Source organism: Struthio camelus, chromosome 10 (genome assembly GCF_040807025.1).
Source record: "Struthio camelus isolate bStrCam1 chromosome 10, bStrCam1.hap1, whole genome shotgun sequence".
NCBI lineage: Eukaryota > Metazoa > Chordata > Aves > Struthioniformes > Struthionidae > Struthio > Struthio camelus.
The window spans coordinates 4,603,415-4,718,838 of NC_090951.1; the positions used below are offsets into that span (position 1 = coordinate 4,603,415).

Sequence of the window (115,424 nt, forward strand, 5' to 3'; positions counted from 1 at the left end):
GATAATGGTTAGGGATCAGTTAATTACCCTCAACTGTTGAAGATGCATACAAAAAACAAAGCTCTGGACGCAATTCAGCATAAAGAAACTATCATTCCCCCTCATGTGCAACACAGTTTTATCAGAGGCCTGATTTATCTCATCTACCAAATTCCAGATTAGGATTGAGTAATTAGCGAGGATGATCTTCGTGGCCACTTACTTAATAGTTCTCTCCCTTTCATAGTAGAAAATCAGTGAGAAAACACTGCAGATGTGAGTGCCGGCACAGTGAAGTGAACCCTTCAGGCGCACTCTTTTCAATATCACCACGGCAGACCGGTGTTGCCCTGACAGTCCAGCTGCCAGCGTATGTATACGCTACTACCAACTCATCTTGGACACCTTCTAAACACCAATAACCAGTATGACATAACATGACGGTGGCCTAGACTTAAAAGGGAAACTTCCGCCTTGTCCGGAGGGGAGATTGTGGCTACATAATTCGAAAATCTTCTGTTGTCTCTAGGTGTTTGTATCTGACTGCTTTTCACCTTTTATTGTAAATTAGATCAATAGGATTAAGCTTAAGAGAGTAGGGTTAGGGCTGGACTGTTAGTTAGGGGGTTAGATCATAAATCCCTTGAGGGAAGAACTGCTTTCCTGTGGTGGTATAGTGCTTTAAACCAAAGAGTCCTTGTTCACAAACGAACTTCTAGATGCTACCACAAGTGAGGCACATCTGTAATGGAAGACACAGCAATGGTTACATATGAGTCAGCCCGGCAACGGCATTGAGAAGCTTCCTGGACGTGCAGAGTAAGATGGCTGGGAAGGGGTGAAATGTGTTCAGAAAAAATAACTGACCCCCAAAAGCATCACCAAAAGCTTCTCATGAAGCAGAGGTTGACATAAAGACTGATTTCCAAAGCAAATCTTCACAAGGCCTTGAGAAACACAGATGAATGGAGGAGAACACATATCTGGAGTTTTCGTGAAGATTTTTAGTGAGAAAATTAATTCGACAGCCACAATACTTTGTGTGTCCAACATACTAGCAAAATTGACGTTAACATTTATGAATAGGCATGTATTTTCTCCCCCATTGAAGCATTTTCCTTCTTCTGTTCTCTGGAGTGCTCAGATAACCCAGCTCTGTAACTTAATCCCAGCAGGAGGCTATTTAATAAGAATCTTTTTAAGATATGATTTTTCTACAAAGGTGGAAATGAAGCAATACCCTATGGTCCTTTTCAAAAGAAACAGCATCAGAGAAATTAGATGTGGAAAAACCCTTCTTGATTATCCTAGTCCCTTTCTCATTACTGTATGATATAGGACTCTGGACTATCTGCTCAAAACACAAGTGGCAGAGGTGCAGCTGTGGTGTGCGATATGTGATTATGGCAATTACTGAGACTCATCTGGAGATCCCCAAATTTCATTATGCTGTTCCACATCATTGCCACTGACCCTGTCATGTCCCTATACCTACTTAGATCTGTCTGAGAGTAGTCTCTACTTAGTTTGGCTGCTAAAGGACCATAACAAGAGCTGGGACTGGGGGAAAAGAGGATGTTGCAGCTGTTATGTCTGTTTTCCTGCATCCCTTGAGGGTAACAGGAGGGGTAAATAGCAAAGGAATCTGTTTTGTCTGCTCCTGTGTAACAGAGTATCTCCTTTACTGGTATATCCTCATGCATCCACGTTTCTCTTGATCTTTCCTCGGTCTGACCATGGCCTGCTAATATGATATAAGAATTTGGTTTATTGCTGGATTCTGAAAATTCCCCAGGTGGAGAGCAATGGCTGGCACTAGCAGAGTCAAATGGTTTAATTTTGCTCAGTCATGGGCAGTGGTAGTTCTGCTTGACTTCTCCAATGGATCTAGACAGTATTTGCTGGCAGACTGCATCTCTCACTTCGAATTGAACCAGCACTTGAAGCGTGCATGTGTTTGATGGCTTGCACAGTTTGTACCGGTACGGGTTTGTATTTTATTCTGTACTATGGAGAACTGTTCTTGTTCACGTAAAGCACTTTGGCAGTTAAGTGGTGTCTATTTATTTGTTATTTTCATCTTAAAATTACTGAGCATATTCTCTGCAGCCTTCAGAATTTCTTCTCTGAAAAGTCAGGGAGAACATGTTGACACCTTCCTTTGGCAGGTGTTTCTCGCCAGGTATTTCTAGCCATTAAGTGATATTAGCATCCTACTTCCACGCATACGTCTACGGGGAAAGCCAGGCATGCTGGGCTCTCTTGAGACTTGGTTCTGCTGTCCTTCGTTCTTCAGCTGTGATTTGCGTCAAGGAGAAACATCACCCCCCCCGCCATCAGACAAGCAATCTGTGTCTTAGTGAGACAGGAAATCTTCAGGCTTGCATGTTACTTTACAAGCAGGAAAATCAACAAGCTAAAAATTTTGCAAGGTTTCATACACAGTCCAACAGCCTGCATTGTCAGAAAACATGAACTCAAAGTCTTTTCAGCTTAATCACTAATTCCCCATTCTCCTCCATATACCCTCAAGATAACTGGATAATAGAGCATATATTTTATTTTATTTTGATTGTATTTGAAGTGCTGGAAGATTTTAAACACAGCTATAGTTGCAGACAACATGCTTTTGTTTAACCAAGTTACCACTACTGTTTCAAAGTGAAAGCAAGGTGAAACCTTGGATAAGGCAGGCTGCTTACTGTAAACACAAATCAATGTTTATAAGATACTTCTTCAAATGTGCTGCCTTATGTTTGCACAGTGTAAAGCGAGCCAATTCTGATGGCAGTATTTCTCAACCCAAGCTGAGATGTTTACCGAGTTTAATGAAACTTGTATGATCTCACAGGACATGCCGAGCAACCTATTACTTTTTTTATTCTCCTTGCAAGCGCAATTACAGAGATTGCATTTTTCATCAAAACCCCAAGGAATCCTGCGGGTTGTTGTTTGCCTCTTATGATGTGCTACGGTCACTCATTTCAACCAGCTGCAAAATAATCTGAGAGCTCAGGTCCTTTCCAGGCGTTCACTGTGTTATGCAGTCACCTTTCCTCACGCGCTCGAGAAGTCACCTTTGCTGTGCCTTATCCTCAGGCGCTAAGCACTTCCCTGACTGTTAGTGTTTCCCAGTTCCACCCAGTGCTAAAAAATCAGGGCTGCAGATCTGCATGCTGCAGCTTGAACCAACTTCTTTTGCATTGTCCATTTGCTCAAAACGACCCAGAGACCTGACAGAAGGGTAAGAATGCTATTTCGGTTTACAGTTTTCTATGCAATACACTGAGGCCAAGAGAGATTTAGGTGTCTCTAAAGGGATCTGCACAGATGAACTGCTGCTGATACAGAGACTTAGCTCCCTGAAAGATGCTGGTGACAAGGGAGGCTGCAGATGGTGAAGAAGCATTGGGTGCGGAGAACATGAGGGAGCAACTGAAAAACATGGATTGAACAAGCGAGACGCGGCCAGAGCAGGGCTCTGACACCCTGCCTTTTTGCCTTTGCAGTGCGGTAAATATTAGCCAGTTCCTTTTTCAGATCGTATTTCACAGAAACACCCAAGAAGCAAATCAACCCAGTTTGCTTCCTCATCACCACAACATCCTGCGTTCCCTAACCCTTCAGTAGCGGCTGACCGACCCCGCGGGGCCTAAACATGAATTTGAATTCCAGGATGCCCGGAGAGGAGAAATCCTCCCTGCTTATCCTTTTCCAGCTCAACTTCCTGGCATAATGCTACGCTGCGGTTTGACAGGAGACGGTCACAAACTGCAACAAAGGAAATTCAGTTCAGTTCAGTTCTAAGGAAAAGAAAAATTACAAAGAGAGCGGTTAAGCATGAGAACAGGGGTCCAGAGAGGACGTGGACTCTCCATCCTCGGAGATTTTCAACACTTGAATGGACAAGACCCTCAATAACCCGATCTAGCTTTGAAATTAGCTCTGCACTGAGCAGGAGGTTGGGCTACCTGACCTTCAGAGGTCTCTTCCAACCTCAATTTTTCTATAAGGCTATAAAATTTGCTTTGTTCCAAACTGGAAAAACCAGCACAAAAGGTAGTGATGCTTCTAGCAAAGCAAAATGCTATTTTTTGATACAACTAAAACATTTCATGTTAATTTTGACATTACGTTTGTATGTGTATAAAGAGCCTTAGAAATTAATTGTCCTTTCAAAGACATTTCTTTATTATTTTTAAAGAGTAATAATGAAAAAATTTAAAAATTCAACTTATCAATTTTTTTTTTTTTTGCAATGCTAGATTGAATTAATGTATTTCTGTGGAAGGTATTAGTTTTGAGGAAACAGCACCTTCCAAGGAATTTCTGTTCCATAGGAAAATTTTTATCTAGTTACATCTGGTAATTGTTCTATTTTTCACTTTGAAAAGACCTAAATTTTGATCAGCTCATCTTTGGTATTCTGGTTTATATTTATTTCCAACAGGAAGAAACATCTGAAAATATCTGAATATTCTGCTAGCACTTGGAAAGCTAAGTCAACGTGCAATATTTTTTCTCTTTCTAGCATATTGCAAGAATGAAAAGAGGGCATATTGGACATACTGCTGATATTAATATGAATGTGTTTCACATATTAGGCTTTGTTGAATTGCCATGGCAATTATCTCCATGGAGATTTCTAAAATACTGATTCCTGGATACAATGGTAAACGTTTCTGATGTTGATTAGAAGTGGTTGTTGGCAATACGTATTTTTTTTGGGGGGGGACTATGGGTTTTAAAAGAAGTGGAATTAGCTTGGATGTAATTTTGATTCTACATTGCTGAGTTGTTATCGGGACCTTGCAAAGTTTGTTTTATTTCAATTTCACAGTTTTCATTTGCCATGAATATTTCAACTATCCCATCTACTTTAGTTAAAAGAAGATGACAACAAAAAGGACGTCTCTGAATTTCTGCAGCTGTTAGTATTTAGCATAAATATCCAAAAAACACTGAAGACTAAGAATGCGTAAAGGCTGCTAGAAATACCAGCTTTCAAGTTGTAATTTCCAGACAACTGGGATTTCATGGACTACTTCTGAGGGACCCAGAAGACATTACTAAGAAAAGCAATCCTCTTGTTACTTGGCTTAAATTCACTATTCAGGGATTACACATCTAATAGAAAAGCTACAGATCAAAACTGACCGAAAAGCTCGGCCAGAGAATCGATTCGCAGTTAGATATCTGAGCAATAAGTATCTCACTCTTGCAGATGAAGATCTGCTTCACAAATCAGTCAAGGAGGGAGGGAGAGCCTGCCCCAGCGGTGGGGGATGAAGCAGACTTGGCTTCTATTTTGGTCTCTGCCACTAAGCTACTGTCTGACTTCAGACATGTTGCTTCCCCTCCCCGGGTCTCGGTTCATGCCCTGTTCTCTCCAAGTCTTGCTTATTAGAATACAATATCTCCAGGATAGCGACTGCATCCTATTATGTATTTATATAACGCTGAACATAACAGAGCCTCACTCCTGGTTGGAATCTTCCCCATTAGAACATGTCTATAGTGTTTCCAATTATAATAATCCCATTCATTCGTACTGCTTATACACAATGGTCATTTCCTTAAGGATAAGAGGAAAAGAAGAAAATACGGTTTGTGATTGTTTTATATGCCCAGGTATCATTCTGCTTTTTTTTTTTTTCTGCCTGATTTTGCTCTAGTGCCATGAATCCTTCCATTCCAGGAGTTCTGCAGTTTTTATGGACTCCAGGAAACTGAACTAGCGGCTTTCCTTACAAGCTTTCATCCTGTTTGCTTTGGAGAGGTTTTCTTACTAAAAAAAAAAGAAGAATCAGCAAGAATAACTATCTGACTGCAGATGCCTCCGAGCAGCACTAAATACCCTATGCATTTCAGTGCGTCGGCATTATGTCATGGGAAAAAGTCCTCTCTCTGGAGCTCTTCTCCTTGGGTTGCTGCAACGGGTGAGCTTTCTGGGGGCCACACTACACACACGTGCATATTCTGTACACAAACTGTGCAAGAAAACAACAGGCATTAACAGCACGGTCACTAACGAATTAATTGCTCGCTTTTTCCTTTCAGCACGGATTATACGCGACAGCCACACGGAGGAAAGAGCTGTACTGGAGAAGGAGTAACAGCACAGTTCAGAAAGAGGACTCTGCCCCTGAATACCTCAGCCGAAGCCCTCAGATTGGTGAACACCGCATCCGCTCCGTGTTAACTCTCGGTCAGGGATGACCTGCATGAATAGCTATGACTAAATTCTCTGTGGCCCATGATGTACTGGGCTCGCTGCGCAGCGAGTCTCTCTGGGAAGCCTCTCCCTTGTTTACCGCAGATTTCTCGTCTTCTGGAAAGAGGCTGCAGAGTTGTTCTGGCCACGGTGAACAACTGAGATGTCTCAGTTGTTATTTCTACCAGGAGGAGGATTTATCGGCACGGTCTGGGGGCTACAAAGAGATGCCCCCAGTTAGCGTGAAGCGGTCACCTGGCGTCGGCGCGGCACGGCGCGGCGTCACCCGCTGCAGCTACTCCTCGACTCAAACTGCCCAAACGGAAACGCCTAACAAAGCTTAATTACGCAGTAACACGTCTCATGGAAAAGAGGTGTCTCTTCAAAATACTGAAAACAAATGCAAGGATGGTTTCAGACCACAAAAAAATCCAGATAAACTCAATCAAATTGGCAGTCAGAGGTCTTTATTTTTTTTTTCCTTTTTTGGTTTTTTAATTAGGGGCTCAGTTTGGAGTTGTTATGTGCTTTAGAGGAAAGCATAATTTATTTCCTGTAGCTCAGATGCTGCCAGCCAAAGGAATTTCCTACACCGACCACCTTGATTTGCTAAGCTTCTCCTTGCTGTGACAAAGTACTTCCGCTATGTCAGGCCTGACGGCCTCGGTGCTCGGTGCGGGCTCTTGTGCTACCAGCACACGCGCTGCAGGGGCCGCTTTAGGAGACCGTCCCGCGGTGGAGCGGAGGTGCACAGTTCTCCATTCCAGCCGCTGCGCTGACGTTTCACAGCTGCTTTCCTGTTTGGCGGTATCTCGGCAAACCCTTCAGTCTTTCCAGTGCTCGAGGAGGATTTCTTTACAGTGATTTGCCTGTACAGCTTTTGTTCACTTTCCTGGTGAAAGGACCAAGAGAAAAGACTTTCTTGACCTCCGCAGAGAGCCTCTGAAAAAGCACAGTTTCCTTTTTCAAGCAGCTTCCTGCACTTCTGGACTCAGGCCCTGGTTCTGTGACCGCTGGTACCAGACCTCTGCTCTGCTGATTTGCCAGGAGAACCCGTTTGATGTGATTCAGACATCGGCACGTGATCACACTTCTGATGAATTAGCTAGAGTGCGCAGTACAGGGTTTACACTGATTTTCTGCTGCTTAAAAGAGCAGAGATAATTCCTGATAAAGCCAAAAAGCTGGAGCAGCGGTGACAGCACATGTCTGATCGAGGACTGAGACTTCTGGTCCAACGTAAATTGTCATTACTCTTAATACATTTGACTAGGCAGAGTTTGTTTATTCTGGATCAGGGCTCTGTGTCTTGTGATTCTGTGTCATGGCTTTTCTGATCCGACACAAGGAGCCCTTAAGCTGGATTTATTGTATTGTTGAATCCTGACCTCAGGGATTTGTAAGAGAAATGAGCTGCAGCCAAGTGTCAAAGATTTTAAGGCAATTTAGGAGTGAAATCTTGGCCATACTGAAGTCAGCAGCAAAACGCTATTCTTTTTCTGCAAAAAGCGTTGATGTACTGAAATATAAACTTTTTGTAGGAACATATGGACTAGGTTCAGTGTGGCTGGAATTTCTGGTCTGAACCTCCAAGGAGAGGAATATTGCCTCAGATCAGCAACGAAGAGCCCACCCCACCCTGCGTCCGGGAAAGGCCCGGGAGCGGACTCACACCGGGAGCCTGCTAGCACGCTTCCCCACACATCCTCTTCGGCGGCAAAGCCACTCTGCCGTCTTCCTGACCTGCTATTGCCATTTACGGCTCCCACATTTACACTGATTCAAGTAGCTGGGAAAGACTAACACAATTATTTTGAAGAACGGCTTTAATCCTCCCATGTCTGTCATAGGTGTCCTCCTAGCCAGTGACCGACTAGTCTGAGCTGGAGAAAAGCCATTTCTTGCCTGTCTCTTCTTCACATTCTTTCCCTCAACGCTTTGAAGGGGTCAAGCGTTGTTCTACTGTGGAATGGAAATGTTTCGGGAGGGGAAAATCTAATGTATGTATTTATGTACATATAAATTGCAGGATGCGGAAATCATCCCCAAACGGATCCAGTCAAACCTTTCCTTTAGGTTTATGTGCCACTTCCTGTTTGCTCCCAGCTCTAAAAATGCTCACAGATAAAACCCTGGATCTGAAGCCCTGAAGAGCCCTCTGTGAGCCGGGTCCCTCGGCAGAACGAAGAGCTTGCCACAACCCCCCTATTCTAATAGAATTTCTTTTCTGCTTTGTGCTGCAAAATCAAGCAAGTATGATTTTGATTTCAAATTTCTGGAACATTCAAGTTAACGTTGAACGTTGACATCCTTAGAAAATTCTCTATCGCCAGATTTTCAGAACCAGTAAACCAACTGAGTTACTTTTTAATGCTTTTTTCCTTAAAGTATGAATTTTCTTTCAACCAAGAAATGCTCTTAGCTGCAAAATGATTTGCATTAATATGGTACACTGGTTGACTCAAAGGCAAGTTAATTATAGAATACAATGCAGAAAACCTTTGCCTATGTGAAGGATATTGCTGCAAAAAGAAAAAAGAACAGGTGCTCTCTCTTTTGAAATGTTTTTTTGCCTGTTTCAGGGGTTGGTACCTTATTCAGCATAAAAAAGAACTTAAAATAAATGAGGAAGGAAAAGAGAAAACAAGACTGAGAAGAGAGTAGGGGAGGAAGAAGAAAAAGAAACTATTTAAGTTAGAGAGCTAAAGGAGAGAATTGGTAATCTTTGCTGCCTTCCTTTTATATTTTAGCTTCACCAAACATTGCATTCTTGCGTTTATGTGTAGGAGCAGCCTCCATGAAATTCCTTGTGCAAGAGGATCCCGGGGAGATCGTGGTAACAGCGCAAGATGCAAGAAGGACGAGGCCAGAGCTGAAGTGTGCTCTGTCCAATACGCTGCTGCTTTAAGGGAATTTCTGCTACAGTTCCAGTAACTAAGTCACAGCTCTAAATTACGCCAAGAAAAGGAAGTTCTGAATCAAAACAATTTCCATATAGCTGCTATAGACTCCTTTATAACTGTGTACAGATGCAAGGAAAAATCAGGGCTACGGCCTGACCAGACTAGGCCAAGTCCTGCTTTTAACTTACAATATTTCTGCATAGAACATATAATTTCCAAAAATAGCTTTAACCATTAGGCTGATCTAGTAGTTCTTCCATGTTGATTCCTTCCAGAGTACACATGTGGATATTAATTAGGTAAATAAGTCTATCACAGATGCAATTAATTACATTAATTACACATGGTCATGAATATAAACACATGTGTGTAATGCTGAAGGCCAGGGAGAGGCCCAGCTAAAATTCAGAACAAGACCTTCAGGTCCTGCTTTAGTGTGGCAACAGCTTCTTTAATAAGATCTCTGGTGCAGCCTTTCTGCTGATTAGAGCCCCTTGTTCCAGTATGGGACCATTCAGAACTGGAGAGCATTCCCAGTTTTGACCTCCCTCGTCTGAAAACTTGGCATCACTAAAGGGATTCACCCAGAGAAGGAATACATAAAAATTACATGATGGCTTTCCCATAGACACGTGTGCAGTGCATGCTTGCAAGCAGTCCAAACATTTTCTGCGTCATTCTGTTTAATTTCAGTGCACAATCTACCTCAATGAATCTGCAGGATCTGAAAAAGCCATCCATGCATTCAGATCAATATAATGAATGCCAGGTTGTCATCTCTGTTGCCTGACATTGCTTGTACAGGATAGAAAATTATAGCATTACATTTGTAATTATGTTATCAACAGTATTGGATAGTGTGTGCTAGCTAGGTACCTGCACTTCGCTCTTCTATTGTTCTTTCCTCATCCAACCTTTCATTTATCCAGTGTCTGGGAAATGAATAGCATATGAACCAAACAATACTTCATATGTGATATTCCTCCAAAGCTCAGTATGGTTTGATTTATTTTTGAATATGCCTTTAACTCTAGGTCAGACAAACTGTGGTAATGACAGCTTTTTAGAGTTATTTTGGCATCTCGTGTAAAAAGGGATTTAAGTCCCTGCTCCTCACAGTACATCACTTCTATTGTCTGCATGGCAGGTTCGGGCATCCCTGAACGCTCTGCCTGTCAGCCAGCCCTGCTCCAAACCAGTATTCTGGCCATAAATAAAAAAAGAAACACTTCCTGTAAATATCTGGACCTTTACGGAGGTCTAAGAGTGCAATGTACTTTTTTTTTTTTTTTTTAACAGAGAATCGACACATAGATTAGAGTCTAATCGCTACACAGATACGAAACCTTTCCAAAATGCATGCAGTTTATATATTTGGCTTGCCCTCTGTTTTGTAATGACTAGCTATAATAACACCATTGACAATTAATTTCCACATCTTTTAGTAGGTGTAAAAGATTAAAGGACCTACAATCCAAGTGAAGGACAAGATCTGTGACTGCATTTGCCTATTTAGGCTGCAGAAGCCAGGAATGTCTCCATAACAAACTCTGTGAAGACAATGAAAAGATTCACAGATGTCACTAAAAGCATAGTTTAGTCAAATGAATTGTCATTATGACATAAAACCTAGCTTTGCTCAGAGATTATTGCCAATTTGTACCAAAGTCCAGGCTCTCCTCCATCTATATGGGCAAGGCATACTTAGGTACAGACTTGAGGCAATTTGGTGACATTTCTCTACTGAACAGCCAGGCCCACGCTACCCATGCAGATCCAAGGGAGCATTCATTTGCCACATTGGTACTGTGGGACATTTGCCTCTCTCTACAAGGACCCTACCATGTCCCACAAGGACAGAAGGAGCTTTTAGGCAGCTTAACCCTGAGGAGCTACAAAAACACTTTTTTTTTTTCTTTTCTAGATCCAATTTATTCTAAAAGATTTTTGAGCGTGAACAAAATATTCAACATAGATGGACTCTAACCTAAAGCAATGAGGTTTCTCATCCCAACAGTGCTCAGATGTTTAACATCTGAGAGATGACCTGCAAAAGTTTATCCAAGAGCAGCTGACTGCTCAAGTTGAAACTGAATAGGGTTTTCAAAGCCAATCTAGTGCATAACTGCAATGTCCTGGCTAGCCAGACATAAAATCAGCCACTTCTTAACTGGTGCCAGCGGCATGTCAGTATGTAGGATATTGCGGTGGATATAATGCCTGCCATGTTTACATACTCCCTTCACTTGTCACTCCTTTAACACTCCCTAATTAACAACTTTACAGAATGCCTTTGGGACATTCTTATATCTGAGCAGTGCCACAGAAAGGCAGCATCGGTTAGGTCTTGAATAGCATCAAAGCCAGAGCAGAGTTGCAGAAACAGAGCACTTTAACCCTAATTTGACACATTATTAAACGCAAAAAGGACAGGGAAAAAACACCCTAGTGAAAGGAGACCACGATGAATCTTTCTTTCCCAAAACCTGCCAACAGTAAATCAGCATTCAGCGCACTCTGAAGAAGGAATGCTTTTCTTGTGCTGTACCACTTCAAAATTGGTTCTTGAGAAAGCGTTTATAAGCATGCAGGGAATAGCTGAAGATCTTGAAAGAAAGAAGTGCATTCAAACCAGTACTTGGCTCTTGCAAAGATTTTGGCTTTCTATGACCTCATGTCCTCCTATTCTTCTGTAACTACCATCCAAAAAGAAATATTTTCATCCAACTGGCATCCCATGTAGCAAAATGAGCCAAAATCTTTGTGAGAGGTACTGTGTTAAATGGTAAAGTGGGCACTCATCTTGGATTCGAGAGCTCCTACCTTTAATTTATTCCTTCACGTATATTCCCAGCATGGTGACACTAGAAAGTCACAGAAGGGCTGCACCAGAGCTGGCTTTACCCAGGGCAAGGTAGGCAGTTGTTTAGGACAGTAAACTCCTGGAGAGCTGAGAGTATGGAAAAGGCCAAAAGCTAGCTGCCCTGGTGGAGGGACTCATATGGCTACTAGGAGGGGCTGGAGGATGAGCGTTTTTCCCAGCACCAGCTATTGCTAGTCCCACCATCACGCTGGTAACAAAAGCAGTAAGCCCTGTTCCCCAGGGGTCTCAGCTCAGCTCTTTATATAGTTCTTCCCCTTCTTACTTCTGCCTTTTCTCCTGACAAGGGCCTCCGAGCCAGGATCATAATCGTAGACTGGCAAAATTCAATTTTCCCTACAAGAAACCTTGGATAGATCCAAGATCCAGCTCATTTCCATTGCTTTGATTTAGCTTGGGATTAGGCCTTTAATTCCCCTATGCTTTGAATTCTTTAATCATTAAATTGAATCATTTACTTATCTGATACTGATCATTTTCTAATTTTCCCTCCCTAGGAGATTAAGTGAGATAGTATCTATAAAACACTTTGAAGATCTGAAAGTGCTTATTATTATATTTTGAAAGTCAACTGAATCATAAAATTACAGCGTACAAACACCAAAAAAATTTCTAAACACTGCTCCCTGCCCCACTAACACTGCTGGATGCTGGGTCCTTCTTAGTCTGAATTATGTGCTGCTGTTTACCGCTCTGCACAAATGGCACGAGAGCAAAAAGAGGCAGAGTCTAATTAGGGATCTCAGTTCATTCCTAGCTGAAGCGATCTCCTGGGACCCAAAGGCAAAGCCTTCTTTTTCTTGGAAGCAGAAAGAGTGATGAAGAGGCCTCTTCCTACAACATACTCAAATGCTTCTCACTTGCATGCGTCTCTCCCCCTCTCGTCAGTCCTATTTGGTGTAAGTTCTGGAAAAGTAAAAGAATATCCCTGGTCTAAGTGCTTTGACAACAAAAGCTGTCTTCTCTGAGCTACTGGGAGAGGTATCTAATTGCACTGCTCGATGACAAAGGGGATCTAACTGGTAACCTAAAGACCTCGTATACCATCACCTATTAGTAATTTGCACTAATGGCAAGGAGAAATGAGAATGGAGTGTGTGAATCTGGACGTGTATATGATATGGGTTCAGAAGGAGCTGGAGTGGAGGGCACTGGGCAAGGAGTCGAATGTAGGATTACATGGCATCTAGGGTGCTGACTTACCAAAGCAGACAGTCTATGTGGAGAGAGTCAATGCCATTACTTCCCCAGCTTTCAGTTCTGCACTTCTCAGCCCAGTAGGCACCTGAATCATCAGTTTTTGGCCTTGCATACGTTAGTAAACGGCATTGATTTCACAACTTGAATATCACAGCCTACAAACTACAGCGTGATTCAGGATGCTACCTCACATGTGGTTCAGCTGTCCCTTCTGCAAGACTGTTAATTGCTGGGAGCTAGTCAGGGCAGACTGCTGGTACTTGGCACTTGCATTTAATCTGCCACTGCTTGGGAGTCAACACTCTTAGGGAATGGAAGGGAGGTGCCAGGTGGAGCCTTTCCAAATTTGGGTTAGGAACACAGAGCATCCAACAGATGGATTTCCCCTTCCTCCAGTCTGCAGTAATTGAAGAATTATTGTGTGCTTGGTGACAAAATAATACAGAGCAGGAAATAGGTTCAGGCGAGATGTTAACATTGGGGAGGGTACACTGAAGGTGGGAAAAAGAAGTACCATGATGTCATTTGGTTTATGCCCCTTTGTCTCCTGGACATAGTCCATCCTGAGGGGAAGAATATGCTCTGGAACAAAGGTCTTGCCTTCACCCAGCAGCTCATGCAGCCAGGCCTTTTTAGGGCTGCTATAATATGAATCCTCAGTCACCTGAACTGTGTTGACCTCCCTGCACATTTTAAAAACTTGTTTTCTTCTTGGAGTTCTCTTTCTGCTGGCTTTGCCAGAGCTTTTCTGCAGACTTGCCATCTTGGAAAGCTTTCAGGCAAACCAATCAGAACAACAGAGAAGCCTCGACCAGGAATTTTTTCTTTGCTCACATATAACATATCTTGCTGACCTTTCAGTGAATCCATTAACATCGGTCACTTTGACACTTTAATCTCCCCAAATAGCAAGAAGAAATTAACAATCAAAAGGCCCCAGCTGCAAAGGGTGCAGCTAGAGTGTGCATCTCCGTGAGTGCAAGCTACATCCTCAAAATCACATTGCAACAAGCACCCAGACTGTATTGCTACCCTTCTGAACTCAGTATAACAACATACATTTAGCTATAGCAGCTAGCAGTCATCAGGACCCTTTTCAAACAGACACTGATAATTTGAGGGAGATGGTGGAATCTCAGAGAACCTAGCAAAGGTGAGGGCCGAACTTTGATTCAGAAATCTTGGACCTTTTTCACAAAGCTTACAGAGAGCTTTTCCAGGGTATTAACTATCTCCAGGTTGCTTTGTGCCAGCCTGACACAAGAAGAGACCTTGGCAACTAATACTTTTACAAGCCATAGAACATCTTTGATCTGATTTTTTATGGCCACTTGAAATTAGGTTTTTGAATCTGCTCTTACAAATGAGGCATCTGATCTGATAAGAAGGTGAAAAATTAGCTCAAGTGTCTTTCAGAGAAATATCTGACAGTCAGCTGCTGCTGTGGAAGTGACAGACTGTATTGAGCCTAAAGCAGGAAACACCAACATCTCTTTAGCCCCTTTTTGCTTCTAAACAGGAAATTGTGTGAGCACAATTTAAGGAACAAAGTGGAGAGCTCTGAGATCTGAACTCTGCTCAACCCCAGAGATGGTGGGACGGAGCCTGTGTTCTTGGTTTTCAGCAGGTCAGAGGAGCATGCATGGAACAGTTTGTTCACGGACTGTAAAGGCAGGGATTTGATCAGCAATTCAGCACCTTTCTCATATGCAACAGAAACAAAAAGAAACCAACAGGAATGGAAAAAGTGTTGATTTTAATTCTAGAACAGTGATAAAGAATGAGAAAGATTTCTTTTAATGTGCTGTCTCTATGGTAACTTTCCATAACAGGGCATACACTAAATGCATCTGATTGCTGCTTTTTGCATTGCCCAGGAGACCTGTGCGTATCTTCTCCATGAACTCCAGGGTACGTTGAGTTTATTGCATAATCACACAAAAGACCAGAGCTTGTGGAAGAAACAGAATCGAATTATCAATTTCAGATGTCGATTTCTGGACCTAGGCAGCCCAGATAAACCATCTTCCCTAATTGGCTTTTCATCAGTGGGAAAACAACGAGCGCAAGGGAAACATTCCCTTCAGTGGAAAAGAAGCTCCTTTGACCTTTAGGGGCAGGCCAAGAAATACTATTTGCCTGCGCCGGAGTTGTTTCTACTTTCCGTTACCTATGCTCACTATGTCTTAAGCATGGATATAAGGAAAAGGTACAAAACGTGTTCCTCTGAACAATGATTTCTTCTAGACAATGTACAAAAACAAAGTACATTTTTGTTAGATCTATCAGCAGCTTATCACTAAGGTTGGCTGCATGGTGTGATCAGACCACATGACAAGCTCTGAGACAGTGGAAGGGGTGGCTTCCCGTAGAGAAACTGATGGGACTCCTCCTGACTTCAGTAGCGCCTAGATCTTGCCCTAAGTGAGTTAATCTGTAGATATATCAGATACTCAGCGCTTTCCTTTTCCTGACCTGAGCGTGGTATTTCACATGGTTTCTAAGTGGCAAAGACGGAGCGAGAGGATGTGAATGAACTCAAACAAGAAAAGGGAGAGTGATACAGATAGACACACCTGCAAGGAGAAAAAGAAAGGAAAAGGCTCAAGATGATGAGAACACTTTTTGTTACGTCTGCCTTTGGTGATATGACCTGGGACATGTGCAGAGTGATCAGGAACGACTCCTCAGTCTCACATCTTCAGGTTTTCTTGTTCTGTAAACGTGAGACAATTGGCTGAGCCCACTACGCATTCCAACATAAATAAAGCCTCACCATAAGAAAATAATATTTTTTTCCCATTTGTTTACAGAATGATACTGTGAGGTAAACTGAGGTAAGCTGAAGTAAATCGATGTAAACACTGAATGACTCCAATTTAATTTTAACTGCTCTCTCCAGTACAGATATCTACTCCAGGGCAGTGCTACGAAGTTTAATAGTGAAGATGTGTGGGACATGCTTTCAGCTCCTCAGAGACAATATGCTGGAGAAAGGCAATGTCATATTGTCACCGTGGTGGTTATTACCATTAATCATTTAATGATGATGCAGTCCTGAACACAGTACCGTGAAAGTTTCCTCCTGTACCACACTCAACAGTGGCAGTAACAGCGCGTGGCTGTTTTTGTTACTTGCTTCAGCATTCATTTCCTCTTAAAGATAGTCTCTCTTCTTTCCCAATGACAAGTTCCTCTTCTCAGAAACTACTGCCCATCTCTGACTGCTTGCATTATTTCAAACCTGGGCTTACATAGAGAAAGGGGCTTTACACACTGTGTGTTCTGGGACAAAGATCTTTTATCTCTGAAGTTTCTCAAGACTGTAGCTTGAATCCAGCCCAAAACAAAAGCAGAAGGGAACAAAAATGACAATACTAAGAAACGGACTAGGCTCAAAGCAGATTCATTTGCAAGGGGGTTTCCTACTTTTCTTTCACTGAAGCGCAGAGGACATAAAACACAATTAACCATGCTAAATTTATTCATGACCTGAAACCTGTAGCAAAACCATTGTGGAAGCCAATTGAGAGTGATTGTATAGCCTCTTCTTACTTCTATAATCATGCCTGCCTCCTGAAAACATCACTAGGGCTCTACTCTGGCTGAGATGATCGTTCAGACGCTAGCAGAATGCCTGCAGCAACACATCAAAATTACCATATTGAGTCCTCTTCAAAATCCCAGGAGTGCTTTATTCAAGGTACTGAACTATAAACTACAATCATTCTTGTGTCTACTGCAAGTGGCTTTAAGTACATAATGCCCTTATTTCAAGGAATCGTTAGCCTCAGTTGGCTCCAACATTCATAACTCATGCTTCTGCTAGTCAAAGAGAGAAGTAAATGTGACTTTAAAAGATTTTGGGTCAAACTCATCCATGGTTAATGCATCAGAGAATGATCTGGCCCATTTTGTGCATCCCAATATTTGATTGTTTGAAAAAGCCGCAGTGCTTGTATCTGAGCAAAGAACAAGATTTATATAACAAACATATGTAATTCATGGATTTTACTATGATAATGATAAAGTAATGGCCCTGTGGCCATGATCTGACACAAAACAATGAGTTTTTAGCATGCATGGCTACAGCTCGCTTTATGTGTTACACTGAAATCAGTGACAGTGGAACGTCAGCATGGCTGGGCTTCCGATGACAGGATTTTTGCCAGTGTCCTCTTGGCTGTGGCTTTGTGCTGTTGTTTCCTCTTTCCAGCCCCAGTTCTTGTCCTTTCATCTCCCTTCTCCTCCTTTTACCCGCTGGTACTCCACCTTTCCACCTTCCTCCCATGGAGTTTCTTCATGCCCTATGCTATGTCTCTTAGCTGCAGCAGCTTTTTGTGTCCTTTCCAGCAAGCCTCCAACTTCTTCTCTCATTCTTCTTCAAATCAGGGGCTTCAACACTGATTTCCCTTCTGATCCTTTCCTACGCTCATTTCCTTGTGTCAGGTACTTATGCCCGAACTGTTGCCCCACTTGCTGTTTTTCTGTGCTTGCCCAACTTCAGCATCAAAGGTAAATAGCTTCGTGAAGGAAGACTTTCTGGGTATGTGCCAGGGACTCAGGTCTTAGGAAAGATCTAACAAATCACAGCATGTGAAGAAGGGCAGGTAAAGTCTAAGCATCAGCTGAGGGACAAGGATCAGTAAAACATTTTTGATAAAACCGCATGGCAAAACGGATAACACAACAGTGAAAGCAAGTGCTTATTTCACACTCGGGGCACACTGCAAGGTGTGGAGGAAAGTCTGGTCGATTTAGTTAATGTTTGATTCAGCTGATGCCCCTAGGGTGATTCACTGCTTCTGCAGTGGCTGCTACCCCATCTTGGGGTGTACGTAAAAATTCAAGCAGAATTCACCCATGTATTGCTCTCTGCTGTGCGTACGTATTGGTCTCTGCTGAGTCTTCCTGGAGGACTTGTATTGCCAGGAAACACTGGTCTGTGTCAAGTATTGGCTGACCAGCTGGAAATGGGAAGAACAAGCTGTAAATGTTCAGCTGAAATTTTCACTAGCCAAAAGTTTGGCAAAATTATGAGCGTTCTCCAAAATCTGTGATAAATGCCAAGAAACGTTGACGTTCTGGGACTGCCTCAAAGTGCCTACAATGACCACATCACAGAACGTGCATCTTAAATATCTGATACATATCTGATACATACCAACCAAAAAATCTTTCCTATATATATATAGATACTACAAAACGCAAATTAAATTTACTGATTCCCCTCCCACTGTATCCATACAAAAGGATTTCTAAGTTTCATGTACCCAAGACAGACTATCTCCAGCAATACGGAGCTAACTCAGCTGAAACGCAGAAAGCCTTTAAGAGTGCATATAACACCAATTGCTCATTGAGGGTATCAGACCAAGAATAGTATCCATTTGAAACAGCAGGAAGAATTTAGGTCAGGAGAACATAATTACCCAAGTTGGAGTTGGTCCAGGTTACCTGGATTACTATTGCTAAGAAAAGCAGAATGGGACCATCAGTGAGTACAAGTGATTAGGATCAGTGTTCAGCAAAAGCCTTTAAAGATACTACCGCGAATTAAGTATCACATTCCAACCAACTTTCAGTATGAGTTGGGCAACCATGTCTTTAAAATCTTTCGTTTGCATGGCAGCATTCAGCTGCTGCTTTTTGGCTAGTCATAACAGTAAATGTATATTATCTGTTGCCTGAGGTTTAACGGCAAAAAAATACATGTAATAGAGGTCTTCCATGTTTAAAAAATTGCTACTAAATGCCAAACAGCTGACATCTAGATATCTCTTTCTGCCTTTTGGTTTTGGGCCCTTTGCGGGCTCAATCCTACAAGGAACCTCCAGATCAAACAGGATTAAGGGTTCTCGTTCCTATGAGACCTCAGTTGGAATCTCCACCTCCAAACCTATTAGAAAGTCAATCGGTTCCCCAAAACCTACTGCAATATGCATCTATAAGCCATGATGTATTTCCATATGTAGGTTAAGAGGGTAAAACGTGTAGCAGTCTTTGCACGACAGGTGATTTGGTAGAACATCCCTGCATACCTTTTGTCTCTGTGTTCATGCCAACTCGGTCAGGCTGACCTGCTTTATTATAATCTCTCACAAAGCAACACATCTTTTTGCCTTCTGCGCACTTAGTTTTCAAAGAAATTAAAACTAAAAGACTTCTCATTCACAGAACAAGAGTTATTGCTAAAGGAAACAGAAGCAGACTTGGGCACGTTCAGTGTTGAACTATCTCTGACAATTTTCCTTTCTGTGTTGGCCTGTCCCTTACAGACCTATTTGCTGTTTGCTGACTCACAAATCCTTCCATGTGGCAGACTTAAAAGACTTTATTATAAATACACTAATAATCTGAGCTGCCGCTACTGTTAGCTGCTAAGCTCCTGCCTGGGGCACTGGTAATAATGAGTTCTTATGTTCCTTTTTTTTCCATGATGGAGAGCTAAACTGAATGGGTTTGTTATTGGACATCTGCCCAGTAGGATTCTACAGCGGCTTATTCCTACTTTCCACTTTTTGGGGAAGGGATGGACGGCCTCGGTTATTTCGCTTGTGGACAGAAAAAAGCAGCTAGGGCTCCCTCCTTTGTCTGTGTGAATTGTGTTATTCAGCAAAAACTCTTGCAGCTATTTATTCCGGAGGGCTTTCGTACTTAATACAAGGGCCCAGGGAACACATATCTGTGAATCCACAGTGTGTCAGGAGCAGGACAGTCATTCCTTGGGTGTCTTTTAACGTGAGCAAAGAGAACAGGACTGTACAGCAGCCTTGCGTGCTGGAGAGACCGTGAGTTCAGGAAGGAGACTGCGACTGGAACTTACACAGCCATAAACAAGGGAAAAGGAAGTCATGCTAAGCCTCTAGCTAGCAAAAGTTCATCACCAAACGTTGCATCTGCAAGGCTTCACTTCCTACCCTTCAGCGTTTCTCCGCTCCTTCAACTCTCCAGCCTGGAGGCTGGCAGAGTAGAATAGCTCCCCCGCTCTTATTTTTATTTTGTGATCATAATCTTGTAGCTTAATTAATCTGAGCTAGGTTTGACATTGGCAAGAATCACAAAATTAGAACCACCTCCCATCCCCTCACACTCCTCTATAACACCTGAGCGTTGAACATTAAGCCTTTAGAGACGCCTTTGAGAATACGGGGCAAAAATCGGTGATAAAACGTTCTGCAGCTACAAAGGGCTGTTTCTGCAGTACCTCTGCTTTCTTTGGGAACGTGTGGATCTTCCCGTGTTAGCATGTAAAAAGACTCCAACAACATGAAATATTTAAATGCAAGTAAGTTATTCTACTTTGGATTTATGCTCAGGGAATATTGTGATTTTTGTACCTATCATTCAATTGTGCATTTTAATTTAGAAGTAATAGGATCGACACAGTAATTATTGTTAGAATGTTATATCCTGCAAACATCTGTTGTGCTGCACACTTGAGATGGGGATGGGGTAATCACTCATGACTTATTTCTCTGGGAGAGTCTACATACCACACCAGTCATTTCATAGGCACTGCAACTTGTTCATTTGTAAGAAATAATACTTGAGAGACTAGATCAGATCAAACCAAGTATCACAATAAAAAGAAAGAAATATTCCCATGGTACTCATAAGGGCACTACTGAACTGACATCATTATTTCATGCATATGATTTCAAACTTATTCATAGAAAACAATCATATAAAGGTAAGAACAAATACTGTACATTCTGTTCTTTAAAGCTTGATCAACCAATGACAATATAAACCCTCAGGTCATCTTAATGAGCTTATATCATTTTCTTTTAGTATCAGCAATTCCCCAGATTGTTCCTATTCACTTTTGGCCACACTAATCTGCTACTTCTGTTTAGAAATAAAATAAAAAATCGAAATCTCTCTTTCCGTTATATCAAGCGAGGAACAATCAAAGCCAGATATGTCTGGAAGCTCACCAAGGAATTCTTTCTGGAGAACTGAAGTCTTTTTGGCTGAATTTTCCCTATTTCCTGTTTCAGCTGCTACGATCCAGGAAATCCCCCCCACCCATACAGCTGGTTCCCCTTTAAGCCAAAGGATGCAAGTGCAAATGTGTCGTTTCATAACTCTTGCCCACCACACCCATTTGCGTAAAATCACGGTGGGACTCCGAGGGAGTTGTTTCAGCAAACAGCCAGAAGGTCAGGAGAGGATAAATCAGGGAAGTTCAGGAGAGGTCCTCCAGTTTCTGCCAACTGACAATCTTGTGGCAAATGCTAGGAGGTAGCAAAACGGTGAATTATGTAATCATGGAGCCACAGGTAACATCCACCGTGATTCAGAACAAACTAAGGAGCGATTTTTCTTAGAAGCAGGAAAAATATTAGCTGTGTAGGAATTCTTCCTGTCTGCAGGGACAAGGACACCAAATTGAGTAGGTTGGTTAGAATCATTTTTACTTTCCACTTTGGAAGAGGAAGATAGTTTTGAAGCGCACTCAGCATAAGAAGAGTAAAATATGATGAAAGACCCCCCCCCCCCCCAGACTATTCTCCTACACTGTGGGCAAGCAAAGGAATTCCCTGAATCTCCCGCCCATCACAACGCTCACCTGACAGACAGAGCTTTGTGCAAACATGTTGTTTACATAAGTAAACATAAGGATAGAAAATTTAAAAGCACATTTTTAAAAGCACATCCATAAAGAGACATCCAAGATGGGATCAAGCAAGCAGCTACAGAGCCAAAAGTATCACGGCCAAAGGCAGCGCCAAATAAACTTCCATCCATGGAAGCTGACAGTACTCTTCTAGGCTGCGTTTAGTGGCACGCACGCTGCCAGCTTCAGTACCAGAAGCAGCCACCTTTAGCAGCAGGGTGGAATAAACAGATGACACAGTAACCTCTTCAGTTGCTCCTGTGAGATTTAAGAGAGCTCATCTCCCAGAAGTCTGGTAGAGCACAAACTCACTAAGGCTGTTCTGGCTGCAGCGAGGACGAGGTCTTCCAAGCAGGGCAACCGCAAGAACAGCCATTACAGACCTCACCCCACCAAGATCTTCTAGGTCTAAAAAGAACCACCGGACCGGGTTATTTCACTGCAAGGATCCTGCTGATGCGAGTAACTGGAAAACAAACACCTGATATTCCCACCGACTCCACGAGCAGCTGCATTTGCTCCTGCTGAAGCTGGGAAACAAAGAGCTGCCAGGGCACAAAGGGTCCACGTTAAAGCTGCTGTAGGCCCATCCGCTCAGAAGTCATTTCCGTAATGGAGAAAATAAGAAGGAAAGGAAGAGAGGAAAGCCCTTAAAGTGCGAGCCTTTTGAGATTTTAGGAGAAGTCCTCTATAGTTCAGGATTGGGGTTGCCATAGCAACTCTGAGCTTTTTTTTTTGAATAAAGGTAGATATGTGAAGCAACATACAAGTTGCCAGTGTGTGTAACCTCTCTGGTGTCTGCACGTCTTCAGGAGAGCCCTTCCCTAGCTGCCTGGGTACCAGTAGCTACCAGCGATATCACCACACAGGTGCCTGCACCATGCCAGGATTTTTTGGGTAAGGATTAGTAAAACTCTAGTGCCTTTTAAGCACAAGCTCTTACTTCAAAGCCTGTTCCCAAAACACAGTAAACCACCTACTCGCTCACTTTGGAGAGGAGGGAACAGAGGTTGCTCGGCACAGGCAGTCAGCAACACTGGGCCTGGAGAGCGCGTGTGCAGGGTCTCACAGGGTAGCCTTGCTGGGGAGATTCGGAGCACAGCGCATCTGGGATCTGGTCCCATGCCCACTGAGATCAATGAACAGCTAACTACAAGCAGGAGGACCAAATCCTAAATGAGAAAAAAAACACTAAAGAAAACAAACACACACACCAAAGTGCTGAGAACTGCCAGCATCCCTCTGCTTGCTGGAGCACGCTCAGCACCCCAAAGGGGGCATTTAACTTGCAGGATATGTGGAAAGCGATCACATAATCCCGCAGGCGCTTTCTCTGGGGTCACATACAAAAGAAAGCCTGTAGCTCTGCACTGTTCTGAAGGGGGAAAAGATCCCATAGCAACTTTCATTCTACAGCTTCCAAACAAAAACCTTTACAGGAGGGAGAAGGAGGGCAGGGGAGGCGGGTGTAAAATCATAGCCATGACACATCTCTCTCCAGGGTACTTGTGTTTTGCTCACATTTCTTGGCTCTTGGATTCCCTGCTATTTGTATGGGAGCTAAAGCCAACACGGCAATGCTTCTGCAAGGCTTTCTGATCGCTAGAGAAGGCAGCGGCAGCTCCAGCTCAGCACTAAAGACAAGCAGTTGTATATTAAATAAAAAAATAAAAGAGGCCAAAGCAGTCACCTCCAGAGCTGTGAGGCTCACGAGGCGTAAGAGCAAGGACTGGCAGGGTGCTGGCGTAGACCTGTTCTTCTGAGGCAGGCTCTTTACTGGTTTGAGACCTGGCATCTGTTCGTACAGCCCTGTATATCGCAGGGGCCACCTGGGATACAAGAGCTGAGGGACGAGGTGGGCAAGCAGGAAGCAGTCAGGTTATCCTTGTGCCTTTGAGGATCTTTGCAATGCAGTTGCTTTCGGTGCATAAGTTAGTTTGTGCTAGTGGGCCAGTGTAGCCAAGGCATCGACTTATTTCTTCTCAAACAGGCTTTTCCGTATCTGATTTGGACAGTCTATTGCAGGTGGGGGTTTTCAACTCAGTGCACTTTGGAGAGGTTTTCCAGAGGAAAAGTTTCCTAAGACATTTTGAGGAACTCCTGGGACTTTAATGACAGAGGGGGTAACACTAAGATATTGGGGAGCAGGGCAGAGGGAACCAATTTAAACATGATCTGGATCACCTCAGTTGTGCCAGAACAACCCTCTGCCTGGCTGTTTGCTTAAACCAAGTCAAGGAAATAAGCTGGCTGAATTAAAAAAAACAATAAACAAACAAAAGTTAATTTTCAGCCTAACCAGTTCCCCTATCTAGGTCACTGGATGGTCAACCAGAGCGTTGCACAAACTGTTATTGCTGCTACGACAAAAAACACACGCTGAATCTTTGTCCCGTCAGAATTGATGACGGTGCTTGTGGAGGGTGAAAGCCACAGCCCTTACTCAGACTTTAGTACTAAATTTTATAAAAGCAACAGGATTTACCTCTGGGATACGAGTGTTAAAGAGTCAAATTATGCTTGCAGTGAAAACTCTCAGCGTAAGCGGGTTTTGACTCTGTGTTCATAAAATAACCAGGAGGTGACATTTGCTGTGGAAATGCCAGAACTTGTTATGATGCTGAGAAAAGGGAAAAGTCCACCTTCATTAGACAAGAACTGCAATATTCTTGCTTAAAACGCTGGCATGGCGAGGCCATTTAGAAGAAGCTGCAGGGGAGTAAGGCTGTGAATCTGAGAACTGGGACTTCTCCTAATACTTGAGACAATTTTGTTCCTTTATCTGGATTGCAGAACACATTTTCTTCTCTAGATTCGTGTGCATTTCTATTCCGTTACCACAGAGTATACCCAATTTTGACTCCAAAGTCTGTGTTGCTAAACCTCCAGCTACAACAAGCACAGCTCTTTTAACCCAGCTCTTGTTTAACGTTAGCCCTGGCATAGTGGCTTTTTAATAACCCCCTGCATTTGGTACGCTTTGTGCTGCTGCGAACTCTGGAAGGGCAGTTATTGTTCACGTTATAGCGGGTGCTGCATTAAACATCTGCTGTGTGAAACCACCAAACCCTCCAGCTGAGCAAATTGCTGGGTGTTGTGCTGGGAGCCTGTTCGGTGCTGCGGTCATTTGCTTGACTAAGGAAAAAAAAAAAGTCAAATCCACCTCTCATGCAAGCCTTAACAAGGGTCTCCAGTGCACACCAGCTGTCAGCACAGGAAAAGCGCTGTAATTGGAGTGATTAAAAGCTCACAACAGCAACAGACATGCTTCTCCATTTAAGGTGGAGTGAAACTGTCTTTTAACGGTGAACATGGCTGCTCCGTAAAGCCTGCTGAACTGCCTTGGTCATCTCTGCCTTAGCATTTTCAATTCCACAAAGCTCGCTCCTGAAAGTTGGTACCTACAGAAACACTTCCAACCATTGTCGGGGAACGGAAGCATGAACAGAGCTGTGAACCTCCAAGCTGTACTGTGGCTGCGTCTGTGTTTTAAAGAGATTCTGCACTAGGACTAGAATAACGACAATTTTTGGTACCTCATTGGTGAGGTTACCATGGGAAGGCTCTCGTTTAATGTTGCAAACTGTGCAGGAGCGGCGGTCTGGGAAGGAGAAATTTCCACATGCATTTGATAGGACTCAGTAAAAATCTCAGAAAAATGGGCCCAGCACCTCAGTTGGTAGACATTTATGCCATCCAAAGCAACAGAGTTACAGTGATTTGAATTGACTGGTGTGACCAGTAGGCTCTTGCAAAGCAATGGGCCTCTTTTTACCCCCCTCCAAGAATTGGCCCAGTGTGGATATGCAGGATATCAGAACCTTCCCTAGTTTTTCTGGAAAATCTTTTCACCTCTCTCACACATAAAGGAGACCTTGAAAAACAAAAAACAAAAAAAAAAAACAAATAGTGTTGTCCTCTGTCTCGGAATACTTTCTCTCCCTGCACATTTCATGCTAACTAAAAATAGCTTTAAACCCTGGGTTAAGTAAGCCTCTTATATTTGAAAAACCTGTTTCAAGTGGACAAAGGAGGCACAACCAAGACACCATAAAAATGCCTCAGGTTTCGGCGACTGAAACTTGAAATACCAGACTGGTACTATTTTGTGTGTCCAAGAGGGAACTTATTAACACTGAAACACTGACGGTAAAGAGCAGGGTAAGCCTGAATATGGAAACAGGGTGCAGCCGTCTAGTTCTCCTTTCCGTATTTCTCTCCCAAGATCAGACCAAGTTCCTTTTCAAGACTAACTGGAAGCTGTGAGAAAAAAAATTATTCACAGGGAAAAGATCAAAATCTGTTCTGCATATCTCAGTAATACATTAGGAAAAGATAGTACACTTATAAGTTGGTCAAGATCTTGGCTACAGAAGAATTGTCTGTGATCAGACCATTTCCATAGTTTAATATTTGTGAAAGAGTTTCAAAATGCTGAAGTATTTCTAGAGATACCTCGCTTTGTTTATTTCTATTCTAACTATTTCTGAGTTAGAGTTCAAAGGAAAGCTGAGAAGAGTTAGAGAACAGGATATGAGATTGCACGGTTGGTTTTTAACCTGTAGTGCATGAAGCACTACAGGTCTATAGACTACTCAGAGGAATCCGAGAAGAGTACTAAGAAAAGCAAATCCATTGTCACGCTAAATTTGTTCAGCGAGGGTCCACAAATAAGGAAAGGTTGAAAAGACCTAAGATATCTGGAGACCTGATTCTACTACCAAGTCTGCTCCTAGCTCACTTTCTCCCTCTAAAGAGAAAACTACCACCTAAAGAAACAAACAAAAAAACCCACCTAATAATCTTTTGCTATTTTTCACAGCAAGGTCACTCTGGAGGATTATGGCCTAGATCCTGAAAGCTGATCTTTGCAGGACTAGAAACTAAAGCATTCTTATTCTTTTTATTAATTATTTCCCCAAAAACCTTTTTGTCTAAAGTCTGGGTTCCAGTGGGAATCTCCAAGGCAGAAGCAGGACAGGTAGCTGATGAAGAGGAGTCTTACAACCATTCTGAAGTGGGCCATTCCCACTTCTGGTTCAGTGCGCTTTGTGATGGGGCACAGACGTCAAGCCTAAAAGGTGAGAAAGTCAGCTGGATCCACACCCCCACCACCTCCATTTAATTCTAGATACTACAGCTTGCGCAGGCCATTCTCCACCACTGGCCATGCACAAATCAAAGTCTAGAAAGAAAATAGCAGCCAAAATTACATCTAAATTTTTCCAGTTTCTAATGTACGGAACAAACGGAAGTATTTCATGTTAGCAGATATGACCTTACAGATATAGATGTGCAGGAAATCAAAAGAGCAACACTTGTATACAGACATGAAAATGAGACAGAGGAATTCTTACTGGCAAAAGTAAGAACTTGTTCAGTGCAGAAACTGGTCTCAAAGGACTGCAAAAAGGAACCACTGCCCAGAACAAGGGCTTTATGAAACAGCTCTTCTAAATGACCTTCCAAGATACTGCTTCCTTTGAGGGCACTGTGTTAGCTAGTGGTACCAAAAAAACCCCCCAGCAGGAGCCATAACCCAGTGAGTCAAGGACTCAACGAGTATGCCAGTGCAACAGTTCAAACTGACATTCCCTCCCCAAACTGAAAGCAGAAGCAAACTCACAAGAAATTCACATGATACATTTCTGAGAAGATTCTCCTAGACCCCATTCCCAGTATCACATGCACACGGCATCATTGCAAATAGGGTCACAACCCAAAAGAGCAGGAAGTTGGCAAGAAAATCAGGTGGGTGAAAACATTTCATAGGTACTCTCTTCACAAAACAGATAGGGATGCACCTTCCTACCAGACCACCTTTCTGAGAATCATCTTAGGTCCATGCTTCTTTCTGCTGAGTTCTCTGGCCTCTTGGTCAGACCTTAACATAGTTGCTTTCAGGACGGCTGCAGTAGTTTTTCCTGTTCATTGCAGGGAACCCAGTCAACGTTATAACACGTCCCTCAGACTGGAGTTCTGTGGCTAAAGACACTAGCTCATGATGATACCACCCTTTTCTTCCCAAGGGGCCACAACGGGAACCAGTCAGGAGATTGATCTGGCTTTAAAATAAGGTGATTTTTAAGCCAGATCAGTTTGCCGATCCACTTTGCAGTACAGCTATGCAAATTCCTTTTACGCAACAGAGAGGGAAGGACAAAGGCAGGAACAAGTGGAAAAAAAAAAAAAAGTAAAACAGAATGGCAAGAACAGAGCAATCTCACATTACCACTAAATAAAGTCATTCAAGCTGTGAAATCATGACAGAAATCACTTTAGCATGACTTACGTGGAATCAGATACTACCAACAATAGGGAGATCTGGAAAACTGCTCATGTCCTCAACCTCAGAAGATTTCAGCTTGAGAAACCCTTACTTGAGAGGAACACAGCATGCTTTGAGCTGAAATGGTCACGTACAGTCATTCTTTCTCAGCATAACAATATTTAGAGCATCTTAACATACACACACACAAATATATATATATATATATATATATATATATATATATATAAAGCCCCTTCCAAAGTTTTTTACATCCCAGACCAATGAAGAGATGTTAAGTCTGGAAACTGTCAGGCAGGGATTTCAGAGAGTTCTAAGGATTTTGTGTTTTGTTTTGTATTGTATTTTTTTTCCTTCTTCCTCCTCTTTCTCCTTAAGAGCTTAATCAGGAGAGACCATTGAAGTCCTGGAGAGGACAGGCCTCCTGTGTATATTCAATGAAACATGGGCTAAATCTGTCAGTTCGTAAGCACAGAGAGATTTCTGCTGCTGTCATGCAATTCGAGAGTAGAAAATAAGGAATTACGGCTAATTTAACAACATACCTGAGTAAACCAGAACTGAGCAATGCAAAAACTGTCAAATCCGTAGATCTTTCTTGAACCTTTGGTAGTACTTTCCACGTGAGACTTTGCTAACACGGCGAATCCTCTGAAGAAAAGAGACAAATGTATGAATCACTTAAATGAATCTCCCTTCAAACAAAGGCCTGACTTACTCATCCGCTCTAGTGGGGACAGGTACTAGTCACAAAGCTGCGACTCTTCTGCCCCAGTCTGTGTTAGTGTCCTGGAAGACAATTTACTTGCGGTGCCCAGGCAGGCTGGAAGTTGCTAGAGAGCAATAAAGCTGTCAGCGCAATGCTTTACAGGGCCTGTTGCTGGACCTGAGGGATGTACCACATTGCTAAGGAGGAAGAACTGAGGGGGAAAAAAATCCTACTCCGATCTTCATTTATTTCAAAACATAGACAAATATTTAGCAGGATTATAACAGCTATATGAAAAAGACGGGACATGCCTCCTCCCTACAAAAAAAAGCTTGCTCCCGTCATTGTTCTTCTAAGTCAGTAGAGGACTGTTAAAGTATTCAACACAAGGTCACATAGCTGGTGACACGTTGTACTCCTTACTTTAGCTAGTAGGTCCTCAGGATCCTGCATGTTGCTTTAGGGATGCCAGCCTGATTAGAGGGGGTTAAGCAGCATTGTACCAGGTTTGTATAACACAGACATGCCCACAAACGCCTATTAAAATACATCATCTACTTGGGAGAACCAGAGAGTTTAAGGGCACCAGGACTCGGGGGGGGAAAGGCATAGTTAGTTACTGTGGAATTTACAATGCAAGGCCTGATTTTTAAGCTCAATGTCAAAATTACTGGGTGAAACTTTGTGGCCTCCATCACACAGAAGGCAGGTTAGAACATTATAATGATCTCACTGGCTTCAAAAAATTAATGCACTGTAGGGGAAACAAGGGAATAGACTTCTGCAGCTGGGGGAAGGATTTCAGGAGGCTTAAGTTTATTGTTCCAGCACTAATTTCTTAACTACCTACTGGCAAATCACTTCGGGCATCCTTGCACTGAGTAGCATGATGCTATGCGAGGATTGGTGAGGGTCCCTGCAGCAAGGAGCCCTGCCCAGGTTAATGAGAACAAATCAGCTCAGCTATCCAGGTGCAGTAGTTCTTCCCCAAGAGAAATTCTAGCTCCACTGAAGTCAGCTGCTGAACTCTCCTCCACCTCATTTTAAACAGTTCCCCCCCCCCCCCCCCCCCTTCTCCAGTTCCTTAACATTTTCCTGTGTTTCACCTATTTAGGTTACAAGCACATTGGGAAACGTTGTCACGTTACTGCCTTCCCGAATGAAAACCAAAAAATACCACTAATAGTATTTAACAAAACTATCAAATTAAATGCAAAAATAAACAGATGATGCAAGCCATATCTCCGGATGGTAGACTGATGCTTTCCTAAAAGCAGAACTGTCAGTTCTCTCTCAGACTAAACAGTACCCAGGAACAGATCTGGACTTGAGCTGCATATTGTGCACAGTAGAAAGACCACGTTGGTGAACACACTTAAGTGAATTTAGAAACCACTGCATAAGACTTATCTTGCTAATCTAATTTCTTAGACAATTTCTTTTCTACCATATAAATAAATCTTTAGAAACTTTTAGACTTTGCTTTCAGTGAGAATTTCACCTACACAAGCACACGGGTTCTGGTCTTTAAGAACTATTAAGACTGTGTAAATACTACAGCAGGGGAAAAGAAAAAAGTTAAGGTGGCCAAAGAGGTTGTAAGCAGTAAATTTAGCACAGGAAAGCGTAGACTGCACATCAAGAAGCTCTTAGAAAAAGCGTCTGATACGCCACCATTTAAAGTTTAAATCATCAGCTTCCCTGTTGATTCATAGAGCAAATCATAACAGGGCAAACGTTTTGACTATTTTTCCCCCACTAATATTTGCAAAAGGGGGAGGGGGGGTAGCAGCTTTTTAAATTTTAATCTCAAGTTTTTCACGCATCTGCTCTGTTTTTACACAAGAGTTCTACTAGAGCTAGTCAGAGAAAGCTAATTTCCAACCTTAATTTTCACCTTTTACCTTCAAAGACGCAATTAAAAGCATGTCCAGGCTTTACCTAGTTCTAGAAGTTACCCAATCAAGAAATCTAAATACCATGTTATTTGAGAGACTGACACACTGTCAGTTTATATATCCACTACTTTCAGTGAGCACAGCCTACCAGCAAGCTGGGATTTATTTATTCCACAAATTTATGAATAATTTCTAACAACAAATCCATCTGAGAATTTTGCAATTTGTCAGCAAACATAAATTGCTCAGATAAATTAGTTTTAATGAATTATTCACCAAAACTTACTGTATAATGAAGTAGAGAACAATTCTGCATTGACAGACAGAACCAGGATAATGAGCTAATAGATATTTTTCATCTTTCATTCCTGCAAGCCAACAAAGGCTGGAAACATCCATATGCATATCCTACTTCACTGCATTTAGCAGTGCCACGACCCAAAGCAGATTAAACATGCAGTGCCTGATAAAACTTTTACTGACGTAACTTTCCAGCACAGATTTTTAATTTTTCTAGCAGAATAGAAAAGGGATTCTTACAAATTTAAAGGCAACTTACAACACAGTCCCTCCATTCTAAATCTTTAAAAGACATTAGCAGAGACTAGTTTGTCTTCAGAGCAATCCTTCTAGCAGTCTTACCCCAGGGCCTATTCAGAGTCAATCAATCACTCTCCACCTTCATCCTCATCCTCATCATTTGCTTTCAAGCAATTGCTGAAAACAGCCCCATCTGCTTTAAAAATCAAAGAGCAGCAGCTGGTGATCAGTTGTCTTTATAGAAGTCTGCAAGACTTAGGGATATTGTCCTGAGCAACTCAGTCAAAATTAATTATAACCTAAATGGAATTAATTAGAGGCTATCTTTATTTCATCTCTATTGTTGTGCAGGCAATTGTTTAGCTATTCCTCACATGACTTGGTAATTACAGTAAAATGAAACCACTTAAAATAAAGCGTCCTGAATGGGTTTGATTTAGATTTACAAGAGCGTGTCTGTGGAGGTGGGGCGAACAACACTGTTTGGTAAGTATGTAGTAGATGTCTGCCCAGAGAAAGGATTTGTTAGTTCCTTTTATCACTCAGTTGTGGCACCACCAGAACGGGAAAGTCACTTCAGAAGAACACACTTCAGCAAAGTTACGTGAGAATTGCAAACAGCTGGCCGTGGAGTTGGACGAACACAAGCCCACCGCTTCAGGTGGTGTAAACGGCCGTGACTTCAAAAAGAAATGATAAACTCATTCCTACGGCTGAGGTGTTGCTCCGTCTGTTCTGAAATGAATCCACCAATACAGCAAAGAGAAAAAAAAATTATTTTATAGCTATCCAATGTATAAACATATGCATGCTTAAATGTGTGCATTTGTTGTGTTTGCATTTTAAAAATATGCATTTCTTCCCAAATTGTTGCTCACCATCAGGTGTTGAAGTATTTTGCAGTTAGGCGTGAGAATGGCAATGCCCTCGTACGTTGCCATATTTAGTGAGATGATTTCTTAGGGTTAGAGAAAAATCCATTCTTAAATTCAGAGGGAACTTTTTGTTAAAAAAAAAAAGAGTAAACCAAAAAAAGACTAAGTAGGAGCAACTTTCCTCTATTGCAGAAAAACTCGGATGGAATTCTGTTACAACATTCAGAAGACTTCAGATTCAGCAAAACTTCCTCTTGTAGCTGAACGTCTAAGAAGTAAGAAACCTCCTGAAATCTGTCACATGTAAAGAACCAACATTTTTGTATCGCACGGTGGGAGTGAGTTCCTCCAGGCACTTGAATACCAATCCAGATCAAATGGTTCCAGATCAGCATTTCCACAACCGACTATCAAGGCATGTGCCTACAAGCCAGCAGACAGCTTCCCAGGCCAGCAGGCATCAGAGGCAGCTAAAAGAAAACAGTCTCATCAGGACCGAAAAGAGAGGCTGGCGGTTTTCTATCTATTTTTTAACCAGTGCTCTGGTTACTAACATCTTTGATTGGATTAATGGAGTTTGATTTTGTATTTTGATGTTATACAAAAAAAACTTTGAGAACAGAAAAAAAAAATCACTTAGGGAAAAAAGCACGCATCTAGTCGCAATCTATTGAACTGACTTCTCCCTATCAACATAGAAAAGCCAAATTGTTCTGAAATAATAATGTCTCTTGCCCATGGGCTTGTGATAAGCTAATGCAAGACGACTCTCCCACTGGACACAACCACTCCATGCTTCCAGGGATAATAAATCAAGTATCCCCTTGTTGTAACCGGCAAATGCAGGCTTGGCCCTCCTGGGAATTAAGCTAAGCCCAGCCTGTAGCACAAAAGTGAAGGTGGAGCTGCATGCTTAATTTATCTGGTGCCTGCTACTAGGAAGACCCAGAGGCCCTAGGTCACGAGGACACTATTTTTAGACCCTGGAATCGTATGAAATTATGATGAGTTCAGATGTATAATACATGAGAGGGCAGGGAGGGACAGGCTCAGTCTGGCTTTTCTTACACCTAGTGACGCATGACAGAATTTTTGCCTAAGCAGCCATGTGGCAGCATCAAGCGAACGAAGGAAACAACAAAAAAATTCATTGTCTTTTTGATAGTCTCAAATCCTAGTGGTCAGCTTTCTCCTTTCTGAAAATCTCACTCAAAACAGCGGAGCAGCATGCTCAGAGTCTCAAAAATCAGCTATTTTTTTGGACGCATTACAGTTGCAGATGATGTCAGAGACGCTTGCGTGATGGCAGCAGCACACCTCGCAGTCTAATTAATCCAAAACTTTTCCAAGAGCCAATTCAAGTTAAAATGAACTCTCTGGTACCAGTGTGGCCCTCTCTGGTAATACGCTACTGATTTTCCTGGTGTAACGCTGGATGTTCAGAGCCCTAACTAGTATTTCGACTCCCCGTATTAAAATGTCTCCAGTTACATGAGACAAGCACAAAATATTCAAAAAAATTTTAAACGGAAAAAATTACATGATTCTCCTATGGTTGTCACAGTTATGCAGGAAAATCTTACTCTACCAGTAAATGAAAACAAAACGTGAAGATGCATTTTTCACTTAGACTTAACAATCCTATGACGATCTGTCTTGATTTTAGAAGATACAGATTTTTCCTTTTTTTCCCCTTCGTACAATAATTATTATTTATTGCATTTCTTTCCTGAAGCACTGTAATGAAATATTAAACTATTTTAAGAAGTGAAAGGTCATCAATTACATTATGTTCAGCAGAGCAGGGAAAAACTTGATTAATCCATACAGAATTAAATATGTATTTTAAAAAATGACATCTTCCTACTGTATAATTGGTTTAATGAATAGGAATGTAATCTAAATCCAAACTGGTCAACAAAAGGTTGTCCATAAATCAGCACAAAATCAGTGATTGATTTGGGTGAGCGATATCCTAAATATTTCAGATGTCATTGTTCAAAGGTATCAGTCTGTGATACAAGGTCCTCATTGCAACCTTAATAAACTAAGAGACTATTTACAGTTTCCCTCGTACTAGAAGTAGGAGTTAAAAAACCATGTGTCCCAACCAGCCAAACGATAATAGTAATTTCCCACATTTAATTAAAAAAATAGATGAGATCTGTTTATTTAAATTGGCGCTTGAAGTAAGCAATTAAGTGCTTCACTAAATAGGACTGTGTTGTAAATTTGGCCTTTCATTACATGTATAGCTCCTAGCACAATAGGTGTCTAGTACCAGACAGGAGCTTGCAGGCATTGCTTTAATAAAAATACGCTGTTTAAGAATATTGTGAGGTATTTCCACTGTCTCTGGGGGACTTACATTAATACAGCCTATTATCTGTCCTTATTATGCAGAATTAAGTATGCAATTAATTGGCAATCTGTAGTGGATTATGGAAACACTCAAGACAGGCAGGGATTTGTTGCTGTATTTTCAGCAGCAGCTACTGTAATTTCTTAAGTTGGGACACTGAATTTACAAGAACGCGTTTCTCTCTCAGGTAGGTCTTCTGAGCGACAATTTCCATTTCCTTTCGACATCACAGGCAACAGCTCAAGATGTAGCACAAAGCATCTGTGAGACAACACAGTATTGCCCCAGCAGACGTTTCTTTGTGATCAGACGCACAATAGGATGTGTGGGCTGAACGCTCCCTCAAGAAATGAAAATGCAATCAATTGCCTTAGTTAATATTTTGCTCTGTGGGAAAAACTCCATCAGCCTGCCTGGAGTTTCGTTAATCTGTGGCACTGCCTTTGCTGCTGCAGCCTAAGCACGCAAAAGTTGTCGTGTGTTTTCTTCTCGCCTGTGCTCCCTAGCAAGTCGGTGGTGGGGGTCTGTTAACCTTTCACAGCCTCCCCCGGCAGTGCCACTGATGAGATGCGGTTATGAAGTGCAGAATAAAACCGTCTCGGAGACGCCTGGGAGATACAGAGCTGCTGTATCTGGAACCGTGTCACAACACACATTACTGTCACTGGGGCCTGGGGCCACCAGGAGGGAAAGCTCTCCTGGCAGCTGAAACCAGACAACATCTAGAGGAGGCCAGGGGACCTTGGCAATGCATCGCAGACTAGGGTAGGGGTTTTGAACAGCACACCGCTCTCTCAGGAACTTGTCTTTAAGACATTCAAACAAGATATTGTGCACAAAGCCTGTCAATAAAGTCTTTTTCTTTAGGAAAATGTATGGGGGGCGCCTTCCTGATTTTTTCAGTCATTTTGAATCTACTAGAACAAGAGCTCCTGCTATGAGGAGCAGTGTCTATGCAGCAAACAGAGCAGGAGACCATAGGAAGGGCCCATCCCACCGTATCACGCTTCAGGGCAGATTCACACAGTTCCTTTTGTACAGCAGCAGTAAGCATTGCTGTTGTTCAGACTACCTAAGTGGGTGTAGAAAAAAGATCACCTTCAAACAATATTCATGCTATATAGCCGCTGTTCCCCCATGGCCTCCGGACTTCTATTTTGCTAGCCAACATAAATACACAAGAAGGCTACTAAGATGCTTGTAAGAGTTATGTCCCTCTTGTTTATCTTGGTATACAGTTCCCCAATAGTGAATAGCATACTGCTTTTTCTAGACACTCAGCAAGTATCAAAATTCTTGTAAAGGTTTACAGATGCATATTTGCATACACCACAGTACAGCAAAGTAACATAATACTCATGCGAGCTGCATGCCCTGCTTTAGGCATTTTCACTTTATGTAACTTAAGATACGCATCTGACTGTAAAATAAAATATTACCCTATTCTTCCAGCTAGAGCTAAGCCTTCTGCTGATCCTCCTCCTCTTTGGCACTTGCCACTCTCATTTATTTTCAAATTGATGATACATTTGCATCAACAGACCCACACGCACCCAGTGAATCTCCAAATTGCTTTTGCCATGTGTTAGCATTAATAATAAATGAAACCAGCTGATTGTTCCAAGTGACCTATTATCATACCAGGACAGAGGTGAACCAGAGAGAAGATAGGATTCATTTCTGAACCTCCAATTTCAGTATCAAGGTTCAACACCAAACCACCATCAGCAGCATAAATCTTTCTCTCTCGAGAGATCTATTTCTTTTGAGAAGTGGCCAGAACAGTCCCATGGCCTGTAAAGCAGATTTAACTATGCTGAAGGCTTTATAAACATAAACTATCACGTCCTCCTTCAGTATGTGACATTTCTCAGGGCTTTCTTGACATTTAAGTACCGTCCAGGCACTTAATAATAATCAGAACGAGAAAGAGAATGGAAAAAGGAAAGATATTAGCATGAAGGATTAAGGGAAATGAATATGTATAGAAAAAAAAAAAAAGAATAACGTGCTGGTATACAAAGGGATGCCACAGAGCAGAGTGGCGGGGACTCTGTTCATTAGATGTTGATAAAATGGGTTTAAACAAAATGGAATAAAATCTAATTTAAATGCTAGAATAAAAAGACTTAAATGATCAGCTAGGGAATAGAAAGGGTTTCTGCCTCTGAAAGGTCAGATCATTGGTTGACCGACAACAGCTGCAGATGGTCTGACAGCAGAAGCCCACAAAAATAAAAAATTATAGGGTTAGATCAGGTCTGATGGTTCTTTTAAACCTCGTTCTTTGCTCCTATTCCTATTCTTCCAGTGTAAGAGTTATCTTCTAACACAAACAAAGAGCACTTATCACAGATGTCATACCAGGGTTGCTGTCTTATTAATTTTTACCATGTCTCAAATTACGTTAGCTTCTATGTGTGTGATCCTAAGACAGTACTACACAATTTTACAAGAATAATTAATACTTCAGCAACCAGAGAATATATTCTTGCCTCGAGAAAAAGCAAACAAACAAATGAATGACAGCTCATAAATTTATTCCATGTCATGAGAAAAGCTTTACTGAAGATCACACTACAGAGCTTATCATCAGCCTCCTATTAATGTAGGGCTCCCTGCTTTCAAGATTAAAGGATGACTAACTCCACGTTACATGTGTTTCCTCTAAACCTGTCCTTGGCTACATGAAAAACAAGAATCTTAAACTGTTTGACGGAATTTTCAGACGGCGACACAAACAAAATACTTCCTTAGGGTGGTACCCACATCAAGTGGTACCACAAGCAATGAAATAAACATAAACATGTAAAAATCATTTCTTTTCCCATGCCCTGGCACATGAAAAGCATGGAAGTGCTCGTCATGTGATGGCGTTTTAGAGAAGCAAAGGTTAATATCTGAAAAGTTAAAAAGGCAACGCACAACAACATATGTTACACTATATTCAATTAACAACCTTTGTGTCTGTTTTCTATGTTCTCGCTTTAGTCAAAGCACAAACTCGCTGCTCTCATAAATTTACAAATGGCAAGAGCTTTCCTAGGAGTCGTACTACATCCACAGGATCAGTACATTTTCAAGCAAATGACTCACTTTTTTAATCCCCTAGATCATAACAGTAGTGCACAGAAACCAAGTGCATTTATACTGTTTCTAGCTGGCTGCACAACTACAAATTGTACTGCTATGACTTCATTCTCACCAAGGGACTTGCTGCTCCAGCAGACCCATCATCATGTTTCAGTCATGACCAAAGGGAAAACCTGTGCATGGTTATTTAAGACAATCACTGAACTGCTTTTGCGTTGTGTCTGATATCGATTCGCTCTTAATCATGCTTGGTTTTCAGTGATGCTTATAGGCAATTTCACCCTACCATGAGGCACATTAGACATTGCTTAGGTAAGGACAAAGCGTTCTTTGCTCAGGATTCAAAGTTTAGCCTCTAAGACAAGTTACAGATGTGATCTCTGGGTTAGAATGGTGCGTTTTTTCATTAAAACACTTATTCCTGCATTCTGTCTTGATGGGGAATATCTAACTTACCGCTGGATGTTCCACCTCAAAAGAAGGGTTGGAAACTTCAGCATTCCCATTAAACACTTGGAGCAGTTCTGCACTAGTTTAAGGAACAGCTAGATCATCTGTCCTGCTGCCCTGTCTCAAATGTATTTCAGATTAGGATGTCATTATACAGTGATACCTTTCTATATGGCTTCATAAAGTCTTTTACTCTCCACTCTCACTATTATGAGGAACCCTGTGGTAAGCAAAAAAGGAACATTTCACCTGCAATCTTCATGAACCGCACTTTTGGAGGTACCTACGAATCAGAACGATGTAGGTATCTGGGTGATTCTCCTCTGCAAAGAAAGGGAACCGAAATCCTCTCCAGGACTTTCTAAGGAGTTTGTTTTCTAAGGCTTCTTTGATTCAGTATCCCTGAGTATCCCTTCCTTATCTATTTAGAACAGTGTTTACTAAAATATTTGAAACATGGACTACTGGCAGCCCTCTATCTCCTTTTTGCATAGCAACCTTAATAGTGCAAGAAAACACTAGAAAGATTATTGCAGAGCAGCTGTGCATTATTTATGTACTACCCACAGCCTCAGACTCAGTGTATCAGATTGACACAATACGGCTGATCAGTGATTAATTTATCAAAGAGACAGCCATTGGAACCCCTTACTGGAAATGGGTCTACCGAGGGGAAAAAATCGAGATGAGAGTCCATTTCAAATACCAAAGAGCGTTCAGTACTAACTCATCTATGAACTTACCATCCGAATACACTGGCTAGATCCTCTTTGGCTATTGCCCTACATGGCAACGCAGCATCATTTGGGGGCTGCTGGATGAGTTTGTGAGCATATGACAGTGTGGCATGTGAATCCTTTTCCTGGAGTTAAATATGCCCTTGGCTTTTTGCATACGAAAAAACCGACCCAAGCCTGCGGCGAGTTTGAAGCGACGCTCTTCTCACGTGTCTCTCACTCATGTTCCAAAAAACCGCCTGAAGTTTCTGGTTTCAGGTCTGCAGATTTTCTTTCACGACAATTGTTTTGCTTGTCCACCGCACTGTTATGGGAAGGGGACAGCAAGTCTTTCCCACCCAAGATGAAGAGAGGGGAGGAAACAGCATCAAAAAAATCAGACCTGTTGCCATGGAAACCAGAACAAGGGTTTTAGAGGCCAAGCGAAAGGTATTTATAAATCCTGGGAAAATCCTGTCCATTTATAACAATACCTTAAGTGGAAAACGTCTTTATTTTGGAAAGTCAGACACCTACCAGCTCCACAAGCGCTGCAGCGTAAAGAAGCGCGTAATTATTTGCTGTAATACGACGGGATCTCGCCAGAATCAGGGGTACTTGCGTTTCCGCGAGAGGGAGAGGCCGAAGGACGGTAGTAGCCATAGAAACAGCCTGTTCTTCCCGAGTGGCATGAAGTACCGCGTAACAGGCAGTTTTAGCGGCGGCCGCACACTCGTGCCCGGCGGGCTGTGAGGCTGCTTTGGCACGGGAGAGGTTGCTGGCACACCTCAAGCCACCGGAGTCACTTTGCCGGTGCACGGCTGCGGAGCGGAGGAGCGTCACGGAGCGGGGATCCTTGCCCCGGATAAGAACAAAAGGTGGCTCCGGGCTCACCCGTAACGACCATGCTATTTTCCCCCTGTTTTGCTACAACGCGCATCACAAAAGCACTTGAGCAAAACCAGGGTGCTTGTGCCCTGCGCTCTCCAAATGCTAGTATGGGCAAGCTCTGCCACAGCAAGCTTGCAGCGTAACTCCAAGAGACGGAGGGAAGAGGTACACGGGAAGAACTGGGATGCCTGAGGCCGTACAGCAAGACAAGGACAGACCTTGAATAGAACCGAGTTCTCCCATCTCTTCTTCCAGTGCCTTATTTTACTTCCCCGCTGGCTCCCAGCCGCTAGCAGATAGTGTTTCACTGCTTCCCCTTCCTTCCTCCCACCTTTGAATCTCATCTGGCACTGGGCAGCAGCCAGCGGAGAGCCCAGCCTAAAGCCCAGGCAGAACATGTTGGTTGGGACTCTAATCGGTGACACACCTCCCGTTTAATGTTGGAAATCACCACTTCAAACTGCAACTTGAGCCCTGTCTGGGGAAATGCATGCTCTGCGCCAGCTCTAGGAGCCGGTGACTTACGCCGCACCCTTTCAAAGGTACCACAACTCTTTGTTGGTACATTACTCCGTATAAAAGCACATGTTATGCTCCTTGCTTCTGTAACACATGAGGGCCCAAGCTGTGAAAAGCCAGTCTGACCTTCAGGACTGCTCATTATGCTGCAGAGAATGGCTGGATTTACAGTTTAAGATCATTTGTTGTTAACGACGGTTTCACTCAAATAGAGCAGGTCAGTATAACTTGAAAACAGGAAATAAAGAGACAGCTGGTATATTTTGCTCTGGGAAGTATCTGTGAGAGACAGATCTGCCACACTTGTTTTATGAAGGTACTGGACTACCCATACATGGGATGAAAAGAGAAGGTGGAAGCAATTTACTGTCCCAGCTTTCTCCCAGGGCCTACACTGCCCCAGCAGCAGCAGCTGGACCACACAGGAACCTGACTCAGAAGCAAGTCTAATGCTTTGCAATAAACTGTAACCTCTTAGGGGTAACCTGGCAATGCTGAAGAGCACAGGAACTGTGCTGCACACTACAACGCAACAGGGACAACGATCTCTGGGAAAGGGTGGAGGCAGGAACGGCTTCAGCTTTCTCACTGTCATCTGGTATTTCATCTTTTACCATATACTTTTGGAGCAGAGATCACAGAACTGAGCAATCGGCGACAGCTGGGTGTTCCAACAATCTGCACTGGTTTGGCAAGAATTGCTTTGGGCGATAATCTCATCCCATCAAGGGCCCTTCTTTGCTCAGCGGAAGGCAAGCCAAGGAGTCAGGACTCTGATGGACTGTTTGGAAACAGATACGACACTTAAACCTGGACAGAAACATGGAAAGCAGTCAAAAGATCAGCTACATTGGAAAATAAACTACACTGCACAAAAAGAAAATTAAGAGATAAAAATCCAGCACACATGGTAGGAATGAGGCTGGTGGTAAGGGAAAAAAGCTGCAAATAACAATTAAATGAGTGCAATACTAGTTGCACAAACACTCTAAAATGGCAAGATTTATTTAATGGCTCTTAAAACCACACAAGCCCTGATCATGTTTCCATCACTTCTTTTCAAAACCTAAGAGTTCATGATGCAGCAGATGACAAACACTGGTTTCTTGTTACATGTGGGTGTAAATACTCTACAGTGCCAAGAAACACAGCTGTCCTGCCGAAAAAGACTTCCTTCACTAGTAACTACAAATCTAAGATGTTTGTAAGGGTTTTTCTCCCACTGTTTGAAGAAAGAGAGAGAATCTGTGCGTGTAACAGAGGTGAACAGGGGTGAAAAGGGGTTCAAGAATGTTATAGAGTTCTCCCATCTCTTACTCAAACACTTTGTTTGCTGAAGACAATGCTCTAGAATTGTTTCATTTCTGCACTGTATTTATACCTTATTGTCTCCGCTGGCCTTAGCACTTCAGGGTTTTAGACCAGTAGACCAAACAGTCTGAGCACGAGACCACAAGCATGATAGCACATCATGTGCGTGAAACTATGTGCATATCCAGTTCCAAAAATCTGGGCCACGGTGCTACTACACACAGCGTTCCCTGTACTACAATAGATGACACGCAGGCTCTGTTTTGAGGAAATCAGACCTCCTGTTTCACTAAGAGCAAACAGATCCTCTGCTTTTCATCCCGAAGTAGTGTAAATGGAAACAGCTATAAGTTATGAATTGTAAGACTCTGCAGGAAATTTCCTCATTAGAACAAAAACCTTCAAAAAATTCTAGAGAAAAAAAGACTGTTTATATTCAGGGAGAGACAGAGTCCTCCCATTTGAGTCCCTTTATCAGTCATATTTGTAGATGCTTGCTCTACTCCCCTACAGTCTTTTATTAAACACTGATTACAAATCTTCGTAAACAGTATGAAAGAGCTAGTTAATGTAGTGAGTAATCTGGTGTATTTCCTTCAAACTAGGCTCGGGCTCAGCAGAAAATAAACAGAAGTGGTTGCTTGCAGCTTCTAAGCATCACTGATTGTGCGTTTCATGGAAAAGGTTCCCCTGTTAAGGATGATTTGTCTTGTTAAAGTTACTCTAGTTTATTCAAAGATTATAGCAGATGGTTTCTTAAGGTATAAGATCTCATACCGCAGCCTAGGTCACAGGCCTTGTTAAGAAATAGTTTCATATATAATATTTATAACTTATTTTAAAAGTGTGTTAACTCGGTCAACTATTAAAAACTGGAAATTGGGAAATGCCAGAGTTCAGGGTGGCTCACCAGCTAGTCCTGTCACTGGATCGACCCAGGGAACTTGAAGGCATTTGACTTCAGAAAACTCATCCCATCAATTTATACACAAAGTTCTTGTGAGCATCAGTCTGGATTTTTTACAGAACTATTCGGTCATACTTGCTGAGTTACAAACAATAATGCATAGCACTTTTCTAGTGCTTGTGCTGTGCAAACATTTAGTCCTCTCAATATCCTAGAGGAGACAAGCCAACAAGACCGAGGAAAGTTAAACTGACTTGCTCAAGGCAACACAGGCTGCATGTAAATCTACTGCAATTCTACTGATTTTCTGTTACATCAAACAACAGTAAATGTTGACCAGTGATACAAGTTAGGCAGTTTTTTTCACTAGCCTGCCATAAATCTATCTCATGTGATTTTTATTCATGGAGAAATTTGCGAAAGAACCTCCCCCCCCCCCAAAAAAAAAAAAAAACCAAACCCCTTTATGATTCTGCCCTGAGAAGAGGAGCAGCCACGGCCAGTCCAATGGAAATACGCTTTCAAGAGAGCGTCTCCTCAACAGCCAGCCTTCGTCACTGTCCTTTACTTCCTTCCTTTTGTTATGCTGGCCTACAACCACAGGTAACAAACTAACGAAAACACTGGTTAGAGGAGTCATTTCCTTCTCAGAGCAGCGTCAGATCGATAACGTGACACACTGAACAACCGAGACTGGCTGAAGTCAGCGTGAAACGGACCGAGGCTGGAATAGTTCAGCTGCCAAGAATCATCGCACAAGGCGGCAGACGCTCTTGCTTTCCCAGAGTGTCATCAGGTTTGGTTTTAGAGCCGTGCAAGCCTGACACCTGAGGCACTCAAAGGCCTAACAGTTCCCACCCTACAGCCTGCAGAAGCAGACAGGACTTCCGCAAGGGATCCTGCCAGATTCGCTGTGCTAAGCCAACAGGCTATGACATGAGGGGTTTATCCCATCTGAGGCACGTTTGCTAAGATACTGCATATTGCCATTTTTACTCCCGATAAGAATCACCTCTACAGCACACCCTTTTTTTTTTCCCCCTTCCCTTTATAAAAGGGAGTTGGCTACTAACAGGCTGAGGTTTTTGTAAAGAGAAGTGTAAAGGCTCTTGCAAAATGCAGAAGTTCCTGTACGACTACCTAAAGATGCAGTTCTGATCAGAGCGTGACTTTTTGCCATATATGGCAATCCTATAAAAACAGAAGACAAATCAGGTAACTGCAAGGTTGGGGCTGTCACGGAGCAAAAAGACTACAGGAGCCAATTGAATGCGGAGTTGAACAATACATTCATAAGAGAGCATCAGCATAAAGGTTTAGACTATACCTTTTATAGTCAAAGAAATTTTATGCTGAGCTCATGCTACAAGATAATCAGTGGGCTGAGTCTACAGCTACTTTCATCAAATGTCAACATTTTTGGAGGATTTAGTTTAGAGCCTGTAGGTGGTTTGTAAAAATGCAAGTATATAACCAAAATAGTAAACACAGAGTCAAACGGCATTAAAAAGTACAACCACTGCTGTGTTTACTGGACCCTACAACATGCAGAAGGTTCTTCTACAGCTTAACCCCACTGTCTTCAAGAGGTCAAGTTTGACTTCTTTTGCAAGTGCCAGGGTTCTGCAATATAACGCAACTAAAATACTGAGTAATAACTGAGAAGTTAAAAGTATCAAATGCATTTCTTCCCTGTGATTTAAAATACCGCTCCTTCCGACCAAGGGTTGCAAGAGAGTTTCGAAGGTGTAGCCCAACATCCTGTTTGGAAGTAAAGTCCCAGTCTCGCCTTCCTGAACAGATACCCTGTTGAAAAGTGCCACTGATGTGATAGCACCATTCTGGGGAGCTCACAGAATGTCTTTGATGCCTGGAGCCTGTGAGGGCTGTTTCTGTGCTTGATGCATGCACTAATGCAGCTAATAAGCTTTTTGGAACAGAAATCATCTATATCTCTGTCTGCACAGTCTGTGCCACAATGGGGTCCCATTCTCAGCTGATCTTTAGTAACAAAAAACCCAACAGCGAAACATGTTACCACAGTGGAAGGTGTGTATTGCATCAAAGGCAAATAAGAAGGATTCTGTGCATCACTGTGACCAGAGTGTAACAATCTTAATAAATGTATACAAGACTGATGAGGAGCAAAATCTCTCTCTCTTCTGACTCGATAGGGAAAAAAAAATCATTTAAAGGAAATAAAAGACAATCTAGGTAGAGTAGACCCACCTAATATAAACATATAGGCTGCTCAACACATCATTTACATTCTAGGTTAAGTTGTTACCTTGTAATAGAGAATTTCCTTAAACTGAAAAGCAGAACTGCTGATATTAGAATTACCTGGAATTAAGGCCATTTAGGTTTTCTATATTTTTGGCAAATGAATAAAACCATAACCACCCCATTCTGCAGAAATCTAAAGTATACTTTTTTAAAAAAAGGTTTTTTTCCTCTCGACTCCACAAACAAATACACATTTATCACTAGTTCACAATGCTATCCACAAATGTTTCCAGAACTTCTGTTGTTTCTACTTTCTTCCTCTTTTTCTTACACTAGCATATTCTTGAATGTCCTTAAAAGGCTGCTTAATGCATTCTCTCTTTCTTACTGGTGGAGGCAAAGTGATTTGAGACACCTACTTAGCTCAACTGTAGCATCTGAAAATACACTGGAGGAAGTGACTAGTCATTCAAAGTGTTGCAAACTATTACCCTTAAGGACCAGATTTCTAGCCTGATAGTATGCAAAAAAGGCTATGAAAGGAGGTTACTTTCTGGCCTGGAAATTCTCCCACAATAACCCAAGCAATTTAGCGTTAGTATTTTGTGTCTTTAAGAGTAAGTCTGCCCTGCAGACTACAGCCTAGTGCTGCAGACAAGTTACCAAAAGCCATCCCGTAGCAGCAGCAGGCAGCTCAGTTTAGACTGACAGGCTGGACAAATAAGCACATAGTCTGTAGAGGCACCTCTGCCGCAGGCTGGGAAGAGACAAATAAAAGAGGGCAATGCATCAGGAGTCCACTTTACAAAAGCAGCTGCTTGCAGCCATGGGGATCCTCAGTAGCTTTCGACTGATTCTGAGCTCAACAGTTAGACAAGACAGGTCATGAAGTCGCCATATCTTTGTGAAGATATTGGTGCTGTCCGTCAGTCCTAGTGGTAAGGTGAGCTGGACTAGAATCTCTAGTCCTGTCTTTGCAGACTGAGAAAATATCTTAAAGAAAAAGCTACAACAATCTAAAATGCAATCTGAAGGGAAAAAAAAAAAAGACAAGTGCACGTGATATAATACATTCACAGAAATACTGATCATCAAAAGTAAGTTAAAGAAAGAAAGAAAAACCTAACTTGAAATCAAATATTTTATTTTCTCTTATTCTTTCAGCTTTTTCCCATAGGCACCAACTGGAAGGCTATATTAATAATGATAGAAACCAAACCATCACAACAGACTTTTATCAGGGTAGCCCGAGGAGGGAGCATTACCGGGAATGCAGTTTTGTCTTCATTGGCCATATTATGTTTACAGAGTTCATGTAAAAGAAATGAAAATAATTTCCTGTAACAGCTTTTACTTCTATGCACACATAGTCTATGAACCCAGAAATCTAAACTCACTCTCAACACTCAAGTTATAGCCATGCACCTATCTTTCTTAACATACTATGCCATCTTGTGGATGAACTCGTCTCAAGCAGTTTTCAGATTAATTTTGTTCAATTTGTGCTTACGTTATTACATCAACTTCCCATTCATTTAATCAGGTTGTACTTGTTATGTCCTGACCCTGCTGAAACAAACTGGTTACCTTATGTGATTCTAGTGATGAAGATAACAAAATAAAACCAGTATCCATTTATTCACTCATGACCTTCACCCAATTTGTAATTCGAGCAATCCTAATGTGTTTCTAATTCTGAGTTCGCAACAACCAGCACATTCTACACGGCTTTTATAAAAAGTTGTGAGTACCGTGAAGATTTAAGAAAACAGAATATTTGGGGAACTTCATTTTATCAGGATTTTTACTTGCAGCGCAAGAACAAACACGTGGGAACTCCACCTTGACTACTACCGACAGTTTTCTTCCTTTCGTACACAAAAAGGGACATAGCTACTTTCTGCCGTGATCAGACTATTGAAAGCTCAATGCCAAAGCTGCTAACCCGTCCCATAGTCCTCGGTTCCAGGAACACGGACGACTTAAGCTTTGTGGGAACCCGTGTATATCCCCCTCCAGGCCGGAAGGAGGCTCATCCCGAAGCCTGGCAGCAAACACGCGGGAATTCGACTAACCCTGGACGCGCGAAGCATCGCTGCAAAGCAGGCAAAGGCCCTGCTGCATCACAGGAAAGCAACCTGGCAGCTGAAAGTAAAAGGAGAACGCCACCAAAGTCACTCGACTGAGATGAAAGGAATCATTTATTCCTCTGAAAAAAAGCCAACAGCTTTTTCCGGGAATAGCTTTGCAAGCGCTTAGCTTGCTCACAAGCATTTATGGCTCCTGCTGAAGGAAGGGCCGATACCCAAACACTGGTCCTGTAACCTCACTTTTGTCTCTCAGCCCGTTTAGTCTTTATTTTCCAGTCAGCAGACTAGCGTTATTTTGCCAGCCAGGGCAAAGAAGTTTAACCCTGGCAAGGTGCGTTTTTTTTTTTGTACTTCCACTCCGGAGAAAAATCTCACTTCAGTTTCCTGTCCCTCTTCCTCCTGGCAATCTCCGTTGGTCCTGGTTTGCCCCACCTGTCCCTGCATATATAAATACATAGCTATGTATACAGACATATACACTCCCCTCACCTCAAGAAAAAAAAAAAAAAAAGGAAAAAAGGGGCAAAGAGCCGTTTTCCAGCACAGGCCAGCTCTGGGGAGGCCTCGCCCCACAGCTTCGCAAAAGCAGCCGGCCCCGACACCAAGCTTCCTCCCCCCTCCCCGGCGAGCCCGTCTGCCCCGATCACAACGTGCTATTTTCTTAAACACCCCCGGAAAAAAAAAAAAAAAAAACAACTCGGAATTTCCCCCTTCTTTTCCAGAGCCCCTTCAGGGCGCCGGGCCCCCTCACGGAGCGGCGCCAGGCACCCCCCGCCGCCGCCTCAGGCCGGGCCTCTCCCGACCAAGGGGCGGCACCACCCCGCCGCGGCCGCGGCGAGCTCCGCCCCGGCCGGACCCAGCCGAGCCGAGCCGAGCCGAGCCGAGCCGAGCCGAGCCGGGGGAGGGCAGAGAGGCCTGGGAGCGGGCGGGTAACGCGCAGCGAGCCCGCGGCCGGGGGCGCCCTGCCGGTAAGGGGAGAGGCGGGGCCCTTCCCGCCTCTGCGGGAGCGGGACGGAGCCCCAAATGGCGCCGCGCGGCGGTAGGAGGCCTTGAGGGGCCGCGCCGAGCCGAGGCCCTGCTGCAAAACCGCGGGGGCAGGGGGAGGGCGGAGCCCACGGCGAGTTCCCCCCCCCTCTTTTTATATATATATATATATGTTTGTATATATATATATTCCCTTCCCCCACCTTTTTTTTTTTCCCTTTTCAGGAAATCGGGTCAGGCTGTGGTAATAAACAAGCAAACAAGCGAGGTGAGGGCTAAGCTGGATCCGCTCTCGTGTAAACCCGCCTTTTCACGCCGAAAAGGCGGGTTTAAGGGACTTCGAGGACAGCGTTTGCCCCCCAACAAAAATCTCCCTGCCGCTTAGAAAAATAGGTGGGGAATGGATTCCTGGCTTAATGGTGTCCATTTCCCGATACCTCGTCTTCTGTATTTTGTCCAAACCGTGAGAGATTTGGGAATTATTTATTAAATTCCACTGATAATTACTATTCTGTTTAACAGAAGTTGGCAAGACTGCTTATCGCGCTCATCGGGGCAACGTTTCTGTGAAATCCAGCACCTTTTTAAACGAGGTGGCCGGGCAAGGAGCGAGGGCAGACAGCTCGTGCTCTCTGGGTCCGTTTGCTGGAGGGTCTGCGAGGGCTTTTCCCTTCTCCTCTTCCCCTTGCTCTGATTACGAAATTTTAACAGGAATAGGTAAAGCCTCGAAAGCGAGCGCTTGGATTGCTAACGTACAGGAACAGCGCGCATAACCTGGTTTTAAACTTTGGCATACCCACCTTCCTCGCCCCTTATTTCCATGATCTACCTTCCCGTTTTAATAAAAAGTGCTCACAGTTAATGGCTGCTGTTGACCGCTAGATTCCCTGCCTGAGGAATGTACAAATCTATGCTAAATTAAACTGGTCTGCGTAATGTAGGCGAATCCTGGTATAGTTAGAGAAATCATAGTTGTATCATTAAGCCGTTAAAAAAAACCCCCGACAACAGAAAACTAATTCTGTGGCTGCCGGCTCTCAAAACTGATCGCTGTTGTATGAAGCGGTGCGTTTTTGATGATCTTGAGTCCGCTTCCCAGATGTGTTGGTTACTTTGTGTTTTTTGGCAGCCTTTTAAATGGCTTCTGAGTTGCCTCCCCAGAACAACGTTCCTGTGTGGTCTCCAGAGACTTGCGAGTGAGAGTGTTTCCGTGTTGGCAGACTTAGCTTCAGCCCATTAATGCATCAGAAAGCTGTGGCAAAAATCTGTTATAAATAGTCCATAGTCAGGCTATTCCCTTTGTGTTACTGATGTACTCCAGCTGACAGTCATGGTCACTTTGTACAAGCGAATTTAATCATTAAATCGTATTGGTTTTTCCATTTGATAAGACTTGAATGAGGTTTGAATTGGTAGACAGGGTGGTCTTAGCGGAGAACTGGCAGATTGTCATTGTTTTTAACCTCTAGTTAATGTTCACATGTTTTTTGTTCAAGTTCATTTAGCCTCTGTATTCATGGAGACTTACCAGCAGTTTTAACAGCTTATTAGAGTGACTTGCTCCCCTCACAAAACTTGCAGAGGTATATTAGCCTGTCTGATGTGTCTTTTGCTGCCATTGTGGTTCTTCTCTCTTTATATTTTTGTCTTCCTTTTCCTTTGTTTCAGGTTTTTATTACCTTTCTGAAAAGATGGGAAATGCAGAAAGCAACACCTATCAGAATCACCTTTCCAGATTTCTTCCTGAGGAGCAGAGTGACATTGATCGAATGTTTGATACCTTATCAGGATCGAGTGGCGCAGCAGGAGCGAAAAATGGAAAAGCTATGAAAAAAACTGTGACTCTGGCAGCACTACAGGCAAGAAAAACTATCATATCCGCAGTGTAGAGTATAGAACGTAATTCCAAAAAGGGGTCAGAGATGTGTCAATAGTTGCTTTTAAGTGTTGTTTGTTTCAGTTGAACAGTTAATGTTTTGGCAGGATGGATATCTAATATTTTCTTACAGTTTAAGGTAAATGATGACTATTGAGTCTGAATTAATATGTTTCTTAAATTGTGTGATTGGCTCCATCCACAGCTTTCCCAATTCCAGAGTAACTTGGGAGGTATGAAAATGTTTTTACAGAAACTAGAAAAATAGGAGAACGGTCTTCCCCTGCAAAGTCCGTAGCGTGTGCTTATTCATGGATTATCTTGCAAAGATGTCACAAATTCAGTTTGTATTTGGTTATATCTTTCTCAGTTGCATCCCTGTCTCTAATTTTTTCACTTGCCTCAAAAGGAGAGTTTAATTTTGCTTGATTAAGTGGCAGCTCTCTGTTTTAGTTAATTAACATATATTATGCTCTCTGATTAACTTTGCATTCATTTTCTAATCAAGAAAAAAGACGAAAATGATTCGTTGTGATGTGTGATATCTTCAGTTAGACAGGAATCAAAATGGCCAAATGAATGCAGTATTAAAAGTGCATTTTTATGTACACTACACAATTAATAGAATCAGTTAAAATAAAACTCCATGAAAGAGGCAGGATGTTTTAAAGTATTGAGTAATGCGTTTGCATACAGACAAGCATTAGCCTTGCTCCAGCCTGGCTTTTTATGAGCTGTCACCGGTTTGGAAACAGTGTTGCTGCTGCCCAGCCTTTCAATCCTAATACGTCTGAAAATGTGGCCCTTTATTCAGCTGGGACCTGGAAGAATTTCAGTTTCTAGCTTTGCCCCTAGTTTGATGTGACGCTTGAACCTTTTTCTTTTTACTTCCTGCCTTTTTGCTTTGCCTACTTAATCTAAAATCTTTTAAAAGACTATCTCTATGGGCCTAATTCCTTAGTATAGGGACTGTTGCAGTGACACACCTGCGTAGTGTGCATCTGTGCACATGCCTGAGCTAGATGGATATGTGATGGATTTAATCTAGCAACAATCTGATGACACTGACAGGGCACCGTCCCCAAGCTACTGTACTCTGCTTAGGCTCAGCACTTTGCTAGAAGGAAGCTGCCTGGCTCCCGGACCGGAGCGCAGGTGGCATTGCATACTTTGGATAGCAGGTAGAGCAGGAATCTCTAGGTACTTACTCCCTTGAAGCTGTTTGAGACAAGGATTTTAAAATGTCAGATGGGTGAGTTTGTTAGATGTTTATTAAAGCTTCCCTTTTTGCTGTCCTCCTTCCCTCCCCCCACCAAATCTACTCTCTGAAATAGCTCTAAGCATAACAGAACAGTGCAATAAAGTTAGCGGTGGGTGGGAAAAAGTAGGGGAGTAGGTAGGTAATACTGCAGAGTGAAGGAAAAAGCCGTTAATGTAGTGTGTATAATGAATTTCCCTGCTGCTTGTGTCACTTCAGGCTCATGTAGCACTTTTAGAAAGCCTCCTGAAGACAGCTGTACCCCCTGTGACAGTCCCTCTCTCAGTATAAAGCACTCTAACGTCTATTGCTGTGGCTGCCAGTTCTACTCCTACTGAAATCAATGGGGGTTTTACCATTGACGTCAACAGAAGCAGGCTAGAGGTGGGCATATTGGATCACACCCTATATGCACAGCAATAACATCAAATAGGAATAGCCCTGGTGGCTTTGACAGAAGTGGTATTGAGCCAGAAATGGGTTGGTAATAGCAACTCCATTGAATAGATCTGGAGTGCTATTACGCAGGTGGAGCTCCATTGATTTCAGCGCAGTCCCCATCGGGCTACACCTCTGCATATAGGAGTGAGGTCAGGTATTTAGCATGTTATGCACAGTCCTTTGCACAGTGAAGACACTGTAAAATCATATCGTAGTGTATGGACGTATTTTGTATGATTTATTTTTAAACCTTGTAATTGTCTTGAATGCTGTGAAAGTTTCGTGAATAAAGAGTCAAATCTTTCCCGCAGTGTTGTGATAGATGATGTTGTGTACAAGTTAGAATGCAATTCAAAGGGCCAGTCATGCAACTTGGATGAATAAACTTTGATTTCAACTATCTTTACATCAGGGGTGCCTTATATAAGTCAGGTGATCTAAATTTAGTTTGATGCTTGAATTGGATGTTGCTATGCAGTGGGAAGGTTTTCAGAATTGCTTCTACATGTGCATTCCGGTTAAACACCTTGCCTGCATTTTCGTGAGGCCAAAACTGAGACATGCAAAAGCTGTACTTTCCCTTTGTTTTTAATTATCTGTGATCTCCACTACCAAAAGCAGTTGCTATTAGCATAACATAATTTTAAATTTTAGACTGCCAGAGTTGTATAACTTTGCAACAAAGCTTTACAGCTTTCTTTTTAAAGTCTATGGCATTTTTAGAATAACTGTACCAATTTAAATCACTAAATTGCTTTGAAAAGCAGATACTGTAAATATTTGAGTTTTTTCTCTTGGAAAACCTGTCCTTTAACAAAAGTTTGTTTCTGTTAGTAGATATTTGGTGCTGAAATACTTCATTTATAAGCAGTATACCTCTGCACAGATTAGCTGGAATATACTAGCTATTCTTCATTTTTAAAATATGTTCCTTACTCTTTTTCTGCTGGTAGGCCTATATGCAGGAACCGTTACCAGAACAAATGACTGTTCGGTTGTACAACGGGATGAAAAGTGTTGACCTGACTGGGAAGTCATCTGGACCAAGTGAACAGATTGCTAAGGAGCAGTTTGTAATTTTTATGTCAAACCTCTTGAAAGGGAATGCAGATGAGAAGATTACCATAATAATGAGAATGATCTCCAAGACAGAAGGGCCTGTGAAGGGCAAACAAATCCAAGAGGTAAAGAGAGGGTTAAATGTGGTATGGTGAAAGAGGGCTATAAGGGAGCAGAGACTGTGGGCTGTTAATTGTTCGTTTGAAGGTGATCCTTAGACCATGAGATTCAGAATAGGGATTTCTGGCTTTTTTTTTTTTCTCCACATCTCTGCCACTGACTTGCTGATCTTGGACAGTGTAAGCAAATCAGGATATATAGGAAGACCATTTTCAAGCATTTTCCATGCCAACCTGCCTACTTTGAGAATCAGGAGCTGGATTTTGGAGACCCCACTGACTGCTTCATCTGAGGATTCATCTGAAAGGTGCAGAGAATGACCAGGCTTGAGAGCTAGCAAAGGTTAGGTTTTAACTGGCACATGCTTCCTGGAACCGAGACAGAACGCTTCCCAGAGCGATTGTGGGGCACTGTGACTCCACGCAGGAGCGCAGCCTGAATTGAAGGGGCACATTCTGACCCCTTATCTGCGTCTCAGCTTATCCAAATATCAGAGCTATTTAACACTTTAACAGCTGTCCAACTTGAATGCAGACCTTTGCTCACCTCCCCAGTCTTCCGGCTGGGGTATCCCTGGTGGTAATATGGTCATATAGGCACAGGCTAGGCATGTGAATCAAACATGTAGATTGCAAGGTGGGGGAGTGGGGTCCCACAAAACACTAATTCACTGCTGGCTCCTAGCACTGCGCAATTTGCCCCTCACCCACTACTGTATTTTACAGAGATGCTTTGTAAAGTAACATTTGCAAAATGTCTTGTAAAAGGATGTTTTTCAAAATCTATGACACTGAGATAGCACTTGAGTTATTTCTGACTTCATGAGACGATGTTTCTGCCACTGGGATTACGATTACTGGGTCCTTTGAAGCTCTTGGCAATTTCTTTGAAAAAGTGCCATAATGGTAATGTTTTAACCTTTTAAGTTCACAGAGGATCTGATCATGTCTCTAGTCCATGTACTGAGCTTCAGGAAGGAACTGCAAGGTTGGAATTTGGAGAATACTAGAGATGCTGCAAGTGGAGTGAAGGCTCTGGCTTCTCAGCTGTTATCAGAATTGAAGCTCGCAGGTAAGCAGTGCTGGTGTAGTATATCCCAGAATGGTACAGAGCTTGTGGGATCCCTGATCTCACAATGATTATTGGGTCATATCTGCCTTGAATTTAAATGGAGAGATCAATATTTAAAACCGAGTGGTCTGAGAGTGACTTAGGAATTTGGTTATTTTACCTTCCCAGGTTCCTTCCCTAAATTCTTTTGTTTTGAAGTCTCAGTTTAACTAAACGGGCATGCAAAGCTCTTTGTTATGGAACACGTGTGTTTTACAAATACCTGACTTGCAGGTGACTTGTATTTTGATGCATGTGCATATATTTATGATTGTATGTGCTTTTGCAGAGCCCAGGATTAACTTTGCACTATTGTGATAATAGATTTCACTATCTTAAAAAGAACATCTCATATGATTAAGAGTTCATGTTTCTTAGTCATGTCAGGCCAACCAATGGATAGTGCTTATGCCAGTGCCAGCTAATTAATGTTCCCATGTGTCATCTTATTTAGATGGGAAGAACCCTGTGGGTCCTCAGCTGATGGAGACCACTTTTGATCAAAGTGTCATTGAGGACTGGGTGTACCGAGTTCCACAGATCTCAACTTTCCTCAATGTTGTTATCAGGCAAGGCTTCCGTGTCTTGTATTCTCTCCCGGACCAAGCCAAAGACGTAGTCAACTTGGTTCCAGCCTGCAAAGGCATTAGAGGAAGAGGACTTGTCAGTCTCTTTGACATCCCATCCATCATATACATCAACTCCCATCTGCCTGCAGAGCTACAGCACAAGTGGCAGCTTTTATTTTCTTCTAGAGTTCATGGAGAAAGCTTTTCACAGTTATGTGGGCATATTGTGAACAAAGGTCCCTGCATAGTAATCTTAAAGGACTTGGATGGTTATATCTTTGGTGGATTTGCATCTCACTCCTGGGAGGTGAAACCGCAGTTTCAAGGTAAGACTCGATTTCCTTTTTTTGCTAATGTCTCATGGCTTTGATGAACATTGTTTCTTCTGTACAGCTGCAACAATCCTGTCCACTTAATGGATACTGTGATTTTGCTTCTATAACATGAAACACATTTCCTGTGCTTTAGGAGTATTTTTTTAAGGCAAAAAATAACATTCATTTTGGAAGCATGTAAAATACATGCCAAGTTATTATTTCCTTGTACCGAGTCAGTTATTTGATAAGAATGTTATAATTACAGACCTTAATGATCATGGAACAAGTTCTTTTTTAGTGAAACCCATCAACCCCTGGAATTACCTAGGTGCAAATGAAGGAAATACAGCATAGCAAATGAATTAGTGTTAAAGTAACATGTCCAGCAGATGGCAATCTTCTCTCTCAGAACAACTGAACCAAACACGGGGCTAAGCCTCCTGGACTCTCCTACTCTGTCTGTCTTTGTTTCCTTTTTAAATTTCTGTAGCAAAAGGTTCCTTTGGACAAACTGAACTTTTTGTTTCCTTGAAAACTTACAGGAGAGGACTTGTTTATTTAACTCTTTGGAAAGAAGTCTTGTGACAGTTTTCAGAAAAAAAATGGATGGAATCTGTCCTACTGAGAAAGCTCACTTTTGATAAATAAAGACTCATCAATTCCTACACGTCATCAATATTTGATGATTATCACTTCATCCAGTTAGTATAATATTTCATTATGTTGACTGGACAACATTTTCTTTTTATTTTTTCCTGATAGAATAACATGTAGTGTACAGAGCAATCGTGCCGCATGCCCCTCTGAATACAAAACCGGGCATAATGAAAATTTTTCTCTAAATCATTGAGCCCAAACTGATCTGTATATCTATATAGTCAGAATGAAGTCTAGACTCATATTGTTTAGTATGGGTCTAGCAGTCGGCCAGTTTTAGTGATACAATGCAAGCCTGTGACAGGTTTATTCTTACACAGAAATGTAATGTAATGTACTAGTCATGCCTCTGACTCTGCCCTTGATCACAGCCATATAATCCCTCTGATTTCTGTGACCCTGCACAGAGTTACCTGAGAGTAAACAATGGGTCTAGATCTTGATTAGACATCAGGACTGACTTTCAGAGATTGCAGCTTCTGCCTTTGATTTAATCAGCTACACTTCTTCAAGGTTTTTCTTTTTTTTCCCTGTCCTGTTTGTAGGCCAGTTACTGCTTGGCCAATTGTCTGACCTCAGACTCTTTTTCTGTTTGCAGGTGACAACAGATGCTTTCTGTTTTCTGTTTTTCCCTCTCTTGCTGTGTACACATGCACTGGATACAATGACCACTACATGTATTTGAATCATGGGCAACAAACAATGCCAAATGGACTTGTAAGTACTAAAAAATGACAATTTGGAAATCGGAGTCGTGGCTGATATTTGAAAGTGTCCCATGTTTTTACTTCTGCTGTTTTGAGCAGATTTATTTCACTTGTTATTCTCAGGGAAAATGTTCATCCTTTCTTTGTGCTATTTGTGCCACTCTTTTACTAGGATAATTTTTTTTTCCCCTTAAAGCATCTTCAGTGAGCTTAAGATGTGAACTAAGAATGGTTATGGAGAACTTACAGTGCTGGCTTTTATTTTCCTTTACAGTTGATATTTATACTGAAATACTAATTCAGTTGAGAGAGAATTAATTTGTATCTGACCCAAGTAGCTGGGCTCGGTGCAGTGCAAATTAAGTTATGTCCCAGTTAAGATTCTGGGAACAAATTTTTCTCCCAAGCTTGATTATCATTCAAGCCCTTGAAGCAGTCCTCCCTTCCTGTTGTCCAGAAGAACTGGCCATAGATATCCACATCCTTTAAACAGGGTGAGCTAGCTGATCTGTATAACTGAAGACCCATCCATCAGCTGTTCTCACTACCACTCTGAGTGCCTTCTAAAACATGGAAGACAGAGAAAGCCCAACACAGTGTACAGGAGTTGTATGTAGGCAGCTGCTGTTGTGTGATTTCACTGGCAGAAGTTCCCCTTCCTGAAATCCACAAATGAGCTCTCCAGATGCAGAGGACTTCCTGTGCAACCACAGCATGCCACCTATTTTGAACAATGTTTACAGTTTTGTGGGATTGTGTGCTCATAACTCCAGGACTTGCAGCATAAATTTGCTCTTAAAGTAAAGGACGTCAAACTACCTTATCCTTTAATGTGGATACTTTTTCTAAACAAAAGAGAGGTAGCTAAACCCAGTCACCCCATCTCATTTAAAATGGGACTGTTAGTCAATACGCAAAAGCCAGTGAGCTAAATTTCTGGAACAAGATACAGCTGAAGTGCTTGCAAATACTGATATCCTGTAAAGCATAGAAGAGGCACAATATCACACAGGTAAGTTCTTGTTTGTCTTCAGGAATACTTGTTTTGAGTACAGAAGCCTAGGTTTACTCAGAATATCCTTCTTCACCTACCTGTAGGTGTGTGCCATAAGTAGCGAAACTAGCAATTCGTACTTTAGATTTCATAACTCGCCCGTTGTGTTTTACATGGGTAGCAAGTATTTCATGTGCTGCTCTGATTCACAGGGTATGGGTGGACAACATGATTACTTTGGACTCTGGATAGACAGCGACTATGGGAAAGGACACAGTAAAGCAAAACCTCGATGCACCACCTATAACAGTCCCCAGCTGTCAGCTAAAGAGAATTTTACACTGGATGCTATGGAAGTTTGGGCAGTGGGAGACCTCCCAGAAAATGCAGTGGTAGGTGGCAGAAATTCAAACCTGTGAAATTGTATCCTAATTGGAATGGGAGCTGTGAATAAAAAAAAAACCTCACAACTGCAATTTTCTCAGTAAACACTGGCTTATCTGTTGTAATGAATATATATAAATATATATATAATCATAATGATATATATAATTCATTATATATATACACATACATACATACATACACATACATATGCATACATACATACATATATATAAATATAAATTTATATATATATATAAATGGCCCTGTGGTTCCATATATTTTGCAGCAAGTAAATGGCAAAACAGTAGTGGAATTATTGAGGTTGCCAATACAAAAGAACATCGGGAACCATGAGATGACGGTGTCAAAAGAGCAACGCTATTCTGAATTTCAGAAGGACTTTCTGAAATTGAGGAATGGTCTCTGAGGGGAACCTCCTTGGAGGAGTTCAGTAAAGCCCAGTATATGTAAAACTGAAAGTATTAGAAACTAGCAAGTAAAGCCTAACCCATAGATCAGGAAGAGAACTGAGTGACCCAGAAGATTTCTTTGCTAGTAACTTTTACAGTAGATTATCTGTTTGTAATCCTTGCAGCTCCAATTCTAGCACTTTTTTTATATGACAGAGGACTAATAAAAACACAAGAGCTGCAGTTAAACAGCTAATACTCTATACAGAACAGGCACGTACAAAATTTCTGGGAAGCATTGTTTCCATAAGGAAGCACAGAGAGAGCTTTGTTGCTTAAATTGTGTGTGAATAGATTTATGCTCCTCTGCGTGTATCTGTTTTTTTTCCTGGGAATGAGTAGGAGACCTCTTTGCAATCTCCTCTGTCTCTGTAATTTATTCTCTTATTGAACTATCTGCTCTGCACAGGTGTCTTTTTTTTCTTTTCATTTTAAATTAATGTGTTCTGTCTATTCAGTGGACACATAGCTGTAAATAGAAACAGAACTAATTGTTTACAAAAAAAGTTGAACTGTACTTGAATCTCTTCTTCAGAAAAAGTTCACATCTGTACTTGAAACTGGGGTCAGATTAAACAGTGTGTTCCGGCTGTTTTTTTAACCTGAAAAAACACGAAATAGTCCACTGCCCCCTTAGGAAGATTTTAGGACTGTCTTCTGTTACTGAAGCAGTAAAATCCCTTGATGTATCCCTGTAGATCTTAAATACCTTTTTTGGGAAGTATATATGGTTCATAATGATGAGCTTGCAAAAACCATGTTCCTTGTGGACTTTTGGGTATGACTGTTGCGTGTGACCTGCTGTTAATTCATTTGTAGTGACATTTAAACTGAATAGATTTTATTGTATTTAATTTTCTTATTTTATTTTTTAAGATAAAAGGTAAGAAGAGTATCCTGGATGTAGATCCTGAGGCTCAGGCGTTATTAGAAATGACTGGAAAAAGTCGGCAGAGCGATGGTTTACGAGAACCCCTTGGAGATGATGATGATGATAACTAAAGGAAGCGCAGTAACTTGAAAAACTTTTTTTAATCATGAATGTTAATGTTCTGTGAACAGGATATTTTTCCTCATATTTTTCTCACATTTGCTTAGGTATCTGGGACTAAGCTTAAGTCTAGGACTTAGGTAATATTTAGGCCTGAGAAAATATCCTGCCTGAAGGGTTTTGTTTGAGGAGAACAGAAACATTAAATAGGTAGGTAGTCGTCAGACATCTGTAAGTTCTAGCTGAATATGAATTTGCTCACGTTCCTGATAGATCCTATCTGCATACACAATTAAAAACAAGGAACAAATTATTGACAAAATTACTTGTTGACCTAGCACATTGGTATATATTAATATAAAGACTGGTCAAGACATTGATCAAGCTTCTGTCTGATACCTCAGCTGAAAGTGTTTATGTGCATGCGATGGAATTTGTCAGTGAAGCTTGCAAATTGTTATTATGTCTTACTTTTGTACATATAGAACAGTCCAAATGCTATAAAGGAGGCTATTAATTTGCATTGCTCTAGTTAAAGCTGTAAATTTCAGATTTTCTGGCTTCAATAAGGTGATACCATAAGGGCTGTGAGAAGTACAGAATGCTAAATGTACAGCATTGACTTACTTATATAATAATACACTACACTTCCATGCATTTCACTTAATATTTTTCTGCAGAAAGCAGCCTATTGCCTTTTAAACTTAGTAGAACAGAGCTCTTGGAGTCATTCAGTCAGTTTTAGCCTAAGAACTGGCCAAATCTGTGATCCTTGAAGAAACATACTCCAGCAGAAATTCCTAGGGAAGATAACCTTATTTAGTAGCCTCACCTGAGACTGGAGTAAAAGATCAGGCTGCAAAAAAGGAATAGGTAGGAAACACTTGTAGTTAGTTGGGAATAATATCTGCAGATAGCTTGAAAAAAATCCAGGGTTGTGTCTTTATTTAACTTGTTTAAAGAACATTGCTGTAAACTTTATCGCCACAGAATTAATGATCACTGTGTTATGAAAAAAATGGCTGAAGTCTGAACATTTACTAGTGGGTTGGGATTTTTTTGTCCCTTTTCTGTTATTGACTGTTTACCAGTCAAGGCCAAGTTTTGTAAAGTGTCTTAAACTCAGGACTTTTCCTACTTGAACCCATTCCCATCTATCACTAATTATTGGTTTGACATTTCTAATTCTCTGTGATTAACTTGTCAAAAAAACTCCTTGTTTCTGCCAGGGGTTGTCATTTCTAACTCAGCAAATTGTGTTTGGACTTGGAGGGGAAAAAAAAAAGAAAACCCCACAGTGTTTATTCATGTTACTAGTATATAGGACTGTCAGTCTTTCTGCTCCTAAGGAAAAGGATTGTATCAAATCCTCTTTTGTACTAGAGTGAGTTTGTCATAGAAAAGGTCTGAATTTCCATGAAGCTTAGTGCAAAAAAAAAGTACTGAAACAGTGTATACAGTCATTGTGATTCCTGATCATGGGGCTCTCATTCCGAATGCTATCCTACAGCGCTTTCTTATATGCATGCCTTTTTTCCCCTCTGATGCTTTTTTCATAGGGAGCTGGATTTGAACGTTATAAATAACCTGCATTTGTGCCTTAATTTAGACTCCACTCACTTATTTTACAATATGAATTTACCCTTGAAAGGAGATCATGAAGAAAACACTACAGCCACAGATCCTAGAAACCAACCGTGCATTTTATATATTATCCGATCTAATAATTGGGGCATTTTAGTAATGTATTCCAGTACAGAGTATGCTGTGAAAGGCCCGAGCCAATCTCCTTGTATGTTGTGTCTATTTAGATAAACCAGATAGATAGTTTGCAAAGTTTGTAACATGTAGGAAAATGTAAGCATTAAAACAATTACTTACACTGAACCTCGTATGTAATTATTTTCTCCTGTGTATATTTTTATAAGAATTTTAAATGATATACAATAGAAACTGCTATAGAAAACAAATAAGTGCATGATGCTTTCTGTGAGTGGAATTACATTGGCTTTTTTTTTCTAATGCTGTTTCCTCAAGCTCCCACCATAAGTCTCGAAAGTATTCGTCACTTACGTGCCGAACAACCTTCTTAAACGCTGCTGAAGTGGGGTGGCATATAGAAATGGGACATTGCTGAATTTCTGCAGTTGCCCATTAAGAAAACTGCTAGACTTCTCCTTTCTCCCGTAATGAAGAGACTTTTCCTTGAGGACTGAAACCATTCTCAAGGATTTGTTTAATATTGAGCGGAAACCATTGCCGACTGTTTCTGGGAAGGGTGAACTGCAAAAAGCTGCTCTTCACCCAAAAAATATTTTAGTTGCTGATTTCTCTGTCTCAAAATAAGTATCAGTCTGGTGTTTTCTTTTCAGGTATCAGTCCAAAATGTAATCCTGTTTAAATATCATCTCTTGAAAACCAGCCTAGTATTTTGACATCTGTAACTGTTTTATGATAAGTTTATGTTAGACACTTATTTTCAAATTAAGGTGAAGGTGATAAGTTGGGGCAAGAAGAAGAAAACTGACAATGTGGTGCTTTTAACAAATGTATCTGGGAAGCAATATTTATGGGGAAACTACTCATCTAGCCAGCTCGTGGGTTTATTCAAGTTTGTTCTTTAGATGTAAGAGTGCCTTGAGAGGTACGCAACATTTTTTTGATGGACCTCATGATTAAGTGATCTATGCTTATGCTATGTTCTTGCATAGAAAGATGTCCAGAAAGTGTTTGTCAGTAATGGACTTAGCAACAATCTAACATCTCTCAGTCACTTCTAGGCAGCTGCTCTTCCAATTGTAAAGCTCAGCATCCCTCTGCTATGTACGTGAGTCATCTTCACTCTAATGCACCTGTGACAGAGTCCTCTCTCCATTAAATCCCTCCCACCACATCAACCATCCACTCTGCTTCTATTACCCACATGGGTGCTGCAGCTCACGACACAGGGCTCAGCTACAGCCGACAGCTGAGGGCTAGCGTTTTTGCTCTCTACTCTTCGTTTGACATGCCCCCCAGTTTGCCTAAGTCTTGCTAAATTAAGGCTAGTCATCCAGGAATCTAGAAACACTGTAGACTGCCCACAGGAAAAAAACTGCTAATAAAGGCAGGTCTTTTACATTCTTATTTAAAAGGCAAGAAAGGCTGTAAATCAAGAGTCTCACTCAAATAATTCTCTGCAAAATTTTGAAACAGATTTTATTAATAAAAATCATTGCAATTTAAATAAATAACATTTTAATTTATGCACAATTGGCTTTTTATGTACAGGTATGAAACTACATTGTTTTATCTGGGGCTATCACGCCATTCTTGACATATAGATCAGTGTGTTATAAAAATATACACAATCTTGGTTTAAACAGGAGCAGCTCCTGAGGTCCCTGCAGACAGCTCAAACAGTTTACGTGGAGCACGTAACAGAAACAGGCTCTGGATTAGGAAAGACTGTCGGTACAGATTCACCTGAATATCTTCAGAAAGGACGTGCATCATCAGAAAATGATGCATTTCAGTTAGCCAGCATCACAGCTCCGTTCCAAGTATATCCCTAGAGGAAGCCTGCATCTGTTGCACTCAGTTGTGCTGTCCCTTTGCATGCTTCGGTCGGCAGCAGCGCTTTTCACAGAGTTTGACGAGCTCAGACACAATGAAAACCGATGAAGCCAGTCCAGTGAGAAACAGCAGGTCTGGCAAAATGAAATAGAGCAGGGTGGGACACGGAGCAGCTGCATTTTGTGCTAGGCAGGAATTCCCAGGTGAGGGGCTTCCTACAGCAGGTATTTGTACTGGTCTAACTAGGTAGCTGCATGACCAGGCTAGACTTTTGCTAGCTGATGAATTAGAGAAGTGACTGTAATCGGCAAGGAATGCACATACAGCCAGTTAGTACGGTCCACCTGATGGGTGATGACTTCTACATTAATCATTTGGGCTCATTGAAGCCTGCCTCTAACAATGTGCCTAATATAGGCACAATACCAGTATAGTATGGTAGAGTTTGCCTAGACCAACTGAGATGGTAAAATATGCATTGCATTTCAACAAAGAAACATTTACCCTGCTTTTTCAAAAGGGAGTGACTATGTAATGATCTTAGATAGCTTGCTTTATGGAAGACAAAGATCACAATACAGAACTTAGGGTAAACTTGGCCTGTCTGCATTTGCGTTCATTTATGTGCAGTAATGCAATTTTTAAAACCTAGACTGGGATAATATCATTACATTTTAACATTTGTGTATAGCTATGTATATAGGTATATGCACTGCTGATTGATTTTCCCCACCAGCGTTCTCTTGGGAACTATCACGTAACAACTAAAGAAAAAAGTATTATTTATTTTGCAACTTACCTAACACTCCTAAATTCTCTGTCTGGAAGATCTTTTGTAATGGAGGGATGTATATAACAGCCAGCTGTCCCAAAAATGACCCAAGCACAGAATACAAGAACATGCGGTTTCGGAAAAAGCCTATCTCAAGTATCAGCTTTGTCTAGAGAGGGGGGGGGAAAAAAAGGAAACGTAATATTTCCCAGTCTCCTCATGGTACTTGAATTTCAAGCTGTTTTTTTGCAGGTAAAATCTTGCTTTTTGGAAAATTGAAGTTACATGAATGCTAACTCAGGCAGAGCTAGACACAGTTGAAAGTGTGGTTACAGTTGAACTATGATGGCTAGTTTTATTTTAAAAGGATGATAAAAATTGTGCTGCTTTAAATGACATTAAAAATTCCCTTCTCAGGCAAAATATTTACATGAGTAATACTTATGTTAGTGTATTGAGACAAAAAATTATTGCTGACAGAGCAATCATTCATCTTACCTGAGAGCGACATGTCAGGGCATTGAAGAGGTCAAAAAACACAAAACATGTAAAAGTCATTGTTGTGGTTCGGGGAGTTATGCCACTTTTTGGATTCTGAAAGCACGTGTGAAAATTCAGGGGTTATTTAAGGGGCTGTTTACAAAACATATGTTAATACAACAGATGAATTAAATATTCCCTTTAAGGATCACAGTCAACTTGAAGTCTAGTAAAGCAAAGGAATAAGTTTAGTTCTAGCTATTACGAGAAGCATTCATTTCTCACTGCTAATTGAGTTTACGATCTTATCAACAGTATTTTAAATTCTTAATGTGGAGTTTGACCAGAGATTCTTACTGATGTCTTATACAAAGGAGTGTGTGCAAAATACAATGTTGTGACAGAGGAATACTTCATATACATCTTAGTTATACGTATTAGCTGTTTTAAAAAGAAAATTTTTCTCCAGAAACCTGGCCTTTCCTATAGCTATCAATTACATAGCTGCAATAGCAGTAATACTGTGTCAAGATTCATGTTCAAACATCACTGTTCTCAGTGTGATCATTAATGAACACTAATTAATCTACAAGGTGTTACTTGCTTATCTTTAGAAATGTAATGTTGATGTGTGGTTTATCAAAGAAAAATAATGTAAGCAATTTAATTCAGAATATTCTTTAACTGTTACAGTACTAACAGTCTTTACTAACAGTAAATCATTGTGCTTATGTACCTGGTACTTTCCACTTATATGGAAATTTGGAGGTGAAACGTATCTTAAAGCCTTGTAACGATATCAAGGAATAGTTTTGCCATCCTAGATGGGAAGCTCCAAGACAGAGAAGGGATGAAGCAACACAAGAGGGCAGAAGCAGAGCTAGGAGCTGACCCTGGTTTCCTAACGCTGTCCTTACTAGTCCTTCCTCAGTGAACATACTTCAGAAAGTGCCACATGTGCTTCAGAGACTGCCCTTCGCTTCGTTCTCCACCTTGATGAAAGAAAGATATGACTTCAGATTTTCCTCACCTCTTTCCAGAAGACAAAGAGAGTTCCACTGATGATAATTAAAGCTGACATGAAGATTTTCAGGATCAACGATTTGCTGAGTATAGTATCCGTAATACAGCGGGGGGGCTGTTTGATAGTATCCTTATCAACAGGTTCAACTCCCAAACTGTCTCAAATAGAAGCAGAGAACCATGCTTAATTAATGTGGATCGTCCCCAAACAGTACTGCTGATGACAAGGAATGAATTCGGAGGATGAAATCCTTTGACACAAAGTATGAGGGATACCAGTATTGTGGCAGGGCTACATAAGGCCCGAATTTGTCTGGGAGACCTATGATAAAGATCTCTTTGCATAATGAACTGCTAAAATGACATATTAGACTACCATAGTGGATCATATGGATATCCGAGCCCAGAGGGAGAGCTAGCTGTAAGATTATGGTCAACACCCCTTCCAAAATGAAATAATTGTAATTAGCAGTTGAATGAGAGCCTAATGTCTTGTGAGTTTGGGGTACATGTACCCATATGTAACCAGTGCCTCCTTGTCAGTCAGACCAGCAGGGCTACTAGCAGGTAATGCATCCAGGATAATGGACCATTCCTAGTCAAAAAGTGGAATACTTAGGTGATGCCACCCCAGAACAAGAACAACTAAAACCTCAGGACCTGGAGTAAGTGCTACTAGAGGAACCAGAAAGGGAAGAGAAGAGCAACTTGTCCTGTCTAATCACCAAACGATTGGGTCTTTGATAAGAAATCATAACAGCTTGTGTTCTTAATCCAAATTCAGATATCTTAGAATCAGTGGTTATATCAAGAATATTTTGCTCATTTGAGTCTTCCATACCTCTGGGCTGGAGGCCCATCCATGATGATGTTAATCCATAAGATCTGCATAGCATTGAGTGGATTTGGTAGATTGAGCACTGTAGACAGAGTAATTAGGCTCAAAGCTGAAATACTCCTGCAAATCACAGAAGAACATTATTCTAGGTAGCCTCACCCAAAAGGTGCTTCCACTGAAATCTAAACAAACAAGAACTTACGTGCTAAGCTGGAACCGCACAAAATTTTTTATGTTGTAGAATATTCCCTTTCCCTCTTCTATTGCATTCCTGGAAGGGAGAGGAGCATTTATTTAATAACTGGCATCATTCACACTATTTTAAATTGCACTCCCTGTGAAACTTGAAAGACAATTTATCTTTTCCAGCACTTATTTCAGTTGCAATTCAGACCCCAGCTTAGGAAAAGGACACCAATGCAGCTTCTTAGTTAAAATGACTTTGTTAAGACAGGTAGACCTGAGAAAAAATGGTTCTTAAAGCCAGGTCTTGGTTCATAAAGCAGGCATGCAACCTATTTATATCTTTACTCTGCCTGCTGCGTCTGTTGTTATGAACCAACAGAGCATTGCAAATTACACATCTTTCCTCTGAGTTTCCTGGATGAGGCAGGCAGAGCAGGTTATGAACTACCAAGACTTCTAGATGCTTTCAAATCCCCAGAGTCAGCTATAAAAATAAGAAAATCAGGGCTTTTGGATGAAAGAAAGCTTTGTCACCACCACTTGAAACAAAAAAGTCACTGCAGTGTCTGCAACTGAAAGTGAAACTGAGCCACCCTGAAGTACCTCCACCTGCTGCTTTGCTGACTTATGTGTCCCCACTGCGTTTGCAGTATTTTCAGGGCTAGTCACATAACAAACTCATTGCCATGGAAAGCAAGAAAGTAGCTGAAGAAAGAAAGTGCCCGAGAGTAAGAAAGTATCTGAACCTACATTACTGTTGAGAAGTCATCATCGACGAGGATCATGTTGGCAGCTTCTTTGCTGACATCTGTTCCTGCTCGCCCCATTGCAATCCCAATATCAGCAGACTTAAGGGCCACAGCATCATTAACACCGTCGCCTGTCATTGACACAACAGCACCGGCCCTTTGCAAAGCCTGTGGAGGTGGAGAGATAAGAGACCCTGAAGCCAGGGGGAGATAAGTCCTGCTGACAATCCCAGGATCTGCACATAACATGCAAAAAGCAGAAGGAATGCTACACAACTTTGAGGGTCAAATGGACTTCAGCAGCCCACATCTATATAAACTGTATAGAGCACAGGAAAAAACTCAGACTAAGAATTAAGAGACTGGATTTTCAGGAGTATTCAGTATCTTAACTCCAGCAGGAATTCAAGGAGACAGAAAAGTCTTGAGAAATCCGTTTCCTGATACTGTGCTTCAATAATATCTTACTAGTACCTCCAAATGACCCAGGCCTGGTCTGCAAGAGAAACGCTAATGACTTTGGTGTAAACAGTGCAAATGCGCTAGCTTGGGTTTTATTGCCCTGTAGCTTGAGCTGACCCTTTCTTGGAAATCCAGGTGGTCTAGGGAACTCTGAAAGCCCCCTCGCATCTTGGTATTGTGAGGCATATAATGGAGTTGAGAGGCTCCTAGTACCTTTATGATTTTTAGTTTGTGCTTTGGACTTGTTCTGAAGAAGATGGAAACCTGCATAACAAACGAAAAATACAACCATATGTTAGACAGATGCTGCTGTAGGTGGAACTGGACCACATTATTGTAATCAAAAACCATTACATTCTTGACAGTGGATGTTAGCTCTGACTCTGCCAGTTGTTCGAGCTCTTCCCCAGACATGGCTTTCAGCTTCCCATTGCAGAGACCAATATTCTGTCCTGCAAAGAAAAGCCCAGAATGATATTTGCCCTTCAGCTCTGGAAGGGGATACTTATCTCCTGACCTGAAGAACAGAGACAGCAATTTAAGGATTTACTAGGAAATACTTATCACTCCGGAGCACCTGGAGGGGCATAGGGCCCTCTGGCTCTGAATTGGGCCAGTCCCACTGTCCTTACTCAGTTGGAGTTGTATATGCAATATGATACCCAGAACTTGATCTGATACTAAGGTACGTTTAACAAGGAGAATTCAATTTTATTCCAGAATAACCTGCAGAAAATTTTGGAAACTTCACATTTCCAACTGCAGTGTGTCCCCCCCACCCCATATGACGTGTGGAGAAAAAAAAAGGGCAGCAGTTAAGCCCTCCTGTCCTATGTCATCCTTTGCAACTTCACTTTTAAACTGCAGAGCACAGGAAAAGCATTCCTGAGTAAACATCAAACACAAACTGTCCCCTGGGGCAGTCTGTGCTTTGCCACTAAATGCAGGAGAGCAGAGCCAACGGCCTCCGCTGAGAACCCCCGGTCCTCTCCCATCTACTGCTTGGACAGTTTATTTCTAACTGCAAAATGCAAAGAATGGAAAGTGCAGAGATACTCGCACTCACAACATTAGCAGGGTCAATAATCCCAGCACTGCTATTTGTGTCATCGTGGTATATCACACCGAGATTTTGCCATTTATGGTGCTAAAACAGTGGAATTTAAGTTACTGGAATATGTTCCATAGTTCTTAGCTGCTTTATCATTGCATTTACTACAAATCTCTTTAATGGAAAAGTAGGAAGTCAGTTAGTGAGAATGAGATTTAAAGCCTATACTATGTGTATGAAAAGAATGATAAAGATGATCACTGTTAAGTACATAACATTTGACTGACCTTACAGTCAGAATACAGAAGCTAAGTTTGGTACCTATAGCCACGGCAGTTTCCAGAGCATCTCCGGTTATCATCTTTACTGATACACCAGACTCAAAAAGGACTTGAACAGCTTCTTTCACTCCAGCCCTTGGGGGATCAATTATTCCAACCAGACCTAAAAATGTCAGTCTGCCCAGTTCTGGACCTGAAGCCAAAGCAAGTACTAGAAAAAGAGAAAGAAGTGAAGATAAAAAGGCTGAATTATTTATTATTCATAAAAAAAACATTAAAATGAACATTTAGAGAAGATCTTAAATTTCCAGTTTTTCAGCTGAAAAAGCTATTAAACCAGATATTCAGGTCTTGTATAGATACAAAACTTTGCTCCACTTCAAATAACACCAGGTTATCTGGATCAGTGCATTTCTGCTTCACATTTATTTCTTAGGATTTTTTTGTCTAGTTTAAATTTATCTACCAAGTCTTGCCTAAATACAGATGGATTAAACTGAGGCAGTGCAACGGTAGAGCAGACACTATTAAGCAACTATATTAAACAAAAATGCCTCTGCAGAGACTTACTTTTTTAATCTAAAAAAAAAAAAAAAAAGGGAAATGTAAGTCCAGTTAAACTAGTGAAACTGCCATCACGTAATCAACAATGCTCTGAACATTGTTTCTGTTCTTGGTGCCTAACCATGTCGTTCCATAGTTTCTAAAAAACTCAAGGATGTTTTGCCAGGAGTTCACGTACGTGTTTCTTCGGTGATTGAATCACAAGTTTGCGCCAGTGACCTGAGCTAATTGCTTTTCTTTGGAACAGTAATTTGCCTTCACAACAGCAGATGATTCTGATACCATAAAGCAAACTTCGTACGTTGAGATACTAACCACAAGACACAGGCCTGGAGAATATATATATATATAAACTATACCTTCTTCCAGATTCTGCTGCTAAGACTTGTTCTCACCTGCTGATATCCCAAGGACACGCACAAGAGCAGGTGACTTTGTTATTGAGCGAAAAGTCTAAGATGCTTTGAAATGATGTTTCTAGTGATGAAGGAAATGGCAGGCATATAAGAAGATAAAGTAGGTTATGCACTGACATGAAGTCAGGATCAAGAAGAGATCATCAGGTTTGGTCCTAATAAAGAATTGAACCAAACTTCAAATAAAAATCTCAGTGCCCAAATCCATGTTTTGATCCCCTCTCCAAGTTGCATCTTGTTGCTCTTGAAACAGCTTCTCTAAAAGCAAATCTTGGTAGACCGCTGACTAAAACAGGTTCAGTGCAAAGCTTTTCAGTGCAACATTCAGGCTGTATCCCAGACAGTCAGAACAGTTTGTGGAAGAAAAATATTCACTGTTTCCAGTGTTCATTTTCAGCTCCTTTCGATCTCACTAATTTAAAATCGAGCAATAATAGATTAATGGAACGCAAGCACCCAGCAAGCGGAAGACAGGGCCCTTGGCCAGCGCTGACAAGTGATCATGCAATTTAGGCTAAGGACTGAGCCTCCATCAGTCCTAACCAAAACACTCCTTTTTGCTCATCTTCACCCCTTTCCCCTTGGAAGCTAAAGCAGGTAATTTGCCTGTCAGCACACAGGAGCGCGTAACATAAGGCAGGAAAGCAGATCTCTGTCCGCATTTTCCAGGATGTGCTACTTTGCCTTGGAGCCCTTTGTCAGTGAGAACACCTTGACCAGTTTTTTCCTGCTTGCCAGTCTGTCAGTTTGCATCCAAAAAACAGTCAGAGAAGAAAATCGACACGGTAAAGGTAAGGGGAGGAGGGAGGGAGCTCCACTAGGTGTCCTGGCAAAAGCAGCAGCATGCACACAGCCATACGGGTGCATGCATGATGAAGCACAGAAGCAGAGACTTAGAGCTGGAAAACGTTAGGGCATGACAACCTGAAACCTTAAGGGACATAGACTGTACACACTGACCCCGTAGACCTGAGGATCCCATTCTTTTCTCTTCCTGCTGGTAGAAGGCTTTCTGTTGGGGTGTAAGCGATAATGAAATGCCACCACTGTTATACATAGTACAGTAGCGAATAACTTCTTCAAATGCTCCCTTCATAAAGTAAATATCTTCCTGATCCTTTAAAGCAAGGAGACAGACTTTATCAAAAAAAAGAAAAGAGAACATTTTAAAAACGCTGACAGCATGTAAGGCTTTACATCTTAGATGGAACAAAAGAACTGTTCTCACTTTTACCTGTTTCGTGAAATACTCATGCGCATGTATAATTTATAGGATGCGATATTTTTGCTATAGCCATTTTTCATGCTGGGCCATCAGAGACTCGGACAGAATGGCAATGAAAAAGGTGGTGTGGTTTTCAAGTGGAGTAGAAAATCAGCTAAGATTAGCTCCTTAATCTGGTAAGGGAAAAATGGCTAACCTTTTCTTCCAAACATTGAAAACTCACGGGGGAAGAAAAGCACAAAGAAAAGGTTTTATTTTCCTGCTCAAACCAGTATATGATAAGTATCATCTTCCCCCATTCAAATACAGAATTGCAGGCTAGAATTACACCCAAGTTGGGAATTTCGAAGTTTGCTCAGTTTTTCTCCTGACATGGTTAATTTTTGAAAACATTATTTGCTAAAGAGATACCATTTCATACCCATTGTTGAGTTGCACAATTAGAAATACGAAACCAGCTAACAGAACTGTTTGCTTTACCTGATTTTTCAGCATGCATTTTACAGCCATCCACTTTTGTTCAGAGCTAAATGGAATTTCCTTCTTTCTTATATAAATATCTTTTATGTCAGTTAATTCCATCTAAAATGAGGTAAAACAAAAAAAGCACTGTAACGCTGAACAATGCCAAAGCTTGCATATATTTTCCTATGGCACAATGTAGTATAAGCACTAACCACTGACCATGTACAGTCGTGTTTCATAAAGCTGCAGGAAGCAAAGGGAAGATTAAAACTTACACTTTCAAAACTCTCTTCTTATTTTGGTGCCTGATAAGGGATAAGTTAAACTTGACTTTGAACCTTGCTACCTATTGACTTCAGCAAAGACCCAGAACCTCTTCATATTCTGCTATTGTTTGGCTAACACAGGAGGATGATTTTAATTTAGGTCTGTGGTCTACAAGCCGAGTAACACTGATTAAATGATATCTTGAGGTGTTTTACATGCCTCTTTATCTATTGGTGAGCATGAATACGATATTCAGTACAAATGTTCATTTTATATACTCATGACTAGAAAAAAGTAAAAAGCTAGCAGATGACCCAACTCTAGGATGACCCTATGCCATGGTGTCTAATATGGCCTGTTCTTGTTCTTTTTCTATTCTCCTCTCCTCCTCCTGAACTCTTAATTGGAATCTACAGAAAATATAAAAAAAAGTAGTCTGATTTGAGCCCAGAAGAAATCCATTATGCAGAGTAATTGCACAGATTAACGAAGCAAAACAATTATTACTATTAATGCAGAAGCTCAGGGAGGGTGTTTGTCTGTGACAGCAGGTTTATGTGGGAGGGATGTACAAATATGACCTTGGGGAGAAGAGACAAAGACCAAAACCAGTGTGAAACTTTCAAAGGGGTCTGCTCCTGCTGTCAATCAGATCTAACAATTCCAGCTTTTGGAGGGGGAGAAATTTCTGGAAATTTTTAAATCTTACCTTCATTGCAAGAGCAATGAGAGCTCCTTCTGTGGGCTGTCCAATTACATTATTTTTCCTGATAATGGCATTATTAACTATACAGCCAGCCTAGAGAAAGTGACATATTTACATTTTTTTTAAACTAAATTCATAGCTTTTTCACCTCTTAAGTAACTGCAGATTGAAAGCAGCCACATCTCCAAGTAAGAAATGTCATCAGAATCCAGAGTGGTCAAAAGAAGGAGAACCAAGAACTGACTTTGGTAGAACAGACATTTCAGAGCCTCAGAACATCTTCATTCCCAATAGCAGCACTCTCTTGAGATCAGTTCTTGGGCTTGCTAAACTCAACGAATCCATTGGATAAACCACAATTTCGGTAAAATGTTATGTTTTGGAGAAATTAACGTGAAGCAAACCCCAAAACATATCTAATCAGTTTGGTTTTCCTTATTATGATTTGTCAGTCTCTCTTACTATTGCTTCCGACGTGCAATATGGGTACCATAAGGCCTAACCTTCTCTGAGATTCCAGTTCAGACCATGTGACTACCCAAACAGTCAGCTTTAGCCTGTACTCAAGTGTGCAAATTTTATTCAATGTTAACACGAAAACTAGAGAGTATTGCTGTAAATTTTATTTATTGGCTACTTAGCTGGATAAAGTTTAGAATCCGGGCACTTTAAAAACCTGAGCATGATCATAGTAATTGTTCTCTCCTCTGCCAGGATACTTCAATGACACTTCAAGCTGATGACTCCGGTCTCTCCCTAAATGTCTTAGGCTTGCTATCTTTTACTAATAAGCCCCAGGTATCCCATAATAATTATTCAGAACCTTTCTAGACAGATAGTCTAGAAAGGCAGTTGATTTTAGAGTTATGAAGGTAGTGTTTTTCACACTCATTACCCAAAATGATCTGTGCAAGTTAAAATTACATGCAACTAGAACAGGTCAGTTCATAATTTATACTTACCTCCACTAGCTTCCCAACTGAGACATTGGAAAATTCCTTAAGTATCTCCCTCGATGGTAAAAGATAAACACTTCCTTCTCCATTGTAGCCCACCCCACTAACCTGAGGAAAGGAGAGAGAAAGAGCAAACTTCTCAGTATCAAGCAGGACTATACTACTATACTTCAATCTTTATATAGGGCATTTGGGCAAATTTCTGATTTTCAGCACATGCTGGGATTATTCTTTGTAGCTCAAAGCAATGCTTATAGTAAAGGTTGAACTAAAAGATAGTTGGGCCCTGGCGGGTTCGAATAACGAAGTCCTTGTAATTGCGTCGTCCGTACCTCTGCCTGGAATCCATCTGAGGTTACGAGCTGAGTCACCGTCATCTCATTGGCTGTCAGAGTACCTGTCTTATCTGAGCAGATGACATTGCAGCAACCTGATGCAAGAAAGTTTTTAATCAGAACTAATAAATAATGCAGCTGAACAATGAGATTCAAGGCCCCAGAAGAGGGAGAACATGTTGTCCTGATGTTACTTAAACTGCACCGAGGAGTAAAAGAATAAAATACCAAGAAGTGGATGAGTTTCTTAAGAGGACATTGTTAAGGAAAAGATGAGGGGGAAGGAAATTGATTGCACATCAGGGTATCATGCACAGAATTTGGATGTGAGATTTGGTAGAAGACGGCTGAAGAAGGCTACGCTGTATCGTGAACAGTCAGAGAAGACGCTGATTTTCAGGGAAACAACCAGTGTTTCCGAGCTGCAGTATTACACCTCAGCAGAACAGCTATTATATTCTGCAAAGAGATCTCAGATTCCCACTCTGCCACATATTTCCTCCAACGATCATTTAACCCTTGCTTCTCTGTCTCTAAATCAGACACAACAGCACTTCCATATCTCACCAAGGGGTCGTGAGGGTAAGACCATTAAAAAAAAGTACTTTAATATCAAGTGCTAAGAGTTGCAGTTGCCCCATTCAAGCTCTGCTTTTGGGCAATACTATTTCAGTAAAGCACCTAATTTGGAAGCCACTTCACATTTGTTCCAGAGCCCGTTAACATCATAGCGCAGCAAAGGAGTGAGTTAGCACAGTGGCCACATTAAGGCTAGTTTCCACTCCCAAAAAGGGGGGAAAGGACTTTATCGTAAAAGGGAATCAGAATCCAGCTCCCTTTTAAGTCTGAATTTCTCTTATGGTTCTGGAGGTGACCAAATGGCTGAAGCGCAGATCCTGTTAACATGACCACCACCAGGTAAGAGTCTGGGGAGAACAAAGCAGATTGGGCTATGATTAAATTAACTGCAGTTTTGAAGGATTAGCACAGAGCAAAGCCATCACCTCTAGTGTTTCATTTTTAATTTTTTACAATTAAAGAATCAGATAAAGAAGTAGGATTATTTTTCTTCCTCTCAAAAGTTTAACAGACTTGTGGCAAGACTTGTGTTCTCTTGCACATTAATTGCACCACTTAGACCGTCTTGCAGAGTAACTGGGCATCTAGCTGTGATGCCTATTTAAGTGGAGCCATATTCAAATGAAATTCTTAATGAGATAAGGCAGTTCCAGATGTCCTGGGTCAGAGGAGATGCAATAAAATAAGGGTGGTAGGATTTCTTTGCTGTAGAGCTAACAAGGGCAGTTCAAACAGTGGCAGCATTTCCGAGAAAGACAAGTCTTAGCTGAAGGATCAGGCTCTGCAGCAGATATTTGAAATTGCGTGGGCCAGGCCAGGAGTTTAACTGCACGCTCTAAATAGTATGCAAAGTAGTACTAAAAATACAGCATGTCTCCTCCTTCATGTAATTCCCACGCTGACCGAGAAGGTCAGAGTAGTAGAGCCTTGAATATGGTGATCTAGGGACAAGAGCCAAATTGGAGGAAAGGGGAGGCAGAAGAATAATTTCATTATGATTCAACCTGCCCTGTGGCTGTGAGGATGGGCTGGATGTTTTCTCAAGGCCCTCTCTAACCCTATTTTCCACGACTCTTTGGATGTTGGGGAGACGGCCACACAAACTGCAGAACAGCAGATGGTTTTGTCTGCGCCGTTAGGCTTGACTGGAAGGGTTGTAGGGTTTTCCAGCAAGACATGAAAAAGTAGGCAAGATGGACCTGCAGCAGAGTGCAGCGGAAAGAGGAACCAAGCAAATCGAACCAAGCGGACAGGTCTGCAGGGAAACTCTGGTCCCCAGGGATCAGGAATTAGGTTGCAGCAGAAAGAAGATGCCCCAAGTATTTTATCTGTGCACCGTTTCTAGTGGAGGTCAGCTTCTGCCCGTGTTCATAACACTAAAATAAGGGAAAACAGAGAGAAACGTAGGGCAGAAAAAGTATTTAAAACTGAGTGGGTTTCTCCGGCCCAGTAAGCATACCCCAAGTTTTTTTAATCTAATCAAGGACAACCAGGACAGTCTATTGCTATTCAGTTCACGATTTGAAGAAGCCAGGCAGATGATCAAACTGTGTGGCCTGCTTGCAGGCTTACCTAACGTTTCTACTATGGGCAGCTTCTTCACAATCACTCTCTTCTTGGCCATCCGGAGAACACCCAGCACCAGCGTTACGGTGACCACGATGGGAAGGCCCTCGGGGATGGCAGCCACCGCCAGGCTGTGGACAGCAGGGACAACAGCTTCAAAGGATAGGTCAAACCACAAGCATTTACCAAAATGTGGCAAGTGGACATTTCCACAGGAAGTGCATTTTCCTGCTTATCTGTGCCTGTCTGGGAGGGAATCGGCTGCCTGCGCAGCACTGACCTCTGGAACTCTTGGCGCACTGTAAATACAGAAGCAGGATATTTATCCAGCCCTTCAACCTTCTTCTGGGTGATTCTGACAGAGCAATTACTTTTCTTCTTTGCATTGCCAAAGAGCTTTAATTTCTGGCTAAGCAAGGATTTAGGGGTTGGGTTTCATTTCATGTATTTAACTTTCTGAGGTTGGGAGTTCGATATTCTGCCTCTGTCCCACAGTTACGCCATGGGTAAATGAGCACCTCTACAAGGGTCCAAAAATTAATCACCCAGGACTTTCAAACCCATAGACTGTTCTCCAAAATTTAGACTTAACCAGTTTTCTTTTTTGCCACCACATTGCCAGGAGACAGGCAGGTGGGCACTGAGCGAGTTTGGCTTCTCTGTTGTTCCCTAATCTGTGATTTTATTTTTATTTCTATACAATCTTTCTTTTTCTTTCTTTTCTTTTTCTTTCTAAAGTGAATGATTTTAGAGCCATGATAACACTGAACAACAGGTTTTATTGATACTACTAAAAACATATGGTTTATTATGTTTGACTAAGGGGCTGTGCATGCATTTTATGTTACCTAAAATGCACACTCTAATCTTTAGATGTAAATGCAATAAGAACAGCAAAGGCTAATATTTGCGGTTGCTACACTCCCACTAAATTCATAGTGCAGATAGTTAAGAACATTCATGGCAGGTTGAAGTGGAAGTGGCCCATGAAGACTTTTTGAACTACATCATTCAAAGGAAATAATGAAATCAGATCTGAATTTAGCATATCTCCAAGATTAGATTAACCCTCAAACTTTGGGGAGGGTTCTACTAAACTGTATAGTAAAGCTCATTAATTTTGCTAGTGCAAGATCAATATGTATGTATGAAGGATCTTATACAAGTTCTCTTTTGTGAGGAGAAATGTCCATTGTTTTGAAAAGAAAAATCCCTGGGACTTATTTCATTATAATACAAAGAGAAAGGTACTTTCTAGTCCTCACCTAACTCCAATTGTGAACATGCTGAGAAGATGTTTCCCTTGTAACCAGCCAATGAGCATTATTAAACCTGGGTGGTGGGGGGGGAAAAAACAGCTGATTAAAAAAAAGTTTAAGAAATTCGTATGTCTCTAACCTGCTATAGTTGTTGGGGAATTGAGCATGTGATGAGGCCCCCACATCTCCTCTTCCAAAGCAACCCTGCTTGGACCTTCCAAAATCCAGTCACCCACATCATCAGGTGCGGTTGAGAAAAGTGGCACTGGAGCCCAGTGGGGTTTCACAGCTGACCATGCAAACATAAGCACTGCTTTCAACTCACCAATTATGCCGAAGGAGAAAAGAGTGAGTTGCTTCCCCAGTCTATCCATGCTTTTCTGGAGAGGAGTTTTGGGAGTCTGGAAAGGTTAGAGAACAGTTATTTTTCTTTGCTTATTACTTAAGATAAGAAGAATGCAGTCTGCCAAGCACCCATACTGCTGTTCTCATTGCTGCGGTCCTTAGCAGCGGCCCAATATACCCCAGTGCTTAGCAACCCTGAACCCGGCGCTGGCGTCCACTGCGAGCAGAGCGTCCCGCAGAGCAGCTCTGCCTCCAAGCAGCCAGGGCAGCAAGAAGTGGGAGAACCAGAAGAAGGTTTGCCACTCTGCATCGCTGCGATTTCTTGTGTTAAAGGCTCAAATACCTCAGGCAAGGGCGTTAACTAGTTCGTAGACCCTTATCGGTGTTTGCTCAGAGAGCTGGCTCATGAAGGCTTGGCAGGTGTGGAAGCAAAATTTCAGATAGTGGAAATTGAAGAAACGACGCAACTGTGAAGTCTATGCGACTACAAAGTTAGCTGCAAACTGAGCGTCACGAGTTTGGATTTAGAAACCAAAACGATGCTTAAACCCTTCTTTTTTGATTACGGTCCTTTGCTCAGTCACACGGGAATTTCGGAGCAGAAGGGGAAGAGACCCCAGTGCATTAACGCAGAGAACCGCTCCTCCTCACAAGCTTTCAGCTAGGACTCCCACCATCTTAAGAGCGACACAGAGACTTCTTTACCTCTTCAGCTTGCATCATTTTAAACACCTCGCCAAACTGTGAATTTTCAGCTGTCCCAATAACTACCCCCTGAAAAGAGGGGAAGAAAGAGATTAGAAAAACCGGCATGACATCAGTTTTAGAAGATTCTGTAACTATCGTTGAGGAAAAGACAGGACGGAGGCAGGACTCACTTTTCCCTTCCCATACCGCACCAGTGTTCCCATGAAAACAACATTGCTCAGCGTTGTTATGTCTCCAGCTTCCGGTACTACACCATCAGTCTTGTTGCAAGGCTCAGCTTCTCCTGTAAAACTGGATTCATCTACCAGAAGATCTGTAACCTAATTCAACACATGCATGTCTGGCACTGTTAAGACTTGAAATGTCCGAAACAGACTTTTACGTACTACTGTACTTACCTCTATCAGTCTGAGGTCTGCAGGAACCCTATCTCCCACAGAAAGATATATGATATCTCCAGGCACAAGCTCCCGCGCTAGAAGGTGCTGCAGTTTTCCTTCCCTTAGGCTGCAGTAGGCGAACGGAAAGAAGAAAGAAGAAGCAGGCTGTGAGCACTGTGCCGCGCTCCTTCTGCGGGCCCGGGAACGTGCCTGGCGGGAAGGCGAGCGCCCTGCCCCAGAGCCCTTCCAGGGTAAACAAGAACGTGAAAATCTACGTAACGACGAGGAAAGACGATTATGTTCCCTTTTGCGCTGCTTTAATTCATAAACGGGCGGGCAGATTACAGAAGATTTACATTTCCGCAATTAATTAGTGACTTAAATAGCGTCTGAGTAGTAGGTAGAACACACAAGTTGTGCTCTCCCCTGGCTCACACTTTAGATAACGACATGCAGATTGCTTAGCTTAGGAGACTTGAGAAGCTTTTTGAAGGTATAGAATTACTCCTGGCATTTTACTGTGGCATGAAAAGTTCGGCGTTTTGCATGCTTAGATGCTTTCGCTGTCACATTAATTGCAAAAAATCCCAACAGCGGCGTGAGCCGGACCCCAAGTCTTTGGAACGGAAAGACCCACACCGCTTTTCAGGTGCAACCTTTCTGCAGCTTGTTTGCGTTGGCCACGAGGGAAGCCGGTTTGCAAAGACGAAAGCGTTTCCCGTAACCCGCAACAGCGACGCCGCACGCCAAAGCGGCCTGGCGAGCAGCGCCCCACGCGCCCTGCAGCTCCTCCCCGGGACCAGGGGCCGCGGCGCGGCCGCGCCAACCCGCCGCTCACCTGCGCCTGAAGCGTTGTCGCCTGCGCAGGTGCGGGCGAGGAAACGCAGCCCCGGCGGGGAGCGAGCGAGCGAGCCGGGCTGCTCAGCTCACAGAGGCCGTTTCGTACCGCTGCTCCTCCTGCCCGGGCAGCGGCGGGCTCCGGTGCCGGATGGCGAGCTGGGCATCTCCAGGAGCATCCCGTCTCTCAGCGCTCGCCCCGTTCCCCCCCACCACCACCACCCTGGACGCCTCCGGGGCCGCCGGCTCCAAGGAGGTGCCACCACGGCTGCCTCCTCTGGAGGCATCGCCCGCTGCCCGCAGGCGTTTCCTTCGTGCCGCGCTCCTGCCCTCGTGGCCCCAGCAGAGCGGAGGAACGAGGCAGGGGCGCCTTACCAGTTGCACTCGGGGGGGACCAGCTTGTTCAGCTCTTCCAGGGATTTTTCGGAGCGATACTCCTTGCCAACGGGAACGGAGAAGGAAGGGGCGTTAGGCAGGGCGGCCCCGGCGGGCAGCGCGCGGCGCAGCACAGCGCGCGCTCACCTACCTGGATGAAGGCCACGGTGACCACGATGAGCACGGCCTGCAAACAAAGAGCCGTCGTCACCGCCGCCGCCGCAGCAAGCCGCGGGCCGGCGGCGGCGGCGAGCCACCTACCGTCGCGATGCTCGCGGCGTCCTCGTACTCTTTCGTGACTACGCTTACTAAAGCGGAGGCCAGCAGCAAGAGGATGAGGGGATTTTTAAACTAAAAAAAGAAAAAGAAAAATTACATATATAATTACATATATACATATGTATATAGTTATAAAATTACATATATGTATAGTTAAACGTAGCATTGCTGAAGCTGCGCTGGTGTCGGGCGATGGCAAACGCGGTTCGGCTGCCCGCCGGCGACGGCAGCTTTGCTCCGCCGTGCGTCGCCCACGGCCTAATGCTGCCCAGCGCGGGCAGGACGGACGGGGTCGGAGGCCGGCGAGAAAAGCCGGAGCTCTCCCCAAAGCGCGCGTGCTTTTCCCTCCCGCCCGGGTCTGCGTCTCGCCTTTGCCGCGCAGGCGAGGCTGCCGGCGCAGGACGGGCTCTACCAGCTGCCTGGAGGCTCGGCAGGCGCACACAAAGCCTCCCATTGTCTCTTTAGAGTCTGAAACCAGACATCTCCCCCGTTTTGGTTTTTTTTTTTTTCCCCCCTAAATCTGCTAAGCTCTTCCTTGGGCACAGGGCTGCTGCAAGGAGCACTGCAGCGGTCGGGCACTTCCACCTGGCCCTCGAGGCGGCCCTGAAACCACGGGGAAGCGTCACCAACTCAACAGGTTCTCAAGGAAAAGGGAACTCGTGAAACTTTGGGAAAGCTCCTCACTTTTTCCTCGTTTTAAATACGAATTTTAAGGACTTTGCTCCTCCTTGAGGAAATTACAGCTCCGCTCAGCTAGCGTGGGAATTGACGTAACTGAATTAAGTCAGGCAAAGACAAGACAACCTCTTTCGGATAACAGGAGCGCAGAGATGGGCAGTAGGAGAGTCAAGGCTTAAACTTATTCCGTGCTGAAGCCGAAGGTGAAAAAATCCCCTTAGTTTCTCTGTATAAAGACTAGGGCAAAGTGGATGCTTTACAGAAACGGCCACTGGAAGAAGCCACTGGAAGGCACTGCTGGGGGCACTGCCCAAGTGCTGGGCAAGGCATTGTGTGGTCCTACCAGCAGCATCCCCTGGAGACCAACAGGTTGCGAAAGGACCAGCAATGCCCTAAGCAATTCGAGTAGTGTCCTCAGAGCAGCAATACCTTGTCACAGGAGTCAAAGTTCAGTGCTGTCATCCGCTGGCCGCTGTGGCAACTGAAATCAGAGCGGGTTTCAGCTCCTATCGTTTTTCCCAAACCTTTCACGATTTTATCCCTCTTAAAGGGAATAAATGTGCTCCAGAAATTAGGTCACTAATCCATAGCTTTTGATTTGTGGGCTGCATGGAGTTAAAAGGATTTATTTTTATTTTAAGATGCTATCTCCACATTAAATGAACCCGTATCCTAATCTCACATCAGCTTTCCTGTGGGAACAGAGTGTCTCTGTACCCAGGGCACATCCTGTCCCAGCAGTCAATCCACGGAAATAGAAACCATCAATATTTCAATGTACCGAAACGCTCAGGTCAATCCAAAGCGGGGGCTACTTAGCGGGTTTGCCAGAAAATCCGGACAGAAAATCCTTACCTGGTCTAGATATTTCTTCCATATTGGCTCTGCATTATCTACTGAGAATTCATTCCAGCCATGTCTTAACCTGCGTTGTAGCACAGAAAACTCAGACAGTCCAGTTTGTAAATCAACCTAGAGGGAAATAAAAAAACCCAACGCTACACACCGTACAGTCGTCAGAGAAAACGGCTCAAGGCAAATCTAGCTGTGTTAGAAAACTGTAAGTAAACTGGGCCAGATATTCATGATTCAGTTCTTACAAAGTCCTGTGACTGCTCTTTCCCTAGCAGCATGCACGGCTTTGCTCCAGACCCAGCATAGCCCTATAGTAAAAACAATAAAGCTACCCACTGGTTTTCTGTTTATGTATTTATATCTATTAAACCATAAAACTTTACCATCATCCATCACAAGAGCCCATGAAGTGAGCGCAAGTTAATTAACAAAACCTATTGCCAGAGGTGGGGAGCCATATAGTACACGGCAAATGTAAAATCTAGAACAGTAAAGGCAAGAACTGATTTCTGGCTTCACTGTACCTTTCAAGGAGAAGGAAAAAGGGTCGTGCCCTGACAAAGTTCAAAGAGGACAAACGGAGAAGGAGCAAGATATATTTTGCCTGCATTAAAAGACAGCCATGTCAGACACCAAATAACACCAAGCATTATACACTGTCTTGGTCCTGAGGACTGAGCCCTTCTGAATTTCCATCTAATTTTCCTGTCTCTTTGCAAAGGGCTGGGAGCCCTTAGTTTTCTGGTTTAAGCAATTTAACCTCTTCTGCTGCAGTCCGGGGTTACTCAGCCTGTGAAATCCTCCACCAGCACGAGGTGAAGCAATTGCTCCGTGCTGGCTCCCGGACACGGTTGGTGTGAGGCTTCGCCCCACAGCAGAAGCGGAGGCTCTGGGTGCCCCAGAAGTTTTACTTGTGAAACCAAAGACCGACTTTGTAGCTCGGTCTCATCACCGAGTCAGATTACACCATCTGCGTTGCTATTTTCACAAATACATTTCACTTACGTTTAAAGCTTTTGCCAACTCTTCTTTATGGCATTTGCAGGCTTCTTTTGGGGGCAGAACAGCCACTTCCTTCTCTTGCTCAATTATTTTCAGCTCACACTCCTCGTGGGTCTGAGTAAGAGAGATAAAGCAGTTGTTAGGCGGGAACATAGTTAATAAAGGCATTTTATTATCTTCTTAGTTCTTCTCTTAATCCTATTCCTTTCCCTTATCTTTTTGGCCATGCGATTTCACAATTAACTAAAACACTTCCTAAATCACTGCACTTTATAACATTTACTAATTAAGCTTTGTTACTGCCTCAAAGCTAGGTGCATCTTCTCATCTCTTTGCAGCAAGGAACATGAACATTAAATGACTTCTCCCAGGCATGAGGACTGCCAGCGGCTGAAATGGCAGCTGGGAGAGGCTTCGTCCCCTACACGTGAGGGCGCACGTTTCACAGGCTGGGGGCCTCCAGGGAGGGCAGAGACAGCATTTGCCTTCATTTTGACATGCATTTCAGAGGGGAGAACAGCAAGATTGCTATACTCACCTGACACAGGGGTAACACCTGCAAACCCACCACTAATGCTGTCTTTAAGGCGAACCTTCAAGACTTCAGAACAGACATGGCTGAGAAGGGGAAAATTTATAGCTGGGCAAGCTCAGGAGTCGCAGGCAGGGATTACTGGTCAGTGATATTTTCAGGGGACGCAGAAGTACGCACCGCACTTGTAACTGCGCTCCAGCAGAACTGCATCAGCTGCCCTTTTTTGGGGGATGTTTGTGTGTTTTGGTCAGCTACACTATTTCATCCAGATTTTCCAAACAAGTTCAACAGAAAAAGGATTGGAGGTCAGCAACAGCAAGAGAAATGCCCAGCAAAGGAGGACTCAGGCACTGCTGTAACTGTATTATGACCATGATCAACCAGCAGAAAGGGCTTTTAAAACATACATACATATTCTGTACATATTTTATATATATAGTGTATATATTTATAATACAGATTAGTGGGAGGCATGATAGAGGAGGCATGAAATCGCTCCTACTGCAGAGGAAAGGCTGAAGAAATTGCACGCAAGGGAAAGGAGACTATTCCACTGGCTAGTAAGAAAGCCTCTTTGGTGTGAAACGTGTCAAAAGCAGTTAAAGTCATGCAACATCAATTTGAATCTAAATTACAGGTCACTTCTCTCAATTTGGGAAAGCCTAATTCCACTACATTGCCCGAAACTCAGAGCAGCTCTCTGGAAAAGCCGGGGGTCTTCCCCCCGCCACGAGCGTCGTGGAGCAGGTCTGAACCCTCACGGAAACGACGACGTTTTCCCGTGGCTCAAAACACCCATCATGGCCCAGAAACATGCTGAGTGAAGGCCTCTACCCTGCTCCGCGACTGCTGCTTTTGCAGGTGGGTGCCCCGTCACCAGGAGCCACAGCATTTTCCAGCCACATCCTGCTGCAGCTGGTTCCAATTTTTAGGAGATTTGCTGCAATTTGAGATTCTCCAGTCTTTGTTTTCATTATCTTTTGTGTCCAGCAGTTTGCCTGAAGAAATTATTAGCTGGCAAACTGTTTAACCTTGCAACTGGGAATTTCTCAGTGGACCCGGACTTGAGGAATATCTGTTCTCTTGGTCATCTTCCTGCTTTCAAAGTTTGGGGATGAGAATGGCGAAAATTGTTTCCTCCTTCCTGCAAGCCTCCAAACTAACTAGTCAACGACCAACAGGGGAATCGAGCTCCTGCCCAATTCAGAAACTTCTCAGCCGAAAACACCAGGTGTGTTGGCCAGCCCCTGCGCCCTTCGCCAGGTAGCTGAGAAGCTGCGAGCACCACGGGCCAGCGAGGCTGCTGGCACGAGGACCTGCCCCGGTGCTGCCGAGTCCCACCTGTGCTTTTCTTCATGGCTCCCACCAGACCTTCTCCCCAGATCTCAGCCCATCTGCCCTGCAAAGGGATGCAGGTGAAAATTGGGTTCAGTCAGCTGTTTTTCTATCAAGCCCTTAGAATGAGTTTGATGCTGCCTTGGTCAAAAAGTTGAATCTGGATCTTATTTGCTATCAGGTAGCGGGAAGAAAGCTGCGTTACCAGAAAGGCAAACACACCCCACCACCATGGTTAGAAAGGAGTCCAGGGCTCTGGTGTGTGCCGGTGTCCTACTGCAGATAAGAGATTTTCCCTGCCAACATCTTACAGTCTGCTGCGCGCTCAACACTCAGAACAAGGAAAACCTGTTTTTCCTCATGAAAACCATAAAGGGCTTAAACTTGGGGGGGGGGGGGGGGAGAATGAACAACATTCCTAGAAAAGTTTCTGAGCCAACTGGAGGAAGAGAAACCCTCCGTTGGAGAGGGGCAGAAGAGGGGCTGACCCGCTCAAGTTTCGTCTCGCATGAGTCGAGCGGGGCCGGCACCGGGAGCCACGCTCCGCTCTGCTCCTGCCCCGTCGGTGCACCGCGAGCCGGGCTGATGCCTGAGCACGCAGGCGATTTAACAGCCTTGAGTTCTCCCTTCCCTTTTGGGCTCCCCCTTATCTTTTTGTTTTTAAATGCTCTTTGCAGAGCAGTAGCATTCCCCAAAATCCCAGCCAGCCACCTGCCAAAGGCAGTGTGACCCAGCGATGGTGCAGGTCAGGGACAAGGAGGGAGACATCCCACCCTTCCCCAGGGAGAGGAAAACCCTTATTCATAAAGTGCAAGAGCGAATGTTCATTAGCAGCGCGCTTCTGAGACAGCCCTGTATGCCAGGTGCTCCCAAAAAAGGAGCCTTTGTGTCCGGCTTTGGGAAATACAAGGCTGTCTCAGCACAACTTAGGAAGCAATTTAGCCCAATGCTACTGCCAATCGCCAGAGCTGCTATTTAAGGAGGTATATGCAGAACAAGCCTTAAAAACCTTAAATAGTGGTATTTGGTGAGCTACTCAGATTTTTCTTTGCTTGTTCGTGGCAGCAGGACCCTGGATGGCTGCGTTGCTGCTCCGGCCCTAGAGAAACCTCTCTGACTAACCATGCGTGCTGGTAACCAGAGGTGGTTTCTACGAGCTCTTAACGGATGCCATCCCTCGCTCCCCGGAGGGAAAGCGGAAGAGTTGGGGCACCTGCACGGGCGTAGGGCTGCTGCCGGTGGCCATGGTTTGGTCCCTGCTCTGTGCAGATCCCCTTGCTCAGCGCAGAAGCCTTTTTGCCCCGGGAGCAGCCTGCCTTCCCAGCACCCCAGCGATTCGCCCAAAATCACCAAGAATACTCCTGCCTACCCGCTTCCTTCTGCCTGCTGACCCCATTTCGCAGAATTTCTCCACTGCTTTGAGGCATGCTAGCATAGGACACCACCCTTATCCTAAGGTCTCCTCAGCAAGTAGCCCTACAAATGATGAAAACATCCTTCCACACTAAAAAACCACTGGTTTATTCCTATTTTGCGTCTTCTGACCCCGTGTTACACCAACAGCCTGGTAAACCCCAAATTCATCTCTTCTCCGTTACTTCCTCGGCTCCCACGAGCCCATGAGCTGCTGGAAGCCGCCCAGGTGGGCACAAAGCTGGACAAATTTGCTAGAAATAAAACACGGGACCCTGTCAAATAGAAACACGTCTTGCACTCGTTCGCCTGCCGATCTGCTGACGGCACTTTCTGCAGGCTCCACCACGCCGCTGACTCGATGCGCGTGGATCGAGGGGCAGTTCCTGTCCCTGCAAAGCTTACCGCGAGATCAAAGGGGCTAACGGGTGGGAAGGGGCACGGGGTAACATGCCCACGGTCTGCCGGCATCAGGGGCAGGAGCCCGGTCTCCTCGGTGCCGGCTCAGCACTCCTGTTTACCTAGCGAAGGAAACGCACGACAGCACTCGCCGGGGACAAGCGCGCCCGGGCATTTGCGGTCCGCTCCGTCTCCCCATCAATAGCTGCGCCGGGCGCCTTAATGCAAGGGCTGTTGTGAAATGAGCCGTTCTGGTCCTACCGGTTTATTCGCATGGATGAGCTCCTGCCCCTAAGGGGCTTCTCCCGCCCCCGGAAACAACCTCCTCCACACGGCCGGTGGGTTTCGGGCAGCATCCCCAGCACCTCCTTCCCAAACAGCCTCCCCTGACCCCGGTTGCTTGCCTTTCTATTTGCCTTTCCAAACAGAAGCGGGCTATCAATAGCCTCCATTTACATTTTTAACCTTTATCCTTTCGCCTTAACTCAATTAAGCACCAGAGCGTGGGGCTCCAGAAAGCGCGGTAGGAGGAAGCAAAAAAAAAATTAGTAGCTTAGCTGTTGCTCAGGAAGGCGAGATGTTTGAGGCTCCAAAAGATGGGCTGTCCTTTGCCAAAAGCGAAGGCAGCCACGCGGTGGGAAGTGCTGCGCCGGTGCAAGGCACCCACTGGCACCCAGATCCGCCCAGGTGGAAAGGCTGAAAACACGTGGCTTGCTACAAAGCCCCCAAACCTACTGGCACATCCTGGCAAATACCATCAGTGCTGGGGATTTTCCCACACCTCTGTTTTTACTGAGAATTTGCATATTTTTTTTCCTCTGTCTAAAGATTACTTTGGACTGGTTAATATGTTGTCACCTGGTCATGAGTGGCCTGGGTTATGGAGTCTAAGGAGCCCTTTAAAACATTAAATAGAGACCCTGTTCTTGTATATTCTTCATGGCTGCTAAAAAATAAGTCCAATCAGCCCCTTGAAAGCCCTTAATGCTCCTTTTCCTGTGCACATGGAAGCGAGGGCACCTGGGCCAACTTCTCAGCAGCACCACCCGCAGTTACATGGGCAGGTGCCTTCCTGACACAGACCAGGACTTCGCAAACAGAGGGGCTGGCACCTCGGGATTTGTTATCTGAGCATCTTCGTCCACCCTCGTCCCTCTGCACTGCTCCTCCCACAGTGCAACCAAGGCCCCAGCACTTCCTCATGCCCCTCATGCAGCTATTAAACCCCCATGTCACACCTAGACCTCAGAGCCACATCACTTTTATGGGGCATAAAGCCCCGGGTCCCCCTGGTCCAGGATATAAGCCTCCAAAGAGGCACCTTGGTTGCTCAAAGGCAAAGGGTTTTCCAGAAATGCTGCACTAACACCACCCCCGGCACATTAAGTCACCCCCACGGGTGTTTGATGGCAGAGGCAGGGATTACCTGGCTGCAACATACAAACCCACCACCTCTGCTTGGATGAGACCCTCGTCCCATAGAGCCACTGGCCTCCTGGCCCACTCTTCCTCCTCCTCCAACTCAGTTTTGTTTTTTTTTAAAAAGAAAAAAAACCTTCCAGCTCCCCGAAACTAAACGATCGCATTGCTCTTGTGGGAAAAGTCTTCACATGAGCAGACAGCTACCCCCAAGGAGGAGCCCCCCTCACCACCCCAAACCAGTCCTACCCAGCACCAAAATGAATAAACCTGTGCCCAGCTCAGGGCACCTGCTTATATCCTTGCTCGGGGCAGGGCAGTGCATGGGTCCTCAGCCCTGCTTTGTTACTCTGACCCAAAAAACCTGTGTGAGAATGGGGATGATGTTAACTCCTTGCCTGCTGGAAGCTTTTCAGACACCTCTAAGGGTTCAAAAACATGCGAGGAGGAGCTGAAATGTAGTGATTTTGGTTTCTGTGGCAGTATATTCTACCATCAGTGTTTGTGATAGAGAACAAGAAGGTCTGAGGACAGGACAGCCCCTAAGGAACGAGGACGTGTTGGCCAGCTAAACCCTTCCCTTCAGCAGTCTTAGACCAAAATCCCTTATGGGCAGTGTAAATAAACGTCTCAGTTACTGCTGACGTGGGTGTGCAGAGGCAAGCCCTCACTCTCTTTGTCTTCACCTGGAAGGGAAGTTGTGCTACTCAATTTTATTTTGGGGACATATATAAAAATAGATACCTGCATCGTACAAAAATGTGGTGGTACGAATGTTTGGCATCTCTGGGAGGTTGTGAAAACAGGGCCTGCAAAACCCTCTGTGGGTAACTGTTCACTGACGTGAATCCTAAAAAGGAAAAAAGTCTAGATCCAAACTGGGTTAGTAATTCAGCAGTGAACATAGTGCAGATTTGGGAAAGATCTGTCCTCCCTTTATGGCTCCTGAGCCATGGATTGACTGCAGTGGGAGAAAGCATCGAGAGGTGTTTTAGTGCTTAGAAGTGGAATAGTTGAAAAGAAGAAGACCCAGCATCTTTGAAGAAAATCTGAGGAAGATCTTAATACGCCAAAACCTACCCCAGATCTGTCTGGAGTAGAAACTGGATCCTTCCCAAGGCTAAACCCAAGAAGAGAGAATAACCCTACATCATGACAGGTCCCCAGATGAGCTGGAGGTAGATCCAGGTGGGCAGATCTTCTCCAGTCCTGGTGGCCTCTGAGACATTAGAGATGTTTCCAGCTTGCCATGCTCAATGAGAAAGGGAGCTATGTCCCAGACAGCATGAAGGGATCGTGCCGTGCACCGGCGACACCTGTGCCCAGGACTCCGGACTGGTACACTGGCATCCACGGCAGCTCTGCTCCCCTACGAACTCCTCATCTCCATCCTCCTGCCCTCCTTCGCCAGCCTCTTCCAGATTATTTCCGCAGCTGTCACTTTGAATCCATATAGAGAGGTTAATATGCCATTTCCTGGGCAGCAGGATACCCAGAAGGGAACTCTTTGGGTGTTCTGCACCCATCTCTCCACGAAACACAAAGGTCCTTCTCTTATGAGCCATAAACAGAAATTCAGCCTGATTCTGAATGTGTCACTGTAGAAAAAGAACAGAAACAGCATCTAGTAGAGCCCAGACGCTCTCTATATTTGAGCTTCGATGTGAAAGTTAACTATTCTGCCATCTCCAGACGGTAACCTCCAACAGAGGCTGTGAGCTGGCTATCAGCTTTCAGTTACCAAAACTGTGGCTTTTTCTTCACTCACAGTAATTTTTTTATTTATCCTCTCTTCAGTCTCATCAGATAACCTGTTCGAATTGCATTCCTAATTTGATCATTTCTTTCTGACTTCTATCTTTCCTGAAATCACTATAAAACAAGAGATAATGAAGAATAAGAATACAATCTTAGTGCTGTGATGGATGCTGTAACTCACAGAGTAGCTGCAATACTCAAGCTTTTGTTTTGCATTGTAGATAGAAGAAAGAGAGCGTGAATCATCAGTCTCATTTTAAAGATGAAGACAAAGAGCTGAGACACAAAATAAAGGACCCACTCAAGGTCACACAGGAGACTAGTTTCAAGGAACTGAATTCACATCTTCTAAGCCCCAGGACAAACCCTTTTACCAAAATACTGCAAGATGTACAAGATTGAAAGTGTTCCGTAATATTTTCAAATAAATAAATGAAATAACATCCTTAAAGACAGTGTGAGTCAATTAGCACCTTATAAAATAACCTGGGAATGTGCTCTTGATTTATCAAGCTTTTTAAGTCATGGTACAGTTATTGAGATTAATAATAAAAGTAACTATCATTGGTAAAAATATAAAGAAATATTTGGTGAACTTGTGTAGAATAAATCAGAAATTTTTTGGGGTGTAATAATTGTGTTAGACATTATACTTTCACGATGTAGTGGTGTCCTAAAAAATCCTCCTGCTTTGAAACTCTTTCAATATGATCGAGCTTCTGAGATGGAACTGTAAAAAGGTGCGTTTAAGTGAATCTAGTATCCATATAGGCTTTGGCTTCAGGTTATTCTGGTGTTGTCCTTGCATCCTCCTGGACTTACACTGATATTAGGCTGACATTGCATTGGCATCAGAAAGGGGTCTGCCTTTTTGAAATGACCTCCCTGGCCATTTCACGCTCTGCATAGACTAGAGCTCTAATTCCAAAAGGTTATACGTTTGGAGGTAAATATGATGTATTACGGTGCAACAAAAATGGTACTGGCAAAGAACAGGCCAGGTTAATTGCCATTGGCTTCCTGACTATGTAAGATCAGAAATCTTCACTTCATGCCGCAGTGAGATTACAAGCACTTTCTGGAAGCCCAGTAAGATCTTCCTTCCTGGTAATTTTGAGCTACGTTGAAGTAGTGTCTTGCAGCATCACACAACGCACCGTGTGGTGCCTGGGATCAGGAGTTGAAGGTGTCCTATCCTCCTCCCTCCATAGCACTGAACAACTACCATGCCACAAAGATGAGACTAGCAGAAACCAGAAGAGAGTAGAAATGGCTGAAATGTCATCTAGGGAAAGACCAAAGGCACTCACAGGATGCAAACCATGCTAAATGGCCATGGAAAAGACCACAAATATCTGTAAGGTGCTTGCTAGGACAACACTAGGGGCTAACGCTACGAGCTGAAGGAATGAGACGGTCAGGGTCACGTGGGAGGGCACCCTAGTCCATCCGTCATGTGGGATGAAAAAGTGAGTCTTGAGCAAAATCGTGAGTTGTGTTACGGCAGCAGCTGCAGTGCAGATCCCATTCTGCCACTGTGCGGAGCAAACACGTGATGATGAGATTATCCCAGCCTGAAAAGGTTTCACAGAGTAAAACAAAAGAGAAAAGAAAATGTGATACCTAAACCACCACTGGCCACTCCTTGATCCATCTGTAGGAGTGCCAAGCAGGGGGAATGAAGGGATGGGGAAAAGAAATCAGGATTCTTACATTGATATTTTTCAAGAAAAGCAAAAATTACTCCAAAGTGGGCTCTGCAGGGCTGAGAATAGCTGCAAAGCACTTTTTGGTCATTCTTTGCGAGTCATGACAACAGTAACAACACAGAGGAGAGTCTGTAGGTAGGGTAGGGCCAGACGTCACGGCTGTCCATGGCAGCCGTCATGGGTGGCCGGGGGCACCTGAGGGCTGGTGAGATGCCCACTGCTGCGATGGCACTGGCAGCCCAGAGAGCCTCATGCCAAGCCCAGCGACTGCGCTGCGATTACACTGATGCACATTTCTTTAACTTTTAATATCCTCAGTATAGAGAATAACGTTAACAGTCAGGAGTTTGGCTCTATGTCCTGGAAGCATCACGCACAAACAAATAACCTCGTCTCATCCCGCTGCCTGGTGGCATCATTCATGTCATCCCCATTTCGCAGGGAAGAAGAGGAGGCAGCTACAGCAACACGAAGCCACCGGTCAGGCGTATTAGACCGGCAGGCAGAAACGCAGCCCCGATCACACAAGCTATTTCGCAAGGTGCAGGCGAGAGGCGCAGGAAATCCTCACCTGCTCCTCCGGCTCGGCGCTGCCCAAGGGCTGATACTTCTGCGCGAAGCGGCAAAGCAACCGTTTCTGGAAGAGTTGGGCGAAGCCTCCTTCGACCATGGTGGCGGGGGGCCGTCCGCTCCCAGCGGCGGCGGCTCCGGTTCCCGCGGGCGCGGGGCTGCAGGAGCCGGCGAGGAGAGGCAGAGCTACCTGGCGCAGGGTGCCGCAACACACCTGGGGCGCCGGGGCAGGCTGCGCGCCGTCCCCCTCCCCTGCTTCGCCCACCGAGCCCTGCCCGGGGGATCCTCTGCACGTTTAAGGGCGGCCGCAGCTGATATAGCGACGCGGCGGCCGCCCGCGCGCACGCAGCCAGCGCCGGGGGCCGAACCGCAGGTCGAGTCCTGGCCGCGAGATGTTTTTCCTCCGCCCTCCGGGAGCTGGTTGCAGGAGGAGCATCGCCGGGTGCCACCTCGCAGGCAGGCAGGAGCCGCGGGTGTTTCGCCGCGGCTGCTTCGCGCGGAGGCAAGGCGGCTTACGCTCCCCTGCCGAGCCTGTTTGGGAACTACCGGGCTGAGCAAAACCTCCTGCAGAAATGCTTCAGTCAGCATAAATCCAGCATTTATAGGTCTTTACGTCAGGGAGAGAGCACAAATGCAGAGCGTGTATATCATATGCAGCTCTGCCCCTCCCGAAGGGGAATGCAACTGTGCATTTGTGATGCTTGGTTGTTAAAAAATACAACTTCTTTCTCCTTTACTAGAGGCGAACGTTTTCACGGTGGATCTTAACATACAGATACCGAAGTTAAGCAGCTACATCCTTTTTGAAGATTGATGCCCACCTGCCAGGGACGGTTGCGCTCCGGTCTGCACCAGGGCACCTCGCTCCTCCCCCGGGTATCGGTGCTGCCAGCGCTACACGATCCGCTTAGACTTAAGCTGTCCCTAAGGTGTAAAGCATGATATTAAGATTTTCCTTCACCACATTCAGGGAATGAATGTCATTCCCAGCAGGCACGTGTGATTTTGTTTCTCCCCGGGAGGTTGGGGTGCCACCCTGCTGGCCCGGGGGCAGCGGAGGCGGCGGTGCCGGGAGCCCTGCCGGGGTCCTGCCTGCCTGAGACCCGACCGGCGCCCGGTAGGGCGGTATTAACCCGCAGAGCGTTTTGGCACCACACGTCTGCCTTTTCCAGGTGCCACCAGCTGTGGCGAACGCTGCCGAGCCCCCGGGGAGACGCCGCCGGCGCGGCCTTGCTGGCGGCTACGGAAAAACGCACGTCACCCCGCGACGTGGCCCCCGGAGCCGGCCTTCAGAGCGGTGTCTCCGGAGGGAGCGCTCCTTGCCGGAGGCGGCGGGGAAACCGGAGCGATGGGGAAACGCGCTGCGAATGGCAAGGCTGCTGGAAACGCCGGCGGAGGCTTTCCAGCCCACTCGCCTCCTGGTTCAGAAAGGCCTCCTCATGGCCTGAGCGGGATGCAGCCGGCAGCTGAAGGAAGTTCCCGAATCCCTGTAATGTAGCAACGCTCCTTCCCACGGGAAGGTATCGAAGGATAACGCCGGCCACTGACTTGCAGCACTTGCCCAGGCCCTGCCCAGGGTTTAGGCAAGGGCTGCGGTTGTTAGCGAAGGCGTGAAGAAGGCCCAAGCTCCCAAAGGTATAGAGAGAGGTTTAAACCTTATCAAGATCTGTGGGAATTCGGTGGCGAAACATCCGTGTGCTCACGCCTGCTTTTCAGCTGCTTCCTTCTTGCTGCGGCTTTGCAAGGATTTGGGCGGAAGCCAGCTGGCTCCGGGCTCGCCTCGACGCGGCGGGGCGGCTTCGGCCTGGCAAGGACACAACTTCTCCTGTTCATCGGAGCGCGTCTGCAGCGGTCGCAGTCCTGCGCTCGGGCTCAATTGTTCCTCGCACCCCTGATAGAAAAGTGGTGAAAAACGTCTGTCCCCTCGCTGCGCAGGGAGGAAAAAGCTTTGCGTGGTCTTGTTCTTCTTTTTCTCCCCCCCCAGCCCAGCCCCCTACGCGAGGGGCAGCCCGGCGCCGCGAGCAGCACCGCAGGGTCGGCGCTGACGCCCGGCGTGAGCCCGCGCCGCACGATTTGTACGGGATCGTGCTGTCCCTGCTGCCGGGCTCATTAGCCAAGCGCTGACGACGGCACAGCTAATTGAGCAACAGGCTCTGGCTGATAATGTCTTATTTAACTTCCTCCTCTTGGCCAACAGCTAAATCCTCCGCTTGCGGAAACAGAGGCAGCCCCGGGTTGTGTGAACGAGCTAGAAAAGAACAAAATCCAGACTACGCACAGCATGGACACGAGGCCAGTGGGCCACATCCCTGGCTAATGCAGACGCCCCCGGCGCGCGCAGGAATTGCAGCCCCCCTTGCTTTTTACTGGCTTAGATCAGTGAGCACCAAGGAGGAGAAGTGATATAGGGAGGGCAACGACAAGGATACCGAGATGAGCAGAAAAGAGAAACGTGACTTAATCAGCATAATAATACGTGCCATGTAACTCCGGTGTGGCGGTCTATCGTTCCGCAGGCCTGCAGTTCACGTGAAATGATTTTATTTGGGCTCAGCGCCACGCTCATGTCTGTCGACTTTAAATTCGTTCGGCCCTGTAGCAGGATATTGCATTTTAGGACCGATGCAGTTGAATAAATACAGAAGGAAAATGTAGTTACCTCTGAACACTCGCCACGCATTCTGCTAGATTGCGACACTAGCTGAAGTTTCGTTTCTTTTCCTGCCTCTGATTTCTACCTGCTAGGAAATCTTATGGAGGATTCATGCGTTTGGCCATCTCATGGCTCAGAAAATGCTGGGAATGGATGGAACAAGGAGTATAATGTTAAGAAAGTGGCCCTCATGCAACCTCTATCTCTTCGTTCTGGTATAACACATATAACTTTCACACTATTAAAGATATAACCCAGCGTATGCAGTAATTTGATAGTTGTACCTGTTCAGAGCTCACAGGACACGTGTTCAGCCCCGTGGCCCTTGCAGGGAGCCAAAAGCCCTGTGGCTCCATCCCAGGGTAGCATGACGGCTTGGCTCTTTTGGCCAAAAGCGGCCAAAGCAGAGGGCTCAGCACCTTAGTGCTCCAGAGGGCTGCTCCATGCATGGAGACTTCGCCAGTGGGCACAAGATCGCTGCATAACACCAGTGCCTCACACCGGTTTCTTGCACCTGGTTCCTCCTCTGCAACCAGGGGTTGTTACACGTTTGCTCCTCTTGTGCCACCTTCAGGGAAAAAAACTCCGGTGCACAGGCAGAATGTACCGAACGTGCTGCATTTTCGACCTGTTCGTACACAGGTTGTGCCCTTCCCATGCAGGGTACCCACTGCTCCCAGCGGGAACACAGCCCTGCCTATAAGGAGACTTCTTGGCACAGCTTTCAAAGGGAAAATCTCTTTGACTGAGAAAAAGGCAATGCTGTGCCACGTGGTAGAGAACAGGGAGTTTTCTGACTGAGATGTCCACAGCCACCTCCAAAAGCAAAGAACTAAGTTTTTAGTCATGGTTCCCTTCCATCTTTTCAATGCTACTGATAAAGGCTAGGTAAAAAGCCTCACTTTGCTATTCCTCCATGGCTGCGCTAGGAGTGTCATCAGGAAGGGAGAGGGAATTTAGCTAAATGCCTTGGTTTCTGTTAGCACGGCCTTTGCGGCTGAAATTAGGAGACTTATCTGGTGGGGGTGACTCAGGCTGGGTGAAATGAGCCCCCCAGACACATCTCAAGGTTACGGAAACCGTCAAAAGGCCTTGCTTTGCTTTGCACAGCTCCTCCCAAGGTTCTTGATACTTTGTCTGCGTAGAAAGGTAACAAGAAGGAGAAAATAATGTGAAGAAATACATACTGACCAGTAAAAGGTTTCTTTCTTATTTGTCTTCAAATGATGTTAAAAATCCCTTTCGATTCTCCTTGCTCTGCCCTGAGCGTTTAGCAAGAGATCTCTTCTGAGGTGAGAAAAACTAGAGCCACTCTTAAAACGAAAACTGCTTCACTAGCTAATCTCCCAGCTCTCCTCTGCCTGTAGAGGAATGAAGAGCCAGGAGTATTTTGAACAGCTTAGCCTCTTCTGCTGTTGCACTCTGCCATGGACAGATGATAGCTGCTCACCTGACACCCGTCCCTGGAGAAAAGTCTAACCTGAGTACACAGTGTGCCATGGGAGAAGTAAACAACCACATATATGAACAAATCCCTGCTATATAGCGTGGGAAAAGAAACTGCCAGTCTCCAAAGCCTCTGCTATAGTTTGTCTCAGCCTCGTAGACGTCCCCTCTACTCATGAACTATGGGATGACTTCCTGAATGTAACGAAAGTAATTCTCCATCATGGAGCTTAACGGAGCTCTGAACAACAGAGGTCAACGTTACTGGGGTTTTTTGTTTGTTTTTTTGCTTTATTCTCATCCCTGAAAATTCTAACTGCTGATCTAGAGATGCACTCTGCAGCTTCAGTGCAGACCCCCAGCAATGACTCCTTGTTACAGTCACAAAAGTTACTTCGATAGTGGAAAAAGTCTGAGCTGAAGTGCCAGCATTTTCTCGTCATTTGGGCCTTTTGCAAGGAATCCAGAAATAAATACTGTTGCTAACAGACGCTGGAGTACTCATGATCTGGTAGCTGCACAAGATTCAAAAGCAACCATACCGGCCAATGTAGTCTCCTGAGACCACCAGCTGTTTTACATCATCTTTGATGCACTGACTTGAATGGAAGTGAACTGAATTAGACTAGCTGAGATATAACTCTTTCCTGTAGATCTATTGCAATGTTTTCCTTCTGTTGCTTCCAGCTGCTGAGTTCACGGATGCACCTAGAGTACTTCAGTCTTCTGCATGAAAATGAAGTGCAATGAACGATTCAGCCTCCTGTGCCCTGGAGAACTTACAGGCACAGGAGCACCTTTTCCTGATCCTTCTTTTCATAAGCAGCCCAAAGAGACAGTAAGAAGGCCACAGAAGGTGATGGCTTAGATCACACAATGTTTTCTACAAAGGCCATGATCCAGCTAGACCAGCAAAAACTGTATTTGCTTGCATTAAACCGGAAGCAAGATGAAATTAAAACATAATTTTGTGATATTCACCAAATAAATCTTTCTCTTCAAAGCCAAGATACTTAATCCATCTCACACCTCACACCAAGAGGCATGAAGTACATACACATATCCGGTAGACTCAGCAGCCTAACAGGCCAGATGACACTTGGCATGGCTATGATAAGCTCAGGTGGTTCCAAGGATACTTTCACAGCGAGACTGAACACCTACCACAGCACCTATTGCTATCTGCCCTACTCTGAACAGCTACAGAAAACCTTTTTGAAGCAATTAAAAATACCATTCTTCCCTCCTTGGCCAAAGCACAGGTAGTTGCTCTCTCTCTGTGGCTCCTCTGTTATAATTTCAAGGTAGGTGGGAAAGCGATGCAGAGGGACTCCCAGCTGCACCTGCCTAGCAGGTAGAGCAAGAATAGCATGGGTGGAGCTGCTGGTAGGGCAAAGTCTCGCCTGCACCTAGAAACACAGTGCTTAGCAGCACAACGTCCCAGTGCCAGTCTTTTCTTCCAGCTACGGTATCCTGCAGTGAACACCAGCCCACCACTTGCCTCTGATCTGCTTTGCTTTTCTACCCTTTGAGCAAGGCCAGGTGAAATAGTGCTTGGTCTCCTGCAAAAGTGTCTGAGCAGCAGCTTGCACAGTACAAGCCCACCTGAGCTGACAGCTCAAACTCATCCGCTACTGACCAGCATTTTCTGAATGAAAACAGAAGTAGCTGGGACAAGCACCCAGCAAAGGCTGCCCTCCTCACAGTACTCTCCGTCAGCTCCCCTTAGAGCAACCGAGATGAAGACACCAAGAACTGAGTGAGCTTCTAACCCACAGAGGTGGTCCATCTTCAGAGGACACTGGGGGTGCTGGATGTGTCTTGGGAGGGGGTCTGTTACCACACTTCCCATGGAAAATATGACCGGTGTCTCTCTTTACCTATGTTCTCCAGCTTTCCCAGTGACAGAAATTTAAAACATTTGTCCTGTTTTTACATAATTTAAAGACAGGCTTATGCCAAGAATACACAACTGAAAATAGGCATAGTTGAAAAATATACTGGACACTTTTTATTGAGCACCAAAATTGCAGAACCAGTACACGTCTGAACATCAAGTGCACGAACAGGTATTGCCTGGGTTGTGGCAGCAGACCCTCAGCCGGCATAAGGCAGAGCAGGTCCACGGACGCTGCCGGTAGTGCTGGAGGATCTGGAAGCCCAGGAGCGTTGCTAGCACACAGCGATATGTGGAAAGTTTATTGTAGCACCAAATATACTTTAAAGTGTACTTGGGAACATTAGTGAAAACGACCCCTACATCAGTGATTTCCTACTGTGCTTCAGAAGACTGATGTTTAGCCGCTTTCTTTGGAGAAAATAAGCTCAGGAGAATTCATTTGGTCTGCATTTTTTTTCAAAGTGCGATGGACTTCAATGCTGAAAACACAGCATTTATACAAGTTTCTTCTGTGCATTTTGTTTCTCAGTTTGACAATTAATAGGGACTTGAAAAGAAAAAAAACCCCGAACATTATAGCACCAATAGGAAAGGTGATGTCTTTGATAACATCCAGTAAACAGAAATTCATGAACAAGTTATTAATTATCCAACTTTCTTGTTTTCTTTCAAATTCATTTTGCAGTTAGAAACTATCTTTACCATTCCATCCAGCAAGGCGGTCAGGTCTGTGCTTTCTGTAGCTATGATAAAGCAGCCACTGATGAGAATGTGTCCACTGAAGTTAAGCATTTTTTTGGATGCTGTGCAAGATTAGGCTGAGATCTGAAGTGTTAATCTTCTAAATTTGTTAGTGCTCAGAACAGATTTTTGAACTGGATTCTCATCAGTTTTCAGACACTGAATGTTTTATACTAAAATAGAGCAATTTTGCATTTACTCTGTGGTGACCAGCAGTAACAGCTGAAAAGCTTTGCCCATTTTAATCACAATTTGACTGTCCTGCAAAAAAACATTGTTGGGAAAAAAAAAAAAAAACAAGCTGTTTCACTGAGCAGCATCTGGGAGCAAGACCTGTATTTTTGGTTACAAGCTGAAGTGTTTTAAGATGTCAAGTAGTGTCACTCCAAAAAAGGCAAGTTCCTGGCCTAACCTAAGACTAGGACTATGAAATATGGACTGCTATCTTTTTAGCAGGAGTTAAGAAATTATTACATTGAGTTGTATATGACAATATTCTAGAAATAGGGCTGTGCAAATATGATGTTGCACTTAAGACATAGAACTTGGAACAAAAGCACAGAGAAATGAATGGGGTTTAACAAATTGAGATATTTAGGGAAAGGTGGAGCCCTTCATATGTTCCTTTGCACTGCAAAGCACTGAGGAATGTGTCTATGTACGAAAGGAAATGGAAAGAGCCGTTTGGCATCTTTTATCTCTCCAGCTGCAAATGTCATATGCAACCTATTAACCTGTTTTATGGGCACCTTAGCTTTGGCTTAAACTGCTTGGTGAACAGAAGAAAAACATAGTTTGTGGGTGAAAGCAAGTGCTTGTATTTGTGAATTGGGTATTTATATACACCACTACTACGCTGTATATCAAAATGCTAATTTTAGGAATGCAAATGGGGACATGGACTAAACAAGTGAGCAAAAATGACTTCTTTTGCCCATTGATTCTGACAGACACGTCGAAACAAAATGCTACTGCCCCTTTAGGGAGCTGCCATAGGAAAGGAAAACATTCACAGAAAATTTGTTTTCCATTTTATAACATTAAGCTTCTAAAATAAGCTCCAAGGCCCAAGTACAGATAACTTGTCCTTAAGGATTTGTGGACGTCGACATAGAGGGCCAGGACTTCTAAAGAACAGTTGCCCATCTGCCAGACAATCTTTTTAATCAGACATTTTTGTCTTGCTTTTGCTTTTCTAGCATGTGTGATAAATATCCAGACTTCAGTCCTCCTGTTGAGGCTTTGCAGGTACAAAAATACAGATGTATACTTTGTGAGTATAAACTGTGCTGGCTAAAAATAGCAACTTAAAAAGGCTGGCACGTCTGTGTCTCTGACTGCTTAGATATTGTAGGAAGAAATCTATTCCATCATTAGCTCTTGATCTACAGCTCACCAGACTGTGGGGTTTAAGTAAAGTAACTGGATAAACATATGATAAAATTTGTTTTGCTCCTCGCTCAGAGTTTCTCAATTCTTAAGATTTTAGCCTTAGGCTTGTAGTCTGGGTGTAAATCTGGTGAATCGCAGGCATAAATAGAAAAAGAAGAAACCCACAGGATTTTGTAAAGCTGTTGTTTGAGAGAGGCAGGGACTGGATTCGACCCAGGGAGCCCTTTACAGTCTTGCTTATTTAATACAACTTAGATATAATACTCAAGTCTGATTCTGACACCACTTCCTCCATTTCTATACTACTGAATTACATTTGTGATAGGGAAATGTGAAAGGGCCATATCTGAGCTGGCCACATAACACACATCAAGGGCATGCTCTGCTGCAGCAGCCCGATAATGCCGTTGTGGCTTGCAGAGACCAGCGCGACACTATTTAAATTTCACCTGCAGAAGGGCAGCTCCGAAGTGGTGAGGTTTCTTTCAGGGGATCACATTTCTCCCTCTGTTGATAGGCTTAAAATCTACACTCACGCTGTTTCTTGCACAGTGAAGTCCTGTTATCGCTGGTGGGTAGGGATCAGGGTAATGCTGGAGATGTGCTCTTGGAGATTTGGGACCAGAACCCTTCCAAAACAGACAGCTATTGGGTAAAACATTCCTTGAAGGCTGCTGAACGGAGTGGTCCAGCTGGATGAAAAACAGAAAAAAGCAATTACAATATTTATCCTTCCCGGGATGTTTGCACAGAACTTGTCCTTACGCAGCCATGTAATCTTAACAGTCGGCCTGACGTAAGCACGGAAAGGACATACTTAACTGCTTTGTTTTAGTGACTGCCAGTTAAGCTCAAGTTTGTTTTAGAGTGAAGCTTAAAGTATTGAGAAAACCATCTTAGGACAGAATCTTTGCTATAACAAAGATTTTTACTCCTGCCTAATTCAAAGCCTGATAAAATTAATGGAGCTCTGTCAGTTAGCTTTGGGCTGGCCAGATACAACTACGTTCGCACACATGAGCTGGCCACGCTGTTCAGTGCAGCTATTGACTCTCACAAAGTTACCCCACGAAGCCACTCATATGCCTAAGTGGCCACTCATATGCAAGATTGACCCTTATTACAATCAGTTTTTACTTAATTTACTTAATTTACTTTAACTTTTTACTTCAAAAGTTTTTTACTTAATGCAGATATATCTGCATTAGAATAAGGCCCTAAACATGCCATCTGAGAATTAGCTAAAATATCCCTAACACTCCAAAACCCAACTGACATGCTATCTGGATAAGATGATCTCCATTTAAATTCCTTTTTTTTTTTTTTTTTTTTAAATTTGTGAGGCTCACAAAGTTTTGCAGCATTTACTTTTCATCCTGAAAATCATTTGATCTTCTAAAGACCCAGAAGGCAAGGGTTCTTCAAAGAAATCAGATGCATTTTATGAAATGGGAATAAAAAGTGGAGTGGAGAGGGGAAAAGATGGGAATGACAGAGACTTCTCCCTGGACAGTTTACAGAGACCCATCTGCAATGCCTCAGGATCCTGAGATACTTCTACAGCACCACCTACTTGTCTGCACAGGTGTTTCAGCTCAATTCACAGAGACTGAGCTACGCATCTCTACAGAGTCGTAAGGTGCTGTCCTTATGCTAGCTCTGTGATGAGAGGTAATTTCACCTCAGACAGCAATTTCTTTAAATAATTGAGTACTAAGCATCACGTGTTTTCCTAGCTGTCCCTTTATTTTCAGGGCACTTACCCAGGAACACCTCGGATTAGCCCAAATGCTTCTGCTGGTTTTTCACATAGCCGACCACATTGTTGGAACTGCTCCCTGCAAAACAAATCTCAGCAGCGTTAGACTTTCTGTTTGTGGCGAATATTTTCACAAGGATTTCTAAGCACTACATTTTTACTGGTCTCAATATTTAGCAGTTCTCTGGTAGGAGCATGCTAGCAGGCTGAACTGAGGCATGAAAATCCTTTTATAATTTCTTAAACTAAGCTGGCCAAATTTGGCTGTTTGTAACTCTGATCACATCCAAGATGTTGTCTAGTTATATTGGCACTGTATCACTTCCGATCTGATCTGAGCATGCCTCTCCTAATCCAGAGTTAGTACAGGGGCAACTGCAGGTGAAGAAAAGGGACAAAGCAAAATGAAAGCTGTGGAGCAGAAGGGAAAAAGAAGGCACTGACACTCCCGCCCTCCCAAGACCTTAGATCCCGTGAATCACTGTGTCATTTGCTTTCACCAGAAAGTACTTTGTAGTTTCTCTCACGCTCTCCCTTTACACCAGCAGCTTCCTCCTGTATGGATATTTACACAGTCATTTCCTATTCCTCCTTTAGCCTCTCCTTCAAACTCTTTTGATATAGTGCCTTCAATAAAAAATTAAGGACTGCTGGTGTGCTGAGACAGATCCATTTCTAGATGAGCAAGATAGTGTCTTTTGCCCCCCTACTGTCTGTATCCACGTATTTTCTCTTGTCTGCACTTTGCATTCATAAATTGGCCATGAATACATTTAGATCGCAGATCAGGAGCTTCCTCGCCACGAGAGCAGAGTTTCTGGAAGATGGGCCTACTAGAAGCTGGCGGTAAAAAAGCTAGCTTTCTTTGAGGTCTGCTGGTTTGTGGAAGGGTCCTGACAACTGATGTGGTTGCGGACAACAACAAGGGGCTGACTCAATGGGCTCGGGACTTCCGTTATCCCACATCCCAATACTCTTAGCAAGCTCTTGGCAAAAGACTCTGTTTTGCCTGCGTTCTGTGCGAGTTCTGCAAGGAGTCTTAGGCCATAACCAAAGCTCCAAAAATATACTTAAAAATCATGAAAGGGTATTGGATTAGGTATTTCTCATCCCCTGCGTGGGAATCCCAGGGGAAGGCTGTATCATTTAACACAGTGTATCATAGCAGGTGATATCGGTTCCCAAGAGTCCAGTCAGGGCACTGCACCTTTTACAGTAACATCTTTTGACAAAGCCATGGAAAGCTGAGACTAAAGAATCTCTTTTGCTATGCACAGACCTTCATTTCATAAGCAGCACATTCTCTTTAAGCAATGCAGTGACTGTAAAGCTTAGTAATAGTAAACACTTCATGCCAATAGCTTACCGAAATATTCCTTGTAATACTTATGCCTTAGGTTTCGTCCATCTGAAAAAGAAGGTACGCAATGAGAGCGCTTCCAGTCAGCCTTCATTTTGTGTGTTAAGCTTTGTGTACAGCACTGATAAATTATAGTTATGGGAATAATAACATTACAGATACGAAAACAGAGGAACTCTGCAGCTGACGTAGCATGGTAGCGTGGGCTACTATAAACTTAACTACTGATCGCTAGAAGTTTTCAGGAGTTATCAGCTAAGGAATCATGGGCTTTCTTAAATGAAAGAAAATCGGAGTACAACTTCGGATCATCTATTAGTGTTCCACAAAGTTCAAGTTCCAGTTAGGCCTTTTCTGTTTACTGTTTATACTGCTATTTAAGCTCTTTGAAATTCCTAGTGTCTAAGATCCATGCAGATATACATTACATTACTTACTAGAGACTTCATTAAAGAAAGACACACAAAACAAGAAAATAAAAGGCTGAAAAGCTAAAAATGACAAATGTCTTAATCTTTTATAGAAACAGATCAGAGATCTGATTTGATGCTTGTCTTGGCTTTTACAATGACTAAATGACAAGAATGACCTCTCATGTCTCTACACTGAGATGACTTGTAGCCTAGTCTACACTTACATATCCTACTTGTCAATGAAGTTACACATACCTAGATAGGTTATGACCTATTTTGGAAAACAGTTTGGCTGACATGAGCTCCTTTATTGGGAAAATGTGTCAACAGAAAAAAAGGAACAATGTTTTGCATGCAGTAAGCAATGTCTAAAGACAGAACTGGAATTTGAGACTTACACTGCTTAATGAAGTGTGCAGTACTATTATATATATTTCTACTCATTGTGCAGCTTAATAAAGGGACCTGCAGGTTACTACCCGCTTTACCTGCATTGTCCCAGAGGGGACAAACATACAAGGTGTCCCCTTCCATGGGTATTTTTCACAAAGCTCAGCCACTGTCAAGGACATTAGAGACTCCAGCCATGAAAGGCCGATTTCTGCAGCCTGGGACGATTCGCAGCCAGCATTCACTCACTGAGGCTAGCAGTGATGGGGGGGGCCCAGGCCCAGGAGCACTGCCCTCTCCCTATGGCATGGTATCTTCCACATCAGCAGTTGTTCAATACCTCCTCTAAGAGTGCAGCTCCATATGGTTGTCCAGGCAGAGAACTGCTGCTCTGATAGTCCTGTCTACATTTGTCAAAGGTCTGACTTAATTTCCAAGCGTCACCTATCTATATAGCTTTCAACCACTCAGTGTAGTTTTTATTACCTTACATTTTCTTGGGGCTCTGGACTTTTGATCAGGCTAGTACAGTTCACAAGACACCCTTTATAAACCACAAAAACAGATGCCACCAAGTGTCTTCAATGACATAATGGCACTTAATCACCCTTGGTAAGATCGCTTTTTGCCCTGGCCTTTATGCAGCGGTCACTTAGCTATGAATTTTTGCCTTGTGTGCTCCATTTATACTTTCAGTAATTTAGCTACATTTTCTTTCTGATATCTAACCAGTCACATGGTTGCCAGTACTGGAAGCAGAGACATCTGGGTTTCAAAGCACAGGTACCCTTGAGGCAGTGGATAGCTGGTGGAGGCACTGGTGCTTGTAAGCTGCCTGCAACACTGTGGGAGCTCTACCTTGGGCACTGGGATGCCCCAAAAATCTGGGGAGCACACAAGGATTCGCTTCAGAGCCAGTGAGTGAGACGTATCTTACTGTGTTTGCATGACAGAACAAGAAAAGAAGGGTGACATCCAGTCAGCTGACCTGGATTTCCACGCAGCTTGATACACTGGCCCCTGTTGGGGATTCCTTCGGCGGTGTTGCCAGGGTTGATGATATGGCATTCATAGCCCGTGGGGCAATGCAGAGGCTCATCGCCATCCTCGGTGGTACTGCAGGCCTCAGCTGGAAAAGAAGCCTGCAGGTCATAAACTTCACCTTTATCACCCACAGGTAGCCACAACATGACAATGTGGCCACCTCTTTCTGCATCTCCTCCCAGAGAAGATATCAGACGATTTTCCAAGCAGGGATACCAATTAGCTGACACATCTAAAGAAGCCTGGCAGGACAGATGAATCAATTCATACCTTACATAAAAAAATGACCCATCTAACATAATATGGGGAGCACAGATCAGCCCAATTACCTCCAATGCCACCCTTCCCGCAGCTTGTCGTGCAGGGTTTGAGCATGGACTGGAGAGCGGTGAAGACAGATGACCTCTGTACACCCATTTTCAGTGACAGGTGGTCCCTCCAAGTTGTTATTGCCTACTCAGATTAGAGCAGGCATAAATCTGCTGTAACTAGTGTTTAGGGCTGGGTAAGGAATTAGGGGAAAATGATCAGGAAATTGGAGTTTACTGCTTTGTTATTTGCTCCACACCCATTCACTTGCTGCTGAATTTAAACTTTGGATGTGACTCACGATGGGGTAAGGCAGTACTACCCCCTGTTACAAACATAGGCATTAAGTGCCTTGACTCCTGGTATCTAGCAAGTATGGAGCAGAATTAGAAACTAAAGCAGGACTCACAGCCAGTATTTGTGTACATTAAATATAGAGACTATGCAGGGACACTGGCCCTCCAATTTGCTGGGATTTTAATTTCAAGGACACCTGCTGTAAGTCTGATGCTGTGACTGATGATTCGTATTTCACTAATGACTCCAGCAAGCTCTGATAAAGGTGATAAAATAAGATAAGTATGACAGGAACGGATGAGAAGAGACCTATTTTATCTTAGGAGTGCAATTCTGGAGGCAGAATTTTCTCTTGAAGAACTAAGAGTTTCCATTAAGGATGAGAACCAAGGTCCATGGTCCTTGGTCCATGGTAGTCTGGTACCATGTGTATAATGTTGGACATTGGAGAAATCCTGGTCCGGAATACTGTAACTCTTAGAAGATTTTGTCATTATTAGAATTCAAAGCCTTTATAAAAGAGGAGAGTATAACTCTGCGCCTTTTGTATATTGGGAAACGAAGGCATACGGTGAGGTGACTTGTTCTGGGTCTCCCAGTAGATCTCCTAGGGGCTCAGGCAAGTCTAGAACTCAGATCTCACTTTTTAAATGATTATGTATTTAGACGGAAAGTCTCTCGCAGCTGCTGATCTCCTCCTGCCCGTGAACGGCACCTGCGGCTCCCCAGCCTGGCATGCTGTCCTTTGAGGGTAATGTCAGTCTTGCACTACCTGTCTGGGTATTTACAGTCCATCCCTGGCTCACAACTTCCTCTGACATGAAACAAAATGTCATGCACTGTGAACTGCTATTTAGACATCTGAAATATGGGCAGAAGAGCTGAATTTTGCCTCTGCTCTGAAGGTTTTCGGAGAGCTGAGTAAAACAGCCAAGCTCTTCTATTTTAGCTGCAACATGGCGGTCATTTTGAAAGCTCTGATGTCCCCTCTGCACTGGTGCTGGCCTCACAAATCTGTTGCTACACGGCCTTTCGCACTTTCTTTAATGGGCAATTTGCTCACTTTCCATTCTAACTGACCGAATGTCTCTGCATGCATGAAACAGTGTTTCAGGACAGCCTGGAGGACCAGTTTCCCAGAGAGGGTAATTTATTGGCACTACCTGTGTCCGACTAAAGCTGACCAAAAGCTGGAATAGCTGTTCTGTGAAGAAATATAGAACTTCAGCCATGTAGACATCTGGGGATGTCTTGCAGAAGATAAATCCTCTTCCCACCTAACCACTCATTCCTTGTTTCATTTTGCAGAATTTGAAAAACTTAATTAAAAGACACTCCTATGTGGAATTAACCTGAGACGCTCAATCGGAGCGGCAATCCCCAGGCTTTGATGCTCCCAGCTCCATGTCCATGTAACATAACTTTGCAGCAGTTTGCCAGGGCTCTCATTCAGAGCAGCGTTCAGACACGAGGAACTAGAAAACAGCGGAGCCCTCGTCCTGAGGCAGTCTGTTCGGTGGGGCTGCTCTGGATCTGGACATCTCCAAATGTGAGTCTGCCCACAGTCTGCTAGGGAGCTGGCAGAAAATCTATGTACGTTGACAAAGCTTTTTTCTAAAAAAGATATATTTCTACTTAATTTCAAAAATGTACAAAAATCCAGTTCATTGGAGTATTTCCAGTGGTCTGCTGTCTCCAGACTTTCTCCTGTGTGTGCACTTTGTGCTGCTTTGGCAGATCCGATTAGGCTATCCTAGGTCAGGATTTCCAGCCATATTCGTAAAGAGCAACTGATTTACAGCATAAGAAACTAACCTTCTTGCACAACACAGGGTCAATTCCATGGAAACTCCAGACAAATACCAGCAGCCCCAAACATCCCTGTTAAGCCTCTATATGACGAATATATTACCTTCCAAACTAGTGCCTTTTGTTTAAGAGCATTCAATTACTCATACTGCAGAGAAGACACTTAGTCAAATGTACTGTACCTTGCAGGACTTCCTCAGGGCCATCCAAAAGCCACCCATTTCCTCCTAACCAGCGGGGTTTGGGCTGAACCAGCCAGTCTAAAACTGTAAAAGACAGAAACAAGCAAACCGCATGGTCAAGGAGGAACAGCCATAGGGCATACAGTTATTAAAAAGTCATTGATTTTCTCTAACAGCCAGTGATGAGGCTGCCAGGCTCCTGAAGGATGGCTCTGGCTGGCAGTAAGATATTTATATTCATGTTCCCATTGTCCCAGTAGTGAAATAACCATGGATGTTATCCAGGGCCCCAAGATTCTGGTGTCATAAAGGCCAAAACAACTGTTGTTTCCCATCCTCTTTTCACATAGCATGGATGAGCTGAGATGGTTGTAGCTGCCTGGCTTCAACGAGTACTTCCTCAGATCAGGTTTATTTCTTTTCCTGAATATATACTCCCAGGAAAAGCACTGGCATCAGACAATTTCTGCTATTTGTATTGGTGGAAATTTCGCAACACCTAACGATCTTAGATCAGTTCCACTCTCTTGATTCAGTACTCACCACACCTTCAACTCCAAGAAATCGGAGCTGTGCAACTGAAACTTCATCCTCGACTCACGCTGAAACTACATTTCCTGAGATCAGATGCACATAGGGACTGATTACCGTGATTTCTACATGTCTCTTGACATTTCTCTCTACCGCAGTTGGATCCACCCTACCTGGCGGTGGCTGTACGGACTCCAGGCAGGCATAGATGCAGCCGTTGTAACAGCAACGCTTGTGCCTTTCGCACTCTGAGTCTGATCGGCAGCTGGGCACCTCGCAGGCTCGGTCAGGCAAGGTCTGGGGTGGTGGGGGGCAGCGGTCGTTCTTCTGGTAGTGGGCACTGTGAGAATGAAGAGGGTACTCATAATCCTTGCAAAGAAAAGAAAAGGAAACAAAGGTTTGGCATAAGGCGAATACCAAACATCCTGCCAGTTAAATAGAAGAGGGAATTCCCGTCAGTTTTCAAGTGCTCACTAGGCAGAGAACTAACTGTTCCGCAACCCCAGCCCTGCCCCCAATACATTGTATGACCTTGGACCTAGCGCAGTACTTTGGCAACATAAAACGAACTGTGGGCCTAATTTTGTAATTAACACTGTTGTAATGGCAATGAGGAGGTGCAAATCCCTAAGATGACTTTTATACTGGTCTTAGAAACAGAGAGAAAGATCCTAAGCATCGCCATGATGAGCACCTTAAAATGCTTGCATAGTAAAATAGTTGAAAAGATGCCATTGTACTTTTTAAGGTTCTGTCCCTGAAGACCCCTGGAGCTCATGGCCCAGGCAGTGACTAAACAGGCTCTTTCTCCCTTTGTCACCTTCTCCTAAACCAGCACTTAGAGAGAAGAGGTACAAATACTTTCAGGCTTACCCAATACGAAGTCCTGGGCTGTTAAAGGCCTTTTTTAAACATGACATGATCTGAGTGAGCTTTCTATGGGTGACAGCAGTTTAATCATAAGGAAAAGGAGACCAACTCTAGCAGAAAGAGCCCAGCTGTTTATTGCACGCCAGAATGACATGGGAGTTTTAAAGTGGATTAACAGGCCCAGGATTTTACCAAAAAAATTTATAAGAGGCAGCATTAGATAACATGATTCATACTGATGGCATTTTAGCAGGAAGCCAACTCCCTCCATCAGAAAGACGCTGGTGAATCAGCCAAGCCCATACCTTTCTCTCCTGTGGCTCAACGATTCATCCCCAGGCTTGAGCTCCGTTCCCCAGAGTTGTACAAAGTACTCAGAAAGGGCAAAACTCAGTGTGCAGATTTATTAACCCACATTCCTAAGCTCTAGTAAAAGTAAAAGACCGATTCTGAATTTGTGCTTATAGCAGAGATCAGCATCTAGCCAAAGGTATAAAGCGAGAGCTGCCATGCGCTCGCTGGCAGGCTGTTTGCTTTGAGTCCCTGTATATACTTGGACCCATCACGGTCGTGTTTCGAAATGAGTGACAAGCAGCTAGGGTTGTTATTGCAAGAAATAATGTGGCGCAACTGTCCTCGAGGGGGGCTCTAGGAAATTTCACCATCGGGCTGTGGAGAAATGTGGGGTGAGACTAATATCCTTCTTTGTCCTGGATAATATCCATGCTACATCCTCGCTGTTGATAAACCTGAATGGTTCCTGTGGGGCACGGCTGCCTTGCGAAACATCATGTCACCACAGGTACTGTCCAAATAAATGTCCTAGAAGAGGCCCAAGGAGGTATTTTACAGATGTCCAAAATCCTCTGCCTGAATTCTCCCTTGGTAGTCCGAATACACCCAGCAGGGTTTTCAGCTGGAAGGAATAAATATTGACTGTCACTCAGCTCTGGAAGAAGCCTGCATGCCAAAACTTTGCCTGCCTTTATCTGCCACTATCCTTTTGCAGGTTTTCCTCCTTTCCTTCTCTAAGTAATGCAGTCATCTTCTTTTGAAATACATGCATTTTGGGCACAAAATAAGGCTTTCCCTTCCCTATTCCTTTCCCTTTCCCTTTCCTTTCTTTTCATCACGAGCCCTTCACTGGGGTGTTCCCATCACAGGGGAGCACCAGTCCCTGATTTTCGGGAGGTCGCTGCATCCTTTCCCTCCCCGACCCAGATCCCCCGCTGCAGCTACGGACACGCAGTGCTGGGGACTGCCTGCGTCCCCTGGGGTCCACCACCCGGGGGACCGGCCGTGGCTGCTCCATATGACTGAGCAGTAATCAGTTATCACCAATGCCCCATTCACTTGCAATAGTTCATAACGCAGACAAAGAAGGCAATTCCAAGGGACACAAAAAGAAATAATGATGTACCTTGGTGCTACTGATGTGAGAAATTTTGCTTCCGTGTTCTGCCGTGTTTTGTACCCAAGGTATAATCATACCGATATGGTGGTGGCTCTTTCATAAAAGCTAATCTCATTTCTTTGTGCAATAGCCAGGGGGAAACAGAGAGCAGTGAAGTTTGTCAGATGCCTGGTTTCACTGTGAGACTCAGCCAATAATTATGTAGGAGATATAGAGTAAACTCAGCAGGATTTAAAGTTTTAATTTATGGAACCAGCTGTTCATTAAGGAAAATGCAATCCTGGCTATATTTACAGCTGGTGAATAACGTATATGTGCGTGAGAAAGAGAGAGCAAAATCGCTGAATTCCTAATATTTCTTTAAATGACAGCCTCATGCCCTGGCCCCAGTATCTGCCAAGTCCTAATATTGATAACACTTTTCCTTCTGCTTTTTCCTAAGCTGTTTCCGTACACTGAACAAGAAACTGCTCAAAAACCCTTCAGTGAGGTGTTTTCCAATGAACTGATGGGCTATTTGAAGCACTAGACAGACAGACAGACAAAATTGTTTCCTAATTTTGATAATGTTTTGAATTTCAAAGTGTAAAACAAGCTATATATTAACACATCACCCCTATTCTTCAAAAAGCTGAAAACGCTCCAGCTCTGAAATAACATGTTTTTAAACTGAAGCCATTTAAAATACAGCTTATTTGTTGTTGTTGTTTCTTAAATCCAGAAAATGCTTGGACTAAGCATAATTTTGGGATATAAGCTAGCATTTAATAGTAAACGCTTCCAAACATTTCAATAGGTCTCCTTGTTCGTGTGAGCATTCACACTGGGAGGCCACAGTTTACTCTTCCATTATTTGAAATGTCAGCTACAAACTGAAACGTAGGGACCAAAATAATACTGGCAAATGACGGATACATCAAAAAATAGTTAGGGCAGTTGTTTCATAAATGATTCACACACCAAGAAGGCCAAATTACAATGAACAGTTGGCTCAATGAATGAGATTTCCGTTTGGGAACAATGTAAACTTTTCAGCCAAACAACTTTGTACCTAAAGACCTCCCCGTCCATTCCCTCTGATCACTTATTGCTCTGAATCCCTTTCTTTCAAAATCTCGTGGCCAAGAAAATATTTTTGCAAATTTGATCTAATAAAACCATTGTCACTGGTTTATGTATGCTAAAATCCTAGTGGGAGACAGGTTTCCCTCATTCACAAAACAGTCTGTTTATGGTTGTCTATAGGTATGGGTTACACAGTCTTTTTAAAAGTTCTCCTAGGATTTGTAACTCGGCTTTGAGCACAGCTTGGATTTCTCAGTTTTAGAGATTCTGGCAACTGTCAAAATGTTCTGCTTTTGAGAACTTTTTTTAATTCAGGAGACAAATTGCTGTGGAGACTTATTAAGTCATTTTAATGACAAGATCTGTGTTAAAGATATCCAGAAACAAAGTAAAGAGAAAAGTTCAGAGTTCAGCTGAGGAACCCTGGAAGGTTTCCTAGATGACTAGGAAAATATGAATGCGATCATTCATTCTCAACCTGTATTTCCAACCGAAATCATGGGATGTCATCTGCCTCAGAAAAATCCCAGATCCCTGTTTTATTATTTGCAGCTGAAACTGGACCTTGGGTTTATGTTAAAGCACAGTTTTCTGCTAACTATCATCCTGCATGGCCACCCTGTGAGCCCACGCATGCGGTTTACTCCCAGCCTCCTGTCCTCAGTTCTGCCCTTAGCAGGTGTTTCCAGTCAATGGCCATAAAACACCTTTTCTCTGAACAAAACACTGAGGAGGAAGTTAGAGCCCCATCAAAGGGCACTTTATCAAAGACCTGGGAGAATACAGAAGATCATTAATGACTAAATATGCAAATATCAAATTGAAAGAGGATTGAATAATCTGAAAGACAATACCAAAACAACAGGAATAATATTCTCCCTCTATTTATTCTGGATTAGTAGCTCTGGTGTCTGCAGTACCAGAAGACTTTTGCAGCATTGGGGTGGGCTCAAAGAGGGTGCTCAGAGGCCTGGAAGACAGGGAATAGAGTGAAAGACTCATGTATGCACGTGGGTTTCAAGGGGGAGGCTGAGTGCTACTCTGCTCATAGGTTACTCAGGCACATGCCAAACAGAAATCTCATCATAGGAGGTGTCCTGATCTGGTAGACAAAGAGTGTATCTAAATGTTGATATATGACAGCTATCCGGACAGAAAATAAGTTGTTGGGATAACATAGGTGACTTGAGGAATTCTTTACTTCCGGAAATCTTTAGAAGAATCCTGGATTTTTTTCTACAAGACTTGATGTAGTTGACCTCCCCCCCGTTTTCTCAATAGAAATGTGGTGTCTTCATAACGAATGCAAGCCCACCGACAGCACGCTTGCTTCTCTCAGTCAGCTTTCTCCCTCCGCCCTTTGGAAATAGTCCACACACTGTGCAGGGGGCTGCAGAGCACCAGCTGCAAGTCATTGAACTTGATGAGCGTCCCTCTGACCGTAAAATGCATGTGTTGACTAACAGCTGGAACCCCAGTTCCTCCATGCTACCATGACTGCAAATTTTTTCTTCTTATTCCATTCCCTCCCCTCCCTTCTGCATTCCTACTTGACCCCTTCTCTCCAACCAACAGCCTTCATCAAAATCAGGAACGAACCATTCCTGACCAGACCTCAGACCAGTTCCTCATCATGATTCCTTATCATCATTCTGCTGCCGTCAGTTTGGGGCATGGATTCCTCCTACTGCAGATTCCCATTTCTCGGACTCGGACAAGGTAATTCTCAGTTTGCATCCTTCCCCTCGCCTCCTCCTACAGTGCGTTTGTCAGAGACCTTGTCCATGTCATAGTGGGGGTCCCATGGGGATGTCTGCGGTCCACCTCCCGTATCACCACACCATGAGTACCATGAGTACCTCCATCTGTTATCTCTCTGTCCAAGTGACTCACAGATCAGCTGTTTGTCTCCGATTTGCTAACTGTAGGGAACATACATAGAGTGTTTAGTACAAAAGAAAGCATCTTGAGAAACAAGAGGGCCTTCCAAAACAGCCGATCTGCGGGTAAGGGGAAGGAGACGACTGCTTCCTCCTCACAAGGCTTTCAAGGAGAAGGAAAAAGAAAGACATTTGCTGTTTTCCCTAGATAAAATGTTCCTGTCAATATGAGCAATTCTAGTTGAGTCTGCCAGATGAGTAGCACCTAGATTCACAGCTGCCAGAAAAAACATTCCTTTGAAGAACTGCAGATTGAAAGAGAATATATCCTTAGGGGAGCGGGCTCTGTGTCTTTATAGAACACATTATCTGAAGATAAACATGCAAATACCTGTTCTACTCCTGCCCTATCTCTCTGGGCCATTTAATTTATAGCTCCTACTGAATTTGAGCTTTGCACTGAAAAATGACAGAAGAACATACTCACAAACACATTTTCCAATCAGTGATTTAGCACTTCATCATTTCCCAGTTAAAATGGAAACCAGCAGATACTCTGTCCCAAAGAGGACTAAAATGAAGCAAAAGTCTTGCTGGAAAATAACTGTGTACCTTTAAAATGTTAGTACAACTTTGCTGCAAAACTTCAAGGAGACAAAAACACTGTATTTCATCTCATTCAGCACAGGTAAAACACATGTGCCACACTTCTGAGTCAACAGTTACACAAACAAAATGTATCTGTTCCCATACTGATCACTCTAGACACCATGGGCCAAAAGGTGTCCATTTTGAACTAAAAGCCTTTGTAGGTGGCTGGAGAAAACAGATGGAGAAATCCCCGCTGTGAGGCCAAGGGGCTGTTTATGCACATGCAATGGCTGGAGGTGCGATCCCACCCGAGCACGGGAAAGCAGACTGCCTGCCCTTCTGCCTAAGCCGTTCAAGGGGCAAAAGCCTTAGGTCAGTGCTGGCTTCCAAGGGGACTTCAGTGGATCAATTCCAAGATTATTTTTTCCTTTTTAAACAGCAGGTCCTGAATGTCAAGCTAGTATATATATGTGTATTTTTTTTTCCTTCTTCCATGGTGATCTCTGACAGACTCTTTTGGCCCAGACACACCAAAATGAGATTCAGCTCCATCCCTTTCTCCACACACAGCAGAGCTGGGAACTACGGTGGCAGCGCTCAGTACCACCCTGGAGCATACCACACGGCTGTTTTTCCCCTCTAACACACTAGGTCAGGTACAGCAAGCTCTCCGGGTGCCTCCTGGGTACTGAGGGGGAACTGGAGTCCCTGCAGCTCAGTTGCTGCGGCTTTTTTGCACAGTCTCCTGCCCTTCCCCAGGTTGTTCTCAGCTGTGATGGCCTGAGGATACGAGTAAGGTTGGTGCCAGCTGCCTGCGCAGTGAGCGTGGGCAGGCAGCGCTGCCGGGCACCTGCCAGGGCCGGGCAGCAAGGGAGCTGCTGCCGGGGACGGAGCCAGGGAAGGCAGAGCCGTGAGAATGGCTTTCTCCCGTCGGTTCCTTATGCTATTAATATAACACGTAGGCATGTTACACTGCGCGTCTGGAGATCTCTGTACTCCAGCGATTTACAAAACCCTGGGGAATGCCACTGTACGCTATCCTTATAGTACACATTATCACTGGGAACTGGAGGGATTTGCCCAAAGTTACCCCAAAAGACAGTGGAGGAACTGGGCAGGCAAGCCTGCTCCCTGCTCTTAAGTAATGAAGCAAATCACCTTCTTTTCAGTAAACTTATTCTCACATAGGCAGGTTTTGATACTTACAGTTACGTTCTCCCTCTCTCCATTCAGGCTTCCCTTGTTGCCCTATGAATTTTCTAGGAGAAGCGGTGCTTATTGCAGCACCAACGTATTTCTCACTGGCTGAAGCATGCCTTTATCTACAAGTTCCTCATCGCAGCAGCTAGGTGGCAAAAGTTTAGTATAGCCTGGGAAACTTAACGCAGCCCTGTTACAAAGAGACAGACTGCAGATTCAAACACTTCTTATTCTAAAAACGATACACTGGATGTAAAGAAAACCCCCCATTTCATGCTAAGCATCCCCATTTCCCCCAAACAGCCCCACTGCTGGCTACTCACATCATATTTTTCCGTCATTTTCAGATGTAGAGCACGTTTCCAGAGATTCCTTGCACAGCCCGAATCTGGGAGTAAAACTAAGACACACAAGGCTGCAGCGATGATCTTTTTACAGAAATGCATCTCTGACAGTGCCCTGGAATCCATTTTCCCAATGAGAGATCAAATAAGGAGCCCAGCTTTCCAGGATCCGGACGACTCAGAGTCTTGGCAGGGAGGGAGGGAGACGGAGAGGGAGGGAGAGCGAGGGCTGATTGCTGGAGAGAGCCGCTTTTTGCTGCGCAGCTTCTGGGAAGGGAAGGGGGAAAAAAAAAAAAGGAGCCCACGAGCCAGAAGCCAGAAGCTGCTGTTGAACTTCCTTACTCCAAGTTAGATCAGGTTCTCAGCTCACATGTTCACACAAAGCACATGCTCTCCTTGAATGATAGATGGAAAGATTATTTGGAAAGATTATTTTTAGACCTTTGTTCCCAACATCTGGCATCCTCAGAGAGCCCCATTCAAAGCCATAGCGTGGGATCAGATGACAGCTGCCGCAGGGGGAAATAAAGGTCTTGGAGGGGTGGGCTCGGCAGCTTCCAGCCAACAGCTCACCAAAACTTTCCAAGCTCCTCGCCCTCCCTTTGTGTGCTTCCCACTGTGCCCTGAGCTGTGGTTTTGGATCATGTTTTGACAAAGTGATAACTTCATATGAAGACTGCTTGAAGGAAATGATTTAAAGACGCTAAACCTGCAGAGGCTTTAATTAAACCAGGTTGACATTAACTTTCTGCAAATGATTTCAAAGAAGGGGAAGACGTGGCCATTAGGGAAAATGAAATCCATAAGCCTGGGTGGGGAACAGGGAAGGAAGGTGCTTTGGAAATGACATGAACAAATGGAAAGCGAGGAAGGGGACATGAGTCAG

At 43.5% G+C, this 115,424-nt stretch overlaps 3 protein-coding genes across 4 annotated transcripts; 1 reads left to right on the forward strand and 2 right to left on the reverse strand.

The window, feature by feature from the left end:
- The first annotated feature begins 47,522 nt into the window (after window positions 1–47,522).
- On the forward strand, window positions 47,523–60,503 carry MEAK7 (MTOR associated protein, eak-7 homolog). 2 transcript variants are annotated; one of them, XM_068956215.1, is made up of 9 exons: window positions 47,665–47,715; window positions 47,886–47,928; window positions 49,329–49,519; window positions 52,189–52,419; window positions 53,341–53,485; window positions 53,979–54,419; window positions 55,666–55,784; window positions 56,981–57,160; window positions 58,502–60,503. In XM_068956215.1, the coding sequence occupies exons 3-9, from the start codon at window positions 49,352–49,354 to the stop codon at window positions 58,625–58,627; spliced, it is 1,410 nt and encodes a 469-aa protein (XP_068812316.1). In that variant the 5' UTR covers window positions 47,665–47,715; window positions 47,886–47,928; window positions 49,329–49,351; the 3' UTR covers window positions 58,628–60,503. The 2 variants fall into 2 exon arrangements, with proteins under 2 accessions (XP_068812315.1, XP_068812316.1); XM_068956214.1 differs by lacking the exons at window positions 47,665–47,715; window positions 47,886–47,928 and adding an exon at window positions 47,523–47,644.
- A 1,287-nt stretch (window positions 60,504–61,790) lies between these two features.
- Window positions 61,791–91,522, reverse strand: ATP2C2 (ATPase secretory pathway Ca2+ transporting 2). Its single transcript, XM_068956101.1, has 27 exons — window positions 90,950–91,522; window positions 81,814–81,924; window positions 80,809–80,925; window positions 79,258–79,347; window positions 79,148–79,183; window positions 78,997–79,058; window positions 77,803–77,911; window positions 77,575–77,724; window positions 77,402–77,470; window positions 76,677–76,752; window positions 76,358–76,424; window positions 75,099–75,223; window positions 72,945–73,042; window positions 72,619–72,720; window positions 71,660–71,749; window positions 70,699–70,800; window positions 69,954–70,110; window positions 68,054–68,224; window positions 67,036–67,133; window positions 66,895–66,945; window positions 66,221–66,387; window positions 65,487–65,555; window positions 65,288–65,404; window positions 64,454–64,601; window positions 63,442–63,537; window positions 62,971–63,112; window positions 61,791–62,305 (listed from the first exon to the last, which is right to left on the reverse strand). Exons 1-27 carry the CDS (start codon window positions 91,046–91,048, stop codon window positions 62,193–62,195), a joined length of 2,832 nt encoding a protein of 943 aa, XP_068812202.1. The 5' UTR covers window positions 91,049–91,522; the 3' UTR covers window positions 61,791–62,192.
- A 5,513-nt stretch (window positions 91,523–97,035) lies between these two features.
- Window positions 97,036–115,101, reverse strand: WFDC1 (WAP four-disulfide core domain 1). The gene is made up of 7 exons (XM_009682911.2): window positions 114,518–115,101; window positions 107,348–107,543; window positions 106,644–106,727; window positions 103,991–104,131; window positions 102,206–102,247; window positions 100,844–100,918; window positions 97,036–99,772 (listed from the first exon to the last, which is right to left on the reverse strand). Exons 1-6 carry the CDS (start codon window positions 114,662–114,664, stop codon window positions 100,860–100,862), a joined length of 669 nt encoding a protein of 222 aa, XP_009681206.1. The 5' UTR covers window positions 114,665–115,101; the 3' UTR covers window positions 97,036–99,772; window positions 100,844–100,859.
- Window positions 115,102–115,424: the final 323 nt, after the last annotated feature.

Bases quoted from the DNA above. Each gene is read 5' to 3' on its own strand.
- WFDC1 (XM_009682911.2), bottom strand. From the start codon at position 114,664: ATGGATTCCAGGGCACTGTCAGAGATGCATTTCTGTAAAAAGATCATC. The intron at 104,132-106,643 runs GTACAGTACATT...CTTCTTTTCCAG, and splicing joins CCCTGAGGAAGTCCTGCAAG to CTGAGGCCTGCAGTACCACC. The intron at 100,919-102,205 runs GTAAGCTATTGG...TTTGTTTTGCAG, and splicing joins GTATTACAAGGAATATTTCG to GGAGCAGTTCCAACAATGTG.
- MEAK7 (XM_068956214.1), top strand. From the start codon at position 49,352: ATGGGAAATGCAGAAAGCAACACCTATCAGAATCACCTTTCCAGATTT. The intron at 49,520-52,188 runs GCAAGAAAAACT...TTCTGCTGGTAG, and splicing joins TGACTCTGGCAGCACTACAG to GCCTATATGCAGGAACCGTT. The intron at 52,420-53,340 runs GTAAAGAGAGGG...TAACCTTTTAAG, and splicing joins AGGGCAAACAAATCCAAGAG to TTCACAGAGGATCTGATCAT.
- ATP2C2 (XM_068956101.1), bottom strand. From the start codon at position 91,048: ATGGTCGAAGGAGGCTTCGCCCAACTCTTCCAGAAACGGTTGCTTTGC. The intron at 79,348-80,808 runs GTAAGGATTTTC...TTCTTTTTTTAG, and splicing joins GGAAGAAATATCTAGACCAG to TTTAAAAATCCCCTCATCCT. The intron at 68,225-69,953 runs GTCAGTGTGTAC...CTCTTTTTCTAG, and splicing joins GGGATCCTCAGGTCTACGGG to TACTTGCTTTGGCTTCAGGT.